The 130,434-nt window shown below is 33.1% G+C and overlaps 1 protein-coding gene across 1 annotated transcript; it reads right to left on the bottom strand.

Moving 5' to 3' along the window:
- Positions 1 to 58,625: 58,625 nt before the first annotated feature.
- Positions 58,626 to 100,643, bottom strand: LOC143062998 (signal transducer and activator of transcription 5B-like). Its single transcript, XM_076234875.1, has 21 exons — positions 100,567 to 100,643; positions 91,628 to 91,760; positions 91,115 to 91,247; positions 90,006 to 90,095; positions 86,128 to 86,220; positions 85,337 to 85,418; positions 84,528 to 84,724; positions 82,514 to 82,668; positions 81,015 to 81,173; positions 79,961 to 80,095; positions 78,695 to 78,821; positions 77,867 to 77,908; positions 73,861 to 73,941; positions 72,902 to 72,994; positions 72,133 to 72,268; positions 68,848 to 68,900; positions 64,026 to 64,120; positions 61,755 to 61,882; positions 60,542 to 60,682; positions 60,265 to 60,325; positions 58,626 to 59,352 (listed from the first exon to the last, which is right to left on the bottom strand). The coding sequence occupies exons 2-21, from the start codon at positions 91,756 to 91,758 to the stop codon at positions 59,235 to 59,237; spliced, it is 2,250 nt and encodes a 749-aa protein (XP_076090990.1). The 5' UTR covers positions 91,759 to 91,760; positions 100,567 to 100,643; the 3' UTR covers positions 58,626 to 59,234.
- Between the last annotated feature and the right edge of the window lie 29,791 nt (positions 100,644 to 130,434).

Raw genomic sequence — 130,434 nt, 5'->3', positions numbered from 1 at the left:
GTTTCAATACCATAATATTCTGAATGTGATCTTATTAGCAAAATATATATTTAAGAAACATATAACTTGGTTTAAGTTATTACAGTCATTTGAGATAAATTATAGCAAACTGTTTAATAAATTGCTTTTATTTACCGTAACGGTTATTTTCTTGGCTGGAAGATTATTTTGTAAAAACGTCCTTATGAATAAAGAAACAAATCTGCGAGAGGGGCAGTCATTTCTAGAAAAAAAAATTATGTGCTTCAAATGTAAAACAAATGTTTTGTCACTACACTAATAAAGCATCTTGATGTTTTCAGGCCACGAGCATCACTGAAGAGACATGTATTGTCGAAATGTGCATCTGGTGCAGAAAAATTGGTACCGTTAATGTTATTATTAGGTCGAATCAAGAGTGCTTTGTTTTGATAAATCGAATGTTTTATTTATTTCTTCCTACTAAATCCAACAAAATATACGAATCGTCGCTGGCTTATCTATTTAATGAAACGAGGTCCTTCTAATTCCTTCATTTAGTTACATATGTATGAATGGGGAATATTAGCGATAGAGTAGAGAAGTCAAATGTTATATGCTTTTGTAAGAGAGAGGAAAAAAGGATTTGGAAGCTGAAGAATGCATCCTCATATGATCCACGCCTCCCAAGAGATGGTAGGTTTTTTCTAACTGCTGAAAACAACAGATTGTACAAACGAATTTCAAAAGGTTATCAATTTAACACTGTAATGCGATGTTTGTGTTTATAAATTAAAATATAACCATTCTAAAATAACAATGGATGTGAATTATGTTTTCTATTTTTTAGTTTGCTTCTGATATAATCAACGTCACAGTGTTTTACCAGGTTTAACCCACCATTTCTTCTTAAAATGTCCTGTACCAAGTCAAGAAAATGCCAATTATTATCTTATAGCTCGTTTCAGTGTGTGTTGCATTGTCGTTTTTGTTCTTTGTTGCACATATAACTTGGTTTAAGTTATTACAGTCATTTGAGATAAATTATAGCAAACTGTTTAATAAATTGCTTTTATTTACCGTAACGGTTATTTTCTTGGCTGGAAGATTATTTTGTAAAAACGTCCTTATGAATAAAGAAACAAATCTGCGAGAGGGGCAGTCATTTCTAGAAAAAAAAATATGTGCTTCAAATGTAAAACAAATGTTTTGTCACTACACTAATAAAGCATCTTGATGTTTTCAGGCCACGAGCATCACTGAAGAGACATGTATTGTCGAAATGTGCATCTGGTGCAGAAAAATTGGTACCGTTAATGTTATTATTAGGTCGAATCAAGAGTGCTTTGTTTTGATAAATCGAATGTTTTATTTATTTCTTCCTACTAAATCCAACAAAATATACGAATCGTCGCTGGCTTATCTATTTAATGAAACGAGGTCCTTCTAATTCCTTCATTTAGTTACATATGTATGAATGGGGAATATTAGCGATAGAGTAGAGAAGTCAAATGTTATATGCTTTTGTAAGAGAGAGGAAAAAAGGATTTGGAAGCTGAAGAATGCATCCTCTTATGATCCACGCCTCCCAAGAGATGGTAGGTTTTTTCTAACTGCTGAAAACAACAGACTGTACAAACGAATTTCAAAAGGTTATCAATTTAACACTGTAATGCGATGTTTGTGTTTATAAATTAAAATATAACCATTCTAAAATAACAATGGATGTGAATTATGTTTTCTATTTTTTAGTTTGCTTGTGATATAATCAACGTCACAGTGTTTTACCAGGTTTAACCCACCATTTCTTCTTAAAATGTCCTGTACCAAGTCAAGAAAATGCCAATTATTATCTTATAGCTCGTTTCAGTGTGTGTTGCATTGTCGTTTTTGTTCTTTGTTGCACTTTAGTGTCTCTGATGTTTCGTTGTTTTTCTTTTATACTTGATGTGTTTACCTCAGGTTTATGTTTGTTACCCGGATTTGTTTTCTCTTAATCGAATTATGACAATCGAACACAGCGGAGTACTACTGTTGCCTTTATTCATCCTTTTGTTTGGATTTCCGTTATGCAAATGAACTCTCGTTTACATAGAATATAAGAAATATATTAAATTGGCTTCCATGCACATTTATTATAGCGATATCGTCTTTGTAAATTATTATTTCAAATTTACTGTTTGGTCTATTTTAAATAATATCCATTTGACGTGGCTCGGTGCTTGTACATCCCGTCATTATGCTATCAATGATACATTTTTGTATCTTGTCTTTCATGTTTGCTAATGTGCTTTCTCTAAATGCCTTTTTGTTTGTCTTTGTTGACATGTTTGCTACTTTATTAGATTATAACACAATGTTGACTGCTGTACCCCTATTTTGGACATTTCCACCAATTACCTTTTTCAGACTGTTTTCAATATAGTGGAATTTTATGCGACTACCATACACGACGTGGGAGGTTTAGCTAGCTATAAAACCAGATTTAATCGACCATTATCTACATAAGAAATGTCCGAACAAGTCACGAATATTGATATTGTTATCAATTCATTTGATGTGTTTGAGCTTTTGAGTTTGCCATTTGATTAGGGACTTTTCGTTTTTTGAATTTTCCTCGGAGTTCAGTATTTTTGTTATTTTACTTTATTGAAAACCATGACAAAATGACATTGTCCATTTCCTATCCTTCTCTAGTCTTACATATGTCTATTAAAAAGTATTTGATTTAAATAATTATAGAATATTTATTTCTTGAATTTTATTATTTGTAAAAGAAACGTGTTTAAACCTTTTACTTTGATTAAAAAGCACGATTAACACAACTGCTTACATGAAATAGAAAAAATATGTCTGCTTATTAAAAGATCTAGTCTGAATTCTGAAAACGATTGCTTTTTAAATTGTGAAGCGGAGTATTTTTGAATTAATGTGTTATTTTTTGAGTCATTAAAAGAGAGACGAAAGATACTAAAGGGACAGTCAAACTCATAAATCGAAAATAAACTGACAACGCCATGGCTAAAAAGGAAAACGACAAACAAACAAACAATAGTACACATCACACAACATAGAAACTAAAGAATAAACAACACGAACCCCATCAAAAACTAGGGGTGATCTCAGGTGCTCCGGAAGGGTAAGCAGATCCTGCTCCACATGTGGCAACCGTCGTGTTGCTTATGTGATAAAAAATCCGGTAATTTGGTAGGTCACATTCATGAAAGGGAAGGGGGTTGTAGCTACAACGTAAGGAACATATCCGATATCATTTGTGAAACGGTTATTCCATAACGGTCAACCAACTCGTGATGGCGTCCGTAAAATTTACGAAGGGATGATTTCAACTTCACCATTTGGAACTCTTGGTTTAATAGCTTCCTTGAGAGCAGCAACCCTCTATCAAGAAAATCATGATAGGGAATGCAAACACGGGAGATATATACCCCGAATGCAGGTGCTGCTGGAATGTTGCCACTTAGAAATGAAAAGTTCACAATTGGAAAGCTGAAATCATCTCTTTTGTCGTAAAGTTTTGTTTTCAACCTACCCTCTTTGTCAATTTCTAGATGCAAGTCAAGATATGAGGCCGACCTAACTGTATCTGTAGCATTCTTTATCTCTAGTTCGATGTGATAGATGCAATCCACATAGTCACCAAATTTTGAATCATTTAGTGAAAGAACATCATCTATATAGCGGAAAGTAGAGTTAAAGGATATCGCTAACTTCTTTCTTCCTAAGAAGTTCCTGCATAAAGTCAGCCTCATAATAATAAAGAAACAAGTCGGCAAGTAGAGGGGCACAATTTGTTCCCATTGGAATGCCGACAGTCTGTTGAAAAACACGTCCTCCGAACGTAACAAATATGTTGTCTATCAAGAAATCAAGCGTCTTGATAATATCAGTTTCAGAGAATTTTTTGTTTGAATCGGAGTGATCCTTTACAAAGTAGGATTTATTCCTCCTTAAGACAAGATACTTGTATCTACGTTGGCCATTCTTTTTAATGAAGCAAAGCAATACCAACTCTTTCAATTTGTCTTTTAGTTTGGAATGTGGAACATTTGTGTAAAGAGTAGAAAAGTCAAATGTTTTAATACTGTTACAAGATGTCTTTGATTGCTTATAAAATAGATGTTAATAATTTAGTAAGAGGTTTCGTTGTTTGGGGCTTTATCTGCGGGGACAACAACATATTTGTCATGAAGGTAGGATAAGTGTTTTGCAACATTTGGGTCTTTAAAGATTGACGTAGCATGGACATTGATAGACCCATTCAGTTTCTTAATTCTGATTTGTATCAACGACCTCACTGCCTTAATCAATTCAGAATAAGTGTCTACGTCTTCCTTCTCGCGCTTAGCCCATTGCCTGGCATAATCCTCAACTGAATCCATCAAAATTTTTAAGTTGTATTTCCAATTGATGGATTTAGGCTCACAATATTTCGGACCTTTCGAAAACACATTCGTAGAGAAGTGTTATTAATAATGTTGAGTTCACCGGTAATAACGTGGCCAGTTGGATTATATGTGAATTGGGAACTAGCACAAGTGCAATCAGGAGGTTTAGACTTGAAGTCGTCAATATCGAGATCCTGCAAAACTTGTTTGTAATTGAATATTTTAGTTGCAATAAGTTTGGTATAGGTATAAGAAATGGTTGGTACAGACTGGTCTTCGAAATAAGGAGGTATTTTCGATTGAACTAATTTATGATGAAGGATATTGCCTAAGTTGACGCCATCGAGACCTTTGTTGGCAAAGGAAAGATTAAGGAAAGATCTTTTCTTTTATTCATCTTTTCCAATGCGGACTGGCTTGAAAAGTCTGTGACTTGCAATATCCGAAATTATAGCTTCAAGTTTGTATTGAATGAGTGTTTGTAACAGTGGATTCCAAACATAAATTGAACACGACGGGTGCCACATGTGGAGCAGGATTTGCTTACCCTTCCGGAGCACCTGAGATCACCCCTAGTTTTTGGTGGGGTTCGTGTTGTTTATTCTTTAGTTTTCTATGTTGTGTCGTGTGTACTATTGTTTTCTGTTTGTCTTTTTCATTTTTAGCCATGGCGTTGTCAGTTTGTTTTAGATTTATGGTATTAACTGTCCCTTTGGTATCTTTCGTCCCTCTTTTGAACAGAGAATGAAGTTTTGAAAGGGGTAATGAATAAAGTTTCGTGCGAATGTGATGAATACCTAACGGCTTTTGTATAAATGGCAGCAAGGCATTAATAGAGACATCATGCAGAGAAGGTGATGTATAATGACGATGACCATGACTGCGTCTACGTCGAGGAGTAGAGTTGAAAATATTCATTACATTCACCGAGTAGATGGACAATTTTATCGATACTGCAGAAAACCTGAAGACTTAGGAAACATGTTTTAATTACAATACTGGTAGATCTGAAATCTGTCTGCATCACCAGCAAATATAGAAATAAGCTGTGACTAATGATCAATAGGACGCTGTCTTTTATCTCTTAAAATTCTTTTTAAAATTCACAAAAAGTTCTATGGTTAATTACGACATCGCTTTAGAAATAAGCGAAGAGATGGATTTATGCTTTTCAAATTAAGTTTATCTACTACATGAACAATTAAAAACATCAATATTAAAATTTAAAGACAATTTCAAAAGAATATATCGTTTAGGGTTCACCAGGAGTTGACAATATGGCCGTGTTAGCACCATACAATTCACTTGCAGTACTGACAAACACACCTGTGTCTGGAAACTTTTTAAAGCATGACATTATCATTGCTTTTTCACATACAAATGAGGTTATGACTGGATACGGGCTGCTCTCACCCTTTCAAAAACCTAACCCTATTGGTTGTCTTCATCTTGCATCATCTTAAAATATATTTCTTAAAATGAATATACCGGTAATATATTGGCATTATTTTTATTTTGGGTAATATTGCTGGATTGGAAAAGTCAAGGTTTCGACCATTTCTTCTATGATCTTTGTTGGTTAATAATCTGATAACCTAGTTATACAGTTACTTCACCTTAAAATTAAATTCAAATATGATTTATAATATATAGTTACACATCAGAAGAAATTTACTCTTGTTCTATATTTGTACATAGTGCCACAGGTTGCGATGATAATAATTGGCGTGTCTGCATCTGTGGCTTCTTTGAGAGCACATGTCTAATGTTAATGGTATCCGTTATTAGCTTAGAAAAGTCCCATTTCTATGTCAAGTCACAGTTATTATATGTGAAGAGAGTGCATAAATATATTGCTGACATATCTCAAGAAATCTTTTTTTTAGGAAGATCAAGCTGACATATTTAAATATTGTTTACATCTTTATATACAGATCATTATAAAATAGATAATGTAAAAAAATAGGAGATAAATAGAAAGAAATATGTGATTATATTTCACGTTTTATAAAGAATTTTCATGAAAGAAAAACACTTTTTTCTTTTGATCGAGGATGGAAAACGCTGGCATGTAATAACAATAAACGTGGAATTTCTTAATTTCTGTCATGAACGTTTATAGTGATGGTACAGAGATACAGGCGATCCACTCTATATTGTAAATGACGTCTACAAAATGCACATAATTGACGAACTATTACGTTTAGCGCTATAAAACCAGGTTCAATCCACCATTTTCTACATTTGAAAATGCCTGTACCAAGTCAGGAATATGACAGTTGTTGTCCATTCGTTTGATGTGCAGCTCCTACTCAGACTTTATAAAAGGTCACCAGTATATTCGAGAGCTTGCAGCTCTTACTCAGACTTTGTAAAATGTCACCAGTATATTCAAGAGCTTGCAGCTCCTACTCAGACTTTGTAAAACGTCACCAGTATATTTAAGAGCTTGCAGCTCTTACTCAGACTTTGAAAAACGTCAGCAGTATATTCAAGAGCTTGCAGCTCCTACTCAGACTTTAATAAACGTCAGCAGTATATTCAAGAGCTTGCAGCTCCTATTCAGACTTTGTACGTCAGCAGTATATTCAAGAGCTTGCAGCTCCTATTCAGACTTTGTACGTCAGCAGTATATTCAAGAGCTTGCAGCTCCTACTCAGACTTTGTAAAACGTCAGCATTATATTCAAGAGCTTGCAGCTCCTACTCAAGACTTCGTAAAACGTCAGCAGTATATTCAAGAGCTTGCAGCTTCTACTCAGACTTTGTTAAACGTCAGCAAGATATTCAAGAGCTTGCAGCTCCTATTCAGACTTTGTTAAACGTCAGCAGTATATTCAAGAGCTTGCAGCTCCTATTCAGACTTTGTACGTCAGCAGTATATTCAAGAGCTTGCAGCTCCTACTCAGACTTTGTACAACGACAACAGTATATTCAAGAACTTGCAGCTCCTACTCAGACTTTGTAAAACGTCAGCATTATATTCAAGAGCTTGCAGCTCCTACTCAAGACTTCGTAAAACGTCAGCAGTATATTCAAGAGCTTGCAGCTTCTACTCAGACTTTGTTAAACGTCAGCAAGATATTCAAGAGCTTGCAGCTCCTATTCAGACTTTGTTAAACGTCAGCAGTATATTCAAGAGCTTGCAGCTCCTATTCAGACTTTGTACGTCAGCAGTATATTCAAGAGCTTGCAGCTCCTACTCAGACTTTGTACAACGACAACAGTATATTCAAGAGCTTGCAGCTCCTACTCAGACTTTGTAAAACGACACCAGTATATTCAAGAGATTGCAGCTCCTAAGAGTCTGTGATATCCATTTGACGTGGCTTGGTACTTATACATCCCGTCAATGTGTTTGTATTATCTTTCAATTTTGCTGATGAGTTTTGTATATGCGACTTTTTGTGTTTCTTTGGACTAAATTAGTTACAAAATTTTGATTTTTAAACCCTGTATGCCAACATTACCATGTGAAATTATAAAATTGTTTTGTCTAAACATTGAACGACAAAATTTCTTCCTAAGTGACGTAACAATTTTCTGAAGTCAGACACGCGAAGCAATGAATGTGTTTTTAATTTGATAGATGTTTGTCTGCTTTTTTTGTAAAATTGTAACACCGTGATGACTGGTGAACCCATATCTTTTGACTATTTTATTTATTATGTCTGTTTTGTTCACGCATCGTTGTAAATATAACGGAATTTGTTGTAATTGTTATGGACTTTCCGAATGGATTTTCCACTGAGTTCAGTATTTTTGTGATTTAACTTTTTTTTGTAAAAGTGAGAGGTTAAGCGCAATAAAACCAGTTTCAATCCATTCTTTTCATTACATTTGAAAATGCATGTACCAAGTCAGGAATGACAGGTGTTGTCCATTCCTTTGATGCGTTTTGTCATTTGACGAAAGACATAACTCTGCCAAGTTTTTCAAATTTTATTTGAAAAATACAGAATAAACAAGATAAGGAGGTATAATTACGATGCACACAGACCACGCTGAACGAGGCAGCCGTTTTGCACGCTGGTGTTATATGTCAGTTTGGTATGTCAAGTCGTTTGGTAAAGTTAACATACTTTTATGAGAGTTATCTCTCCTTAACCAGTCTTTGGTGTATTGATATGCGGATTGCATTCCGTATTTGTATGATATGTTAGTTTATCTTGTTCTCTTGATTTATTGTTACGATACCATGTAGATGTGTTTTTGAAGAATAGAACATTATTAACTTGAACTTTAGTTTAATTACCTATGCCAGAGTAAAGCATAAAATGGTAGAGGAACCCGGATTTAAGTAAGAACATTCATATACAATACTTAAAACAAAACAACATCCATAAACAACACGATCCTGTGAAGTAGTTTGTAAAGGTATAGCCAGCATGTAGACGACCACGCGGTCGAGCACGTGGAAAGCCTTGCCATGTGCTCGATTAAAGAGAATTTGTAAATGACAGGCTGACAAAATTGTTGTATTTATAGAGAGAAATTTCAAGAACATGATCAACGATAAGCTATGAGAATTAATGATGAATCTTTCATGCAGCAAAAAGAAAATTACGTTGGAAACTACACTTAAACCTTTTTTATGTTTAAAGACCCCAGCGTGCCAGGACGCAAGTTTCAACCCAAATATAATGAACTTCAGCTTGTATATATTCGTCCGACTATTTCTCAAAAGAACATAGCGCTGAAATTTACCGTAAATCAGATGATCCTACTACAGACTGATACAGAAGCTATCCCATTGTTAAATAAATCTCAGACTCGACTCGTTCACGAACTCGTAAACGTCCTTTTCGTTTTCAAATCTCAACTTTCGATATAAACTCTTCCGATGAATTTACTACCAAAGCAGACGCCATGTGCAGTTTTTTTTTATCATGAACATTAATAAATTATGTTTTATGGCATTTCAAACCATGTTAATTTTTGACAAGAACTATTTCAAGGACTAAATTCTTTAAAAGAACAATGTGTTTAATTTTAATTTCGTTTAACAGTAATAATATGTGTATAAATTGATAGTGAAATTTTTGTGAGAAAAATAAAAAAAATATTGACAATGTAATCAATGGGTGTCAGTTGATCGGAAAAATCATTTTGTAAATAGATTTGTTGAAGTATTACTCTGTAACAAGAATTTGTTTTATACAAAATATCGAGAGAATATTTTCGTAAATATTGCTATGATAGCAGTTTTAAAAGATTTTTACTTCAAAGTTACTGTTTTTGATTTTTTGTTGAAGTTTTATTCTTAATTGTATATTTTTTAGTTACGGATCAGTTACGATTTGAGAAGAGAAGTTAATTTAATAGAGAAAGTTTTGAATTAAAGTAATTCATTTTATTGAAGAAAAATATATTTTAACGTTTGCTTTCAAATGAATAGTCATTTTTGAAGTTTGATAAATAGAAAATATTGCATTTATGCAATTAAAAGGAAATACTGCGTTTTAAGGAGCATTTATAGTGTTGTCATTTGTGAGGGGGCTGATGGGTTATTTCCGTTCTTCGTGATCGGCGCATTTTCGCTATCGTGATCCGTTTTTCTACAGATTTATTTTTCGTGATTCGTGATGAAACCATTGTTCGTGAATCGTTTTCATTGGAATTTTATGTTCGTTCTTCGTGATTGAGACATATTTTTCGTTCTCGTGATTTTTTTTTCATTACGGAAATAAAGAGTTCCATTGAGTTGTCTTTCTTGGCTTAAAAAGTTGAAGTGGCGCGATAGTTTTAAAAGTGCAATTAGGTCATTTATTAGTGCAAGCCACGGCAATAACATTGTCGAGGTTGTGATATTTTATGTAGATCCAACCTGTTTTGGACAGGAAAATAAATTTATCGGAGGAAAAGAGAGAAAGAGGGTCAGTGTTAAAAAAACGGATGTGAACGTTTTCAGAACTTTTTGTTCAATTTTAAAAGAACAGACCGGACTTGTGGAGGAAGCTCTCCAAAGAGGTTTGGGCAAAGAAGTGGAAGTGAAAATAAGTAGATTGGAGAAGACCAAAGAAGGTGTCAAAACATACGGCATTTCCACGCAGGCGACATGGGAGTTGGAGCTTCCCGAAATAGAAAAAGGGTGTAGTTTACAAGGTATTAAAAATTGTCACTGCTATAATAATGTATGTATTTATTTATAAGGTTGATTCAGCCCTTAGTCCATCCGCCGGCCCCAGTTGATCCGACCCCACTGTTTATCTGACCCTGCCACATCTATGAATATCTATATTAAATATATAAATATATGTTATATGCCACATATATATCCCGGGGGGGGGGGGGGGCGGGCTACTTCCTATAATTTTAGTGGTACGAGTGTGCCGCAAAATGGGGTCCCTTTTTCATGCCCTGCTGGTTAGAACGGGGTCTGTTTTTCATGACCTGCTGGTTAGAAACCAGGTCTGTTTTTTAACATAACAGTCCAGAACAGGTTCACATATTCCTGACACGTATTTTATCTAGTTAGAAAAGGCACAGGAATCTGAAATTTTATCCCCGGACCTTGTGACAAAGCTTCATTTTCTCAGCTTTTCTCCCTCTGTATTGAAATGAAAAACATATTTGTTTGCGATGCCCAAACCGGTTGTGTGAAGGTTATTACAGACATGAAAGGTTCTGTCAGGTTTTTGACACATTTGAAATTGCTGTATCAAGCTTTTGGGGTACATTTCAAACATCAAAATGTCGAAAGGGCTAATCTTGAGGAAGCAAAAGACCTGGTTCGACGGTTATCGGACTATCTCCATGAAACTGTACGAAGCGTTCAAGTTATTCTAGACACAGACAGACAACTTAATGGGCCAGATGGAACCATATCATCGAAAACTTTGAAGTCCGTAGACATGATCCATAGTGAACTGAGTTATTTGCAAAGTCAAATAACGTCAATTAATTCGTCAATTCCCATTAACATGTTGTCTTGTCTCACTGTATGCGTTGAAAACTTACATGTTCTTGGACATTTCAAATGCCAATTACCAACTATGTTAGAACATGCCCGGAACTTAAGCAATACGGTGTATGAGGGAATAAAAAGGAGTGTCCTGTGGGCTGCCTACTACTTTACGCATACCTCCTCTTATTACCCTATTCCTGAAAATGACATGCCATTGTCGTCCCTGAGTGCTATTGAGCACTTGAAACCAAAAGCCCTGCTGTCAAAAGACCAGGAACGAGAAATGCGTGAGTGGGCCCAGGACTTCGGAAAGTGTGTTCGACAAAGATCAGTACGACAGCAAACAACACTGGCACATTACCACTTAATATGTACAAAAATGCAACTTACAGTACCACAAGTGAAAAAATCACATTTCCTTCAATAGCTGAAGAAGGTAACACGGACTATGATCAAGTTTCTGAATATGATTCAGAATCAGATGTGGACTACACTGAAGAAACGGACAATGTTATCGACACCCCAGAATGTCTTAGTTTTCTTCAAGGGACAACCAGCAGGAGTGGGAGAACAATCAGGCTCAGCAGTAAATTTTATTGACAAAATAAATATATATACTTTATAATCTCTTAGTTTAGCCTCAAGATAAAACACAGATGTGGTTCCGTGGTATTTACGCCAGTAAAACATTTCTATGAAATATTATTATTATACAATAAAAGAAGTCAGAATGTGACTGTTTTTAACGATTTAATTTAGAACCTGGGAGAATTCAACATGTAAACAAGTAATGAGCCAGTAATGTATTTGATTGTAGCTTAATTGCACCGAACAACCAGCTTCTGAATCTCTATTATCGAGATTGATTGGTGATACTCTTTTTATATTTTCGTGATCCGTGATCATGGAAATTTATTTCTGTGACTCGTGATTGACAAAAAAATCAACTCGTGAATCGTGATGAGACCCCCCCCCATCAGGCCCCTCATTTGTAATGACGGATTTGGTGAACAATACCAGAAATAACCTATTTTTTATGGTTGTATTTTTTGAGGCAGCGTATATGGCCATTGGGTTGCTTTAATTGTATTTCCATTTAATAAGAGCCAAGGTCTCTGCTGGTGTCATCATTTATTAAAGTTTGCTCTGTATAACCAATTGTATTGTGGAATATGCAGTAGGAAATGATTTTTATTTTGAGTATAGTAAAAGATTTGATATTGATTGAATGAATAATAGCTTGGAAAACATAAATAAGCCATCTTTTTTTTTTTATGAAAATAATTGATTTTTGAACTATTTTAAATGACCAAACGCCTTGACCATTGAAAACAAACGGGGTTTGTTTATTTGTTCGGGGGGATGTTATATGTCAGTTTGGTATGTCAAGTCGTTTGGTAAAGTTAACATACTTTTATGAGAGTTATCTCTCCTTAGGGAGCTACCATTTGATTTTTATGGGGGGCTAGGATGAAAAATTTTGTCCTGTATTTTTTTTTAGTTGTAATCTCTGTCCTGCATTTTTATTTTTCACTCTATTCGGTCCTGCCTTTTTTTTTATTAGTTTATCCTGACTTTTTTACCTAAATTGTCATCCTGCCTTTTTTTTTTGCAAAGTGTTTCATCCTGCCTTTTTTTTTTTACTCAAAACTCCTGTCCTGCCTATTTTTTTCAAATTTCATCCTAGCCCCCCCATAAAAATCAAATGGTAGCTTCCTTAACCAGTCTTTGGTGTATTGATATGCGGATTGCATTCCGTATTTGTATGATATGTTAGTTTTTTTTGTTCTCTTGATTTATTGTTACGATACCATGTAGATGTGTTTTTGAAGAATAGAACATTATTAACTTGAACTTTAGTTTAATTACTTATGCCAGAGTAAAGCATAAAACTGGAACGTGTAGTAAATAAGGCGTACATTTATACCTATCTTTTGCCATTCGAGATAGTTGTTTAGTTTACTATATACAATGTTTAGGGAGCTACCATTTGATTTTTATGGGGGGGCTAGGATGAAAAAATTTGTCCTGCATTTTTTTTAGCTGAAATCTCTGTCCTGCCTTTTTATTTTTCACTCTGTTCGGTCCTGCCTTTTTTTTTTTTTTAGTTTATCCTGACTTTTTTTTACCTAAATTGTCGTCCTGACTTTTTTTTTTTTGCAAGTGTCTCATCCTGCCTTTTTTTTTTACTAAAAACTCCTGTCCTGCCTATTTTTTTCAAATTTCATCCTAGCCCCCCCCCCCATAAAAATCAAATGGTAGCTCCCTTACTGTCAACGACAATTTTTTTTTTGGTTGACGTCATTGTCAAAAAAAAGTAAAATCGCAAAAATACTTAATAACTGAGCGGAAAATCTAACGGAAAGTCCATAATCACATGGAAAAATCATATGACAACACGTTTTATAGCGCTAATCATCCCCCTTTGATGAGTCTTATCAAATTACGTCATATTTACAATGATGCGTGAACTAAACACGCATACTAAATAAAATAGTCAAAATATGGGTACAGCAGTCCTCATCGTGTAAAAATTTTAAAAGGAACAATTTAACAGAATACAAAAACATCTATCTACAAGCACATTCATTGATTCGCGTGTCTGGCGTCAGAAAATTTTATACGTCACATATATTTGTCGTTCAATGTATATACAAACAATTTAAAAATTTGTCATGGGCAATATTGGCATACAGGGTTAAAAACTCCAAAGTATGTAAGAAGTAATTTCAGAAATAGACCGTTATTTAAAATAGTTCATTCCACTACGCGATTGAATAATTTTGACGTTTGTGGTTCAACATATTTTTTAATTCATAAGAGAAACATATCATTATCACATATAATAGAACAATATCATACTGACGGGATCTTTGAAAGTACAGAGTCAAGTAGTAAGAACCAAAAAAACACAAAAAGTCGCATATACAAAACACACCAGCAAAAAGAGAAAGATAATACAAACATTGACGGGATGTTTAAGTACCGAGCCACGTTAAATGGATATCAAATAAAACAATCCAACAGTAAAAGTAATATTAATAATAGAACAAAGACAAATGAAAGAACAATGTAACACGTTGTTAAGATGACAAACAACACCAGTACGCATATTCTATACATCAAGACCTTCATGTATTATTTGTGAAGTTGATACGGAATATTTATCAACAAGGTCTTGATACCTTCCGATGAACTTGTTTTTAGAAAAAGGACGAGACGTTCTTTGACTTATCCCTGGTTCATCAACTTTCAACTCAGACACTGATGACGTTTTACAAAGTCTGAGTAGGAGCTGCAAGCTCTTGAATATCGAATAAGTTGGGAAATATATATCCCATATGCAGGTGAAGTTGGTATATTACTAATAAGGTGGGCGAAATTTATAATATCAAAATTAAAATCGTCTCGTTTGTCATTGATTCTGGTACTGAGATGACTGTGTAAGTCAAATTCGAGATATGTCTAAAAATGAGGCAGAGGAAGCCGTGTCTGTTGTTTCTAATTTCTAGTTCTGGAGGATATATTAATGGAACCCAATCAGAAAAGTTTGAATTGTTTATGGAAAGAACATTATTAATATATCTGAAAGTGAAATTAAATAATCTGGCTTCTTTGATCCTCTTGTTTTTGACAAGTGTCTGCAGGAACTCCGATTCATATGAAAACAAGAAGAGGCGCACAGTTTGTTTCCATAGGAATGCCGACAATTTGTTGGAAAAGTCTTCCTCCAAACTCAACGAATATGTTGTCGATAAGAAACTCCAGCATACTGACCACTGGTTCTTCTGTGTAGCATGTTTGACCTTTTTGTTTGTCACTATTAACGAAGTATGCCTTATGATATCCCAAAGTAATAAATTTATACCGTATGCTACCATTTTTATGTTGAAAGGCATTGTGGATTATTTTTTTTAGGCGATTTTTAAATTTCACATGGGGAATGGTGGTATACAGGGTTCAAAAAATCAAAAGTTTTGATAGAACTAATTTAAAAAAAAGACCGAGATTTAAAATTATCCAGAAGTTCTCTAGAATTTTTAAGAATCCCCGAATGGTTAATACCACTACGCGAGTAAACAGTTTCACAGTATTTCTGAAGACCCTCTTTCACTGCGGACAGAATTGTATTCAATCTAATGGACAATTATTTAGTGGAACATGAAGATGAGCCGGCAATGTACCGTTGTTTGTACGGAATTTTATGAAGCTTTTGTATCCAATACAAACAAGGTAAGTCCTCCGATTTGGTGTTCAATGTATAATTGTTAATTGAAGCCATGAAGGACTAATGATTTGAAATTTACTATTTTGTGTTTCATTGTTACATATGACGCGACTCTGTACTTATCTCGATCGAGTTACTGATACATCCCTTCATTAGGTTACTATTTTGTCGGTGATGTGTGTTGACAGTTTCAGATATAGTAGATTTTTGTACTCTTTTCTTTCGTTTTTACTTATGAACTTTATCTATATGCCTTATTGTGTTTCTTTGTTATAATTTTTTTTTATTTTTAAAGTGAATATATAAGATTATAACATAATGATGACTACCTCTTATTTTGACATTTTACCTATAATGTCTGTTTGTTTTGTTCACACATCTTTGTCAATATAATGGAATTGTATGCGACTGCCATACAAGTAAGAGGTTAAGATGATATCAACACCATGTTTAATCCACCATTTTTACAAAAGAAAATTACTGTACCAAGTGAGGAATATGACGATTGTTATCCGTTTCACTTGATGTGTTTGAGCTTGCCCTTTGAGTAAAAACTTTCAGATATAAATTATCCTCGGGAGTTAGGTATTTTTGTGATTTTACTTATTACTATCTGCATATTTTTGTCTTTGATTATAGATTTATTTGTATGTTTGAAATATTTTGTCAGTTGCTTTGTCGGTGATGTATGTTGACAGTTTCGGGTATTGGATCCCAATTATTGTCACAATAACGTACTGCCGTTGTTCATCTTAACTACATTTTAAAGTGTTCTTTGATTGGGATCTGTAGTGTTATAACTTTTTTAATGTTTAAGTCTTTTTATGGTAATATCTATTTGACGTGGCTTGGTACTTGTACATCATGTCAATTAAGGAATAACAATACTGTAGTTGAGTTGCCAACGTTTATTTGCGGTCGCAAATGCAGTTTTGCTGGCGACGTGTATAATTTGATATTATATGATTATAATAAATATTGTCTTGTCAACATTTTCCAGGAGGAGCCAATCTAGTAACTGAAGTCCTGCTGCTGAAAAAATTATCTGACGGTACATCGGTGGTGGAATGACCGAAAATATCATAATGTTCAATTTACTTAGAATTATCAAATCCACGTTCCCATCGACCAATTTTGAAGATTCTTAAGTTTATAAATTGTGAATATGCATGAAAATATTGTAATTGAAAGTTCGGTAAACAATAATCAAAACTCATTCGATCTGGAGTCAAGTTGTAAAATTCCGATATTACAAAATTTTTAATGTAGAAGAGTCTGATCTGGTAAATTAATGAAGACGAACCCACAAATGTCTATTTTTTACTAATATCGATGTAATGTAAAACGTTAATGTATACAGGTTTTACTTTGTCTTCCTGCACTTGAATTGAAAAAGGCCAATCGACGTAATCGAACTAACTGCAAGCTGTATGTCTAAATCGTTCATGCAGTTAATTATACAACATGGTCTGTTTTTCATACAACTTAATAACGAAGTCGTTTGTTTATACTACAAATAAGAGGATTGCCGTCTTTTATCAGGTCGATTCCAAGTTACTATACCAGTAGCTTTTTCCATAAGCCGTTTGTACTATTTAGATCATTGCCGTTAATGTTTTTTCTTATGTAATTTACAGTTTAAAATTTCTAAAGATATTCCATGAACATGTTGATAGATACGAGAATCTTTTTTTCATTTTCTATTTTCTAGTCAAAACAACTGTACTAAAATTTCAGTTTTATCATATAAAATATTATTATGATCTATTGCGGTTACTGACGTCATCCCTGTTGTTTGAACGTTTACTTGTGCACGGCATATGCTTCATTTTCACGTTTGTTCCAGGTGTAGAAATAAGATACAGATTTTGAAACTGCCTCTATGGAATCTCCCTGCAGTAAGGAACATCAGGTAAACCCAAGAAAAACAATGTACGAGTTTGGTGTTCCGTGTATCATAAATGAAGGGAAACACGACAAGAGAAATATTTCACAACAAAAAACAAATATATAATGGCGCTTAAACCCCTCTGAAATGTAGGTTGAACTTTACCATTAAGAACATTAGGTTTAATCCTCAATGCTACAATTTCATACTTTATGTTGCCTTTTTATATAAAAAAAAATGTATACGAGCGTCACTGACGAGTCTTTTGTAGACGAAACGCACGTCTGACGTATTCACAAAATTGCAATCCTGGTATCTTATCAATTGTTTCTTTTAAAATTGTTACACGATGATAACTGCTGTACTCATATTTTGATTATTTTATTTAGTATGTCTGTTTAGTTCACGCATCATTGTAAATATAACGGAATTTGATGACACTGCCGTACAAAGTGACAGGTTTAGCGCTACAAAACCAGGCTCAATCCACCATTTTCTATATTTGAAAATGCCTTTACCAAGTCAGGAATATGACAGTTATTATCCATTCGTTTTGATGTGTTTTGTCATTCAATTTTGATTTTGCCATGATTAGGGACTTTCCTATTTGATTTTCCTCTGAGTTAAGTATTTTTGTGATTTTACTTTTGATTAGTTTAATTCCATCTATCTAGCAGCATTATATTAAGGAAATTATGAAAATAAATTATGAAAATACTACAAAAAATATATCAAATGTGTGATATATGATCCACAAGCAGCTGCTACAGAAATATTACATAATTCAAAAAGAAAACGTAAAAGACAAATGAAACATATATTTGGTCTGAAGAGAACTGTGTCCCTGCATAAGACAGCTTAAGTAAACCCTTTAAGAATATTGCAAGGTTTCTTTCCAATTCGTACTAGACGTGTCATTTTTTTTTATCTCATCTTGAGGATTGCTCCATGATTTAGGAGCATATGATTTAGTATTTTTCGTATTTGATCTGTCTCTTGTTTTTGTAAATCTCGCGTTATAGGTTAGACACTGAGTTTCGTTCCTGTCAGTTTCAAGTTTTAAATCTCCCCACTTTAGTTGTCCAAGTTCATGTGACCCGCGTAGACCGAAATGTATGGTATTCAGGTACCAAATGGTACTAAGCAAGCGGATCATCTGTACCAAAACCCCCCGATCCTTATAGTTTTCCCTCGTCTTCGGACTCTTAAGCTTCTGCAGCATTTGAATGATACCCGAGGTAGAATTGTTTTAAACGCTTTTTTTGTCTGTTAAGCAATCTTGAGATTGTTTTCAATTGCTCATCTTTCATTATATCCAATGGATATTTATTCATCATTTACTAAAATCAATCAAGATTTTCAGCTAGGTTGAATTCTCTGTCAATATCTGGAATGTCATTTCTGTTTTTTACTTTAATATCTTTCCGTATCCCAACAAAATTTCTTGAAGGTACTGATCCAACTCTTGTGGTTGCATTGAGTGTATTTCCCTGAATTAAATTTTGATATTGATGAAAACTGCATAAAAGATTTTTACTGCCGAGTTCATTTTCCTAATAGTGTTTAAGCTTTCCATTTGTTCTAAAAATAAACTCATCATAGATACCAGGATTAAAACTTTATATTTACGCCGGACGCCCGTTTCGTCTACAAAAGACTCATCAGTGACGCTCGAATAAAAAAATGTTTAAAAAGCCAAATAGAGTACAAAGTTGAAGATAATTGAGGCCCAAAAATTCTAAAGGTTTTGCCAAAAACAGCTAAGGTAATCTATTCCTGAGGTAGAAAATCCTTAGTTTTTATAAAATTCAAAGTTTTGTTAATAGTTAATTTATAATTATGAACATATTAATGATAACTCAAGTCAACACAGAAGAGCTGAAGATTGGGCTAGTGATAGCCTCGGGGAAATGAATCTCCACCAGCAGTGGCATCAAAAGTTGCTGTTTCATTTTCATCATTTTTTAACAAATCTACTGTTAATATAAAAAAGATGTATAAGCTATAAAAGGCCCCGAAATGACAATGGAGAACAATCCAAAAGGGAAAACTAACGGCCTTATCTATGTACAAAAAATGAACGAAAAACAAATATATAACACTTAAACAAACCACAACCACTGAGTTACACGCTCCTGACTTGGTACAGGCACATACATACATAATGTGGCAGGGTTAAATATGTTAGTGGGATCGGGACAGGCACACACATACATAATGGGGCGGGGTTAAATATGTTAGCGGGATCCCAACCCTCCCCAACCAAGGTCATTGGTGTTACAGTACAACATAAGAACGAACTATAAAAATAAGTTGAAAAAGGTTTAATTCATCAAATGGACAAAAATGCAAGTGGACGTGACCGGGTACTTGGACTTCCCAACAACAAAGACAATAGGTACAGATCTGAGAGTACTCGCAGTTGACTGATTACTAGTTCTAAGCCACTATCAACTAATAAAAAAATCATGCATATAAAACTAAATTATCAATCCGGACACATCCAGCATCAAATGGATTAAGTGTAAGGACGTCATAAACAGTCAGATGAAAAACATGACCTTGTGCAATAACAAGATACAGGTGTCGACATATTGTAGATCCATGAATATATATATATACATCTGCTGTAGAGTTGTCACTGACTCAGACATATATACAACTCAGGTGGTCGTGTGGTCTAGCGGGACGGCTGCAGTGCAGGCGATTTGGTGTCACGATATCACAGTAGCATGGGTTCGAATCCCGGCGAGGGAAGAACCAAAAATTTGCGAAAGCAAATTTACAGATCTAACATTGTTGGGTTGAAGTTTAGACGAGTTGTATATATATATAAAGTGCCTAGAAAATCAACCTAACGATGTTAGAGTAGATTTGATTCGTAACTTCCTCCCCGGCGCCGGGGCTGGAACCTGTACTGTTGTATTTATGTATATAACATACTAGTAATTTACTGATAAAAAAATCAATTTATACCAATAAAAACAATATCTAATGATCGTATTACTGTGTTCCATTGGTTACCTTTTAGAATAAGTTTATTTAAAGGAGCGATAGGTTTACCAGGATCATTTCTAAATTTCCGGACACGGTTAACAACATTTCCGTAAAAATTAGTGTGCTATCCCGTTTGAAATAAGTTGTCTACAGGTACAACCAAACTTCAAAACCAAATCTTTATATCTATGGAAAAAGTATTAAGGTTTTAAGTATTTAAGTAATTTATGGTAACGAAATCCCTGGCTTAAGAATACGTTCTTTAAAATTATGCATTTTGTTCAGCCATTAGGTTAAGATTTTCTTCCGAAATGGTGCTCAAAACATTTCGAAATCCCAATTCGGTATTGTTGGATTGTGTCAGTTAAAGCTATCATCGAGGAAATCTATGTCTGGTATTTGTGGTATTTGCTGAGTTTCTTATGTTTGTTGCTGGGTGTAAGTGTCAGCACTATCAACGTGTAGTCATTTTTTGACGGTGGTGCATATTGCACATCAAATTGTGGGACTTCATAGTCAGCTTGCAATTATAATGGGTCTAAATACTCACCAAAGACGTCAGAGTAGGGATCCATGTTTATGAAAGCAGACGAATTGTTTGGAACGTGACTTACAAAACTATTGAGATTTTTTTTCATCTATTATCAGTGTTTTTGTGTTAAGTTTAAATACAACATTTTTATCAATTAAGATTCTTTTTATTTAAATACTTAGAGACTTCGTTTGAAATAACACGTTGTTTCGATTTGTTACATTAGCTACGAGAACGACAAAACCCTACAGTTTCCATCACAGCGGTTAATGATATGTATGACGTAACTCTTTTTCATTGGTTAACAAAACAAAACATATCCTGCCCCACTACTTTAGCGCATGTCGATTACGAACTGACCCAATAGTTTTCATATCAAGGACAGTACACTAAAACTGACATTATTAGCGAGTACACATCAAAGAAAAAATACACAAATTACAGTTAAGATAGTGTCCTGGATAGAATATCATAATAAAAAAATATATAAAATAGTGTCAGCAGACATAAAATTTACTCTACGTTAAATTATGTCCGACGAAGATTTATTTCAAGGGGACAATATTTTATATATTACACAGCCGTTTGCGTTTCATTTGTTTGATTTAAAAAAATATATATGTAGCACCGTTGTTTATAAAATACCCTTCTTTATCTCCGAGCCAAGCCAATTACTCTGCTAAGTATAATGGCATTAATCAATGGGCTGATGATTATGCACCTTTTCTTATTCATGTTCATGAGCACTTAAAAAATAAGCGATTTACCATAACCAGATGGCAAGACAATCATTGCATTACTATGGTATGCAGCTGACACAGATTTAAACTGCAGAGGTTTTAAAAACGAGAACTCTGTCTTTCTTTCTTGTTTTTTGTTTATTGTTGCCAATGCTATTTTCGTCTGTAGCAGGACGTTATTGCTGGCATCGCCATTTTGTCTCACTATAGGATATTCCTTTCTAAATATATAGATTTTATGTCTGGTTCCCTGTATTTTTTATGTCAATTAGGGAAATGTAAAAACTGATGGTTAGTCATTACCTGATCCTTACCGGTATATCTGTCAGAGCCAAACAGATACAAGACAGGGAACCAGTGTAGCGATAGTGTTAATTGATTCCTCCTCCTGGTGAATTGATGTTCACAGAAACTTTAATTTATACTTTCAATTATTTTCCATTCCCCTAAATTGGCCTTGAAGATTGCATTTAGCTGCAATATCTTCCATAATTTTGCCATTCTTGTTCTTCCTAACACATTGTTCAAATACCAAACTTCTGTACTCGAACGTTTTTTTAAGTTCGAATATAAAACCAACCATTCAAAGTCCCATTTGCTTTGTGTATCTTCATCGGGAAAATTATTATCTTCCGTCACTGCGAATGCATTTGGAAGGGCTGGTCTGCAATCACCAGAATATACGTTATTGTTGAAGGCCGTACAGTTGCCTATAATTGGTAACATCCACTTCATTTGCACTGTAAATTTTGTAACTACATTAGTTATCTCCTTTGCATTCATGTAACAAAATATGTTAAGACGGGGTACTAGGAAACGGACTGATGGCGGTGTCGGGAGAACCTCTGTTACTTTTATGAATCTGCATCAGTAAATCAACTCGTAAAAGATGGCAGGACATGTCGTTTGTCATGAGTCTGTACCATTCCATTCCAATAGTCTTCAAGGAGGTTCGAACCATCTATTCCTCAAACTACTAGTCAAGTAGAGTTCAGTCAACCAGAAATGATTATTTACATATTTCTGATTTGTGAAAAAAATAGCTTTGGGTTTGATATATATTCAACCTATTCCGATATTTATGAATCCATGTGTTAGTGAAACAATATGCATCTTATCCATAAATCTTTCAATGAGTAAATATTTCAATTTGATTTGAATAATCATAAAGCAGTGGCAAATACTACAAATCATTTTTTTGTTTCACCAGTCATCTTGAATAGAAGATACAGTCATACACAAATTAATATATTTAAAATAATGATCTTTCTATGATAAGTTATGCTAAGGAGAAGCGAAAATACCTAAAAGGAAATTCAAATTCATAAGTCGAAAATAAACTGTTAACGCAATGGCAAAAATGAAGACAAAGACACATTACAAAAAAAAAAAGCACTCCAACCCAACATGTTACCCGGTAGGGTAAGCAGATTCTGTTTCACACATGATCCCCGTCTTGAGGCTCATGTAAGTACCAATGATAAGTCAATTGGTTAGGTCTCATTTGGAAAAAAGGAGGACGGGATTGCGGTAGCGACGATTAGAGCATATCCGTCGTCATCTGTTAAACACGTATTTCATAACGGTAAACCAATTCGTGATGTTGTCTTTAAATTCAAAAAGGTGTTTCAAAGTCCTGAATTAATTTACTATCTTTCTTGTGAGCAGCAATCCTATATCATGGAAATACAAGTGCTGAAATATAGTATCGACTGGGAGACATATACTTCATTTGCAGATGTTACCTGACTGTTGATATTTTATAGAAATAGAAAGTTCACAATTGCAAAGCTAAAATTATTTCCTTTGTCGTACAGTTTTGATTTTATACTGTCCATGCTAAGCGTACTTGTACGAAGAATCTTGCAGAGCTGCCTACTATCAACATATATATAACTACTGGAGACAAGGTAAGAATACTATAAGAGATATAGTAATTTTGTAGAATATATATGCGACTTGTTTCCAGAATAAAGATTATAGGCTTGTTTGTATGTCAGAAATTGCATTAACTATTATTTATTCCCTTTCTGAACATGCATGAAATATTTGCCGCTGGACGTATACATTATCAACAATCTGTTTTCAGATATGCCTCTGCTTCGTAATCAATCTCTACACGAGGCATATATCAATACAAACATTACAATGTATAAATTCTTATTCAATAACATTTTCTGCATATAGCAGCGTTTAATGAAAGCGGCGTTTGGTATTGATAGATGCTCCGAATATTCTTTTAAATCCCTAGGCCTCATCTGTTTGAATGTAATTTTTGAACACATGATATATCTATGAGAAAAATAACATAGATCTTGTTTTAAACCAGACCAAATGACTTGACGGATGAAATTAACATAAATTTAAAAAGACAAATATTTGAAAGGTTCGGGAAATTTAAGTGACCGCGTTACCAGGTTACGTTGAAGGACTACGTGTTGGCTTGTTTATTCTGTTGTTTTAGGTGGATGATAACACAAACATAAGTATGCTGGATGTTGATTAGTTGAGAGTCAGTCTACATTTTTCTTCCAAGTCTTCATGTTTCACATATTTCACATGTTATATATGCATCATTTGAAAGATCATTTATATCAGACCAAGAGAAACATTCAAACTTTTGACGTCTGTTATACATCTATTATAGCAATGCACAAAGGATTTGTGAAACGTATCTACAATGTACGTTTTGGGTTTGCATAATATATTCATCTGTAAATAATAAGAAGTACAGTTCTATCAGTTGCCAATCAGATTTGCGCCTTAAAAACTGGTTGGTTTATCAGCTTTAAAAGACTGTTTTGTCCATCGGCTTCAAAAAACTGTTTTGTCCATCAGATTCAAAAGACTGCTTTAGTTTGGAACTCTAATTTGTTGTCTCTCAGTCAGTTTATGAATTTTGAACAGCGGTATTCTACTGTTACCTTTATTTGCCCGTCACCTTCAAAAGACTGTTTTGACACTCAGCTAAAAAAAAACGAATTTTAAGACCGCACTCTACGGGAAACGGCACCTGATTCTTTTTACGAACATATATTATATTTATTGTTATACTGATGTAATAGAGTCTCAAAATTTCCTAAGAAAACAAACGCGGAATAATTTGGATTTGGACTAAACCTTACTAATTGTGGGTAATAAACTCATAATAGATACCAGTATTAAATTATTGTACGCAACACAAAGCTCGAATCAAGATAGCTGCCATTGTTCTAATGTAATAATATATCTTGTCAATTTCGTATTCATGCACATAAGTTAATGCGGGTTCTAGCAAACTAAAAATTGGCATGATTTGTTGTAGACGCCATGAAAAAATAATTAAAAAATAAACGATATTAGGTGAAAAAACAACAAAATGTTCCTACAACCGCACTTGAAACATTATGCAAACTCAATGATCTTCCTTGAAACCTGTATTTTGAAATGAACAAATTACTGTCATACACCTTTTGGTTATATATAATACTTGAAACAACACGAAAACAAGAATTATCAACTATACACGAAACAACAGGAAAGAATGGAGAAGATTTATTGTCCAAACGTTAATCTATTTATTTTGTATTTACAAATTGAATGTTCTACGTGACCTATACCTCTATATCACTTCTCATTTCCCTTCGTCCATATTTGTCATAACAGAAAATATTGGATCTCGTAAATGTGCGTGAAACACACAAATGCTACATTGTATATTTTGATGTTTACTGTCGTCAATTTCCTGATGCTCCAATGGACGTCCGGTTGTAGACATCCCCATTTCCATTCTCAATTTTATTTCCGTATGGGTTCTTGTCTGTTGTCTAAAGCGTGTCTGTAAATATCAAGATAACTAAGTTTTATGCCCTTGTCACTGACCATAATGATTGTTCAGAAACCGCATATTTCAACATGTTTATCAATTATTGTTATATTATTGCTCTTTTATATTATTAAAAAGATAAATGTCTCTTGTCTTATCAATTTAAACAGTATCTATAAACACTATCATTTTTCTAAAGAGTATGACATGTTAAAAAAAGAGAGGCAAGATACCACAGAGAAATTCAAACTCATTACCACGGGTTAACAAACAAAAAATACAAACAGACACACATTTAGAACCAAAACACAACATAGAAAACGAAGGGACAAATTTCAACTTCACCACTTAGAACTCTTGGTGCCATAGCTTCCTAGTAAACAGCGGCCCACTATCAGAGAAATCATGAAAGAAAAAATAAGCCTTGAAAAATCGTTTCAGCTGGGGTGTATATACTCTGTATGCAGGCGCTGCTGAAATGTTGCTACATAGGAATTGACAAATTCATAATTAAGAACCTGAAACAATCTCTTGTGTCGTACAGTTCACTTTCAACCGTCATACATGACCCTCATTGTCAATGTCTGGATGTTTTAAGATATAAGGCAGACTTAACTACTATATCTATTGTGATCTTTTTCTCAAGGTGTAATACCACCAAATCATGGTACGTACGTCACATCCGGTTGTATACGAAAATAGGTCGAAAAAAATATTCCCTTGGATATTACCGTTGTAGGTAATGAATGCTTCATTTTAGTGCATTAAACATTTCTGTGTCATAAACATATGTCTTGGGTATTTCAAAGCACCATCATTTTTTTTTTATTTGGGGTTTCTTTAGAATATTTTGTAAACTCATGGTTACATGGTTACTAAATCTTGTACACATGTTAAATAAGGGGATACATTTGATTGTTTAACTTCCAGTGATGGTTATTTTTTGATATGCAATGACATGTTATGTGACATTTTTCTATAGTACTGGACAGGATAAAACTTTACTCATGCCAAGTAATTCTTTATTTGAAACAAAGATAAATTCTGCACATTTTTTTGAAAGGTGCAAATTTAACAAAGACAAATAGGGGAACATCAATGTTGGTATTACACCTCAAGATCGATGGGATTCAAAATAGTCACTAACTTTGATTCATTGTTTATCACATTACTTGATTCAATATTTGTATCATCACCTTCACTTTCTCTGTCTGAATGGTCTTCATGAAATATAGATTTTCCAATGTGATTAGCTACTGTCCTTATTTTGTCTTTATGTAATTTAAACCTTCCAAGCTTATGATGCTTATTATATTTGTTCAAAGCACTAACAATTTATTTCTATTTTTATTTCTTAAAAAGGGTTGCTTCCAGTTGTATTGTTAATAAATTTGTGAATATCATCATTGTTTATGTGTTTCCCTAATATTATCTGAAAAGTAACAATTCAGCCAGTGCTGGAAAATATCTATCTGATGGTTATTTCCCGATAAAGACACAGAAAATCAGATTAATATATATTGTTCGATCTTTTGAAGAATAAAAAAGAAATGATGACTCGCTTTATTGCCAGAATGGCCGTTTGAAGTTTGGAAGACAATCGTTTCATAGTTTTAATAAAGACATTAGTCATAAAATAAACATGTTTATAAATAAGAAGTTAAAAGAAATAAAAACTAAGTTAAAAAAAATAAAGATTAGGGCAAAATATTAACATGGAGAAGCAGACCTGCAGGCAAAGAGCAACTACAATGTAATTGAGAAAAAAAATAATGGTAAGTTGAGGCAAGGGCCAAAAGAAGAAATTAAGCAGGTGCAAAGAACTTCATGAAATGTTTGAAGAGGAGCTATTTTCCGATTATTTTACACCTGCATAAACTCATTTGAAAAAGAGAAACTGCATTGAATTCTTATCATTCTTTATAAAAAAAACTATAGGGGGTAACCAGTAAAATGTTTAATTAAGAGTATTAGTAATCCAAAAGTTCGTTACTTTGTATGTTGTACTGTCGTTTGTCTTTGGTTGCACTGTTGCACTTCAGTGTCATGTTGTTTCATTGATTTCTTTGTAAAGTTGACGTGTTTCCCTCCCTTTTAGTTTGTAACCCGGATTTGTTATCTCTAAATCGATTTATGACTTTAGTACAGCGGTATACTACTGTTGCCCATATTTATCGTCATATTTCCCTGACTTTTTCCTACTTATTATACTTTGGACAACAATGACCCTGTTATCTATTCGTGTTGCTTGAACTTTTATACATTGTAATGTAAATCTCTGAAGGACTATCAACGATATAATCTTTATGTATCTGTCATTATATATTCTAATTGATATTCATGCTTACCTGCAGTAATTGTAAAAAAACAAAGAAATTATACGTGACATATTTACAACATCACAAATGGATGGCATGGGTCTGTCGAAGTCTACATTGATTGTTTAAGAGTACAGTAATATATTTGAGTAAGCAGTTGATTAATGCATGGAAAATTATACATGATCCTGGTTTTATTAGAAAGTATAAACCAGTACCAAATTCTTTTTGATTTCCATATGATGAAGACATCTTTCAATCTGTTTAAGGGCATATCCAACAGTTTCAGGGGAGGTAATAACAAACGTAACCGTCGTCTATTGTTTCCCGTAATTTCACGGTGTTTCAACGACGTCATAGTGGCCGTCTGGAAAGGGCGGTTTCTTGGGCACGGCGGGAGTCGGCAAAAAACTCATACAGAATATTAACAGAACTAGAACTCAAAACTTAATAGTTATCTTTGTCCTTTTGGTCTATTATAAAAGAACTGCAATTATCTTAATCTTTACTAGACCATACTCACTTAAGTTTCCGTTTTATTAAAATTATCTTCAATACAGTAGAAAACAACGACAGCAAATGCGTAATGATTTATTATTGCAGTATAATGCAATGTTTGTGTATAACAAATTTGTATTGTCTTAGTATCAATCCTGTAATTTTGGATTTTAAACCAATAAACATTACTTACTTACTTACTTGAGAAAGATCATGCATCTAGCTTTGCTTTGAAATATAGGGGTTTAGATCTAACAAAAGCTGTTTTACCCCGCCGTACTTATGCGTCTGTCCCAAGTCAGGAGCCTCTGTCCTGTGTTAGTCTTGTATGTATTTTTTTAAATTTTGGTTCATTTATCTGTTTTTGAGTTAAGTGTGACGTCCACTTTCATTGAACTATTACACAATTTCATTTAGGGCGACTGAGGACCATCTACGCGTGCGGGATTTTCTCGCTGCGTTAAAGACCAATTTGGTTGCTTTCGGCTGTACCATCAGCTCTTTGATCGGGTTGTTGTCTCTTTGAAATATTCCCTATTTTGCTAATCTTGTGCATATTTGGTTTTTTTTTCATGTGTAGGTAGATTTTTTAGAAAGTTGTTTTGTTCGGTATAATAAAACATTTAATGAGCAAGTTTGTTGGCCCCGAGACAATTGCCCTAGGCGAAGCCAAATGCAATAGATAGAATCGAAGCGACAAAACACTTGCTTTTACCCTCATAACCAGTCAATAAATGTATACTATTAACTGCAGTTCATTTTTTGAAAGTGAGTCGAAAGAATGATGAAACAAAATCCCTAAGGTTGTAAACAATTAATTTGTAAACATATATAATCATATTGTTACAAAAAACAACACCAAAAAAAACAACTATTTCATTTATCGACCTCGGTGATCTTCATTGATGCCTGCGCCCTGTTGGGGAGATCGAGGCTTAGACATAGCCTTAGTATTTTTCCAACCGACAGTACAGCCCAATGGGTTTGTCCATTTGACTGTTCGGGATGTACAAATACCCAGCCATGTCTAGTCCGAATTGGGACATTAAATGTGATGCCCCAAGCTAAAGGTGCCCTTCTATACTTATAGAACCTTTACAACAACGGTTATGTGTCCTGTTCACTATATAGCTAACCTTTGTATAGTTCCGTATCTCTCTGCATGTTTATTGTTAGTTGTATTTGCGTTCAATGCACTTTTGTATTTTTGAAATTAAATCTATGTTTCGGGTCATTTAGAGGAATCATTTATATATCGTATTGAACCTGGATGCATTTTTGTTTTTACTTACGAATATTGTCACAGACCACTATTATTTACGAATCTTTTTCCGTTTTGTTTCTACCCTCATTTCAAAATATTAATTTGTAATACGCAGCCATGCCTTCAAAATGAGTCCGTAATATACACTAATTGTAGTTTAAAGAATCCTTCAACAAGGATTTTTGTCAAAAGCTTGTATTTCCAATCGCAGTCTTAGGTTAACCTTTATCTATTTTAACGTACGCTGTAGAACTTATGTGTTATATTTTTCTCGTCCTTAATATGCATGACGTAATAGACACGGAATACTATTTTGTCAATAATTTTACCAAAAATACCTGTAAAGCTCCCATAAATTTATGAGTTTGTCTGTCCTTGTATTTTCACCCCTCTTTCCCAAGCCCTTGCAAAGTAACACTTTAGTTTCTCACTTTTAACAGCTGAACCCGCCCCACAGGCTGGCTAGGGTTTCAAAATAAGTTTACTCTTGGTTTTACTTTGGCCTTTAAACCTTAGTCGTGTTGGGAAGTGTATTTGGTTGTGCGGAATTGTTTAAATACGTCCCCACGTATGTTAAGTTTTTATTTTTATTTTTGTTGTTTTAATGCCACTATTAAGCACCGCATTAGGCTGTTTCGAGGCGGCCAGTTTTTATTGGCAGAGGAAGCCGGAGTACATAAGAAACAACATAGAAAACTAATTAAAGACTGAGCAACACGAACAACACCGAAAACTGGGGGTGATCTCAGGTGCGCCGGAAGGATAAGGAGATCTTGCTCCACATGTGGCATCCGTCGTTGAAAATGAAAATGCCCTTTCGACACATGCAATACGACATATTCGACATAAATACTAGATATACAAAGAGGAATAACATTAATTAACAACTAAGCACACAGCTATGGTAAGAACAAGTATTTTCTTGAAAATAAATACGGGAATATTGTAGTGTGAGCAATTTGTGAACACTATAATGAAAGATATCGCCATATCTTGAAATAAATGACCAACAAGAAATTGTACTAAGTTACAAAAAAAAAATGTACAATAGCTCTTTACAAATGGCAAAATAATCTGTAATGGACCTGTTCTAAATATTTCAAGACGATTCTATGGTGAAAAGGTAATATATGTTCGAATGTTGAACTGTGAGTGTAAGTTCTGGGGAGAAATAGTTATCAAAGATAGACATATTCGAATGAGTTATAGTTTAGAACTGTTAAAATATTGTCTATATTTAATAATCTATATATATATATTTGTAGCTATGAGGCCAACTCTCTTGAGCCAACCTTGCTTGATCATTCTACTTTCGGTTTAAAACAGTTTTATTATATAAAAAAAAATGACGGACAAAAATCCTTTTTTTTTTTATTTCTTTCTTATATGATTGTTTATATATAGGATCATTGAATAATGTTTAATTATGTATTGTATGGTCGTATGAATACTTTGTAAAATGCAACTAACAAACGATATAAATATAAGAAATATTTTGCTAATCAAATCCTCTGATTCATTAGCAATTAATAACACAGAGAGGAATCTTACCGTCATTGTTGTAGCGCTAAGGGACATTATTCACAACTTGTAGTGATATAGGATTAAACACATTTTTTCTAGAGGTTATTGATGTGTAAACTGGGGCGGTTAACTCACAAACTTTGGGAGTTAAAGACCCGGTTTACACATCAATAACCTCTAGAAAAAATGTGTTTAATCCTTATAATTCTTCAGCCAAACATGCGCGATTACTAATATTCATTATTACTCTGATGGCTACTATATGTACCATCAGAAGCACAATGGCATGTCGTAACTAAGGAGTACGCCGCCATCTTGACTTTCTAAAAAACTTAAATGTTCGATAAATACAACATAATCTAAAATGAACTAGCACCTACCTCAAAAATTTCATTTTAATTAGATATTATCCGAATTTGACGCGTACAAGTAACGAAATAATTTTCCGTCTGAAAGTTTTCAATTGTATGACGTCGTGTTTGCTTTGACGTAAGTTCGCCAAATCATTCGTGAAATTTCCCGGAATTTTATTTAAATTCTATTTTTATACATTTTCGAAGCTTTAGTGCATTTATATTTTATTTCTTTTTTTTTTGTTATATATGCATTAGAATAGAAACAACTGTTATGCAATTGTTTTATAATCTCAACTCTCTGAAAATCCCAGTATCCCTGCAAGAATGTCTATCGCGCATGAATAGATTACAAAAGTAGTTTCAGAAAGATGGTTTATCGAAGTGTAAACCAAGAGAAAAATTCTACTTGACCAATCCAATTCAAGTATTTATAGATATGCAAATGATATAAGAATTATAATGAAATATTTAAAGTTGAAAAAAAAAAATAAAACAAAATAATAATAATATGATTTTAACTTGCTTTAAGAGATATGTTGTCCTGATTTAATTTAAAAAAGTTATCATGTAACGTAAAGGTAATACTATACCATAGTGGAGCCCAACTTTTAACGATGTATTGTTTGTCATTAAAAATGTTGGAACTAAAAATATGAAATATACCATGTAAAGATTGACATAATATGGTCATACAAAATTTCCTATCACCTAAAATAATATATCCTTTACAAATTTATTTAATATTTGGTATCGTGAAATTTTGAATCAACAAATAAAAAATAAAAAAAATGTATAATGTATCTCCCTCGTGCAAAGCTTTGATTCTGTGTCCTGATTTTGGCTTCACTTTGATATTATTTTTTTGATTAGTTCTTCAACGTTTGAAGACGATTCTGGATTTTTTAAAAATCCGCCCTCGAGTGTCACAATAAATACATTAATTGTCGCAATGCGCATCTGGTGAAGTAACATTGTTTCTCTTTATGTATGATTAACTCTTTTTATCAAGGATTTTTGTCAAATAGTGGTGGTTTGTATATGTTGTGTACAAGTTATCATTTTGTACAAATTATAATTTGTATTTTGACTTTGTACACATTATAATTTGTACAAAACGTGCCTGTACAAATTACAATTTGTACACAATTTGACCAAAATTCACTTATACATGTAACTTGTACAACAGTTTTAAATATGAATTTTTGGTGAAAAATGCATTGATTCACACGATAGAATTGTAATTAACTGACCACACACTAAACCTTATTAACAAAACGCACCGTTTTTACACAACTACTAAAGGCAGATTGATCTTCAAAATATTTGAAAGAAAAAAAGTAAACAAACAGGATTTTTTTTCAAATTTTTAATACATAAACTACTTTTTCTTAAAAAAAATTCATTCAATAGAACTGCTTGATAAGTTCTTATCGTTATTTTGAGGATTTGTTTTTATTCATAAATTTTGCAAAAACGATTATATTTGTTAAATTTGTTTTTTTTTTTGTATTGTGAAAGATCGTGTACAGCATTTTGATGATTGTGAAAAGGATCTCAAAAGATTTGTTGCCACTTATTCGTTATTTAATAAAGTCATTAAACAATCAAATCTTTCTTTAAACAAGTGATAATTTAAATTTGTAATTGGTATATCAAAAGATTGGATTTATATGAATAATTCCGCTTCACTTTTGTTTGTGAAAAGATTGATGGTTCAATGCCGTTGGGTCTGATGTTTTTATAATACTACACCAACTAGTTTTCTTATTAAAAAAAAGTCCGTCTGTCTGTTCTGCATAAGTTTTATGTTGTTTTTAAAGCTTAGATTGTCTCAACTGATTTCTGTTAAGTTTTATGCACAGTCAAAGATATTTATAAAACAAAGATCCTTGTTGAAAAAAAACAGTGATAATAAAACGGCAGAAAAACAACTGACATATTCCTGACTTTAGCATAACCAAATGGGGTGTTAAATCTTGCTTTCTTTCTGTGATATTTATTTGACTAAAAGTCTAATTAAAGAAGTGACAAACACATGTTTATTCACAGCAACAGTTCCTGAGCTTCAACGTTCGCTATGTGAAGCAGTTAAAATGCTTGTAAAACAGGTCGTCATCGATTTGAGAGTCAAAAGATGGTTTGCAATACCTGATTCAATAAATCACCAGATCACCTGCCCTAACTAGTGATAAATAACTAGGATTGAATTGTGTAACCTAGCTGTACTGTGTTACAGGTCATTTAATAGAAATTCAATAATGTGTATCATGCTTTTTGCACCAAAATCCATATGATAAATTATTGTACAAGTTATAAGTGAATTTTTGTCCATTTTTGTGCAAATTGTAATTTGTACAAACACTTTTTGTAAAAATTACAATTTGTACAAAGTCAAAATACAAATTATAATTTGTACAATATTTTTGTAAACATTATGATTTGTACAAAATGATAACTTGTACACAACATATATAACACGTCATTTCTGGGGTTTATATGGAATTCAAATTTTTGATTTATTTTCGATATTTTTGGTTATCAATTTTCGTGGATTGCTGAAAAGTTGCATATTAGTGGATATTTGATTTCGTAATTTTTCTTATCTCTGTATACAAAACCTATTGAAAATATGATATTCGTTGAAAATTTGAATTCGTGGTTGACTTGATCCCAAGAACCCACAAAAAAATTGTTATCCAACGAATAAAAATGAATCCACAGTATTTGTTTATCGTATCGCGCGCGAACTTTACCGTCCAAAAGTACATTAATATTGACGTGTCTCTTTGCGTGTCTGAAGCAAATAAATTGCAAAAGACGTGGATTTTTGAAGTGCTTTCAACTTCGGTCTCCATTCAGACTTATACTTATTTTTGGCGTATGTCGCCGTTTTCTTGTTCTCTGTAGCTGCCGGAGTTTTCAAATATGATCATTTCCAAGTGAAAATTTTCTGTAAGGGACAAATAAATCCCTGCTGAATAAAATCCTGCTTATCTGATGAACCTCCTTTTATATCAGTGTTTTCTCTCTTGAATACAGTGTAATTTGTTATGGATAGCATCTATTATAACATACTTTTTTGGTCCGAATAGTGAAATATGTTTCAACCTTTTTCTTCGTGTGTCTGTCTTATCCTTGTTAGTAATAATGACAATGGTGGCGATTCTGACTTACTCGGAAATTACGAGACTTGCAAGTGACTGGCTGTTTATCTTGCTTGTATATTTATGTAGACAAAAAGCGCGTCTGTCGTATTAAATTATAATCCTGGTACCTTTGATAACTATTACCATACATTTTTATCATATTTTTTTCCATGCTCAGAAGTACATATGACCTAAACAATCTTTAAACTTTATTTTCACACATAGTATCTATGATGATATATAAAAAAAGAAGATGTGGTATGATTGTCAATGAAACAACACTCCACAAGAGACCAAATGACACAGGAATTAACAACGATAGGTCATCGTACGACCTTAAACAAAGCCTATACCGCATAGTCAGCTATATGAGATTTTTGTAGAAACATTGTTTTTTGTTAATGAAATATTAAACTAATCTGAAAATTATTTGTATTACGTCAGCATTTCAGAATTGAAAAACTTGCGGAGGAGTAGCGATTTTTATTCCTGGTGTAACATCAGTGAATACCCTCGACTACTTTTGTCCAGAATAATTCTGACGCTGGTCCATCTTCTGACCATACCATACAATCCGTATTGTTTATTACGTTATAAATTGATTCACTTAAGGATTTGAAGCTTATGTCTTTTATTATAACAGGTATAATAGACAAATCTCCTCTGGAAATCCCAATATGGTTTGCAATATCTAACTGAAACTTACACCACTTGTCCCTTGCAAAATTGTCGGACAGTATAAGAAGAAATGTTCTACTTGCTTCAATCTTTTCTGTTATGTGATCTGAAAATACCGTCCCTGGTTGAAAATCACGATCCCGTATACAAAGCTTGAGATGATGCTGGGTTTCAAGTTTGGGAATCAGGTGCTGTTTCACCCAATTGAGATCTTTATAACTATATGCTACGAAACTATCAAAGACATATCCTTTGTTCGATATTGAGTTATAACCATCTTTTCTCGATTTACACCGGTATAGTTTAAGTTTGATTTGAAATCGAAATATATAGCAAACAAACGATGTGACTAATAATGCAAAGAGAGCCATCAGCGATGGTACAATATATGTAACTAAACACGGAAAAGTCTGCATGGGGTAATATTCCAGTACTTTGGTGTTTGAAATGGAACATTGCCATTCGTTTTTATCTGTGGTTATGTTTTTTGAGGTAGTTGTATCAATCCATTGCCTTAGCCATGAGATTCCACAGGAACAGGAAAACTGGTTTCCCACTAACAAAAGTGTTTTTAAAGATCCTTCCCCGTTATTCCATGATTCGGGAAAAGATGTTTTGTTGATTAAAGAAATACGGTTGCCTCGAAGACTTAACATTTGCAAAGTTTTCATTTCGTTAAAAGGTGCATTTCCTTGCCATGATGATATTCTATTTGAAGCCAAATTAAGTCTCCGTAACATGGGGAAAATATTTTGTTTAAAAGTTGGTAAATATTGAATTTTTGCATTTTTTAGTTTTAGTTCCTTTAACTGTTTCAGTGGTTTAAACATTTTTAACCAGTTGTAATCAGATATCTGAAATGTATTATCAGACAAGTCAAGATATTCCAACTGACTGCAATTCGAAAAAAGTTGTTGAAATCTTTTAATGTAATGGTCATTAAAAGAGAAAGTGCTAGTGACGGAAAAAGTCAGATTTTTCAGGGATTTACTGTTAAATGCTCCAGGTTCTATCCTTCTAAATTGTGATCCAAGTCGACCCAAATTCAGGTTTTCCAAAGACCTAAGCTTTGAAAAGGTGTTTTTGTAAAGTAAACGAAGGGATAACTTCACTAAATGAAGAGTTCTTAAATTGTCTAAACACATCAAAGTAGTACTTAAAGAGTCTATTTTACTATTATCTAAATCAAGGCGCTTTAATTTCGGAAGATAACTCTGGTTTCCATTGCAAAAATTTGGGAAATTCGAAAACCATGTACCCGAGAGTGACAACGTCTCTAAGCTTGATAATCCAGCAAAAGTATAGTTAGAATCAGAAATTCCTGTCCATGACAAGTCTAGCTTACGCAAATGTATCAATTTGCTAAAGATTTCACCATCTAGGGACTTTATGAAATTGTTATTAAGATAAATCTCCGATACATTTGTCGATATAAGCCCGGCAAACATGTTCGAAGGCAGGTTTGTCAATGCCATATGTGTTAAATATAGCCTTTTTATTCTCGAATCAGACAAACTTTTTAAACTCTCAGCAATAACCTCAGGATTTAGTCTATTATTACCGGAAAAATCAAATTCAGCAACTTTACCTAATCCTTTAAATGCATCCTTACTAATGTATTGTATCCTGCATTTTTTCAATTTCAGAATTGAAATGGATGTGTTTTCTACGTTATTAAACGTTTCCCTTGTTACCTTATAAAAAATACCATTTCGTATAGCAAGTTTAGTGATATAGCTTGGAATGAGTGGTATTCTGTTCATCGTTTTATTCCCATCACATAAAAATGACTTATAAGATATTTTGCAGTATGCTGAAATTCTATTTTCATTTACAATTTCGTTTTCGTAAACCGTACGAGTGATAGATATTACCAGATAGAAAACGTAAACGTGAAGTGTCAGAAGGTAATTCATCATTCTGTTTTATAAAAATAGCATAGCACTAACTATCTTCCTTCTTTGATGTGGGATCTTCACCTAAAACGAGATTACTACATTATAGAATATTAGTCAACACGAATGTGTCTTTATCTAAATTAATCACAATTGGTTTCACTTATAGAAGAAATAAGAAGGTTGGGTTGTTAGGTCTGTTTTTATGTCCCACCAACGATAAAAGAGGGGCATTATTTTGTCTGGTCTGTGGGTCTGTTCCTCCGTCCGTTCGTTTGGCCTCCGTCTGTCTCGCTTCAGGTTAAAGTTGTTGGTCAAGGTAGTTTCCATTAAGTTGAAGTCCCCTCAACTTGAAACTTTGTACACAGTCATGTTCCCTATGATGTGATCTTTCTTATTTAAATGCCAAATTAGATTTTTTACCTCAATTTCACGGTCCCCTGAACATAGAAAATGATAGTGCGATTGGGGCAACCGTGTACTATGGACGCATTCTTGTTTCTTAATACATCGAAGTTGTTTCCATTTAAATCGTTTCTCTAGGAAAAATACATTAGAAATGAAGGATACAACAGACCACCGTCTCAAATGCGACATATCGGTACTTGGATCAGCATCTTGCGTGGACAGAAAATGGTGTCGATTCGAACAAGATTTTATTAGCAAAACCCATTGGATATTTAGTTTTTTACTTTGCCTTATAAGAGAAGAAAATGTATTCCATGAAACATAACTTCTACTTTAATATGGATTTTTCTGCTATATAAAACTAATATCGAAAGAAGCTGTATAAAAAAAAGTTACACCTCTCTTCCTGTTGTTCTTGAATTTGTTAGGGAAAAAATTGTACTTCAGTCTCCATGCAAACTACTTTTTAAAAACATTTTAAATTGATTAGTTGCAAATACTTCAACCCGAGAGAGACTTTGACCCATTAGTTTTTGTATTAGTAAGTTGATTAAAAAAGCACTCTAGTCAACTGCTTGTTGAAATCGTAGCTTTATAGAAGTATTCATTCACATGTTATTTTTATGCCCCACCTACGATAGCAAAATTAGAGTTTTTACTCCAATTTCACGGTCCACTGAACATAGAAAATGATAGTGCAAGTGGGGCATCCATGTACTTGGGACAAATTCTTGTTTCAATATGTCACTAAATTTATTTTGTTTAACATATTTTGGAATGAATTTCAACATGGTGACACTATTATTTTAACCACATAAATTCTATTTGGTTTTATTGGTATGTGCTAGCCAAGCATTGATATGTTTTCAGTCTTTTCCGGACATGATAGTGTGATAAAGTCATTTGTACAATAGATTGAAAAATAAATCCTTATATTTGCAATCTTTAATTTTTACCTTACGCAGTTGAATACACATGTATACCATTATTAGCACAATTTCACAAATGAAAGTAACAGAAGACTGTCAATTCACCGAAATTGTTAAGTTTTATGACTGTTACTAGTTAAAAAATATATTATTACCAGACGAGTGTTTCAAATTATCAACTCCAGTTACAATGTAAACGCGGAAGTGATTTTTTTTTAATTAAAAGTATAATATAAAATTCAATGACCCGTAGTTGCATTTAGTTCAAAGAAGGTGCATGCACAGAACAATTCATGGGAAAACGGTAGTGTTAAATTTTCCCAGCATAAGTTGGCCTTTTGTGTACACAAGGCAGGTAAAGGAAGTCAAATTAGGAGCGCTGTGATTGGATGTAAGGGTACAATATATTTTTTTTATTTATCTATGAATAACTGCAGTGTGTGTATTTACAATATAAATTTTGAAACCCATTGAAATATTTTCAAGAGAATTATTCGAAAAGACTTCCAACATTTCATAAATTTAGTGCAAAATGACGGACCGTGGGCATGGATAACATAAACAAGCTCCGTTGGAAGTTGGTCATGATACTATTTTGCTTTAATTTTTAAAACAGAATAATAAAGTACTAACACAACATATAACTGTTTTATCCAGGTTTTTATCTTCAAAAGTGGTAAATTTAGAAAATGTTACTATTGTCGCCTATGGCAGAATAAATAGTACCGTTTTCCCTCATACGAAGTTCTCATTCATAACATTAAGTGTGTAAATGTTTTACCTATTTCAATTTGATTCTTTCATATAATGTTAATACAGGAAATTTTTAAATTTAATTTTTATAACAGTTATTGCAGTAAAAGTAATCACATAAAGGAATATGAAGTTAATTAAAACATAACGGAAAGCGATCGGGGAGTTTCCATATGATAACAATGGGTATTTCGTAAAATAGGTCCTGGTATGATCCATTTTGCCAGCTTGATTCTACTATTACGTTTGCATGAATTAGATATTATATTATTGAAATTGATAAACAGGAAGATTACTGTTGAACAACGTATTATCAAAGTAATTTTCCTATAACAATCACTATTCTATTTTGTAGTTATTTAATACGCAGAAAGCTTCTCAATTCTAGTATTATATGTAGAATGTTGAAATTTTTTGAACTTTCTTTGTCAAGTATAGGGAATAAGAAAAAGTCATCACCAACCGAAATGCATTTTAAGTATTCTATTTTGCCTGAAAGCAAAACTGCTGTTTGCGTACATGAAAGACTTAAAAAAAACACTTTGACGCTGTCAATTTGTTTGTTTTTTACTGAAATACACCAAAGAAACGTTTAAAAAATAAAATTTAATATAAAATTCGCAATTTAAATACAAGTTAGATGCATTTTGAATACAAGATTGACGAATAATATTTTGTCACTCAAAAAAGGAAAGTTATGATTTACAAAAATAAGGAAAGTTGGTGCGAGTGACAACAAGAATGCTTCTCCAATAGGGACCAAATTTCAAAGAAATGAACAACTATAGGTCATCTTAAACCAATTCAACAATTAACAAACAAACCCATGCCACCTAGTAAGTATACAGGACCCTGAAATGACAAATGTGACATGATTCAAACGAGAAATTAACGGCATTGTATAGTAACAAATAGAACATAGAAAAATAGGGGGAGGGTTATATGAATTATCATTGATATGATCATAATTATAAATTAACTGTTTACAAACCTTTTGAATTTTTGAACTACTAAAGCTTTTCTTCCTTATTTACTCCTGGTATCTATGATGAGTTTATTTAGTACTAAAAGTAATTTATGCTATTGCTGATGAAAAGAGCCCCGCGAATGTTTTTTATACACAAATATCAAAATATCTTTAGATTTTGCATACGAAAACTATAGGCATTTATTAGTTATAAGTCAAAGAAGTTGTTAACCATTTGATTACAAAAAAAATGCCCTATCACTGACCCGCGCTATTCATCTTTATTTAAGATGACCTCCAATTAAAAATGTTTTTAACCTATAGTAGGGTGTCCGTTTGGCTAAGCTGGATGTATAGTAGCATGGTGCATCTAGGCCTGTCATAGTGGGGACGTTAAATCCGATTCCTTAAGCTTATAATGAGAGTTTGTCACACACTCTATACATTAAAAACCTATGAAAGAACACTTTGATGTGGTAAATTTTTGTCCTTATCTAAGTCACCCTCACCTTCCAGTGGTAGTCTTAATTTCCCCGAGCCTCATCCCAGATAGCCTCTAATATATAACCTACCTTTAGTATTTATTGTTAATTGCTATAGCAATATATTGTTAAAGTACTTTTTTCAGTAGAAATATGATAGCATGAATATCAGTAAAAAATATAAACCATATTTATAAAAACAAAGATGTGTTTTGATGCCAATGAGACAACTCCCCACAAGAGACCAAAATGACACAGAAATAAACAGATATAGGTCACCGTATGTCCTTCAACAATGAACAAAGTTCATACCGCGTAGTTAGCTATAAGAGGCCCCGAAATGATAATGTAAAACAATTCAAACGAGAAAACTAACGGCCTAATTTATGTACAATAAATAAAAGAAAAACAAATATGTAACACAGAAACAAACAACAACTACTGAATTACAGGCAGGCACATACATAGATAATGTTGCTGTTTGACATTTTAATTCCATTAAATTTGATTAACTTGAAATTGTGGATACTTTTTATGGCAAAGTTAATTGGTTGAGTTAATGTCTTGTACATTGTTTGGATTAGGTGAGTACACAAAACACTTTCAAATAAAACAAACATCTGATGGAAGGTATTTTAAACATCTGAAAAACTACATCAACATGAACAAAAATATCAAAAAACAACTTACGCTATATATTACTGGCCGAATGTAATGGCTGCCTTAGTCAGAGAAAAATTGACAAAACAATCACTCTACTTCCTTGTTATAGTTACAAATGTTTAATTTTATAATATCACTAACAGATTTGATAATACAAACATTTTTATGTGTTTTTATAAAAACAAGTCTTACCTTTCTATAAAAACCTTGTCTGACCTCAGCATCTCAAATATATTTTATGGTAAATGTTTTGAGAACCGCAATGAGGCGTGTAGTGTAATTGCCCCGTAGTTCTAGGGGGTTTCCCCAACCTGTCACACGGGTACTGGTTCATCACCGAGGGATCCGAAGGGATACATGACGTGACGTAACAGTTGGGTACTTCCAGCCTCTTCCTCGAGTACATTCCTCTCTCACCACGGAACGAGCAAGGCAATGCGCCTGATATCTTGGACTAGACGAGGTAAGCTGGGACTGACACCTTGTAGGAAGGCAAGGACACACTAACATTAAGCATAGCTTGTATTAACCCCTCGGGTAACCATAGAGCTAAGCGAGACAGGCCAAATAACACTTTACTGGTAGTTATGGGTGGTTTAAATTTTGGTCCTGCAGGGGATTGGACGCCATTTTGGCATCACTCCAAAATTTTGAGTGCCTAGCTACGGTCAAACCTGAATATTAGTAATTTGTCTAAGGGAGACAAACGAGGTCCGGTAGTTTACTTTCTAAGTGAAAGTGAGTGTAAATACATCGTTTTGTATAGTTTTTGGGGCTGAGAAAAAAACTTTTTGAAAAGTTTGCTTCTGTGAGTGAGGTCACGTGAGCCACGAGAGTTGGACGCCATCTTGGATTCTGTTGACAGATGTTAAAAAACGGATGTAAACAAACACAAGAGCAGTTGCTTTTATAGTGTTCTGTTGTATATTTTATTATTGACTTGAGTTTTTATTGAATAAAGAATTATTGTTGATTAGTGTATATATATTGAGTTGTGTTTTTATTGAATAAAGAATTATTGTTGATTAGTGTATATATATTTAGTTGTGAGTTATATTGAAATAAAGTCAAATAAATTTTTATAACTTTGTAAAGTACAAAGTTACTATGCAGGGGTATATGATCAATATTAACACCTGTCCTAGGGTTATACTTACCTGCATACCTGGCATAGGGGATGCCATAGCAGCAATGATCATGGATATGAGGGAACACGGTATCCATATTGATCAAGATGTTTTGTCCCAAATTCCGTACATGAAAGTAACAGAAGGTACCCTAGGCCTTATTGATTTCTCACCGCGACCTAAGGCAGATGTTAGTGAGTTAAATGGTGGTAGACCAGGATCTGTGAGTATGTCCACTCAAAAGTCTGACCACGTTATTATTGATATGAACCCAGAGGAGTGTCACGGTACAGATTTAAAGGGTACAAATATTTCATGCATCCTACAGGATGAGGCACCACCTTATCGCCCTGTCCCGAGAGATAAACGGACAGAAGATCAGAAACAGATAGCTCATCTGCAAGATTTCAATTCTAACATAAAACAATGGTTAGAAGAATTCGATACTCAAGATGAGGTAGATTCATCTTGCTCAGAGGAAGTAGCCTGCTCCAGTCTTGAATGGGACAAACGTTGCCTAGAACAGCTACAAAGGCGTTCTGAACATTTAACTATGTTAGAGCAGTCACGTGGTGCAGCACCACAAGAGAGTCTCTCTTCAGAGAGTTTGAACTCAGACCTGAGTGTTTGTAACAATGAGTATCGTACTCAACCACCAAGGACCAACATGGCTGTACATTTTCAACCAGAGAGTCAACAGGACGGTAATGTCCCAAAACAACCAAATGACAGAGAGTTCACACCGCTTAGCCAGACCTGGCATACTCCACACCCTTTAGTCGATCAACAGGAGTATTGTAACCGTCAACAAGAGGTGCAACAGAAGTTCGACAAGATATAATAACCCTGATAATGACCAACAACCAAGGTTCTTACATACACCTACACCTGACCATGTTCACTTTTCACCAAGTGTACAACATGAGCACCACTATGTCAACCAATATCAACATGGCTTCAACAGTCTTCACCGACAGGAGGTCAATCAGAGTCAACAACCGACCGTACATAGTCAGATTGATATACATAGTTGTTCAACCAACCAACATCCAGGCTTCAATAAGGTTCAACAAAGAGTGCAAATACAACAGAAAGTACAATGCCTACAACAACGGCTAGACCAGCTTCAACAAGGGGATATTAACTTTGCGCAACCTGTGCAACAACAACATCTAGCTGTAGCGCCGGTTTTTATACCTCAACAGCGGCTACAACAACAGGTTAGTGAAGTTGTTCATCAACAACCAAGTTCTGTAACAAGAATTCAAGAACATAAGATGATTGGTCACCCAACTTCTATGTTTCAACCTCCTAGAGGTGGACCACCGCCACAAGCACCAACAAATGAAACGCCTTACAACCAGCAATACATACCTGGTTTAACGTACCGTAGTATGGGTCAGCCTAACCTTTCAGGCTATCAGCCACAACCATTACACGTGCCTCAGTTACATACACCTGGCACACAGCAGCAACCTCCACCATCAGGCGCACCTAAGCCGCATTACAACCAACCTTCAGTAAGTCAGAAGGAATATAATAATGATTACTATGGGAGACAACGAAGAAGTGATCCTAGACATGAATACTGTATACAGGTGATTCTGACACGTCATATGTTTCAGCATACCGTCAGACCACAACAAAGCGAAGGTCAGAACCTGAGTACAACAGACCTCAAGAGAATCAACAGCGTGATTTCTCACCTTTAAGAAGTGTAAGGAGTTTCCCATTACACCGTAGTCGTTCTAGTCCTAGAAGGTCTAGAGGGTCTAGTGACTCCCAGTCAGAACCTGACACAGATATGCAAAGTTCTACAAGCAGTCAGGAAAGTAGAAAAGAGAAGAAAATAGAGAACAGACAATTTCTGTCCTCTATTAAAAAAACGCTCGGCTGTAGTGGGAAGGGCAACTGGAAAGCCTTTTATACCAAGTTTTCTGGTTATGCTAAAATCGCTGAGTGGACAGATGAACAAAAAAGGAAACAGCTCTGCTGGCGTCTAGATGATGCAGCCAGTGAGTATTACACCTTACTCCTGGAAAACAACAAAACAGCAAGTTTTACTGATATCATATCTAATATGAACAAGAGATTTGGTCATCAAGAACTGCCAGAAACCTCACAGGTTCAGTTCCAGACAAGTGCCCAAGGAGAAAAGGAGACCTTGGAGGAGTGGTCAGAAAGAGTGTTGACTCTCGCTACTAGAGCATAAAGCAGGTACAGTGAACAACTAATGACTGAACAGGCAATCTTGAGGTTTTTTCAGGGTTGCAATGATACAGTTGCTGGAACAGAAGGTTGTATCTCTAAACCAAAGTCCATGGATGCAGCCTTGGATATGATTAGATGGTGTCAGCACACTAGAAAGGCAGTCGGTGCCATTCAGAAAACTAGTAAGAAGGAGGAGGAATCTCTTTCAAAGAAGTCATTTAACTCACCAGTAGTTCTTGGTGTAGGTAGCACCAAGTCCAGTATGGATAATCGTCTCTCTCGCATAGAGTAATATACAGAGAGAATGATGTCCACAGTAACCAGTTTGGTTCAGGAACTATCAGCCAAACAGGGAACCAGTCCAAGTTCTATGTCACCTAACCAAGACAACAGGTATTCTGATTATTCGCCTAAATGTAAAAATGGCAGAAGTCGTGGGCGAGGGAATAATTCAGGTGACAGGAGATATACCAGATGTGGTTACTATAATAATGAATGTTTTAATTGTCACAAGCAAGGTCATTATATCAAAGACTGTCCAGACCTATATGTACAAGATACAGGAAAGCAGTCAATACAGAAAGAGCCAATATCTCAACAAGTATCTGTTGATGAAAATAATAAAGATGATTTTCATGAATCTGAAGGAGTAGCATCAGGAATAAGTACAGTGAGATGACTAGGAGCAGCCAAACTCTTTAGAGTTGAAGTAGATGTTGCAGGAAAGAAAGTACTTGCTCTAGTTGACTCTGGTTCAGATGTAACTATTATAAAGGACAACATTTTTGACACTTTGGAGCCTAAGCCCTTTGTTATCAGGGAGACCACCATGTATGGTGCGGGTACCAACATGACAATGCCATGCAGGCTTACTAGTCCTATATAAATTTCAAGATTGGAGATGTTCAGTTCAATCAACTACTGTATGTAGCTCCAGTTTCATGTGATATGATACTGGGATGTGACTTTATCATTCATAATAGAGTTCTCGTGAATATTAGAGAATTAACTATAACTGTACAGAATAGGAACATGCCACTTATACTAGGAGGTGAAAATATGTCTCATGAACCAAATGTCAACATTGTTCTTAGACCTAACACTTCAGGTTCATCATCTGATGAGAAACCCAGTACAGAAGGGTCGAAACAAAGATTTGATACAGTCGTTCCTCAAGTAGAGTCTAACCTAGGCATGATGGCCTCGACGTCTACCCATGAATCAGAGGAAAGAGGAACACAGGAAGAACCTGATCAATGTACAGACAATAAAGATAAGTGCTGTAATAACAAGGAAGAATCCAAAGGATTTTATACTTGTCCCAAAAGTGGAAAAAAGGAGAGGACATGTGTTCGAAGTCAAACAGACCGTAAATGTCCTGTAAAGAACTGCCCAGTAGTGGTAGATAGAAGAGACGTAAAACAACATTGTTTTGAAGAACATCTTTCTGAAATCTTTCAGACCTATCATTCCAAAAGACTGTTGGCGGACAGAAGATTTCACCAACATAGAGCTTGTGTGGTTATGCTTATAGCAAAATGGTTAACCAGGCAGGAAACAGTGACTGCCAAAGACTTGGTGAATTTCCTCAATGAGAAGTCTTTTGTGCCTCGTTCTACACATGTTACAGGGATACAGATGCAAGTCCATCGTACAGTTTGTAAAGAGATGGGATGGACAGATTATTTCAGGTATAGTTTGAGAGCAGTAAACAGCCCTGCTTGTTTACTCAATTGGAGAGTCCTTACTTCAGTTCTCCACTTTTTAACGCCTGAACAACAAGATATGGTAGCTGAAGGATTTAACTACAATCCAAGAAACCCTCCAGAACCTGAGGAACTTGCTCAGATGAATGGCAATTTCTGGCCAGTGTTTGTAAATAAAACTCAAGTTGAGTCAGCAATCCTTCAAAAAGAAGGGGAGGCTGACAATTTTGTGTCTGAAAAGAAAGAACGCACCATAGTAATGGACGAAAAAGAAGAAATTTACTATGAGAGTGAAAGGTTGAGCGTTAATTATACGGACACATCTAGCAAAAAGAGAAAATTGCAGTCCAGTATAGAGGACAATGACACAGATACACACCATACTCCGGAGAGTGAAAATGCAATTCTTCTGGGACATCAAGTTTCACAACTAGCTGAATCCCAGGTAGAGCCTTCTTCTTCGCAGCTCAAGTCGAGACAGAGCCTTCAAGTTCCTACAACTGTGGTTATACAGTATGGAGGTTTGCAGTGTATGACAAGGGTTAGTTCTATGGCAGAATTGTACAACGTAGTTACAGAAAGTTTCCCTGAAAGTGGGAATGTTTCACTGATCTGTGAAGGAACAGTCTTAGATGATAGTGTATTCGTGTATGTTTTGACCTGTTAGGTCACCGTCCACACATTGAAGTGAGGCGCCTTCAGTTGTAAAATTGTTAGAAAAGAACATTTTTCCCAGTTTGGGATTTAGCGCCTTTGCAATTGTGTTGAGTGTGAACCATTGTTGTATTTTATGTGATTTTTATTAGGTTTTTGCTTCACACTCTCACATGTAAAGTGTACAGATATGTTAAATAGTTTCAAAGGATATTCAAAGTGGTGTCATGACCTTGATATTATGTAAAGTTTGTTGATAATAGCTATTACAGTAGTAAATTAGTTAAATGCATCCTTATATAGAGGCACTATATATAGATGGGATTTTTGACAAGAGTCAAATTATTTATGGTGACCAGGTCATATACACATCCTTCCCAGTTATGGGATTAAAACCCTATAGTATTTAGTCAGTTGTAAATTATGTATAAAGATATACTTGTTAACTTAGTAGTTTCATTTGGAAATTCAGGGCGGTATTAATGAACTTGTCATGTGGACATTTAGATTGTTTTATATTGTCCATTTATATTATGAAGTATGATTATTTGTCAGTTCAGTTTTAAACAGTTGATACATGTACATGCATGTGAACATTACACAGAGTCAGGGATTTTAGACGTGTTGAGCACGCAGTTTATCGTCTTGTAGTGAGACCCGTGTCCAGGACTTTATAAGTTGGAATAGCATATGGCTATGGTCAACGTGGAGTTCGACTGTTATTTGTCCTGAAGAACCTGTTGAGGTTGGTACCCTGTAGCAAGTCTGGTGTGTAAATTGTTGGGAGTTTGGTACTCCATAGCTAGATAGCTGTTTAGAACTGAATAAGTACATGGGTAATTCAATTTTTTTTCCTTGGGGAAATATTCAGTTTTGTCAATTTTCCCTTATCCAGGATTAAGTGGGGTGGATATTTTAGATACCATGTGTCATGGTTTAGTTAGTAAAAGACGCTGCCAGCCTTACCCTTGGGAATTTTAGTAAGGTTATACAGTCGTTTTTGTCGGAACTGTAGTTCCTCCTTTTTAAGATGGAGAGGGGGGGGGGGGGGTAGTGTAATTGCCCCGTAGTTCTAGGGGGTTTCCCCAACCTGTCACACGGGTACTAGTTCATCACCGAGGGATCCGAAGGGATACATGACATGACGTTACAGTTGGGTACTTCCAGCCTCTTCCTCGAGTACAGCCCTCTCTCACCACGGAACGAGCAAGGCAATGCGCCTGATATCTGGGACTAGACGAGGTTAGCTGGGACTGACACCTTGTAGGAAGGTAAGGGCACTCTAATACTAAGCATAGCTTGTATCAACCCCTCGGATAACCATAGAGCTCAGCGAGACAGGCCAACACTTTAGGCGTCTAGTAAAAAAAAAAAATCGAGGATTTTTCGAGCGCACCTATAACTATATATAACTAGTGTAAATTGAGGAAGTTGATACAAAAAACTATACACATGACATAAACATTAATCATTGAAAGGTGGGAAACAAAAAGTTTTTACATACATAATCAAAATGAAGTAAAAATGGGAACTTAAAATGATAAGCAAACTGAATACAAAGACAATGACAAAATGGCGTCCTATGCCGGGGTCGTGAGGACCGAGAGACAAAGTAAAAAAGTTGAAGATCCGGTAGGACTATCATCAAATTTCAAGCACAGAAGCCAGTATGCATTCTAGACGAGTGGTTTGCTGGTAAAAACAGAGAAGAAAATACTGGAATTTTTCCAACACAGAAATGTACTATAACCTGTCTCGAGTAGTTAAAAAACATGCAATATGAGGGCTGCAACGCGTGAAAGGTCTATATCGAATATATTTAGTTAGGGAAAGTGATAGAGAAACACTCATATCCAAAGGCCTTTCTATAAGGGGTCAGAGCATGACAATCTATACCAGAAATCCCCGTATCACAGAGTATGAAAAAGAAGACAGTATTAGAGTCAGGGTTAACAAGAATGTGTCCACAGTACACAAAGGGAACATGTATACTAAGTTTCAAGTTTTTTTTATAATTCTTTATTTGGTATTTCTTCATCTCATACAATATCTATATGAATTTTTTTTTTATAAAGAAGAATACAATACAAGTTTATTCATTTTGACCTGTCAGTGTCAGTGCTTATAAACATCCCCTTCCCTATACCAAATAAACCCCCCAAAAAACCCAAAAAACAAAAAACTAAACTAAAAACAAAACAAAAAGAAAGAACAATACAAAAACAAAAAGTACAAAAAACAAACAAACAAAAAATAAATAAAATAAAATAAATATAAAAAATCATTGACTTATATTCATAAATGATTAAATTGTAATTTGGTATTAAACGATTATAATTATTATTTATGCAATCTAATTATTCTATTCATACATGTACTCATATCATAATATATATAGTGGCATACTCTAACAATATCTGGAAATCACATAACAAAAAACAAAAACCAACCAGTATTTCAACTCCTATTATCATAACATAGTAACACATATTTAATTCTTCCATACATACATATATATAATATCTATTTGATGCACACTAACCACTGTCCAATTGTGATGTGCATCAAGTTGTGTTACACATTTATTTTCAGTTAAGTATGAGTTATCTTTCTTGTATCATAAAATTAGTTGTTGAAATGGTTCCCATTTTTTTTCTATTTTTTCACCTATTGCAGGAGAACTGTAAAAAGTGGAAGATAGTTTTTCAACAATGTAATAATTTTTCAATTTCTTTAGTGCAATCTTAACACAAGGTAACAGTGAGTTCAATCTACAAGAATAAATATAGTACTTCATGAGAACAGTGAAAAAATTTCCTGAGATATCTATCATATCTGATCCCAAGAGAATGTTTTGTTTTGATATCAGAAGCTCATAATTGCAATTTGAATGTAGTGTATCAACTAGTTGAAACCAAAAGTTTTTGACAATGTAACATTCCCAAAAAATATGTTCTATTGTTTCTTTTGTCTCATTGCAAAAACTGCATAGTTGTGTTTCTTTAAGTTTACACTTATATAGCAGATTATTTGTGCTTAAAGTTCTTTGCAGAATTTTGTATTGAAAAATGATCATTTTATTACTCAAAGAACACTTGAAAGGATGCATATAGAAAAGATCCCAGTGAGCTATTTCCATATGCAAAATTTCTTTCCATTTATTTTGTGATTTTGTGGGGTTTTTATGATAAGTAGCCAAAAATAATTTATAAACATATGGGCATGATTTCTGATTTGTTTTCAAAAAGTCTAAATTATCGCAAGTAATGTTGATTTTCTTTTCACAGTTTTTGATCTGGTCCTTCCAACTACTTGGGATCATATGATATATACCATAGAATTGAAGAAAATTTGTATCGATATCATATGTTTCTTTAAATTGATTAAAAGAGAGAAATTCATTGTTCTCATTCAGTAAATCATTGACAAAAAATATTCCTGCCTCACACCATTTTTCATAAAAAATAGTTTTATTATCAATTTTTAAAAGTTTATTAAACCAAATAGGTTGGCCCATTAAATCATTATGGTCATGGGAAGCATTCCTCAGTTTAGCCCAATTTAGAAGGATGTCCTTCCAAAATCTATTAAAATATATTGAAATTTGTTCAATACTATCCTTATTCATCATCCATATTTTATCTGCCCCATAATTTCTATACTTATCATTAAAAAGAATTTTCCAAGGAGAAAGATTGAAAGGGTCTAATAATTTATAGATCCATGTCATTTTTAATGAATAACAGAAGGATTCAATATGAGGCATCTTTAGTCCTCCAGTATCATATGATCCAATTAGTACATTTCTTTTGATTTTATCTGGTTTGCCATTCCATAGAAACTTAAAAAAAATATTTTCAATTTTCTTAAAATTTTCAAAAGAGGGATTTGGCAATATTGTTAATGACTGAATGAGAATTGGCAATGCTAAAGACTTTATGACTGTTATTTTTCCTAGGTATGTAAGATCTTGGTAAATCCAAGTATTTAATAATGAGCTTATCTTTTCAATTTTCTCTTTGAAATTATAGGCAGTCTTGTCGACAGCAAATAGATCATAGTTTATACCTAAGAGTTTAAATTTCCCCGTCTGATTCCAGTTTAATCTTTCTCCTTGGTGAAATATTTCTTTTGAATGCGCTTTTGACCCAATCCAAATGGCTTCAGTTTTTTCTAAGTTTGCTCGTAAACCAGAACACTCCGAGAATTTTTCTAAAATATATAGAGATTGTTCTAACGATTTTTCATCATCATCCAAAGTTAAGGTTGAGTCATCTGCATACTGACTAAGCAAATATTCAGAGTTATCTATCTTAATACCATTAATATCTGGGTTATTTTTCATTGCTGCACTCATAAGTTCCAAAGCCAGTATAAAAAGATAAGGGGATAAAGGATCCCCTTGACGAACCCCTCTTTCTATATTAAAGAAACTAGAGCAATGACCATTATTTATAATACAACTTTCGATATTAAAATATAAAGATTTTACCCAATTACAGAAATCAGGACCAAAACCTAAGAATTCAAGTGCTTTATTTATGAATGACCATTCAAGAGTATCAAATGCTTTTTCAAAGTCTAAAAGAAGTAGAAGTCCAGGTATATTTTCTTCTTCAGTTCTTTCTATTAAGTCAAAAATAAGTCTTGTACATTCCCCGATGTATCTACCTTTAATAAATCCTAACTGTGTTTCACTAATAATATGTTTGAGCAAAGGTTTAATTCTATTTGCGATGGATGCAGAACATATTTTCATATCAACATTTAAAAGGGTGATAGGTCGCCAGTTTTTTAAATAAAACTTAGATTTCCCTTCTTTAGGGATGCATGTAACAATGCCTTGTCTTTGCGAAATTGATAAAGAGCCTTCTTCAAAGCTATAATTAAAGGAATTAAGTAAATATAACTTAAGGTCATTCCAGAAAAAATTATAAAACTCTGCTCTATACCCATCTACCCCTGGTGATTTATTATTTTTCATGTTTTTTAAGGCATTCAGACATTCTTGAGTTGATAATTTTCCCTCAGCTTCTAACATTTGTTCTTCCGATAAACAATTGAGAAAAGAGTTATTTTTATTGAAAAACATATTTTCATGTTCCGTTTTACAAAATGCATTTTTAGATGAGTATAAATTTTGATAAAATTTTCTCTGTTCTTCCAATATTTTGAATTGATCAGAGATTTCCTCTCCATTTTCGTTGATAACTTTAGGAATAATTTTTTCATTATAATGTCTTTTTTCTAAATTGCAAAAGTAGTTTGTACATTTTTCCCCTTCTGCTTCCCATTTTGCTTTTGCTCTTGCAATTATTCCATTTTTTTTTTCTCTTAATGTTTTTAGGCTCTCCTCTATGTTTTGAATTTCAGTTTTTAGTTCCTGATCTGGGTGTAGGGCATATCTATTTTGTGAAATGTTTAATTGTTGTTCAAGTTCAGATTCTTCCCTTTGACTTTTTTTTTTTTAGATATGAAGTATAAGAGATAGTTTTCCCTCTTATTGTACATTTTAATAACTCCCAAAATATATGGGGGTTTACAGATAATTCTGTTTCTTCCCCAGTATTTGTATTTGATAGGTTATATTGATTAACAGTGTCTGATATACACTTTTTAATCTCAGCCACATAATAAGTATCATGTAGTAAGCTATTATTGAATTTCCAAGTACCCCTCCCCCTTTCTTGGTTATAAAATTTTAAACTGAGAGAAACAGGAGAATGGTCAGATCGATAGCTAATATCTATATCAGATTTATTTACTAATGATTCAAAATCAGTGGATATCAAAAAATAGTCTAAACGACTTTGTTTATGTTCTGGGCCTCTCCATGTATATCTTTTCTTGTCTGGGTTATTTGCTCTCCAAACATCTACCAAGTCTAAGGAGTTCTTTATTTCTATCAATTTAGTGTGTGCTTTGACATTATTTTTTGTTTTATAATTAAGTGTATCAATTTCATAATCTTGAACTACATTCCAGTCTCCTGCCATAATTATTGAAGAATTTTGAATATTTGAGATTACCTCCTGTACTTCTGAGAAAAAACTTGGATTATCATTATTTGGGCCATATATACCAGCTAAAGTTATTCGATACTCATGAATGGTCATATCCAAAATTAAATAGTTTCCCTCTTTATGTTTATATTCTTTATGAACAGTAACTTTGAATTTGTTATTTAGAAGAATAGCAACTCCCCTGCTGTGTCCAGTGAACGAGCAAAAATAGGCTTGATATCCCCATTCATTTCTCCATTTATTTTCTCTTTCTTTCGTACCATGTGTATCACATAAAATAGTTATATCATATTTTTTATTACATCTATCAAAAATATCTCTAAGTTTCAAGTTGATTGGACTTCTACTTTATCAAAAACTACCTTGACCAAAAACTTTAACCTGAAATTTGCACTATCATTTTCTATGTTCAGTGAACCGTAAAATTGGGGTCAAAACTCTAATTTAGCATTTAAATTAAAAAGATCATATCATAAGGCACATGTATACTAAGTTTCAAGTTGATTGGACTTCAACTTCATCAAAAACTACCTTGACCAAAAACTTTAACCTGAAGCGGGACAGACGGACGGACGAACGGACGCACAGACCAGAAAACATAATGCCCCTTTACTATCGTAGGTGGGGCATAAAAATATACCATTATCAGCAAATGACGGGGAAATACTCTATGGTTTTGAAAGGTAAAACATTAAAATACTTTCACACTACAGAGAACGGTTAAAGTACAAAGATCTTATTACAAATTGTCAAACAGGAGACCGTATAATTATTTGCTTGAAATTTGAAAATCCTCTTCAAAGATTTCTGAAAAAAGGAAAGTACTCTGCAAATATTATCGTTACAAAGTTGAAGATCATTGAGGACCAAACATTTCAAAAAGTTGTGCCAAATACTGCTAAGGTAGTAATCTACTCCTGGGGTAAGAAAATCCTTAGTTTTTCGAAAAATTCAAAGTTTTGTAAACAGTAAATTTATAAAAATGACCATATAATTGATATTCATGTCAACACCAAAGTGCTGACTACTGGGCTGGTGATACCCTCGGGGACGAAACGTCCACCAGCAGTGGCATCGACCCAGTGGTGTAAATAGTTATCAAAAGTACCAGGATTATAATTTTATACACCAGACGCGCGTTCCGTCTACATAAGACTCATCAGTGACGCTCAGATCAAAATAGTTAAAAAGCCAAACAAATACAAAGTTGAAGAGCATTGAGAACCAAACATTTCAAAAAGTTGTGCCAAATACGCCAGACGCGCGTTTTGTCTACAAAAGCCTAATCAGTGATGCTCGAATCCAAAAAAGTAAAAAAGGCCAAATAAAGTACGAAGTTGAAGAGCATTGAAGACCAAAATTCCTAAAAGTTTGCCAAATTCAGCTAAAGGACACCTACTATATATATGCAAACGTTGTAATCTTTTTCTGTGTACAGTATCGGAAAGGAAGCAAAAACGCCGATTTTATCGAAAAGGAAGCGTATTTTAAAAGCGTATTCGAAATATCAATACATTTTTGCACTTAAACTCGGTTGTAACTTTATTACATTGAAAATTATAAAAAAAAAAAACACAATTTTTTTGTGTACATCCCGTTAGTAATTTCAGAATCATATCTTGTGTATGGAAATTATGTGTGTAGACAGAGGCTGATTAAAAGGGGGTACCTACATTTGTGGTTGCTTCATGTTCATTTTATATGTCTCAATCAAAACTTATCCTAGTTTGATTGACTCGGGTTCCCTTTTTAAAGAACCTCGATACGCATTTAACATACAAATGAAATATATGTCAAGCAATGGGCTATCTAGTCCAGAAGGCGTCACAGATTATTAGCCTTTCAAGACGTCATAATCTTATGGAACAAGGGCTCACAGTTACTACCAATAAATGAACACACTTCGTATTCCATATAAAATGAATTGAAGCTTTATATATTTAGACACGGAAGATGAAGATGACACAAGTGACATGTCCAGGCAACCTGGGACTCGACCAAGATCAGAAATTCCCGGACCATCAAGATCTGGAACCATATAGACCAGGGTCAACAGGAATACCAACAAAGCAGAGGTGAAATATAGCACTATTATTTGAAAGAAAACATATGATCCATCAATCCTTAAGACAAGTAAAAAATATTACACGGTAAATCGCAAAATATAAAAAGAAACAGCGCTCTAATTTTTGTTTCTCGTCTTCCACACTCGGAGCAAAAAACTCTCACTTAACCATAAATATTTAAGACGACTCCTTGCACAGGTCTGAGTAGAATTCTTACCAAATTGGCTACCGTCACTGTATTGTGAACATCACTGCAGCTATGAAGATGTCAATAAATTAAAATAAAGCTTTGACATATTCTGTCATAATAATACCGGAATAGCCCGACAAACATACTTGCATATATCATATTTTGTGTTAATTTCTTTTTAGAAGGTAAAAAATCATTATTAAAATAATGCAATCTAAACTACGTTGCATACTCGCACATTTTATATGATTACACTGTATTGAATTTTCTAGGAACAAAAATGTAAACAACAAAACGAAAAAAAAGAGACTTAGCTGAAAATATGAGGCAATGGAGAAAACATCAGAAACATACAGTTTTGGGAGTTTGAGGAAGCACGTTCAAAACTAGAAACAGCGCAGGAAGAAAACAAGTAGAAAGAAGATCTTTAATGATGGAAAGTTAACTAGTCTTAGATGCATGAAATTTTTTAATAGCTGTTAATTACTTTGGACAAGCAGTAACTGCGAGTATTCTTGTATCTGTTCCTAAGTTTCCATTTTGTTGTTGGGATATACAAGTACCCTTCCACGTCTACTCTGTGTTTTTGTTAGATGCATTCTTATTTGTATCCATCTGATGAGTTTACCCTTTTTCAATTGATTTTAGTCTGTTCTTCTGTTGTACTGTTACACCATTGTCCCAGGTTAGGGGGAGGGTTTGGCACCTAGGCTACTAATATGTTAAAACCCCGTTACATTTTGTATGTGCTTGATTTAAGTCAGGAGCCTGTAATTCTGTGGTTGTCGTTTGTTGATGTGTTAAATATTCGTTTTCCGTTCATTTATTGTAAATTAATTAGGCCGTTAGTTTTCTCGTTTATGTCATTTCGGGGTCTTTTATTGCTGACTATGCGGCATGTACTTCGGTCATTGGTTAAGGCCGTACGGTGACCTGTAGTTCTTAATTTCTTGTTCATTTGGTCTCTTCTGGGGAGTTGTTTCATTTGCAGTTATACTAAATTTTCTTTTTTGATTCTTGGTCGATCATTTACGCAGTTTTTCAACTTACCATTAACGCAGTTTTTCAACTTATGAATTCGACGTTTACTCAGATACTTGAATATTTTGACACATTTGGACAAACTCTGGCGTTATCCTCAATGAACATCTCAAGCTACTGTGCGCTTAGACAAGTTAAAGGCATGTAAATGTGTAGAACGTAAATAAGATTTCACGGTATTTCTTTTGATTCATTTTTGATTGTTAGCTGGTTCACTTGGCAGTTACTTAATTGATATTTTTCTAATTGCTAATATTTTGACCAATTTATGAGTTTTATTACAGAAAAATTGTTCGTCCGATCTAATAAATCGAGGATAATGAATGACGTAAAAACAACAAAACTCAACAGTTACGGATACCCTTTAATAAAAAAATAATACAGTTACGGATATCAGTTTTTACAGTTACCCATATCACCGCGTGTTTTTCCACGACCAAATTTTCCATTTAGCGGTCAAACTAGTAAAAAACCCATAGTATATCAGGTTCAAATTTAGTAAATAAGTTTTAAAAGACACGAAATACCGAAGAATAGAACATACATGTAGTTATAACAAAATCGACAAAAGAAATATTGACCAGAAACATCGTCCGCCATCTTTGGATATACGTTATCGCAGTTACGGAGATCACATTTACACCAGTGATTATGCAAGTTCCTTGACACACTTTTTTGCTCTAAAATGACTGAAAACTTGAAGAACACCAATATCAAAATTTGAACTTGGCAATCAACAGAAACAATAACTTCATCCAAGTTTTGTCAAGTGTGTGTATCAGTGTATTAACACATACATTTTATTAATTATTTCTATTTATACACAATGGTTACAGCTTTACGGGTAATTAGGTCTAATTGATTGCATTTTTTAATTGAATTGTGAACACAGAGGTTTATATATAACCGATAGAGATCGTTAAGAATAAAGAAAATGTGAACGCTAACTGGTTCTAGTTACATCGATTAAAATAAGATCGATAAAAAACAAATGCTAGTGTGAATGGGATCCTAGATCACATTTATGTTAAGAGACCAGCTAAATCTCGCCTCCGGGTGCGGAATTTTTTGCTGTGTGGAAGACCCATTGGTGGCCTTTTGCTGTTTTCTGCTCTTTGGTCGGGATGTTGTCACATTGATACATTCCCCATTTCCATTTGCAATTGTATTACTCGACTAAAAAAAAAGCTATATTTAAAGAAGATGTGATAGAATTGCCAATGAGACAACTTTCTAATAGAGACCATATGACAAGGAAATACCTACAAGTCAATAGCCTAAAACGCTAGGCACAGTGCAGGCGGTGAAGTCACGTTGTCACAGACGCAGGTGTTTGATATCCAGGTGATAAAAGAACAAAAAAAAATGCTAATACAAAGTTGCAGTTTTGACTTTGTTGGGATATTTTTATTACTTACACAGGGTGCTAGTGACCTTATACGATGTATGTGGAGTCAGTAAATTCAATATGGGATGAGAGTGAAGATCAAATCTCCATATGTAATTAACTGACCCCATATATATCGTATTGGGTCACTAGCACACTATGTATCAATTCTTACCGACTATAGTCAAATTTGGTATTTAGACAAGTGACCTATCAAGTTATCTTTTATTTAAAACATATTATTTCTAACCTACTCAAATTTGGTTATTCATTTGAAAAAAGACCAATGCTAACAATAACAACTCGTAAGCAGTACATGTGTTTAATGTATTCCTTTCAATCGTTTATCAATTACTTCGTCTGTTGAAACCTTTCAGATTTTTTCTCAACACCGTGTTGTTCTTAACTAACGCGATTGACTTGAACCAATCATATTCCTAGCAATGTTAAGTAGTTAAGATAAATATGTATGTGTAGTTTCTAGTTTCTGTTTATATATCTATGTCATCATCTTAACTTGTTTATGTGCAGGGAAGAAGCTACACAAGTCAACTAATACCAAAAAGTCAACTGTACAATGTACGCCAATTTGTAAACGGCCATTGTATTAGCCATCCTGTGCTTATCGACGACAGAGAATACCACCATCCTATGACCAATATGAATATGCGTTCAAAGATAGTTATGGTTTGGAAAAATATCTATTGACATCTATTTTAAAGTTCAATACCTTGCCAGTCGCAAAACGAAATATAAAATAACTGGTGACAGGTCATCGCACATAACACAACAGCCTTACTGATTTCTTTAAGTGTATTTCATGATACAATGCCATATAATTGCAATTGGAACCAACAGTGGAGAATGTAAAGCTTTAAATCAGAATTGTATGTTTTAATATAACAATAATATAACAATTAAAATAACAGAGCTGAGTTCGTATGTCCGACGTAATGCACATATTTTATTTATACAAGGGCACTTATTAAAAAATATATAACACTTTTATAAATATCATAGAGAAATGAAGGTTTCAGAGGACATGTATTGCGATTTCTATTATAATGAATATTTCTAAGAATTGTACATATGATAGCACTATTAGTGCATAATGCAATCAATGTTTCCAAGGGAAATAAATATATTTTTTAATTAAATGATCAGCACGGATTTTCGATTGAGGCCGAGACATAAAATGATATAAAATATTCATAATGCGGGATTTCTCGCTACATTGAAGACCTGTTGGTGACCTTCTGCTGTTGTTTTTTCTATAGTCGGGTTGTTGTCTCTTTGGCACATTCCCCATTTCCATTTTCAATTTTATAAAAATCTTACGAGAACTGTACACATGAGAGCGCCAACAATGCAATTTCCAGTTTTATCAATATATCAAAGTGGCATGATCGAACGGACGGACACCCCGATTTGTATTTCCATTGCAACGCTTTGCACGGGAAACAAAAGAGAAAGTTATCGGCTAGTGTATCATCTCATCTCAAAATCTTCTTTCAAAAGTTTATCGAAATCCGTGCCAGCTATGAATTCCATTAAAGCAGCGTCACAATCCTGATCAGTGATATCTTCTTGTTCGTCTTCTGATGAACTACAAAAATTATGGAAAAAGTTCAGAAATATAATATTGTGAAACATGTTTTTTTATTGTCATATTTGGCAGTCGCTATTCCGATGTCATTGTGACAAGTGTTCATGGTAAAACTTTATCAGGTACTCTTCAAGAACGAATTACGCTAAAAGTAATTTATTTTTTCAAAACAACCCAGTAGTAGTAAGATACAAACATGTGTACGTCAAGAGTTTATGAAATGTTCCACATAATACATAATCATAAATGCATAATATACTTAACGTTTGAACTATTAGCTAAATAAATTACTTTCAATGAAAAACAGACCTAAAAATATGGAACAAGAAAGTAAAAGCAAACTAAGTGATTGAAAAACAAGAACTATCTTTAAAAAAAGATATCCGACGTATTTAAATTTGAGTATATGTTTAAAACTATCATTTCGATAACCTTCAGAAGCACAAAGATACCATTTAAATAACGTTTTCTCTGTTTGTGTTCAGTATTCTCGGTCCTCGTATCTTTCTGTTTACATTCACCAAAACCCTGCGGAAATCTCATATGCATAGGTGCGTTCTAAAAGTCATGTACGTTCGTACAACAAAGTTTACATTAAAAAATATATAATTGTCCCGAATAAACAGCTGTCACGGATGCAAAGAGCTATTGGAGAAACAATTATTTTAATAAAAATATAAATCTTTGTAAGATCTAGTTCAAATATTTATAGTTTTTCACTGCTTTCCATCACGATATAATTAACGAGACGTTTTTTTCAAACACAACCAAATCACCCACCATGACAGCATTTTGTCCAATCACAGAAAGGATTTTCGAGCATGCGTATTCTGTTGCCATAGTTAAGCGTCCTTAAGTTCAAAGGGCACAAATCGAAACTATACCGACTACGTCGGAAAAACATCGGATTACCTCATTTTTATTGTCCATATAAATTTCTCATACTCGGACTTTCCGTCTGTCTTCGGAGAATCTGAAAAACAAATGTGATATAATATGGAACATGAAATAAACATTTCTTTTTTTGAAGCCTTTAATTTATAGGCGCAATTTTAATTACTTGGAAAAATTGCATTACTTATCAAATGTACATTATAACGTAATGTATTCAAGCGATGGCACTGCCACTCTGAATAGTTTGGCATAATTCAGAGAATATATATTTCGTTACTATCAGAATTTGTCTTACCATCAGAATTTGTCCCAAAAATGTGTTCCTTTGGTTTATCTGGGTATAAATGTGTCCATTTTGGTGTGTCCATTATGAGAAGTGGCAATGAACGTATCTGTAGATCTTTACATGTAAAAGGAGACGTGTGATGAACACCATCTGTAGTAATAAAAAAAATCATAAATAAAGACTTGCATGTTATGGTAGTGTTTTATGTGAAGTGATTTGTTTTTTATAAGTTAGTGTAATGACATATCATTTAAATTAATATGAACGATTAAAATATATGGACTATTAACCGTATTGAAAATTGGTAATTGAGGTAGTATTGCCTATAATTATAGTTTATCGTTGATCATCTCAACGAGATTGATTTTCTCGCTTGAGCCGGTACGGCAAAAGTGAGAAAAGCAATCGAGTTGAGATGACCAATGATAATCTGTTTATCGTTATTTTACCTATGACAACAGTGTCAATTTCAAGTCAATTTCATTAGCAACGCCACGTGCACCCTTAGTTTCAGCGATAATGTTCATATTACTCGAGTCTTCTGAGATAGGAAATTACCAGTCAGAAAGATGAAAGGAAAATTTCGCAAAATAGGGATAATCTGCTTACTAATTCTTTAATACAAACCGTACACATTTTTGAATGAGAGGTTTTTTTCAGGAAATTTGTTTTGGTTTTTTTTTTTGGAAATAATCGTCAGTTTTCATAAATGGTTCTAATTGTTACTACAAGCATCGCCTGTGTATGGTGTATATCTATCTTAGTTCAAGATTTTCATGATAGAGGGATGCTGCTCAGAAGAAAATAAATAATCAAAGAGTATTATAGGAGGCAGTTGAAATCATTCCTTTGACAATTTAACAGTTAGTTTGACCGTTCTGGAATGTCTGTTTAACAGATGACTACGTAAAAATTCCTAATGTTGTAATCACAGCCCCGTCCTTCTCTTCTCGAATTAATTCAACCCTTTTCACTGGGTTTGTACTTTCATGAACAACATGAAAACTGCTACATGTAGATTAGTACCTACTTACTCTTCCGGGTCACCATTTTTGGTGAGTTTCGTGTTGCTTAGTTTTAAGCTTTTAATGTTGTGTTTTAAATCGTTTTTTGTCTTTTGATCGTTTTCCGTTTTGTTGTTTTTGAAATACTAGTTCGAAGCCCCTTTTGATGTATTTGCCACTCTCTTTTAATTCAAGTATAATTAAGCCAAAGTACTTACTGCCGCGGCTGTAAGAAATTGAAACTCCTCCCAACAGTGAGGCACTGAAACGGCAGATGAAATTTCCCGGAGAAGAATCTTTCAAACACATCTCAGCTTCGGCTTTACTTATAAAACCAGCAATGTTTCTAAAATTAAAAGTAAATACGTGTTTAGGATATCTAATATTTTTCGTCTCTAGTAAACAGTTTGTTATTTATACTGTTAGTGTTTTACACCGCAAAAACGCTATGTGGAGAATAGCAGATATAACGGTCGTCTGTCCGTTTATCCTCCTGTTTGTTCATTTAAGCACCATGAAATGTCCAATGCTTACCATATTTCTTTAAATTTAAATCAAGGGTTTATCACCAATGCCTTTACGATATCAATTTATGCCATTTTGCATTATGTACAGTAAAATCTACATAAAACTACATTGTTAGCCAGGTCACATGTACAGCTTTTGTTCGTCTTCTACAATTACTACATATTAGTTGTCTATGAAGCAGTTATTCCTTATTCAAATAACATCAAAAACACTTTCAAGCCTCAATTTCATAAATGATTTTTTTTTCAAATTTAAGATCTGTTTTCCTAATGTTACTGGCGACTGGCGCTATTCAAAAACTTTGCACACAAGTTATGTCCCATTGAAATCATATGGACATGTTCATTGTTAGTGCCCCAAATATTATTAGAAGTTATCCCAAGCTTTTATTTTTCGCAATATGTATGTCTTAGGCGAGTTCTCAAATCAATCGGTTCGAATTATTTCAAGAGAACTTATGCCACTTGAAATATAATTTATATATTATATCTAAAGACCTGGGGTGGTGTTCTCGAAAGTATCCTAAGATTCGTCGTAATTCATAGATCAGACCGATTTAAGGATGGACTTAGGATCGACTTAGGACACTCTTAAGTTGCGTCTCGAAGCTATCTCAGACGCATCTTATGTTAGGACGTCCTAAACATATCCTATATGCGAAATTCTAAATAGTTAAAGTAATTGTTTGATAAAACATTTATTGGAGACGAAACCAATTAATAAAATTGTTTATCATATACTTAGACTAAATATCATATGATTTTTACTGTATGATAATAGCATTAAATTAACGCAAATTCCATATTTTTCGAATTGGTGCTTAGCGGGCTGATACGAAAGGTTTATCACATGCCTTTACATAACGTTATCGCATGGCATTCCGTTGATACTCGACAAATTCCGGAAAATAAAAATACACCTCAATGCTATGTTTCAGTGAAAAAAATTACAAAGTAGTGTACAAAACAAATTATTTGGATACGGGAAAGTATATTTTGTAAAACAATAAAAAAATAAAAGTTGACTTTTTCAAACAGTGTTCATTATGTATACTGTTGAATTATCTTTTCTGTCGATTCGTCCGTATTAAAATGTTTTTCTTCTCTGTTGAGGCATATATTTTCACTCTTTAAACTTCTATTTGGGAACCACTTAAAAGAATCAATATATGAATCTCTTATTTTTTTCCATTGTTGAAGCATATGATAAAAAGATCATAACATGCCATTTTTCATATCGCATATATTATCAGCCCTCGAGCCATGCAGCTCTTGGGCTGATATTGAACCTACGACTGATAATACATGCAATATGAAAAATGCCATGTAGCAATCTGATATTACAAAATTTGTAATAACATGTGTTTAATTAAATGAATGATTTAAAATGTTATTATAAAATAATATTAAATAGGATTTTGATATAAACTGTAAAACAATTTGTTTTGAAATGAAAATATTGTATTTTTAGTGTCATCGTATCGTAAAACATGAAGTTCAAAGTTTAAAATCGTGCACAATTTCTTTATACGAGTTAATAACCGATGGTGCCTTTCTTTTCACGTTCATCTTCACGTAATACAATGAGAAAAAAGCATGCACAAAGTTAGGATGAAGATATGATGATCTTAAGACACCTAATTAGGTGTCCTAAAGTTATGACTAAAATGTGATATATCCTAAGTTAAGAGAGCTTCGAGAACACGACTTAGGACACGTCCTTATCCTGAGATAGCTTCGAGAACACCACCCCTGCACTTTTTGTCAGAATTTTACTTACTGTATATCAAATGGATATTTCAACAAGGTCTTAAACCAGCACATATAATGTTAGCGATCTGACAATAAAACAACTTTATTTTAACCACTTTAAAAAAAATCAAAAAAGAGCGAACAGAACAAATTGTAATTTAAGACATTTGAGACATTAAATTTGCCTTTAAAGGTTAAAAGAATACTTACCCTTCGTTCCAAGCGACATATAAATAATCCTTTGTAAGACGCATGGTATTATAAAACAGGTCCCAGAAAGTGAAATCATGCTTCCTCAAGTTATCCTGAAAAAGAATAATAAATAAGACGACCTTTATCAATTTTCCGTTAAATACAAATCATTTGAAAATCTTAAAATTATGTGTAAATTATTTAATATTTTACAGGTAATTTTAACAGAAGATACATTGGATTAGTGTTGTCTGTTACGAATCGTCACTTATTCATTGTGACTATTGTTTATATGTTTGGGTTTCACCCTCTCCACTAGCCAATGGTGGAGAGGAGGGAAGTGGATCGTAACCCTTGACTAGCGAAGATGGGGTTTCACACGAAACCTGCAACTGCTCGTTTATATGCAGATATTCATATTGAGATAAAGATATGTAAATTTTACTTATAATTAAGACATGTTTGTAATAGCTACGAAAGAGAGGCTAAATACACAAGAGGGACATTAAAATTCAAAGATCGAAAATAGACTGACAGTGGCATTGTTAAAAAAGGAAACTACAAACAGACAAATAATAGTACATAAGACACCAAAGACTAAGCAACTCGAACGCCATTAAAAACTGGGAGTTCTTGCAGGTGCTCTAGAAGGGTAGGCAGATCCTCCTCTACATATGGAAATACACATTAAAATATGTTATGTTTCGAACATACATGTACATATAAGCAGAATTGTGAAATAATATTTCATTTTTGACAAAATAAGCTTAAAGAACATGTATTATTGGCTTGCAAGTCGAAAATTAGAGTCATTTGAATGTCTATTCATGCAAACTACTTAACCCTGACTACGCTCAGCTTGGATGTCGAATGTTTAAAAAGAAAAAGAATATCATTATGGAAAGTGAGACTAGGCAGCCAACAGAAATGGTTTTTTATTGACGGGTTCTGCCCACAAAAATCATCGATATACCGATACAACGGTAATTAATCGGTTGCTGTAAGGCTTTGCAATGGAATCAATTAAATATGGAGCCTTTATAGGAAGCTGTGACGTGTGAGCCATGGCTACTTGTTAAAGGTCGTACGTTGGCCTATAATTGTTGTTTTACACATTGAAACTTGGATGGTGAGTTGTCTCATGGACACTATCACATCTTATTTCTATTTCATTGCTACCTTAGGTAGCAATACACAGTTAGGAGTTTAGTTTCGCATTTTGGCCCCTGTGGATTTTTAAAATAGGAAAGTTATTGTGTAATAAAATTCATTTTTAGACAGATGAGTGCTAATTTAGCCTTCAAAGGTGGTTTATAAGTTCATCAAGATTATTTTTTACATGTTTTATGGGCTGTTTTCTGTTTGACAATCCGTATTTTCATAGCTAGACCGGCCATCGGTCCAGAAATTAATGTACTGTTTACAAACACTCTTTTTCTACGCGAAGTTTTTGACGCAATTTTACAAAAAAATGAGATGAAAGACATATGATTATCACTGGATTTGCTGAATGATATATGTACACAGTTTCAGAAAAGGTATTACTTCAAGCGATTGAAATTCTACTTTTAGCCAAATTTTGGGGAAATATATGACATCTTTCCCCCCCTTTTTGCAATATTTTATAACAAATAAATGCAGATTGTTGCCATGGATACACCAAAAAGAAATTATATTTTACCATTTTATATACTGGATATAAAATCTATGGAAGATTCTGATTACATACATATGCCCATATATGACACAAACAGTAAGCTTGATATTGCAAGAAAGCAATTAAAAGGGGATGGTAAAATTCATAAGGGCAAATTTTAGTATTTTTTCCTAACTGTTTATTGCTACCTTATGGCATACTTACCAAGCTCAGAATTGTATAATTTAAGACTTTTCATGCCACAAATCTATTGATATTTAGATTCTTAATCAATTTCTGAGTAAATTAAGTATTTAAGAATGACAATATATGTCAATTTTATTGTTTACAGTCCTTAGCAACCAAAATTAGGCATTTTGACACAAGGCTTAAATTTGTACTCTATCTGCTTAACTCTTGCTTCTGATGGATTGGGCTGCATGTAGTAGCCTAAGTATTGAACGCGTTGGTTTTTTTCTTGCGAATATATCAAATTATTGTTTTTATCAAGATTTCATGTTACATTTTGGCATATATTAAATGTATAGTTAAATCAGATGTAAGAAATTGATTCCCTATCACCAAGTTTTTTAATCAAGTCTTTGGTATGCAATAAGCATAAAGATTAACATTTTTATGCTTGAAATTGCTAAATTTTATACAATGTTGCATCATCAGAGATCTTATTAAGATATTCAACATTAAAAAACTGACAAAAGAGGTACAGTTTTTAAGATTTGGCAAAAAATTGAGGTAGAGACAAGATTTACACTCTGACTTGGCACCTTTCTTTAAAATCAGTTTTTGTCGCGTTTCAATGTCAACTGCTAACCTTCATAAAATATTCATTACTCAACCAATTTTCAAAAATAAAAGGCCATTTTACTCGTATTAGCTAGCAGAACTCAGAAAACAAGTTAAAAGGGAGAATTTGAAAAAAATATTTACTATTAAGGTAGCAATACACAGTTAGGAGTTTAGTTTCGCATTTTGGCCCCTGTGGATTTTTAAAATAGGAAAGTTATTGTGTAATAAAATTCATTTTTAGACAGATGAGTGCTAATTTAGCCTTTAAGTTCAAAGGTGGTTTATAAGTTCATCAAGATTATTTTTTACATGTTTTATGGGCTGTTTTCTGTTTGACAATCCGTATTTTCATAGCTAGACCGGCCATCGGTCCAGAAATTAATGTACTGTTTACAAACACTCTTTTTCTACGCGAAGTTTTTGACGCAATTTTACAAAAAAATGAGATGAAAGACATATGATTATCATTGGATTTGCTGAATGATATATGTACACAGTTTCAGAAAAGGTATTACTTCAAGCGATTGAAATTCTACTTTTAGCCAAATTTTGGGGAAATATATGACATCTTTCCTCCCCTTTTTGCAATATTTTATAACAAATAAATGCAGATTGTTGCCATGGATACACCAAAAAGAAATTATATTTTACCATTTTATATACTGGATATAAAATCTATGGAAGATTCTGATTACATACATATGCCCATATATGACACAAACAGTAAGCTTGATATTGCAAGAAAGCAATTAAAAGGGGATGGTAAAATTCATAAGGGCAAATTTTAGTATTTTTTCCTAACTGTTTATTGCTACCTTAGTGCCTGCATTTCTTTTGCCTAGGATTTAGTATTCTTATCATTTTGGTGCTATTTCCGTTATTTTGAATAGATCTTTAGAACGCTTTGAAGTTATTTGTTGTATTGTGTAGCGTCTACTGGCAATTTAGTGCAATTAGGATTGATTCATTATAATGTGCGACAAATAATGAATTAGAAATATATAAAAACAAGAATGTGTCCAAAGTACACGGATGCCCCACTCGCACTATCCTTTTCCATGTTCCATGGACCTTGAAATTGGGTAATAATCTAATTTGGTATTAAAATTAGAAAGATTATACTATAGGGAACATATGTACTAAGTTTCAAGTTGATTGGACTTCAATTTTATCAAAAACTACCTTGACCAAAAACTTTAACCTGAAACTCCCTCTTTCATTTTCTATGTTTAGTGGACCGTGAAATTGGGGTAAAAAGTCTAATTTGGCTTCACAATTAAAAAGATTATATCATAAGCAACAAGTTAATTAAGTTTCAAGTTGATTGGACTTCAGCTTCACCAAAAACTACCTTGACTCAAGTTGACCAAAAACTTTAACCTGAAACTCCCACTTTCATTTTCTATGTTCAGTGGACCGTGAAATTGGGGTAAAAAGTCTAATTTGGCTTCAAAATTAAAAAGATTATATCATAAGCAACAAGTTAACTAAGTTTCAAGTTGATTGGACTTCAGCTTCACCAAAAACTACCTTGACTCAAGTTGACCAAAAACTTTAACCTGAAACTCCCACTTTCATTTTCTATGTTCAGTGGACCGTGAAATTGGGGTCAAAAGTCTAATTTGGCTTTAAAATTAGAAAGATCATATCATAAGCAACAAGTCTACTAAGTTTCAAGTTGATTGGACTTCAGCTTCATCAAAAACTACCTTGACCAAAAACTTTAACCTGAACGGACGCACAGACGAACGAACAGACGAACGGAACCACAGACCAGAAAACATAATGCCCCTCTACTATCGTAGGTGGGGCATAACAAGCTTAAACAAAACAAGCATAGATACAATTAAGAGTCTGTCGTCGTTAGTTCGATTGCATGTAATGTTTCCATAATGGTACAATGTACTCTAGAAAAAGGCGGCATTACATTAAGAGGGTTATAATTGATAAACATGATGATCCTTTATAAACAAAACACTGTGGTTCATTAAACCTACGCTCGGATTTTAACTGCGATGAGTGTACACTTTTTGCATGTTAGTATTAAAAGTTAATCGGATCAGCCAGATATCCTTAAACCCTTCCTGCAATTAATGTATTATGAGCATCCAAATCATGTTTCTAAAGAATACATTACAGACATGTAGTATCATCAATATAAACAGGTGCTAACATCAAGAAGTTAGCTCTGAAATAGCACGAGAAACGACTGTTCGTTTGATAAACAAATATTGCTTTACGAAATGAACCATATCGAGATACAGAACAGGAGTATATCATTGAAAGGAACCTTTTCATATGTTGATAAAGGAAATTGTGAAACATTCACTGCAATTAATGTTATTGATACTCGGATATTGTGAAGAATAAGTCTGAACATATTCTAGGAATACTAACCTTACAGAACATATCAAAGGTCACGTGGCAACTTGCATAATTACTTGATTCTCCTGTAATATTTCATAAATATCTATAATACTAAAATGCCGAGGTCCAAATTTTCAGCCGTCATGGGGTAAAAACGACAAATCAAAGAATTCAACTTTATATATAGCTAATATAAGATAATGGTGTAGATTAAGAATTACACCACTCCAGACCCTTTTGTTTTCCACATAATTAATATTGCTTATAATTAACAAGTTCCGGGTCGAATCCGATACCGATAGTATATTCACCTGTTACCTGTTATATATGGAGAAGACGAAACAAAGTTGAAAAACTTGTGTTTAATCTATTTGTTTTGAACAATAAAATATGTGGTAACTGAACCTGTTACCTATTATCTTATCTGTACGTTCCGCATCTGACAGGCGCACCACCAAACGGTGTGTTTAGGATTTTGTTATATACACGGGTCATAATCACAGGGTTGACATCACTTAATTCAATGAATGTCAAATTGTTCCCTATATTATTTTAATCAGTAAGACTTTCTAAGATAGCAATACGAATACTAAGTCGTATAGGTACAGTTTTGAATTTGTTTTCAACTAATATAGGACAATGCTGTTGATTAAAAAATACTCCATTCCAGGACCTTTTGTTTTCTAAATAATTAATATTACCAATAATTGATAAGTTCCAGGTCGACGGGTTCACACAGAAAGAGTTTGAAAGCAGAGAAAACTTTGTATCTTATAATCGGCATGACTTTATCAGATGACAATACCAATACTAAAACAAGGCTTACGCATAGTTATATACTTCAATTCAGTCACGGGTGTGTTCTAGTAAAGATTAAAGTTACCTCGACAAACATTGCATATGAACGTCATAATCTTACATCAAGTCACGAAAGGTATCCCTTTCACGATCAAACACGTCTAAACGGTCATTTTGATCCTCAGATGATTTGAAAAGTCTGAACCAAGGAGTATGAAAGTCATGTTCAGTCCATTTTTCAGATTTATAAACTACGGTAAATTCAGTTCTGTTAAATAAAATGTTTGCAGTCAATTCAGTACTGTTCAGTAACTTTTCAAAGTGGTATGTTGTCAATTCATACAGGTAAATTGGTATGTTATTAACTTATACAGGTAAATAACAAGTACTGAACAGTATGAATAGATTTAAAGTGAGTTGTCTGAATTGTACTGGATTAACTGCAGTAGATAAGTCTGAAAATTGACTACAAAACCCATAAAATGTTACCCAAGGCATGACTTTAAAGGACCGCAGAAGTCGAACGTTGATCAGGTGGTGCAAATATGAACAGTACATTCAAGTTAGGTACAGCACTTAATTTGGATTGTGATCAATTATTAGACACAGCATAGGTTTTTGACACGTATGAATGTCTTCGAACTTGAAAAAAAAATTATTTACCTATTATGATCCAAAATCCAAAATTTATATACGCTGTTGGATTCGGCATACCAAAGAACGTCAAGAATTCGAAAGAAGGCTAACATTTGGACATCACTTTTGATCAATTTGATAATAGGTCCCAAAACAAATTTAGTCTTGAAAATAACTTTTAACTTCATTGGGAAATCTTTCAGGCAGATATCCAGTACAGCCATTGGAGCACAAGTTGTCCCAACTTATACCAGTTAAGGAATGGCGTATTTGGAATCTCAAAAGAACGAACGATCTAAATAACAGTTCGATTTCAAATTCTAAACATACATTTTAGATAATTGTAAACGTTAATTAGATGGCTTTTTTCATATTGTGGACATCCAGTTTAGAGAAATGAAATAAATTTAAAAACTAAATCAATGATATCAACAAAAGTTTCCAGTTCACTATGGAATTGAGTGCTATACAATTACCGTTTCTACATATTTTAATAATAGAAAAAAATACTGAAATGGAAACCGATATTTACTTTAAACCGACAGATTCCAAGCAATACTTACTTTTCAATTATTGTCATCCAAAACACACAAGAACAAACATACCGTTCAGTTTGGGGAGAAGAATTTGTACTATTGTCTCTAATATTGAAATGAGAAATAAAAGACTTCAAGAATTAAACGAAATACTATGTATTGAAATGAGAAATAAAAGACTTCAAGAATTAAACGAAATACTATGAGAAAGACAGTATCCAAAATCGTTAATCAATAGTAGAATTGAACGTGCAAAATCTATAGATATCCAAGAACTAAGAAGACCGAAAAACATTTTGACCCAGGAAGGAATTTTTGATATTTGAAAAAAAGGAATAAAAAAAATCATTGTCGAGCCGCGGACGAGATGCCCGTAAAAACACGGTAATTAATACGAAACAAGTATTACCATACGTCTCATCATACAACCCGACAAATATAGAAGTGTTAGCACATATAAAATAATTTATCTAAATGTACCAACACTGATGAAAGATCAAAGAATTAAAAGAGCCCTTGCCACACAGAAAATTATAAAAAGGAACAGACAATCAAAATCTTTAAAGAAGTTACTCACCAATGCAAAATTAAATAAAGATGATATATCTCCTTCTGTCAAATAATGCGGTTTTTCATATTGTGGGATATTCAATTAGTTACCAAAGGTACCAGTATTTTAATTTAATACGCCAGACGCGCGTTTCGTCTACAAAAGACTCATTAGTGACGCTCAGATCAATATAGTTATAAAACCAAACAAGTACAAAGTTGAAGAGCATTGAGATTAGTATCATTAACGTTAGTGAACACCTGGATTTATGCGCTACCAATAAATTATCAAAATACTATATTTTCACATTCTACCAGTTTTGACGACCTGAAGAAATGAGAATAAATAAGAAAATATGTCCAGTCTAAAGTAAAAAGCAAGCATAAACAGATAAGACGCTACTTGTGTAATGGTTAAGTCCCTTTTATATATTGTTACGGACTAATAATCGTGACGTTAAATTATCATTAGCCACATTCATAATCATCAATGATTATCACAAAGATGTAAAACCGGTTGGAGAAAAATGAAGAAAACTAGAGTACATAAAGAGCATTTTGAAAATACTTTTTTTATACTTCTACTAGTGTGGACGCAGAATTCAATTTTAAGTAATAAATATATTATTTGTCTAAATATCAGCCCAACAATGTTAGATCTTTAAATTTGAGGAAGCAGAACTCGTGCTACTGAGATATCGTGGCACCAAATCGCCTTGCACTATGCCCAATGTGCTAAACCACTGGACCACGTAGGCTCTATTTGATATATACTCATAAACATTCAGATTCTTACCAAAGAGTTTGGAAGCAAGATAATTAAGATGATCTTCAGTTAGTCCTCGTCCTGTTTCATGTTTAAATTTTGTATTCAAGAGGTTCGCTAATTCATGCCATGGCACTGATGACGGCACTTCAAATAAAGTCCTGGGCTGCAAAAAAAAAAATTGAACGTACTACTTTTAAGTGAATGGAAAAATAAAATTACTATTACAAAATCTTAAATCAAATACCTTTTCCGATTGAAATACTTCATCACTAAAATTAATAGTGAAAAGATCAATGTGTATGCTAGCCTCGATGCTAGCTCAAGCTTTCCTTAGCAAAATAAACCTAGATTCGTTTAGTTTCCGATGATTGTATTTTGGTTTTGCCATTAGGATTTATTTGTTGTGCTACATGTTCCTGTGTGTCATTTAATACAGTATGTCGTATTCTCTCAGTGTTTCAATTAGACCAAACACTCTCCTTCATACAATTTAAAGGTTTAGCATGCTACAAGACCAGGTTCAATCCACCATTTTCTACATAAGAAAAATGCCTGTACCAGTCAGGAATATGACAGTTGTTATCCATTCGTTTGATGTGTTTGAGCTTTTGATCCATTTGATTTGGAACTATCCTTTTCGAATTTTCCTCGGAGTTCTGTATTTTGGTGATTTCATTTTTTACAAGCACCTAATTCATTTGTTTTTACCGGAAAGTTATAAATTTCTAAATGTGTTGTTTTTATTGACTTATTAGACTTGATTTTTACGCCGTACAATCGTGCAGATCACACTTACCAGAGTAGAGAATTGATGATCCCATGAAATTGTTGCAAGAGCCTGACACTCCTGATTAACATGACTAGTAATTATTACAGGAACTGACAATGCCTTAAAAGTAAGATGAAATATTTCAATGACCCCATTCCACATAAAACACAAAATATATCAAACTAAAATGAGCAGTTTCACAATGTCGTCTTTATAAAACGGCATTCACATGACATTCTTCAGTTTAAAAACAAAAAATGTGCCGCCGGGTGCCACATGTGGAGCAGGATCTGTTCACCCTTCCTGAGCACCTGAGATCACCCCTAGTTTTTGGTGGGGTTCGTGTTGCTTATCCTTTAGTGTTCTATTGTCTGATTGTCTACTTTCATTTTTAGCCAGGCGTTTTTTTTTTCTTCGATTTATGAGTTTGACTGTCCCTCTGGTATCTTTCGTCCCTCTTTTATGCCCAACAACTATTTTTTTTACTTAAGAATAATCATAAGGAATAAGAAGTGAAATCGTCTTGAAAAATTGGCACACTAGGAGCAGGACCTGTTTACATCCTTAGCACCTGAGCACACCCCAAGTTTTGTTGAGAATTGGTTTGTCTTGCCGATGCTTAGGTTACAGTGTTCTTTTTTTTTGTAGCTGTGTAATGTTAACCGATTATTGTGTCGTCTTTACTTTGACAAGTGGATATTGCTTCAACTGAGAAAACTTACAAAATAATGTTCGAAAAATAAAATGACAGACATGCATGAACCAACGACCAGTATACTCTTTTTGGTCATGTAGCACTTTACCTATTCGAGTATCTATATTATTAGTCTGTCAAAATGGTTGGTTTGTTTGTTTGTAGTAAAATCAAATTGAGAGCAGAGCTTCGGATCGAAGCATCATATTTTGAATGTGCTACTTTCAAATTAAACGGATGTTAACTAGGTATTGTTTCACTATGCTAAAATCGTATACTGATATGTACTTACCAGTAGAGGTGTCTGTAAATCAAATTCTCCTATTTTTATTTTTGTTTCGAAGAGTATGCAATATTTTTCCTCAGCTATTCTCTAAAAAAAGATAATTGATAAAGAGAGTTACTTGTTTTAAAGAAAAAAAGGTAAATTAAAGTTGTCTGATTTACTTTTCCTTAATTGTTTGGTAAATTTTGATTACAGCTTTTGACGTATATTGCATAATGTGCAGCAACATATTGGTTTACTATATGCATTTTTAAAGTGAATACATGATTTTCTACCTTTCAGTCATTTAATGAACAAAACTGATTTAGAAGGAAACGAGATGTGTCAAAACGACACGAATTGCCCTTCTCAACAAATTAAAACAACACATGTGGACACAAACATGATGGTCGTCTCACTTATCAATTACAAACGCGTTTTGCAGAATCTCGATATTGACGACTTCAAGTCTAAACCTCCTGATTGCACTTGTGCTAGTTCCCAATTCATATATAATTCTGCTGGCCACGTAATTACCGGTGACCTTAACATTGTTAATAACACTTCTCAACGAAATGTGGTATCGAAAGGTCCGAAATATCGTGAGCCTAAATCCATCAATTGGAAATACAATTTAAAATTTTGATGAACTCAGTCGAGGATTATGCCAGGCAATGGGCTAAACGTGAAAAGGAAGACGTAGACACTCTATCTGAATGGATTAAGGCAGTGAGGTCGTTAATACAAATCAGAATCAAGAAACTGAATGGGTCTATCAATGCCCATGCTACGTCAAACGTTTACGTTTAAAGACCCAAATGTTGCTAAACACTTATCCGACCTCCATGATAAATATGTTGTTGTCCCCGCAAACAAAGCCCCAAATAACATCGTTTTGTCTGTAAAAGTCACTACATTAATTGCTTGATAAACGAATTAGGTATAGACAATTCACTTGGAAACTCAACATATACCCTCACGACAATTACCAAAGAGGAAATCCTGGATAATCATAGGTCTGTTCTTTGTTCCTTTGGTATTTCAACCAAAGATGAAGAACTGGATCTTCCATCACTGTATTGGATACCTAAACTACATAAGTGTCCTTACAAACAACGGTATATTGCTGGGTCTTCCAAGTGCTCCACGAAACCTCTTTCTAAATTATTAACATCTGTTTTATCAGCAATCAAAGACGGGCTTCAAAGTTATTGTGAAACTGCCTATTCTAGAGGTGGCGTGAATCAGATGTGAATACTTAAAAATTCCAAAGATCTTTTAGAGTACATACAATCTAACTCTCTTTCATCTTGTAACAGTATTAAAACATTTGACTTTTCTACTCTTTACACAAGTATTCCACATTCAAAACTAAAAGACAAATTGAAAGAGTTGATATTACTTTGCTTCATAAAAAAGAATGGCCAACGTAGATACAAGTATCTTGTCTTAGGGAGGGACAAATCATACTTTGTAAAGAATCACTCTGATTCAAACAAAAAATTCTCTGAAACCGATATTATCAAGATGCTTGATTTCTTGATTGACAACATATTTGTAACGTTCGGAGGACGTGTTTTTCAACAGACTGTCGGCATCCCAATGGGAACAAAGTGTGCCCCTCTACTTGCCGACTTGTTTCTTTATTATTATGAGGCTGACTTCATGCAGTAACTTCTTAGGAAGAAAGATAAGAAGTTGGCAATATCCTTTAACTCTATTTTCCGCTGTATAGATGACGTTCTTTCACTAAACAATTCAAAATTTGGTGACTATGTGGAACGCATCTATCCCATCGAATTGGAGAAAAAGGATACTACAGATACAGTTAAGTCGGCTTCATATCTTTACTTACATTTAAAAATTGACAATGGGGGTCGGTTGAAAACAAAACTTTACGACAAAAGAGATGATTTCAGCTTTCCATTTCTAAGTAGCAACATTTCAGCAGCACCTGCATACGGGGTATATATCTCCCAATTGATACGATATTCCCGTGCTTGCATTTCCTATCATGATTTTCTTGATAGAGGGTTACTGCTCACAAGGAAGCTATTAAACCAAGAGTTCCAAATGGTGAAGTTGAAATCATCCCTTCGTAAATTTTATGGACGCCATCACGAGTTGGTTGACCGTTATGGAATAACCGTTTCACAAATGATATCGGATATGTTCCTTACGTCGTAAATACAATCCCCTTCCCTTTCATGAATGTGACCTACCGAATTAGACTATTTACCGGATTTGTAATCGCAACACGACGGGTGCCACATGTGGAGCAGGATCTGCTTACCCTTCCGGAGCACCTGCGATCACCTCTCAGTTTTTGGTGGGGTTCGTGTTGTTTATTCTTTAGTTTTCTATGTTGTGTCATGTGTACTATTGTTTTTCTGTTTGTCTTTTTCATTTTTAGCCATGGCGTTGTCAGTTTGTTTTAGATTTATGAGTTTGACTGTTACTTTGGTATCTTTCGTCCCTCTTTTATCAAAAATCAACTCAAAATTTGAAGGCCGATAGAAAAAAAGTCTGTATAATTGTGATTTTTAACTATTATTAAAGTCGTAAACCCTTAATTTTGACAAAAATCAGGGGAACTTAAACTTGATCTCTAACTCATCAGGGTTAATCACATACCAAAAATCAGCCCAATATCTGAAGGCGTTAAGAAAAAAGTGTGTATAACTGTGATTTTTAACAATTTATCAAAGTCCAACGCAGTAATTTCGGCAAAAATTAGCGGAGCGGAACCTAACTTTAACTTGATCTGTAACTCATCATCTTTAATTCGCATACGAAATATCAGCCCAATATCTGCAGGCGTTTTGAATAAAAACGCCGTATAACTGTGATTTTCAACAATTTATCAAAGTCCAAAGCCAGTAATTTCGGCAAAAATTAGCAGAGCGGAACGAAACTTAAACTTGATCTGTAACTCATCAAGGTAAATATCATCCTTATATCTGAAGGCGTTTAGTACAAAACTCCGTATCATGGTTTCTTGCGGAATGACTGAATTACGGACAAGGGTAAAAGTATATTACACCGACAACGTCGTTGCGGGGCCATAAACTAAACAGACACAAAATGTCAGATAACGTAATTAGATACTAGTTTCATGGTATTTATCTGATATATAAAGTCAGTTAATCAATACAATATCGTATATTGGATACATGTATATTCATAAGAATCCGTAATTTTGATGAGCTGACAATAATCTGGTGCATTCCAAAGATTTTGATTCCCAATACAATTCATGACATCACATGTATTCCGTGACAACGTCAAGACAATTTATAAGAAAACAAACAAAAAATATTGAAGAGTTCGTAATTTCATTGTTATAGCATTTAACATGTATAATTTAACTATTTGAATTAAATGTTTCTTTTGTTTTTTCACAGGTTTGTTATTATATAGCTATCAACGGTACCAGGCTTATAATTTAATACGCCAGACGCGCGTTGCGTCTACATAAGACTCATCAGTGACGCCCAGATCAAAATAGTTATAAAGCCAAACAAGTACAAAGTTGAAGAGCGTTAAGGAACCAAATTTTTTAAAAGTTGTGCCAAATATGTCTAGTGTAATCTATGCCTGTGATACAAAAAAATTTAAGGTTTTCGAAAAATTTATACTTTTGTAAGCAGGAATTAAAAAAAAATTACCATATAATTGATATTCATGTCAACACCGAACTGCTGACTACTGACTGAATCGTTAACCCAAGTGCATCTTGTTTAAAAAGCAGGATTTAAACCTACATAAAATTCTAAAAAGGAGCATTCATTTATAAATCACATTTGTCAGAGACTAAGATCTTGTTTATTCAAAGTATTCTTAAAGATACAACAAAGACAGGGATGACCAACACGCAGGATAAGTTCTAAGCAATAAAACTGTTACTTAATATATTTAGATAAGATTTCAGTTATTGTTAAATTGTTTTCGATACATAATGTTTGTATTGTTTTTTGAACGTATTGATTTGAAGGTTGAGTTTTAAACGATGATATTAAGAAAAGAAAAATACCTGACCACCCTTTCTTGATTCTCGTTTGAAGTCCTTTAAAACCTGCAATATAAAGAAATATATGTATTTAAAATCTGAAGATAACACTTCCCTTAGATATGAAAATAGAAACCATTAACACCAAACCGGATAAGTCTCTTTTGAACTGGTTGACATTTCCCCCTGTAGCTGATTATACGGTATGGGTTTTGCTCATCATCGTAGAGAGGGTTAACACTACGTACAATTTCTTGCATCTCAGTCACTTTGTCCATTCGTTTTTGATGTGTTTTGTTATTTGATTTTGCCATGTGATTATGGACTTTCCCAATTGATCTTCCTCTAAGTTCAGTATTTTTGTGATTTTACTTTTTGTCATCGGTGTGCTTCCCTTTTTGGCAATCCTAATGCAGTCTCATTATTGCACAGATCTGATGTCTACGCTATGCGAACAAGGGGATCTGACAACACGTTGTTTCACTTTAATGGTAATTAGTATATTTAAGGTGTTAATCATGACGACAAAGTTAGAAAAGCACAGGTCACAATGGTCTTTAGAACAGAACGTTGAACGACGGAGCGTTTTCAAATTCGTTTGAAACTGGATCTGTATTTCACACTGATAATGATTGATCATACCACATCTTATTTTTATGAGAACAATAAATTATTTATACGTCACGCGTAACACAAATTTTCTGCAACTGTCACAACGTTACCTTTATTACCTAATTTACAGTTCGTTTTCTAGCAAATAGTTTGTACAAATTTATCATTTAAAACGTAATTTAAACTACGAAATCAAGATTTCAATTCGAAATTATAATTATAGAAATATGGCCAACATACCAGGTTTTTAAACTTAGCGTGAACTTTTCCAGATGGAAGAATCTCAACTGTTGATTCATTGTTCAAAAGGTCTCTAACTGTTGACTTATCAAACTGATTTGTTTGAACAGTTCTGGATTGTGCTTCACTAAAACAAAGAAATAAAATGTGCTCTAACAATGATTACTATCTAAAAAAAATCAAATGTGCTTTACTAAAACAAATAAATGAAATATAATCTTTATCAGGTTCTTTCTATTCCAGAATTTAGAATCCTTAAGATTAAGCGATTAAGATATACACCTATATTTTCATTCACGCCACATGGCGACATAAGCCATCTTTGCTATGGATAACCAAATCAGTTAAACATGTGTAAATCAGCTGTCGGGTACAAATGTAAAAAAGGAAGACAAAAAACAACGCATGAAATATAAAATGTTCGGTAGTCATTGTATGGTCTATAAATTAACTCATCATAAATAAGTGTAAATACGCCAGAAGCGCGTTTCGTCTACAAAAGACACATCAGTGACGCTGGAATCCAAAACAGTTAAAAAGGCCAAATAAAGTACGAGGTTGGAGAGCATTGAGGACCCGTTTTGCATGTTTCATCATCAGCGGCGAAACGCACTGTTTTCTTTGTAATTAGACAATGATGGTTTAAAGTGTTTTCGTCAACGCTGTTACCGTTTCTACGTATTTATACATCGCTGGCTCACAAATCTTTCGGTTTTGAGAGTTCCTGATTAAAGGAAATTCAAAAATGTGCATTAAATCCACGAAATGTATCGTAATTTCCATATGCATTCATAACTCGTCTAAACATCAACCCAACAATGTTAGATCTGTAAATTTGCTTTCGCAAATGTTTGGTTCTTCCCTCGCCAGGATTCGAACCCATGCTACTGTGATATCGTGACACCAAATCGCCTGCACTGCAGCCGTCCCGCTAGACCACACGACCACCTGGGCTCTTAAAAATAGAGCTTTCGCTGGCAGTGTGTTACCTTTCCACGCCAGTTTTAATCTAGCGGCGTACTGCAGTACATGATATATAAGGCATGAAGATGTTATTGTTACAGATCAGCTAAATTATCTATAGTAAAGGATCCTACAAATTAATGTAAGATACAGTCACAGAAAATAATTATATTTATAAGTACGTCTGAGTCAGTGATATATATATATCTAGGTACATGTACATGATATACATCGTATTATATTTTACTTGACGTATCAATTCTAGTTATAATATATCTAATGCTTTAATGTAATCTTACTTACGTCAATATGTAGGCGTGTACTTTTGGCAACCGAGACTGCACATTTAGAGTCTTACCAGCTAGGAAGGAAACACTTGCCTCAAATTTATTATCTTTTCTCAAAACCTGTGGTGGCTGTTGCTCAACGATAAATGTTCTACATTGGAAGCAAATAAAATATATGATATCAAACGAAAAACAAAATTAACGAATTGCAAGAGGCGCTTTAACAAATAAATGAAAATACATCATCAATGGTTACAGTAATAAAACATCATGGCTTAAAAGAGGGACGAAAGATACCAAAGGGACAGTCAAACTCATAAATCTTAAACAAACTGACAACGCCATGGCTAAAAATGAAAAGGACAAACAGACAAACAACATTACACAATAGTTCACATGACACAACATAGAAAACTAAAGAATAAACAACACGAACCCTAAAAGTACTGGTTGGTATTGTAGTTATAGTTTTATGGTGAGATTGTTCAGACACAGTATGATGGCGGATTTTCGTTAGAAATTCTGCAGCTATGTTTTAACTGCATGGATGAAGCGTATACGTAATGTATCAATGCAATCCTCTAAAAATGGTGTTTTTTTATCGATCGTACCTTGTAGGATCTTCGTTTGTCCTAGTTCGAAGATGCAAAATAAGCACTGCTCATTTTGTTTGGGTTTAGATGTGGTATGTGTGGGTTTTTTTTTAAATATTTTACAAAGCGCTACATCTTTGCTTTTCCATTTATCAGTGCAATCACTATTTTAGTTCAGTATTTTTGTAATTATTTATACTTTTTACCAAACGTTTCAGATTAACTTTGCAAAATATATTCTACCAAACATTCAACACTGCCTTTTTAAATACCATGAAAAATGCAAGTCAATGGTTTCTTGTTAAGAAATCATATAAAAACTAACTAATACAAATGTTAAAAGTGAAAATAATAATAATGATATGGAATTCAACTGGTTGACCTTTCTCAAACGTCTGTACTTCTGTCCCATTTTAAAAAGGTTATTAATCTCTGTCTTTTAAAACACAGTAGAATTAATCGAAACGAAATCCTTACCCGCAAACTAATTCGACTAATAACTGAGCTAGTTGTGGCTTAAAAGGGGTTGAACTAGGTAAATTTTCAGGTTTTTCCAGTGGTAGGAGCTGTAATATTTCTTCTAACTTTTGAATGTCTTGAAGATTTTTTACTATTAAAGTCTGTAACTTCTCACATCTGTCGATATAAAAGCAGATTAATTGGTATTACTCAGAATTTGAACATGTTAAATATCTGTACTCCAAAATCTAAAGACCGTTTTTGTTCACCTAGCTTATAAACGTATAACCGTCGAAAGCTACAAGTCAAACTTGTATAAGGGTATATATACTTGATAGGTTATACTGAAATTTTACCCTTTTACATCGATTACTGTTTCAAACAATAAGCAATTAGACAAATTAATAAGTTCCAGAACTATCTGATGTGATTTCCTTTCAGTCATGTCATTATATGTTACATATTACCTATTACCTTATCTGTACGTTCTGTATCTGTCAGGCGCACCACCAAACGGTGTATTTGGGATTTGCTATATATACGGGTCATAATCACAGTGTTGACACTATTAATTTCATCATTGTCACATTGTTTCATATAGTAGTATGTTACTCAGCATGACTTCATAAAATGACAATACGAATATTAATACTCTAGACTTAAAATAAGGCGTAGGTACAGTTTCCAATTGTTAGCCGACATGACGTACAAACGGCAAATAAAAAAAATCAACTTTATTTATAACTTATATAGGACAAATTGAATGCTGTTGATTTACAACATACTCCATTCTAGGCCCTTTTGTTTTCCAAATAATTAATATTACCAGTAATTGATGAGTTCCAGGTCGACCGGTTCAAACAGAAAGATTTTGAAAGCAGATAAAACTGCATCTTATAATCAGCATGACAATACCAATACTAACAAGAATGTGTCCATAGTACACGGATGCCCCACTCGCACTATCATGTTCTATGTTTAGTGGACCGTAAAATTGGGGTAAAACTCTAATTTGACAATTCAATCAAGAAAGATCATATCATAGGGAACATGTATACTAAGTTTCAAGTTGATTGGACTTCGACTTCATCACAAACTACCTTAACCAAAAACGTTAACCTAAAATTTGCACTATCATTTTCCATGTTCAGTGAACCGTGAAATTCGGGTCAAAACTCTAATTTGGCATTCAGATTAGAAATATCATATCATAGGGCACATGTGTACTCAGGGTCAAGTTGATTTGACTTCAACCTCATCAAAAACTACCTTGACCAAAAACTTTAGCCTGAAGCGGGACAGACGGACGGACGAACAAACCAACTAAAACAAGGCTAAAACATAATTAGATATTTTGATTCAGTCATGGAACCGCGATATCGCGGGTGTGTTCTTTTTGAAAACAAAACTTGTACATATTGTTACAGATAGCTAAAATCCTATCATTACTTTGACACTGGTTTTACAAAGGCTTTAACTCTAACATTTATCATTTGCATTTTAAGTAAAATAATTACTTTTTCTGGAGGGACTGTAAGATGGATGTATCTACTGGAATTCCATTACATGCAATCTGTTGTCTGCGTTTCCATTTAGGTAGATCCATCCCAAGAAAGGTTTGTTGAATCTGAATTATTTCTTCGACAGAGAGTTGTAGTGTCTGAACAATGCTCTTAAAGAAAAAAAAGATATACAGTGACATATTTACTTTTTTCAGGAATAGTTTTAATAGATAATGGTAAAGGGACACTAGCTACGAGATATATAAAAGAATAATTATGATTTTGTTTGTTCAACCATTAATGAAAGTAAAATAGTGAAATAATAATTCGCTTTTAGCAGCCAGTATAGTTAATTTTTGTCAAATAAAGGTAAGAAACATTGAAGATGAATTATTCACTTGCAAGTGAATAATTCGACCTCATTGAATCTGTTTTCATGTGAACTGCAATTTAACCCCTTACCTATAGATGATAACGCATGCAGTGTGCAAATTCTGTTATTTAAAGGAAAATAATGTCAACATTGAAAGTGAAACCACGGTAAATCATTTGGTGGACTGATTCGAACAAGAAAAACCATTCTTATACAGTTAAAAACGATGATTAACATAAAATTTTAATCTATGATATGAAATACGTGTTCGCTTTGTATTCATATTCATATTAATGTTTATACCATCCGAGGTATTTGGAGGTCAACTCGATAGTAAATGAGAAAGCATCACGACAAAAATACACAAGAAACGAAGCTACATATGATCGAGACCATTCTCTATAAATTGTTTATTTTATACTTTTTTATAATTTGTTTTACATGGTTATAAATCAAATATGAGAAATTAAGTCAAATTGGTGAACATGAATTTGACAGCTACTGTCCCTTTAACCTATCATATATTATATCAAAGCTATCATTTGTTTAAACAACACTGTACTGATCATCAGAGAAATCGAAAGCTATTCTGTATAAAGAAAATCATGTACAATTAAAAACCAATTCTTCAGAAAACAATTGAAGGTCTTTCCACCTCGATAATAAGAATGAAATTTAAAAAACGATGTTAGAAAATGTAATGTGGTAAATCAAACTGATATAAAAAAAATAAGATTAATAGGTTTATGCAGAAGACTTTAATTATTTAATAATGAACCAGAAAGAATTTTTAGTTAAGGTCAAAATCTAGAACGTCCAATTAACCTTTGACCTTGACCTCAATTTTGAGGTCAAGGTCAGTGATCTCAAATCAAAAGATCCCAGGTCAATCACTTGTATGGTTGTGGAGAAATACTGATTTCAAATACATAAGGAGAGAAAGCTTCTATGAAGGTTAACCAAAACTCTTCGTCTTTAATAGGTTGAAGTTGCGCCTTATTGTAAACAGTTATTTGGCAAACACATCATTTCATTTACTGAAACAGTTTCTTTTGAATAAGGATAACAAGCAAAATTCAAAATCTATAACATGACCTTGACCTTCGACCTTGATCTCAATTTCAAGGTCATAGGTCAGTGAACTCAAATCAAAAGACTCCAGGTCAATCACTTGTATGGTTGTGGAGAAATACTGATTTCAAATACAAAAGGGGAGAAAACTCCTATAAGGGTTAACCAAAACTCTTCGACTTAAATAGGTTGAAGTTTCGCCTTTTTGTAAACAGTTATTTGGCAAACACATCATATCATTTACTGCCACAGTTTCTATGGAATAACGATAACAAGCAAAATTCAAAAGAACTTTAATTAAAATTTCAGTTATGAGGAGTTTTTATTTAATGCTTCATGAATGTCAAGATAAATAATTAGTGTAATAAAGATCAATGATTTGGTTGCTAAATTCATTTATGAAAATCGCTATATGCACTTGAAAAATATCAAAATCAAGGGAACAGCGATTTTCTTGCTGTGTATGATTTATGGATCACAATTAGGCCTAAACATCTAGCAAACACCCTTATGTCACTGCACGCTCAAGTTTAAGAAAGATTTTCGGCCAGATGTCTTTGACGATCTTAGCAGTATAATGCTTACATTAACAATATCCCAGATATGTTGTATGGATATTTTCAAGTGTTGTACTATGAATTCTTTTCGAGATCTAGTTTTTTCACCCTCCTGATGCAGTTGAGATATCGCGATCATGTCATCCTGATTTAGAACATCTGGTTTGAGATTTTCCACTTCAGCAACTCTTTCCTTTATGTCTTGTTCAGCTTTTTTAAAATGCGCTGATAAATATATTTAATTCATTTACAATACATACTACTATGATAAGAACAGAAATAATTCGCACAGTGTAGTAATGTCAATATAAAAAAGAAGATGTGGTATGATTACCAATGATACAACTGTCCAAAAGAGACCAAAATGACACAGACACTAACAACTATAGGTCACCGTACGGCCTTTAACAATGAACAAAGGTAATACCGCATAGTCCGCTATAAAAGGTCCCGATATGACAATGTAAAACAATTCAAACGAGAAAACTAACGGCCTTATTTATATAAAAGAATGAATGTTCATATTCTATTTATGATAAGATATTTTAAAAGATTTTACTATGTAAATACTAGACTGTATACAGCATGTCTTTTACATCTTGAAAAGAATAAATCTAACAAAATATTATCACAGGAGTATGTAAGTGTTGGTGTTTTGTCGTTACTTATTCGCTTTGTGTTTTATCAAATGGATAATTTTGTATTGGTTGTAAATAAACTCATCCTTGATATCATTTTTTTTAAATTTACTATCCGTTAAAATTAAGTTTTGCTTAAAAAGAAAATGAATAAGAATTGACTGGAAAAATCTTTAATATTTGTAATATTATAATATACCAGTAACTATTGGTAGTTCTCTCCATAGTATCACAAATTCTTCTTGTTTCTTTTTGCATTCTTTGAGACCACCATTAATTGCCTGTAAGATATATTTGTATATTCTTACTTTAAATAAATATCTACTTCTAAACAAATATATAATAAGCTTTAAGGCTTTCCGAACTACACACATGAGTCTATTGCTCCTTCCGAAGCGATTGTATGTTTATATTCCTAAAGCAAACCCTAACCCTGTGAAAAACATAAAAATTATTTCTTAGTAACAATAGGATTTACATCATAGTATGTGTAGAAAATGCAAAAATAAAATCTCTATGTTTAAAACTGAATAACTTTCTATTATTAACTTTCTATTATTTTTCTAAACAATATCAACATTTAAAACCAAGAAGTAATCAAAGACTCAAAAAAACAAAGGACATTTACATCAACAGTAATAAATAATAATTAAAAACCAACATGAACTCCATGTTATTAAAACTAATCTTAATATTTCATAGGAATAAAAGGAAACGGGAACGACCTTTTAAAATCATTTTGGTTGACGAAAGGAGGTCGAGTATTTTAGGAAAGTATATCACGGACTGGTAAGAAATATGTTGATTATACATGATTAAAATAAATATTCTGCCCAACAGGACGCAGGAAATAATTGTGTACTAAATCAGGAATAAACTTTCGGAAATAATTTACACGACCTAACAACTCATGTGGAAACGAATATTGTGTCTGCAACTAAGCACTCCTCCACCGGAATATTAAACTGACATACCCAAATATGGACTTACCGCATCATAATAATTTAAGTTACGGAACTCCTCAGACATTTGTAGAATGTTCCCTTCAGTGCATTCGTCATGGCTTTGTGTTGTTGTTTTATTCTACAACAATGAAACGAAAAGATCTTAAATTTTTATGTCATATCAAAAAGGTTAGGAATATTTCTATTGAAATCAATAGTAGAATATTATCATTATGCGTCAAATTGCTAACTCTTCACCCACATTGACTTAGCTGGATAAAATTTATCACTACTTAAAAAGATTTGAATTATCTAATAAATAAAAGAAGAATACCATCAAATAAAGAGGGACTAAAGATACCAGAGGGACAGTCAAACTCATAAATCAAAATAAACTAAAAAGGAAAAAGACAAACAGACAAACAATAGTACATATGACACCACATCGAAAACTGACGAATAAGCAACACGAACCCCACTAAAAATTAGGGGTGATCTCAGGTGGTCCGGAAAGGTAAGCGGATCCTGCTCCACATGCGGCACCCGTCGTGTTGCTCATGTTATAACAAATCCGGTAAATAGTCTAATTCGGGAGGTCACATTCATGAAAGGGAAGGGGATTGTAGTTACGACGTAAGAATATCCGATATCATTTGTGAAATGGTTATTCCATAACGGTCAACCAACTTGTGATGGCGTCCGTAGAGTTCCCTAACAATTTATCATTTAACACTAACCGATACCATTTGCTTTCATGTTGTTCCAGATTTTTGCGAACGTTTGAGCATCTTATTAGTTCACAATTATGCCCATTGTTATGTTCTAGATAAATTGCAAGATGTTAATCTGTGGTGAAATGTTAATTTGATGAACTAAGCATGATCACTAGGATTATCATAAAATTGGAAATGGGGAATGTGTCATTGTTTTGAATCTGGATGCTTATCAGCTTTACTTTTACATCCACATACTATTTGGGTAAAACGACAATTGAATGCATCGTAAAACCATAATATTTGAATGTTATAAACCTTGGTCACGTAACACTTGTTCAATGAACATTTATTGTATATGTCTATACCGGGTAGGTTTGAGATACAGAACAAAGGTAACAAACAAACCGGCTCGTAATAACCGTATAGTTTTTCGGCACAAGTAGTCAGGTCAAATCTGAGGACCTTGACCTAACTCACAGTGCATAATACTTTACGGCTAGTTGTTAACACTGTTTTTGTCGAACAAAAAGTGTACATTGTGTGTGACTTTTTTTTTAATAAGAATCTTTTTATTTGCATACGTTTTTGTACCACCATGTATAGAGATATTCAATCTTTAATACATTTGATGTTTTGTATAACACATACTCATCTTAAGTATAACAGCTATGTGCATATAAAATAATTCCTTATTCCTTTTCTATCATAATAGTCTAATAGTTTAGAAATATGTTAATGTCCTCTTCCGTAGTCACTTTATATTTTAAAAACAAAAACAAAAAAAACCCAAAGAAGAGGAAGGGGTCGTATAGTTTTTGCACCTCACCTTTACAGGTGTGTAATGCAGTTATGGTCCCCTTTCCCGGTTCCTACGATCATGTGTTGATATATTTATATAACCCTTCACACCACGAAAAAGATCAAAATCATACGTAAAAACAAAGAAATCCAAATAAAGAAATATAATACTTAACCTCCTCCATCCTCCGTTTTAACAAAACAGAGGAAATCCCCACCCCATTTTTCTAAAATAAACCAATCAACAAACAAACAACAAAAATACTGAAAAAGAAAATGAATGACAAATATATGAATAACTGATTTAAGACATTATCAATTCAACGACGTACCCAATATATAAATTTAACATGTATAAATATTATCAAACTCAATAAAATGGAAAACAAATATAGAAATATAGAAAAAGGTATTTCTCTATTATTATGGGAATAACACTCATTACCGTGATAAGATAGTCAGACAGACCCAAGTATTGATCACATGACTCAATATTTTCTTCATTTACCATACCTATATATCCAAAAATGGTTTGATGTTTATTATTAATGTTGAAACTGATTTTGTGCTTTCACAATTCGACTTGCACAATTTCCTTGTATGTAAAGAGAATATGGGGGCATTCTCTCGAATACATGTATTTCGATTTAGATGATTTGAAATATTTCAGCTTAAGGTTTATGTACCCTTTTGTAGCAATTTTTGTACGAACTTTTCAAACTTCAATTGTATCAAAACTACAGATATTATGAATAATAGAGATAGGCCATTTTGTACATATTCCAAGGGGAAACTTGATGCAAAGCATTAATTTTTACTGTTCCATTGCATTTAATAGAAAAAGAGGACTTTGTGGCAAATAAATCAAGATTTTTATAGAAAATCCTCAGCCTTTATCCTTGTACTCTCATATTTGGCAATTTGATGACTGATAGATATAGGATTATTGCATGCAGTGCTAGCATTGATTTCCTTAAAACAAGTTTATAAATGTAGTTATTGGTTAAGACAAGTATAAATATGGCCAAAATCAAGTACACCTTTTAGGGTGCGCTCGACTTTAGTGACTTAGCACGAGGTGTTTTGGAATTTACAGGTTACTTAGAACTTTTTGTAAAAAATAAACACTAGCACATCATAGAAAATCAAGTGAGTAATTTATGTTTCAAATATTATAACAAAAATCTCTGTATTAAAGGCTGTGGATTTTCTATAAAAATCTTGATTTATTTGCCACAAAGTCCTCTTTTTCTATCAAATGCAATGAAACAGTAAAACATAATGCTTTGCATCAAGTTTCCCCTTGGAACATGTACTAAATGGCCTATCTCTATTATTTATTATATCTTTAGTTTTGATACAATTGAGGTTTGAAAAATTCGTACAAAAATGGCTACAGAAGGGTATATAAACCTTAACTGTTAAAGAACCCCGTGAGATTTGTACATTGAAAAAAATATGATAGCATATACTCTTGCTTCGTAGACATTAGTTTTGATTTCAGCATTTTGGGACATGATAGTTGGCTTCTTATAATTATAATTTTTACAAACACTTTTCATATAAATTATATTTATTAAAACAAGTAAAATGGTTACAGAGTGCCCTAAAGTGTTTATTAACTGACTAACCGCACGGGTGACTTTTCATGAAAAGTGTTCATGTAACAACTTCAAAAAGTGTCCGATACATCCGTTATTGTACAGTTTTTCTTTTGCTCTTTGTTTACTAAGATTTTGCCCCAAACTGATAAGCAAGATGGTTTTTTTTGTGTTTATTATTTAATGACAAATGTTCATTTTTAATTAAGAATTGAATTACTTTACAGTTTATTCTTGAAGATCCATTATATTTTATTCAAATTTTTACATGGTATAAGTTAATAATTAAAAAAAAATATTTCTATATCATTATTCAATATTCGTTTTTTTTTGGTACTATCATTGAGAAAATATAAGGAAAAGTTTACAGCTATCATATTCCAATTTTTAATGTGTGTTAAACAACTGTCAATCATGTTGGCAGTTTTGCTAGCTATAAAACCTTGCTTAACTCGCAATATTTTTTTCTTTCGGAAAATACAGCTGGTACCACGTCGGAAATATAGCATGTGTTGTTTTCTTTCTTACTTGTTCCGATGAATGATAGCGTTTGTTTTTATGTACATCCTCTTTAGGAATCTACCTTGGAGTTTCCTATACTTTTTTATATTAGTATCACCAAAATCAATTTCTGTTTCGTAGATTTTATTAAGTTAAGTAATTTTTCAATTCAATGAGATTGAAACAATAATGTGTAATAGAAACGTTTGATAGTCTTTTTTTTTGGTTGACATCTTCTCCGCTTAAGTCCCAGAATCGGCAGTATGAAAAAATGAAAACGCACTCTGGTACATCTAAATACAACTTACACTTTGAGATGCTGCCAGCAACTGTTCTTCATACTTAAGACATATCTTCATATCCCTTACAAAATTGAGCGGTTCATTGATATACTTATTCTGAAAGTATTTTAAATGTGTATATCAGATAATTGAACCTGATCATGAACACAACTTATTGTATTGCTCTTAAAACTATGATGTTATATATAGATATAAATAATGCAAAAACAATAGCCGGCATCTACCAAGGTGACATTTAAATCTTACAAAAGAAAAGACGACGAAAACACAAACAAGTTCACAAAAAGAATACAAAGTCTGAGAACGACGTACTCTCGATTCAATATTATGTTTAAGGTGGTACCTAACACTACAGGGAGATAACTCTGTAAAGTCGGCTAATCGTTTTGATTACGTTGTGTTGTAAAAGGAATATTAAGCTTCTCAATGATCAAAATTGATTTTTGCCAAACTGCTATATAACCAGTGTAATTTTTCTGACAAAACAGTTGGTTCAAATATTTTGGAATTTTTATATTTTTGTTTTAGGGTCAAAGTAAATAGAGCCAAATTAATTTTATTGAAAGTGTTGGGTACCACCTTAAGCAAAGTTAATATACTGATTCACAAGTGGCACCAGTCATGATGTTCGTGTCAGGATTATCACTTATAAAGTTCATATAATGTGAACATGCAAGGGCGTAACATGTCAGGTATTATTCTCCAATTATTTGTGATTTAAATCTTTTTTCCTCACTCTTTCTACATATAACCATTACAATATATTGTTTAGGGGTATATTTAAACAACGATGTCAATCAGAGCTGGATTTATCGAACTCAAAGAAACAATATTTACAATCACTACTCATTTGTAACTACTACATGTAATGTACTTACCAGTAAGTAATTTGAAAAAAGAAATAAAACTTAAACCCCTTTGTCACTAGCTTTCATTCAAAAGCACCAAACATAAGTATGTATGTATTTCCCGTATGCGGTTTTGGCAAAAAAGGAAAGTTTCAAATACAAATTTTTCTTAATAATTTTTAAACGATAAGTGATTTTTTCCCCTAATTTTCGTGTATATATTTGTGTGTGCATATCTTACTGTACAGAATTATTTGAATGTGTTACCTCTATAGTAATCAGGCATTCTTTGAATTCAGGAATCACTTTTGCTTTATTTTGAATAAGTTGAAGCAGACCTTGCATCAGAGGTAAGGCATAATTATTCCTGTGACTGTCATCGTTTTCGTCAATTTGGTTCCTATGTGTTTATGATAGAACCGAATCAAATGGTCAACAACATAAAAACAATACTTAAAATTATTAAAACTATGATAAATTTGATCGTGTGGATCTCATTTAACATTAAACGTCATCTCTAAATTAATTATTGTTCTTTTTCTTATACTTTGGACAATATTAACAATTGTATTTGCTTTCCAATTAATTAATCAATATTTGTAAAAAGTAAAAAAAATGGTATGATTTCTTATAAACCTATTTTACATAAAGACCAAAAAAAAAAAATATTTCAAGTTACAGGACGGTGTTAATAAAGGTAAAAATAAATTACAACATGAATGAATATGTGCGCTTTTATAGCTAACTATGCAGTATGGATCGTATGCAACACAAACTTACCAAGGTTGTTCGTCTATCCATACAGAAAAACAATCTCTGATTTGTATTGGGAAAATTTCAGCATACGTAGAACTCAATTTTGACAGGAATTCCACAGGCATCTCTTGAACTTGAGTCCATTGCTGTGACATTACTTTAAATGAAAAATAAATACAATACAATTTGATGCCACTCAACTTCTATGTGTTATTACAGTTAGGTTCTAAGATGATTTTAATGATTTTGTCTAAACTATTAAAACATTGTAAATTGCACGACCCGCAGACAGATATTCTAATCTACAAACAGCAAAAACTTTTTTTTACCTTGTTGAAATGTGAAGCAATTTAATATTTATGCTTCTAAGTTATCAAATATATTTGATTAAATTCTTAAAACTTTGCAAATAGCAAGAGCCGCACACAAATAAACAAATATGAAATCTGTACAATCTTCTACAAGCAAATTCGGAATATGATAAAATATAAATTTGGCATTTATACTACAAAAAAAATATCATGCTAAGTGATTAAATTTTCTGCGAGTTACAATATTATATCTGTTAGTTTACCTTTCCAGTAAGTAAACAAAAGAAAACATTACATTTATTGAAATAAGACATGTTGACTACATTTAGTTATTTAGAGGTTATACATAAATGTTAAAAATGATAAAAAGATAGAAATGGCAATATAAAACCAGAGGCCCTGAAGGTATAAAACCACTAATTCAGGGCCGGTCTGAAAGAACATACAAGAAAGTAGTACATATTTTAAACAAAATAGTTCCTACGCATAGATGTATCTTTGTCAATAGCTGGTATATTTGGGTATTTTTGGAATCAAATGAAAGCTTGGGGACTAGGGATCACTTCCGGGAACCAGTACGCTCTGACTAATATGCAATATATAAGGTATATTGAATTTTTTCAGCACAAGTTAGGATAAGATACAGTTTTGACAGGAAATAATAGCCATTTTATTTGTAACCATCAATGCTTCAAATTGAAGAATTTAACATAGAAAGCAATGCGGCTATGCATTAGTGGTTTTATACATGAAGAGCCTGTGTAGATCACCTGTATTAACTGATGGTTTGGATATCCTGTAATGTTTCAATCATATTTAATAGTATTTGATATAAGATTTTATAATGATATCTAGAATAATAACAAAAAAAACCTGCACAATTTTCGTTGAATCACTAACTCAAGGGCAGCAATCCATCAACGGGTTTATCGAATTCGTCTGAAAATTTCAGGGCAGATAAATCTGAATCTGATAAACATTTTTGTTTCCTGTCAGATTTTTGCTAAATGATCAAAAACTGCAATTCATCCCCATAGTTCTATTTTTAACCATGTCGGCCATGATGGTTGGAAGACGGGGTCATCGGACACATTATTACAACTAGATACTCTAGTGATAATTGTGGCACATTTTGGTTAAATTTGGGCCATTAGTTTCAGAGAAGAAGGTTTTTTTGTAAAAGTTAACAGACGACAACGCCGTCAAGTGATGAGAAAAGCTCACTTGACCTGGGATAAAAATGTATACTACAAAAAAAAATGCTGAATGAATGTACAGTTTCTTAAGATTTCGTCGACTTTTTTATGTCTTATAAACCTCAGGATCCAATCAGTAACCTTTTTCCTGGTCTATGAATTATATACAAGTAAATCCGAATTTTATGCATGGGGTATTTCTTCAAAAGTTTCCTTGCTACTTTTTACTTTGATAGGTTCATGCCTTATATATCATGTACTGTAGTACGCCGCTAGATTAAAACTGACGAGGAAAGGTAACACACGGCCAGCGAAAGCTCTTTTTTTGAGAGCCCAGGTGGTCGTGTGGTCTAGCGGGACGGCTGCAGAGCAGGCGATTTGGTGTCACGATATCACAGTAGCATGGGTTCGAATCCCAGCGAGGGAAGAACCAAAAAATATATATATATATAATTCGTCTAAACATCAACCCAACAATGTTAGATCTGTAAATTCGCTTTCGCAAATTTTTGGTTCTTCCCTCGCCGGGATTCGAACCCATGCTACTGTGATATCGTGACACCAAATCGCCTGCACTGCAGCCGTCCCGCTAGACCACACGACCACCTGGGCTCTCAAAAAAAGAGCTTTCGGTGGGCATGTGTTACCTTTCCACGTCAGTTTTAATCTAGCGGCGTACTACAGTACATGATATATAAGGCATGAAGATGTAATTGTTACAGATCAGCTAAATTATCTATAGTAAAGGATCCTACAAATTAATGTAAGATACAGTCACAGAAAATAATTATATTCATAAGTACGTCTGAGTCAGTGACAACCCTACAACAGATGTATCCATCGGATCGCCACCAATGATGGTGATACATGGCTGTGTACATAATGTATATACAATTCGTCTAAACATCAACCCAACAATGTTAGATCTGTAAATTTGCTTTCGCAAATTTTTGGTTCTTCCCTCGCCGGGATTCGAACCCATGCTACTGTGATATCGTGACACCAAATCGCCTGCACTGCAGCCGTCCCGCTAGACCACACGACCACCTGGGCTCTCAAAAAAAGAGCTTTCGGTGGGCATGTGTTACCTTTCCACGTCAGTTTTAATCTAGCGGCGTACTACAGTACATGATATATAAGGCATGAAGATGTAATTGTTACAGATCAGCTAAATTATCTATAGTAAAGGATCCTACAAATTAATGTAAGATACAGTCACAGAAAATAATTATATTCATAAGTACGTCTGAGTCAGTGACAACCCTACAACAGATGTATCCATCGGATCGCCACCAATGATGGTGATACATGGCTGTGTACATAAGTATATACAATTCGTCTAAACATCAACCCAACAATGTTAGATCTGTAAATTTGCTTTCGCAAATTTTTGGTTCTTCCCTCGCCGGGATTCGAACCCATGCTACTGTGATATCGTGACACCAAATCGCCTGCACTGCAGCCGTCCCGCTAGACCACACGACCACCTGGGCTCTCAAAAAAAGAGCTTTCGGTGGGCATGTGTTACCTTTCCACGTCAGTTTTAATCTAGCGGCGTACTACAGTACATGATATATAAGGCATGAAGATGTAATTGTTACAGATCAGCTAAATTATCTATAGTAAAGGATCCTACAAATTAATGTAAGATACAGTCACAGAAAATAATTATATTCATAAGTACGTCTGAGTCAGTGACAACCCTACAACAGATGTATCCATCGGATCGCCACCAATGATGGTGATACATGGCTGTGTACATAATGTATATACAATTCGTCTAAACATCAACCCAACAATGTTAGATCTGTAAATTTGCTTTCGCAAATTTTTGGTTCTTCCCTCGCCGGGATTCGAACCCATGCTACTGTGATATCGTGACACCAAATCGCCTGCACTGCAGCCGTCCCGCTAGACCACACGACCACCTGGGCTCTCAAAAAAAGAGCTTTCGGTGGGCATGTGTTACCTTTCCACGTCAGTTTTAATCTAGCGGCGTACTACAGTACATGATATATAAGGCATGAAGATGTAATTGTTACAGATCAGCTAAATTATCTATAGTAAAGGATCCTACAAATTAATGTAAGATACAGTCACAGAAAATAATTATATTCATAAGTACGTCTGAGTCAGTGACAACCCTACAACAGATGTATCCATCGGATCGCCACCAATGATGGTGATACATGGCTGTGTACATAATGTATATACAATTCGTCTAAACATCAACCCAACAATGTTAGATCTGTAAATTTGCTTTCGCAAATTTTTGGTTCTTCCCTCGCCGGGATTCGAACCCATGCTACTGTGATATCGTGACACCAAATCGCCTGCACTGCAGCCGTCCCGCTAGACCACACGACCACCTGGGCTCTCAAAAAAAGAGCTTTCGGTGGGCATGTGTTACCTTTCCACGTCAGTTTTAATCTAGCGGCGTACTACAGTACATGATATATAAGGCATGAAGATGTAATTGTTACAGATCAGCTAAATTATCTATAGTAAAGGATCCTACAAATTAATGTAAGATACAGTCACAGAAAATAATTATATTCATAAGTACGTCTGAGTCAGTGACAACCCTACAACAGATGTATCCATCGGATCGCCACCAATGATGGTGATACATGGCTGTGTACATAATGTATATACAATTCGTCTAAACATCAACCCAACAATGTTAGATCTGTAAATTTGCTTTCGCAAATTTTTGGTTCTTCCCTCGCCGGGATTCGAACCCATGCTACTGTGATATCGTGACACCAAATCGCCTGCACTGCAGCCGTCCCGCTAGACCACACGACCACCTGGGCTCTCAAAAAAAGAGCTTTCGGTGGGCATGTGTTACCTTTCCACGTCAGTTTTAATCTAGCGGCGTACTACAGTACATGATATATAAGGCATGAAGATGTAATTGTTACAGATCAGCTAAATTATCTATAGTAAAGGATCCTACAAATTAATGTAAGATACAGTCACAGAAAATAATTATATTCATAAGTACGTCTGAGTCAGTGACAACCCTACAACAGATGTATCCATCGGATCGCCACCAATGATGGTGATACATGGCTGTGTACATAATGTATATACAATTCGTCTAAACATCAACCCAACAATGTTAGATCTGTAAATTTGCTTTCGCAAATTTTTGGTTCTTCCCTCGCCGGGATTCGAACCCATGCTACTGTGATATCGTGACACCAAATCGCCTGCACTGCAGCCGTCCCGCTAGACCACACGACCACCTGGGCTCTCAAAAAAAGAGCTTTCGGTGGGCATGTGTTACCTTTCCACGTCAGTTTTAATCTAGCGGCGTACTACAGTACATGATATATAAGGCATGAAGATGTAATTGTTACAGATCAGCTAAATTATCTATAGTAAAGGATCCTACAAATTAATGTAAGATACAGTCACAGAAAATAATTATATTCATAAGTACGTCTGAGTCAGTGACAACCCTACAACAGATGTATCCATCGGATCGCCACCAATGATGGTGATACATGGCTGTGTACATAATGTATATACAATTCGTCTAAACATCAACCCAACAATGTTAGATCTGTAAATTTGCTTTCGCAAATTTTTGGTTCTTCCCTCGCCGGGATTCGAACCCATGCTACTGTGATATCGTGACACCAAATCGCCTGCACTGCAGCCGTCCCGCTAGACCACACGACCACCTGGGCTCTCAAAAAAAGAGCTTTCGGTGGGCATGTGTTACCTTTCCACGTCAGTTTTAATCTAGCGGCGTACTACAGTACATGATATATAAGGCATGAAGATGTAATTGTTACAGATCAGCTAAATTATCTATAGTAAAGGATCCTACAAATTAATGTAAGATACAGTCACAGAAAATAATTATATTCATAAGTACGTCTGAGTCAGTGACAACCCTACAACAGATGTATCCATCGGATCGCCACCAATGATGGTGATACATGGCTGTGTACATAATGTATATACAATTCGTCTAAACATCAACCCAACAATGTTAGATCTGTAAATTTGCTTTCGCAAATTTTTGGTTCCTCCCTCGCCGGGATTCGAACCCATGCTACTGTGATATCGTGACACCAAATCGCCTGCACTGCAGCCGTCCCGCTAGACCACACGACCACCTGGGCTCTCAAAAAAAGAGCTTTCGGTGGGCATGTGTTACCTTTCCACGTCAGTTTTAATCTAGCGGCGTACTACAGTACATGATATATAAGGCATGAAGATGTAATTGTTACAGATCAGCTAAATTATCTATAGTAAAGGATCCTACAAATTAATGTAAGATACAGTCACAGAAAATAATTATATTCATAAGTACGTCTGAGTCAGTGACAACCCTACAACAGATGTATCCATCGGATCGCCACCAATGATGGTGATACATGGCTGTGTACATAATGTATATACAATTCGTCTAAACATCAACCCAACAATGTTAGATCTGTAAATTTGCTTTCGCAAATTTTTGGTTCTTCCCTCGCCGGGATTCGAACCCATGCTACTGTGATATCGTGACACCAAATCGCCTGCACTGCAGCCGTCCCGCTAGACCACACGACCACCTGGGCTCTCAAAAAAAGAGCTTTCGGTGGGCATGTGTTACCTTTCCACGTCAGTTTTAATCTAGCGGCGTACTACAGTACATGATATATAAGGCATGAAGATGTAATTGTTACAGATCAGCTAAATTATCTATAGTAAAGGATCCTACAAATTAATGTAAGATACAGTCACAGAAAATAATTATATTCATAAGTACGTCTGAGTCAGTGACAACCCTACAACAGATGTATCCATCGGATCGCCACCAATGATGGTGATACATGGCTGTGTACATAATGTATATACAATTCGTCTAAACATCAACCCAACAATGTTAGATCTGTAAATTTGCTAAATTTTTGGTTCTTCCCTCGCCGGGATTCGAACCCATGCTACTGTGATATCGTGACACCAAATCTCCTGCACTGCAGCCGTCCCGCTAGACCACACGACCACCTGGGCTCTCAAAAAAAGAGCTTTCGGTGGGCATGTGTTACCTTTCCACGTCAGTTTTAATCTAGCGGCGTACTACAGTACATGATATATAAGCATGAATATATCAAAATAAGTAGTTAACACTTTGTTTTTAGTAAGGTCCTATAATTTAAATATTATTTGATCAAAGAAAAAAACATATTTACTGTTGAAAGTGATTTCTGCAATTCAAAGAAGGGACTCTAATTTCCTTTATTTGACCTTTTAATATTTCGTTTTTATTCGAGCATTACTATTGAGTCTTTTGTTGACGTATGCACGTCTGGCACAAATACAAAATGTCAATCCCGGTATCTGTGATTGAGTTTATTTACAACCACTTGGTCGATGCCACTGTTTGTGGAGTTTGTATTCCCCGCGGGTATGACCAATCAAGAAGTCAGCACTTCTGTGTAGACATAACTTATCATTGATTTGTCATAATTATCAATTCGCTGTTTACAAAACTTTTGATTTTTGAAACACTTAGTCTTATCGACCTCAGAAATACAAAATTCCAACCCATGTTTCCACGACAAGTTTATTTATATATGGACAAGTTTATTTTTAGATATAGCAGTAGAATTGTTTTCTTTTTGCATGTTTAAACCGATGTGAATATTAAATAACTAGAGGCTCTAAAGAGCATGTGTCGCTCACCTTGGTCTATGTGCATATTAAACAAAGGACACAGTTAGATTCTTGACAAAATTGTGTTTTGGTGATGGTGATGTGTTTGTAGGTCTTACTGTACTGAAATTCTTGCTGCTTTCAATTATCTTTATCTATAATAAACTTGACCAAGAAATTACAGTGAAAACTATTTTGTAAAAATTTACAAAATTAGTGAAAATAGTAAAAATTGACTATAAAGGGCAACTCCTTAAGGGGTCAATTGACCATTTTGGTCATGATGACTTACTCTTAGGTCTTAAATAAACTCATCATAGATACCAGAAATAAATTTTGTATATACGCCAGACGCGCGTTTCGTCTTCAAAAGACTCATCAGTGACGCTCGAATCCAAAAAATTTAAAAAAAGAAAAGCCTAATAAAGAACAAAGTTGAAGAGCATTGAGATCGAAAATTAATATGCTGTACATTATTGCTGTTTACAGTTTATCTCTATCTATGATATTATTGAAGAAAATAACTAAACACGGGAAAATTTTCCTAAAATTACCAGTTCAGTGGTAGCAACCCAACAACGAGTTGCCTGATTGGTCTAAGATTTCAGGGCAGATAGCTATAGATTTTGACCTGATGAACAATTTAATCCTTGTCAGATATGCTCTAAATACTTTTGTTTCAGTGATATGAGCCAAAAACTGCATTTTACTCTATGTACTCTTGTTAACCATGTCGGTTGGTTATCTTCGTTCGCGGCAGGGTCATCGGACACAATGTTAAAACTAAATACCCTAATGATGATTGTGTACAAGTTTGTTTAAATATGTCTCAGTAGTTTCAGAGGAGAAAATGTTTGTAAAAGACTACAAAAATTACGAAAAATTGCTTAAAACTAACTATAACGGGCAATAACTCCTGAAGGGATAAACTGCCATTTTGGTCATGTTAACTTATATGTAGATCTGACTTTGCTAAACAGTATTGCTGGTTACAGATTATCTATGATTATATTCAAGATAATAACCCAAAACGGCAAAATGTCCTTAAATTTAACAATTCAGGGGCAGCAACCTAACAACAGGTTGTCCTATTCATCTGAAAATTTCAGGGCAGATAGATCTTGACTTGATAAACAATTTTACCATTTGCTCTTAATGCTTTGGTTTCAGAGATATAAGCCAAAATCTACATTTTACCCCTATGTACTATTTTTAGCCATGGCGGCCATGTTGGTTGGTTGGCCAGGTCAACGGACTCAATATTAAAACTAGATACTCCAATGATGATTGTTGCCAGGTTTGGTTAAATTTGACCCAGTAGTTTTAGAGAAGAAGGTTTTTGTAAAAGTTAACGACGACGGACGCCAAGTGATGAGAAAAGCTCACTTGGTCCTTCGGACCAGTAGAGCTAAAAAGTTGGTAAGAAGTTTAAATTAATTCATGCATCACACAAACGTGCCAAGCCTCAAATCTGATTACATCTTTATCCGAGCACTTAATACATTCGGAAATTAAATTATGATTTCCCCCCTAATAAGCTCTTCTTAATGATCACGGATTGTCTGTTCTGAATATCTATAAGATTATTAAATTAAACTTCGTAGTATAAATATACAGTATTTGACTTTTGATGAAAATATAAACCGCACAGAAGACAGATTGTACTAATTTATCATTGTTTAAATTTAAACCCTCGCAAATTATGTCTGAACAAGATTACCATGTTAAAAGATGACTATTTTATATTGATTTTATACCTTTGAAACAACCTAAATATTCAATAGTGCGTAGTACTTACCGAGAATGGCCTCCTGCTTCAGTTCTATGAATCTATCCCTATAAGACTTTTGTTATTGTAAATTGAAAGTACCAAATATATATGGTTTTTTTATAACAGAAGGTTTGATTGGTCTCTCCGAAAAATATATCCAATCACAATGGATGTTGTAAACAACTATTATTAGCAATTTAAACTCCATTTCATATAAATGAATACACATTTCGGCGAAACGGCTTAAAATAGAAATCTTTATTTAGAACTAGAAATTTTAGTTCTATTTTTAAATAACATTTAATATTATATACCGAAAGAAATACTACGAAATTTTAACTCTAGATTTGATGTATGATTATTTTTTTGGAATACCAAGATATACCTTTGCTAACATATGCTTATTGTTTATCTCAAACTTCAGATTGATTTCATGCATGAGTATAATCAATGAATAAAAACACATTTCAAATAATCAATACAGTAAAGATTACGCCTTTAGTCATTAATGATCCAATTCAATAGTCTATTTGAAATATTCAAAGTTATATCTGTTTTAAATTCTAATTCATCAATCTGCTGCCCTTATTCTCGAGTTCTGCGTTTAACTCATTTAGAAACCAATATTATACTTCATTCAGTATAAATAATGTCAATAATATTTGTTACGATTTCAATACAGGGTGTAATAAACGCAATGTATTTGATTGATGATAAACACAACAGGTAACTGGTTTATATTAACATTATCAAAATTATTTGTGACTTCATTTTAATTTGTTTTGATTATAACATGTATAATTCGAACATACTTTCTCCTATTTGTTAGGTTTTTGTTTTAATTTGTAAACCTTTGTAACAAAGCAAAAAAAGAACAATGAGATAACTACCGAACCGAAACTTCATATTTGCATATTAAATTTAAGCAATTGAATTGAAATATTCGGCATACAGATTTGAGTTTTCCTCGATTTCTGTATTTTCTTTTAAAATGACATGAACATGCTGAATGATGAAATATGTTTCTAAACTGTTAAAAAATGTACAACAGTATTTTATCATTTAGGTCAGTTTTGTTCATAACTGACTTAACAAAATCAAAAACTAATTTTAGGCTGAAAAATTTACTAATATCCGGCGAAAACAAATAAAAAAATAATCTTATAAAATGGAAACACCCATCTAAAAATAGATATAAATGTACGTCATTTCATATAAAAACAATATATTCACATGTTCATGGTCTCATTATTAATACATTTCAATCTGAAATGCCCATTTTGATCTTAACATTATCTGAAAAAAATCTGAACCTCGGAATCCATTCATTTAGAAATTCTTCTGATGTTTTTGGTCTTTTTGTTCTGTAGCTCTTATACTTGTGACAAAAGTACGAGGTTAAGGCTGCTATCAAACCACTTAAAGCAACCAAAAATCAACCGATTGTTACAAAACTGACCATTTTATCGAGGAGTTAGTTGTAAAAAGTAAGATACATTACAGATATTGTCCATTTAATTGTTCCATTGGTTCATATAGTCAAGCATTTAGCTTTGTCAGGTTCTATTGAATCCACCTTGGATTTTATTTTATCTTTTATTAACTTACATTCAGTAACTTCACGTCGCTTTTCGAAGGCTAATTGTTGTTTTTGGTTTAAATGAATGAATTAGTGAAAAATTTGAAAGTAGACCTAGTTAATTTTAATAACTGAAATCAAGTGCCTAAACAGTACTGAATTTACATAGTGTATCACTTGAATGTATACTAACAGACTGATCGTAACTTTGATAATTAATTGACCATTTTTTTTTTAAATCGGTTTATCGCAAAAAGCTGTGTCACTGGTTTATTTAACTATCTTTATAATTAATTAGTTAATCATATATAATGTCATATAAGTTATATATTACAAATAATTATACATTCATCTATCAATTTTTACCTTTATACCTGAGAGGTTAGTTAAAGAGAGAGACGATAGAAGTAAAAAACCAAAATAAAACTACGCATAGTTTAACCTTTCTAAACGAGATGCAATATTAGTTACAGAGAGAGACTAGAAAATCGGAACTGACATATTAACTTGAATTATTACAAGATCAGCCTTAAGTCGATACACTTACACAAATGTAGTTTAACCTTTCCAAATGAGGTGCGATGTTTTAAGAGAGAAAGACTATAAAAGTAGAAAACCGACATATGTAAATTTATTACAATCATGATTAAATGAGGCATTGAGTGCTTCACAGTTTCATTTTTTTTTGCGTCAGCTTTTATCATTTTGTTTTTGTAATATTAATAGAAAATAGTTTTACTTTATTTATTATTATTAATTAAATGAAACAGATTTTAACCTAACCTAACATAGAATAAGCTCAGTTCTAGATAATGGTCATGCTTAAGGTACTGTAAAAGAAAATTTAAAATTGTAAAACTAAACACTTATTCATTAAACCAATATTTCATATTGGGATCTTCCTGATCTTCCGATACCATTAGTTCTGACTGAATGTGTGTACTCCTTCTAATAATTTAAACTATTTCGGACAGATAGAGGACAATTGATACTCTTGACTTCATTGTAACCTAACGATCACAGCGAGAGTAACGAATAATATCAGGCTTTTAATTTACATAGGTCCGAGGATTACATCTATATTACTAAAGTTCAACACCTGTGTATAATTTCTTTTGTGTTGTTCCTTGATGCGTTATTGAAGACCCATTCAAAAACTTAAAACTGATTAATGTGATCATATAAGAAATTACCTTCAGCAAGCTACATATTGGTCAGTGTTCAGAGCTATATCATATGTTATATCTCATTTCTAATAGCATGTAATCACTGATGATATGATATTAATATCACTAAACCATCGTTACTGCACAGTGTAACTTATTTTGAATCAAATAAACATGATAAAGTGAAGATCATATAACTATCGCTACAATATTGTTAAATGTATACTACAAAAATATTAATTACTGTTTTACACCACTAGGTCGATGCCACTGCTGACGGACGTTTCGTCCCCGAGGGTAACACTAGCCCAGTAGTAAGCACTTCGGTGTTGACATAAATATCAATTATATGGTCATTTTTATAAATGTCCTGTTTACAAAACTTTAAATTTTCGAAAAACCAAGGGTTTTCTTAGCCCAGGAATAGATTATCTCAGCCGTATTTGGCACAACTTTTTTTTGAGTTTTGGGTCCTCAATGCTCTTTAACTATGTACTTGTTTGGCTTTATAACTATTTTGATCCGATCGTAACTGATGAGTCTTATGTAGACTAAAACGCGCGTCTGGCATATTAAATTATAATCCTGGTACCTTCGATAACTATTCAATCATTTCAATTTTTATCACATTCATATCTTTAACATATTTTAATTACAAACTATTCTCAATTTCTATAAAGAAAGAGCCACGTAATTAGATGACAAATATTGTATCCTCGAACCCAAATATTAGATTGCAGACAATAGAGAGAAAAAACAATTGATCTGAATTACTGCATTTACAATTGTTGGATAAATACTATGCCATACATTTAATTAACCGGGAAAATACCATTAATCCAGAGAGAAAACCTCAGCATCCCCCTTCCTGTGAAGGTATCATAACATAAATAACTTAATCAAAATTGTATTGTTCCTGATGTTTTTATCTATTTAAAAAAGAATAACAGGTTCAATATATTTGCTTAAACGAACACCTATCCAGTCAGGATTCTACTTCGACAAAGTAGGGATGACGCGCTGTCAATATTGCTCTTGGAAACCGATAAATTTATCCACATTGCACCATTACGAGCCGTATATGTCAGTTGTATTTTAAAAGACAAATGTATCAACTACCTAATAAGCATCAGTTGATGATCTTGCCTGCATTGATTCAACATAAAATTATTGTATTATCGTTTGTCAGGTGGAATTTTCAAAAATTCATAAATATTTAAAAAAAATTCTAATTAAATATTTCGTTAAAGGGCAGACTAGATTTTTTTAGTGGTTAAAGACTATAAACCCTAGTTATCACACACAAAAAATTATAATTTTTCAAAGATATGCATTTTCGTCATCCAACTTGAAAGACTGTCGTCAAGTATTTTAAGTAAAACAATAGCTATACGAACACACCTTCTCTGTTTTTGTGATTCATTAGATAGGTAAATATATTTCACTTGACCCATATATTTCATCTTTTAGTACTGTGATTTTTTTATGTTATAAAGTCAACTTGTAGCTTTGATATATAAAAACGATAGAATCTGAAGCGAGACGATGTATGACATATTCCTGCTTTGTGCGTTATCAAGACAAAATAGTCAACTCAAACACGCCCTAACATAAAAAAGTGCACTCGATTTTCTCTTTTGATACAATTGTTACCCATTTTTTGGAATTCTTTCTTGAGTAACATAATGGAAGGGCAGACACGAACATTACTGAACTAATAGATTGATATGTTTTCTGTCCATGGTAAAAAAATAAAAAAAAATCGGAGGTTATGCATTTCTACATCCAACTTGAAAGATACCCATGTCGTAGACTTAATATCTAATTGTTCTGCTTAACTATGTATTAGATAAATTGAAAACTTATGCAAATGGTGTTTTTAAAATAAAACACTTCATAATTGAGAAGAAAGTTGTCATTTTATTTGATTCTATTAACTTTTAAAATGTTTGTCACTATAGTAAACATTACAGTAAGCATTTATCGCCTTCTCTAACAAAGAGCTTCGATTCTTTTGTTTTCTTTCAACCGGGTTTCCACCTGTATCTATTTGTTCGTATTATTGCATTTATAGAATTGAACTTGTTTTCATAAAGTGTAAACTATAAAAATCTACTTATATATTAATATTCATTAACAAATATATTAAAGAAATAGCATATTGGATAGTTTTACAAACCACCCAGCATAACTTTAATAACACTATTGAATGCAACTGTTTTTTTAAATAAATAATTGGATATTTACTATAAACGTGTTTTTGTTATGGTTACCTTTTACGTATTAAAAGTTTTATTGTAATACTATTACAACGCATTTATCAAATAGTTGTTATCAAATACTTTGTTTTTATGTTTAGGGTAAAATAACAAAAATATCGAAATCAGATGAAAATTCAAAACTTAAAGTCAGTAAGCAAATGACAAAACCAAAAGCTCAAACACGTCAAACAACAGATAACAACTGTTATATTCCTGACTTGGTACAGGCATTTTGGTATGTAGAAAATGTTGGATTAAACCTGAATATATAACTACCTAAACCTTTTGTATGACAGTTGCATAGTTTTCCATTTTATTGACAATGGGTGAACGAACAAAACGGCCATTATATTAGGTAATAATGTCAAAAGTAAGATCACAGCAGTCAACATTGGGTTATAATCTTAATAATAACAAAAAAAGAGACAAATTTTTCATTAAAGACAAGCAAAAAGCTATAAAGAAAAAGAATATATATATATATATGTTGGCGTCTATTTTTGTTGCACTTCAGTGTTCGCGTTGTTCCATTTGGATTTTCTCTTACAGTTTATGTATTTCCTTCGGTTTTGGTTTGGAATCCGGATTTGTTCTCTCTAAATCTATTAATGATGGTTGAACAGCGATATACTTCTGTTGTCTTTATTAGTCTTTAAGATATACCTCAAACTTGACTATATAGTATATTGTATTACAATTGTATATCACCCTGATAAAGCCTTTGCATGGTAAATTAGTTTTTTAAAAGCTAACAACGAGCCTGCGTTGTGGCCGATTGGCTGATGTGGGTTTTTTTTTAAATAATTCTTTTTTCACCCTATTTTCTCCTCCGCACTTCAACTTACACTGTAAAAAAAATGATTTTGAACAAAAAAATCAGTTCGAATGCCATGTTTAGTCTTTCAGTCAATTCTCACACAGGTTGACTTGCTGTAAAATATAGTATTTTTTGAATGATTAACATACAGTCATTTTAAATCTCTTCATTAGTTGTTAATTATCTATACAAAACTACATAATACTGAATTTTCTGAAATGCTACAAAACTCAACTGGGTTTATGTTAAGAAAAGACTAATACTATCTTGAGACAAAACTACGTAATTGAAACAATAAACAAGATATATTAGTCTTATGTCACTCTTGACGATTTTTATATACCAAAGTCAAATTGCATAACTCGTCCGGAACATGCATGAAATATTTGCCACTAGACGTTTAGCAACAAACAATCAAAGAATCAAATTTCATGGACAATTTTTAATCAAGAATATACCTGCGCCCAGTTGTTGCTTGTAGGCCAAGACCTGTTTAACATAGTAGTCTTAGGATAAGGACGTGTCCTAATGAAATAAAGGACACATTATTGTCATAAGTGGGTTGATCAAACATATTGCAACTAAGGATATTCCTAGGAATTGTGTCTTAAAATGGTCATTGGATGGCCCTGACTTAAGAAAATATTAAGTATGGTATATTAAAAAAACAAACATGGCTGCCGAATATATAAGTTTACAAATACGAGCAAATAATAATCCTAGACTATCGTATTCCTCTGGACTATCTGGATGACATTGACATTATACGCATGAATATATTATCACGTTCATTGATTCTAGACCTTTGTAGACTGTTTGAAAATGACTTGCAACAACCCACAATGAGATCACGAGAATTCCTAGTATCATTGGAGATAATGGTGGCGTTTCGATTCTAAGTTTTTGGTTCGTGAATGCAAATGTTCACATCATCTCAGAGCAAAGTCTCGAAAACCCGGGATGTAACCGAATGTTTAAGGGGGAGTTTGTCAATCGTATGTCATAATGCCTACAAAACCAGTAGAGTTCCAAAGTGTTATTAAGAATTCTAGATCTATAAAGTAGCTAAGGTTCCAAATGTTGTGGATGCAATAAACGGCACACATATTATAATTTGATCCCCGCATGTAGATAAATATATGTATATATGTGAACAGCAAGAAGTATATCTCCGTTAATGTTCAAGATGTATGTGACTCTGATATGAATATATTTACCAAGTGCAAAGACATTTCTGTATATCATAAGATTTGACAGTACTAATTTATAAAGATTTCCCGCCAAAATGGTCTCCCTTCAATTAAACTTCTTTCTGTTGACAATATGGCTCCATAAATAATTAAATTTTATTTCAAATCCAAGCCATCCTCTAATAAGTGTTGATCAAAAATATTATTTAATTACTTTTCATCGAAGATTGGTTACCATACGAGATATTATGATATTTATTGATGAAAATTTGCCTTTCGTTTGTTTTGTTTTTTTTTCATGGAAGAACAAGTTGTGTTTGCAAGTTTTTCTCAAAAACGAACTTGTAACAACTCCCTAAACAACTGGGATTTATTTTTGAAGCTATTCAGATTCCAAAGCGTAACGAAAACTCTTAATAATAATGAATTAATCGTAGAGGCTTTCAAAAAGAGTGTTTAGAGAAGGTGATTACATGTGTTAAATCGTGACTTTGCATCAAAAATCAGTTGTCCGACTGGATTTTAGTTATTAGAATGACATAACTGGTAACCGGAATTCCGCTATTCTATTTTCCCTCTTTAATAACATTTGATCATTTAGCATTAAATGAATTTAATAAATTGAGATTATCGTCTGCTAAACTAGAGTTATCTTTTCTTTAATTTTGAAGGGCTTGAGCGTCCTTCATTTACCTACATACTTTCATAAGAGAGTTTCCCGCTTTTATTTGGTATAAAATTGCATGCATTTCATGATTTGTTCTTTGCGTGATTTGAACTGAAAGAACACAAAACCCACCCTATCCCACCCTTGAGAATATTTTCTGCTCTTTGTTGTATATTTTCAGATATTGTTAAAAGAAGCGTCATGAATTGGACAGAATTTGAACTGTATATATTGCTTTACTGAATGGCTGAATTTATTACAGTTTGCGTCATATAGCCCAGTTGCCATTTGGAGATTACATTTGATGGTTGCCCTACAGTGTTTTTATCTTGGACATTAATGAAACATTGTCGATGAATGCAAATTCATAGGCTGGTTGATATATAGTTGAACTGTCTTAATAAATCCATGACAAAAAATTGACAAAATTGACACTTTTTTTTGTTGTTTTATTATGATTATTAATTAGTTTGTCTTACAATTTAGCTACATTTGTGTAAGGAAGGTAATCTGGAGTCATTGGAAATATTAAAAGTGATTTCAATTAATTTGGGTTATCTTTTATCTGGTATATCGAATTCCTAAATTTACACATGTAGGTGCTTTCGAATATTTAATAATTAGGCAATCGAGTTTTCATTTTGGTACAGTTTTTACATTTACACGCCCGTTTTTTTGGTTTATTATATCACGGGTTAAGGATAGGAATAAGATTCAATGCAAAATATTATTTGTCGCCAGCTGGACGTTCAGGATGATAAATATATTCGCCCAGCCGAAAATTGGTTCGCATTGGACGAATATAAGTATAGTCCCTGACGCGGCCATGTTGAACCCATGAAGCATTTATCTGGGCCAATTCTAACATAAGCGAAATGATTGAAAATCGAACAATAGGACACGAGTGGCTATTAGGTGATAGTCGGTATCCATTGAGGCATTTACTGCTCAACCCTGTTTTTTATCCCGTGACTAGAAAACAATAAGGCTAAAACCAAGCGCACATGAAGACAGGAAGCAATATGTCGAGTAGCTTTAGTTTACTGAAATCTCGATCCCGATGCATTGACATAAGGGGTGGCAAACTATTGTATACCCCTAAGAGATTTTGTGACATTGTCACCGCAGAATGGGTCGTTAACACAGCAAAATATTACCACAAACGAAAGCGGACCTCAGTTGGTACCTTCACAAAAATATGAACTATTTCAGTGAAAATGGACGTCATACTTAACTCCAAAACATATAAATAACTAAGAATTAAAAATCATAAAGGCTTATAAAGGCCAGAGGCTCTTGTTTTTGAACAGAATGAAAAATGCGGTGGGGTTGAACTTATTCAGCGATATCTAAACCCTCCCCCTTAAACTCTTGCCAATGTAGAAAAAAAAAAGCAATACGCACAGAAAAACTCAGTTTGAGAGTAGTCCAAGTCCGATGTTAGAATAAGTAACAAAAGAAACTAAGCAAAATGACAATGATCAATAAATTACCTAAAAACTACTAGAAGTTACTGACATGCCAGCTCGAGACCGTAATTAAACTGATTGAAAAATTATGGTTTCATCAAATGAAAAGCAAGCAAAATTCCTCCCGTTAGGGGTTAAGTATACCATCATTTGATAAATTAGAAGAAAATATCCCGTATCATGCCAACAACTGGTTTTAGAATAAATGTGTTTATTTCCGATGCAAATACCCTATGAGTAAATCATTATTATTACCAAGTAAAATTGAGAATGGAAATGGGGAATGTGCCAAAGAGACAACAACCCGACCATAGAACAAAACAACAGCAGAAGGTCACCAACAGGTCTTCAATGTAGCGAGAAATTCCTGCACCCGGAGGCGTCCTTCAACTGGCCCCTAAACAAATATATACTAGTTCAGTGATAATGAACGCCATACTAATTTCCAAATTATACACAAGAAACTAAAATTAAAATAATACAAGACCAACAAAGGCCAGAGGCTCCTGACTTGGGACAAGCGCAAAAATGCGGCGGGGTTAAACATGTTTGTGAGATCTTAACCCTCCCTTTATACCTCTAGCCAATGTAGAAAATTAACGCATAACAATACGCACATTAAAATTCAGTTCAAGAGAAGTCCGAGTCTGATGTCAGAAGATGTAACCAAAGAAAATAAACAAAATGACAATAATATATAAATAACAACAGACTACTAGCAGTTAACTGACATGCCAGCTCCAGACTTCAATTAAACTGACTGAAAGATTATGATTTCATCATATGAACATCAAGCACAATCCTTCCCATTAGGGGTTTAGTATCATACCATCATAACATATATGAGAAGAATATAACCCGTGTCATGCCAACAACTGGTTTTTGAATAAAGGTGTTTAGTTCCGATGCAAAGACCCTATAAGTGAATCAATATTAACGCCAAAATATGCAATCTTTAATGACCTGACAACAGTATCGTAACTATATCCCTTCTTAATAAGTCTATTCAAAGGTTTTGTTAGTTTTTGAGGTTTTTGATGTGCATTATAAAGAATATTTCCATAAAAAATTGGATGTGAAATACCTGAACGTATAAGAAGTCTGCACGTTGAGCTATATTTACGAATGATGTCCTTATACCGATGATAAAATTTAGTAAATGTTTTGACTAGTTTGTGATATCGAACAAATAATGGTGTAATAATTTTTCAGTAATACATAAATTTCTCTCGTTAAAATCTAAAACATTGTTACATACACGAGCGAATCGTACAAGTTGAGATATATAAACACCGTAAGATGGTGACAAGGGAACGTCACCATCTAAAAATGGATAATTAACGATAGGAAATGAAAAATCATCTCTTTTATCATAAATTTTAGTATTCAGCTTTCCGTTAGTGATAAAGATATCAAGATCGAGGAAAGGGCAGTGGTCATTGTTAGTATTAGCTTTATTTAAAGTAAGTTCAACAGGATAAATTTCTTTAATATACATACTGAAGTCGTCATTATTGAGAGCCAAAATATCATCCAAATATCTAAAAGTATTATTAATTTTTTTTATCAGATGTTGTTTCGATGGGTCTTTGCTTATTTTTGTCATAAATTGTAACTCATAGCAATACAAAAACAGGTCCGCAATAAGTGGTGCACAGTTAGTCCCCATTGGAATTCCGATAATCTGACGATATACGGAATCCCCAAAGCGAACAAAAATGTTATCTAGTAAAAATTCAAGGGCATATATAGTATCAAAGCATGTCCAATTGACATAAAAAATTACCTAAAAGAGGTATGCCATCTTTATGACCTGACAACAGTTTCGTAAATATATCCCTTCTTAATAAGCCTCTTTAAGGTTTGGTTAGCTTTTGAGTTGAATGCCAACATGGGTGTGCTTTGTAAAGAATGTAACCATAACAGGTTGTGTTTGAAATACCTGAACGTATAAGATGCCCACATGTTTATTTATTTTTTACGAATAATGTCCTTGTACCGATGATAAAATTTAGTAAATGATCGACTCGTTTGTGATATTGAAAACCCTCGTGTAATAATATTTCAGAAGTACACAGATTTCTTTGGTTAAAATCAAATACATTGTTATATACACGAGCGAGTCGAACAAGTTTAGATAACTAAATACATAGACTTCTATTACCTGTTTCAAGACTACATTCGTCTGTGCAGACAACATCATAACTGTAATTTAAACGATAGAGCTGCTGTACGTCAGAGACTGATTAATGGCAGATTTTGTTGCAAAATCAAAAATTTCCAAAAACTAGTTTCCATTGCTCATTGTAAAAAGAGGGAGAGTGTTAGCATTCCCATATCAATGTACATTCACATTATCTCTTTTTTGTATTTTCAATTAAGTATTTTGTAGACTGAGATATGTTTTACAAACTTATTTTATATAAGTAACACGTGGGTAAACAGAACATGAATATGACATGTATTCATATATCTGTATTTTTGTTTTTTTGTTAATAAAATACATGTGTAAAATCATAACTTTTGGTTTACAATATCGTTTACTAGAGCCTAAACGGAAATAATTAACAAAATACTTATACCAATATGTGACATTATCGCGTTGTATTTGTATGTTAAATATTTCTAACATACAGACGAACAGAGTTTTAGCTTGATGAATTGTCTTTCTTTGCACTGGTTGATGGTGGATCTGCTACATGTGACCCATTTGTGTCATGCTTATGTTGAGGTTTGCCATATATATAATTAATGCTTTTGCTGTTCGATTTTAAATAGGGAGATATTCCTTTTCAACTTCTAACCTCTCACATTCTATTGTTATCAATTAACAATTCTCTAAAGATGGGTCACTATATATCCCCCTTCGAAGACTTTAAACATAAAGTACCAGAAGAATACAAAGTGCCACAAATTTTTCTAGAGAATCTCTTGTATGGATAGGCTCTTCAACGAGGACTTAATCCTGCATGGGAGTCAACTATTTATGATGCGGTCCACCGCCAGTTTTCCTGAATTCACTTCATTTCTTTCTAATTTTATCTACGATTATGTTGTTGTTTTTGTTGTTTGCCTTAACATAACTACACGTTGAATCCAAAGCATTTTACTTTAAGTTTTACTCTTTTCCATTTCGTCCAGTGAAGTCTGAAGATCTTCATCTGTAAAACTCGATTTCGTCTCATGCTCATATCTACACGATTTGTATTTAGCCATAATAAAATAGTTGAAGTACTCTGTATTTTTGTTTTGACACAATTAGATTAGGGACTTTTCTTTTTGAATTTTCCTCGGAGTTAGGAATTTTGTGATTAAACTTTTCATATGAAACACGCATGCTATTTGCCCTTGATCTTTTTAAAGTATGAACTAGTGACACTTCGAATTAAACTCACTCAAAATATATAATGATTAATACCGATTATTTACCTAGTTTTAATTTTAGTTTTCTAAAATTTTATATTTATTGTAGTTTTAATTTTTGTAATCTTATGGTTTTTACTAAAGTTTGAATGTACAATTACTGTATAAAAAATGTTTATTATCTTTAAAAATAATAATTACTTTTATTGTATAGCAATATAACTTTTCCCACAGAAAGTAACCAAACGTTAGCGTGCAATAAATTCCAATATTGCACTAGTGCAATACATCTTCAAAATTCATGCCGTCATCAACGTCAAAATCTTAGTGTAAACCATTTTTTACTTTCAAGTATTATATTGCTATACAATAAAAGTTATTGCATGAAAATTGGGGAATATTGTCCCTCGTAAGGTATGTATTTCACTCGCAAGCTCTTGCAATATAAAATTCTACTCGGACAATATTCCCCAGTATTCATGCAATAACCCTATATTATCAATAATCTTGCAACAATTTATAATAATTATTATTCGCCTAATTTGATATATGTTTATTTGTTTATATATTTATTTTGTTTATTTTTAATTTGCGTTGAGATAAGTCGGTCCTTACTTAATCTTAATTTCTGCCGTAGGAAATTGTTAGGACCAACCTTCAACTGATCTTAAGAACACTTTTGATAAACAGGCACCACAGTCCTAATTATATATGATAAAAATGTATATGCATTTGCAGCTTACTGGTTTTATATTGAATGGTAACACCACTTCATAATGTTTGCAAATAAACGCATCATAGATTTTAAACAAAAGGAATACATATTGGTAGTTTTTATTAATATCGACAAACAGAACATTCAATATAAACGAAATGCAAAGACTGATTATAACAAAAAGAGGATTGATAAAGGTTGAATAAAATAAAATGCTCGTTACTTACCTTAATGATAAAGAAGCCATTTTGAAAAAAGTTAACAAAAAAGGATACGGATAGAAAACAACATAAGTGATTTTGTTTTACCACTTCCGAAATAAGATCGTTATTAAATTTATTCAAAAAGTCATAAAAGAGTGTGATAAAATTAAAGCGAAAGATGATAATTGGCCTTAAAAATAAAACATTGTCATATACTAAATTTACAAAAAAAAACTTGAACAAAATAACAATAACTTCCAGAAATTAAAATCTAACAAAAACACCTTATTAGAATTAAACTACGCACCCGTCTTATTAATCATGGTTAGTATAAATCCGGTACCGTGTCTCATTCGGTGATGTCAATTTCGAGGAAAATAAGTCACAATAGTTGGTGCTAATGTTGACTATGTATCAGATTTGATTATATTGCAACATATATTACAATATCGTCTATATATTTGTATAGGATAAAACACATTTTTGTCTTGAGGTTATTGACTTAGGTAATTGACAATAGTGTACCCAATATAACATTAAGATACACCGGTTTTTTTCACAAAGGTGAATTACACAGTGTACAGTTACCAGTAGTTAAATATTCGTCAACATAATTCAGAGTGACATTTGTTTCTTATTTTAATAGACTATTGTTACCTCTGTACTAGAAATACGTTTTGATCGTACCGCAGGATTGATTGTTTTTCAAAAAATGTCAGCAATGTATTGACACAAATTACGAGGTTGATTTTTTTGTCAGTTTGAATTGTGCTTTTTTAAATGCCAGTATTTTGTTTATATTGAATAGCAATTTTTGTTTGTCGACATTTATTAAACTACTAATATGGATTCCTTTTGTTAAAAATGTATAACTGTTTTTAAATTAGGGCTGTTGGTACTTCAGAACTTGTTAATATGTGTAATATTAGAGCAATGCATGTATAAATGTTCAAAATTTTATAATACCAAATTAACACGTGTTTATCAGTATTCTCCATATTTAAAGCATTCATTTCATACCAAATTACAATAATTGTTTTTTCTTCCTTTTTTTAATCGAGCGTCACTCATGAGTCTTTTGTAGACGAAACATGCGTTTGGCGCAAATACTAAATTTCAATCCTGGTATATATGATGAGTTGATGTAGATAGTCATGGTGGTATAATAACCTAACCAATGAGACGTTATATGACCACAATATATTGCCTACAGCAATAAGAGGGAGTTTTATTCAGTTTATCTACTTCTTCGTCAATTTTTTTTTTCTGCACCCAATGGATCAAAAAATTAATCGACGTGTGGTTCGTTTAATCTCAGTTCTTAGATGGTTAAAATTCGATTATGACGTCGAATTTTCTTGCTTTCTATTGGATTTTGTATTGTGATGGCATGACAAAAAGCGACCATGCCTGTTGACATCACACAGAAAGAACACATCTTTTTGTAGATCATTAGAAAAGAAGCATTAATTCTTAAAAAGCATGAGAGAAACAGATTTCACCACCAAATCTCGTGTAATACAATTTGTATCCACTCTCGACAGTTACAGTTTAAACTGTCTCGATGGAGAAATATCGCATCACAGTCGAGGCAGTGATGGAATCTATATGCATCTACCTAGGACATTAGAACATAGATATGATTATGTTTGTATAAAAGACATTGTTGATAATAATTAAAAAAAAAGGGACACAGCTGATTTTAGAGTAATGAAGTAACTAGTTATCAAAGGCTTTTAATTTAATAGGCCATACGCGCGTTTCGCCTACACAAAACTCACCAGTCACGCTCAAATCAAAAAAGTTAAAAAGCCAAATAAGTATAAAGTTGAAGAGCATTGAAACCCAAAATTCCAAACAGGTGTGTCAGACTATCATGCTACAGAAGTCCTGAAAAAGTATCACTAGATAATTCTGTGTCTTTGAAAAAAAGGTGTAGTCGACCGAAGAGATCTTTGAAATGTTTGATCCCATCAGTATACAATGCCATTTTTACATCAATTTATCTATGATGAGTTTATTGAAACAATGTCTTTGGTAAGTTGCAGTATAAATATCTCTGGGCCTAATCATTTTCGTGGATTTCGTAGGCACAGGTGAACTACGAAATTAAATGTTCAACGAATGGCATATTTTCTATAGAACAGTACGCAGAGTGTTACAACACCACGAAATTAAATATACACGGATAAGCAAGTTTTCCTTCATCCAAGAAAATTGGTACTCACCACAAATTGAATGAATCCACAGTATGCAGCATTTTTGATAACAGGATTGCAATCCTTGACGTGCTGAACATATTCCAAAGCTTTTTATTTGAAAACAGGTAGTAAATGTATGATTTTTCCGAAAAGTGTTTACCCGTAAATAAATGATAAATCATTGTTAGGCAGATGGCTAGATATGAGGAAATTCTAGGAAGTGTTACTCATGAGAAAACTATAAGGAACATAGTTTTTTGGACAAACGAATGGACGGACGGCCTGAAAAGGCGAATGTTGTAATGCCCCCAATCCTAGAGTTGGAGTATAATTGATAACAATTGTATATACTACATATTCAATAACCATGTATGTTAATTTACGTTTTTTGATTGAGCTAAGCCTTCCAATTGATATTTATCGTGTGTTTTTCTATGTTGTGATGTTATACTGTTTTCTCAGTAAATTGGAGAAGGTTTGGTAGCATTAAAACCTTTAATCCCGCTGCAAATGTTTGCACCTGTCCTTAGTCAGGAAATTGATGTACAGTAGTTGTCGTTTGTTAATGTAGTTTATACATGTTTCTCGTTTTTTTTTATATAGATTAGACCGTTGGTTTTCCCGTTTGAATGGTTTTACACTTGTAATTTTGGGACCCTTTATAGCTTGCTGTCCGGTGTGAACATAGACTCCTATAGTGGTTTACTTTTATAAATTGTTATTTGGATGGAGAGTTGTCTCATTGGCACTTATACCAAATCTACCTATACCTATGTATTATCTACTTATTTTTGTAGATCTACAAATGCCCCTAGAATAGTAGGCTATGTATCTAGACTGGAGATAAAGACAACTCACCCACGGGAAACTTACAGGAAGACGTTTCCCATAACGTTGAGGCATTCCTGTCAGAAAAAACACAAAAAATGAAAGAGCAGAAAGAAAGGAGACTACAAGATAATATTTCATTTTCTAGTATAGACATCTACACGACCAATGTAATATACTTTGGCGTAAAGTTTGGAGTATATGTAGGCTCTTTTGTGTCACAACTACCATGTGACAAAAGCGATAATAAAGACGCGGTAAGATGTTCATTGTAAATGGGAAATGGAGACTTTGAAATTGTCAAGCAGGCGAATACCCAGTTAATATTAAACATTAGAGCAATTGAGCTCTTTGTTTTAGCAGGTAAAAACTCCATATTGGTATCTTGAAATTGTTTACATCTAATAAAAGTTTGGTAAATGAGCATGAACTTTGGATTTCTGAATCATTTATACGTCTTTTAACTTGAATTTTAGTATGGATCTTTGATATATTGACAACTTTTGAATTAAAGACAAAGTTTACATAAACAGTCAATTATAGTAGGTGCAAATACAAGTCGAACTGTTTTGTGCCTAAACATAAATTCCGTCAAACAAAAATAACATAGCAAGATAATAGAATGATCGTTTTAAAGCAAAAATGTTATTCTGCCCCTGACGATAGTGTGTTTTTTTTAATGCTAAAAAAAGGCAATTATGGCATTAAAAAAAGAACTTCGACTGCGTACGGGCGTGTTTGAGTGGACTTTTCTGTCTTGAAAACGTATAAAGAAAACATTAATACATCATCTCCCTTCAGATTCTTTTATTTGTATAAATTACGCTACAGGTTGATTTAAAACGTGTATAGGTAATGTAAAATACCTGTCTGACGAATCATTACAACACAATACGAAATACTAATATTTACATAAAAAAAAATTGATAGCAGACTTAACAAAATAACAAAAATAGCGAAAGCCGGGAAAAATCATAACGGAAAGTCCCTAATCAAATGGCTAATTCAAAAACTCAAACTAGTGGATAACCAATGTTATATTCCTGACTTAGTACAGACATTTTCTGATGTAGAAAATTGTTGATTTAACCAGGTTTTGAATTGTGTGAACAAAACAATCAATTGTAAAAGGAAAAAATGTCACAAATAGGGGTACATAGTTATCAAAAGTACCAGGATTATAATTTTATACGCCAGACGCGCGTTTCGTCTACATAAGACTCATCAGTGACGCTCAGATCAAAATAGTTAAAAAGCCAAACAAATACAAAGTTGAAGAGCATTGAGGACCCAAAATTCCAAAAAGTTGTGCCAAATACGGCTAAGGTAATCTACTCCTGGGGTAAGAAAATCCTTAGTTTTTCGAAAAAATCAAAGTTTTGTAAACAGAAAATTTATAAAAATGACCATATAATTGATATTCATGTCAACACCGAAGTGCTGACTACTGGGCTGGTGATACCCTCGGGGACGAAACGTCCACCAGCAGTGGCATCGACCCAGTGGTGTAAATAGTTATCAAAAGTACCAGGATTATAATTTTATACGCCAGACGCGCGTTTCGTCTACATAAGACAGCAGTTTTGTTATAATTAACAAGTTGGCCTTAAAATGTCAATAGGTCTTTGGTTGACTAAAGGCGCTTCTGGTGCAAATTTAAAATTCTCGTATCGATGATTAGTTGATTTACAAACACTGGGTCGATAACACTGATGTTGGAGTTTTATTCCCCGAGGATATCACCAGCCTAAAGATAAAATAACAAAAATACTGAACTCCTAGGAAAATTCAAAAAGAAAATCCCTCATCAAATGGCAAAATCAAACGATAAAACGCATCAAACGAATGAACTCTGTTGACAAGAATTATCATTGATAAGGTCGTAATTGTAAATTAAATGTTAATAAAACTTTGAGCTTTAATGCTACTTGTATTCAACCCCAGCAATAGATTACCTTAGCTATTTTTGGCGAAACTTTTATGAAGGTTTGGTCCTCAGTAGTCTATTTCTACTTTTGTATTATTCAAGCGTCACGGATACGACTTTTGTAGACGAACGCGCATCTGGCGCAAATTTAAAAGTTCACTCATGGTATCTCTGCTGAGTTTATTTACCTTAAAAGAAAATAAAAATAATCTACAGAGGCTGTTGGTCTTAAATACAATGCACATGCTTTGTAGTTACCAGAACCTTTTTTTTGTAATAAGCGGAAAGGAGTAGGTCCTGTAAAACCCCTTTTTGACCCTTAAATATAGCAGTTTTACAAAATTGTTAAAATGAATACTTTTAATTATTTATTGGAAAGTAGAATACTACTGCTACATAAATGTGGGCGGTTTTTGACAATACAATGCCCACATATCGGGTACTAGCATCATTAAGTCATGCTAAATTACTTAAATCTTCACAATTTCAGTATTTTAGTTAAATTTTAGACCGTTTTCGTCTTAAATAAAGTGGCTATTTGTGTTCATTCTTAATATTGATATGTAAGTTGTATTTGATGATAATACATAACATATATAAAGGTATAGGATGAACACGGAGGCGGCCACTTTCATTTTTGACGAACACCATCTGAAAAGTGACATCATATTTAAGCTTGAAGTAGAGCGTTTTGAATGACTAAATCAGTTTAAATCTTTCACATAAATTAATTGAATCTACTTCTTTCTCAATTTAGTTTTTAATAAGTAAGCATCAATAATTTTATACATAAGGTCTTCTTTTCTATACCAAAATGTTTGAATACACTTCTTTATACATATCTAGTAACTATTAATACAGCTTATTATAATAAAGAAATCATAACAACTGGCATTTTGATACTGTTTTGTTTTACTTAAATTGAAACAAATACCAACATTTTATTGTGATATTCTGAATTTGTACTTACGACGGATACAACTTATGAAGAAAGATGTTCGTACTTTTTCTGAGCACCTGAGATAACCAAAGTTGTACTTGGGAGTTTTTGTTGCTCAGTCGTTAGCTTGTTTTGCTTGTTGTGTTTTATAAAAAGTGGTATGGGTTTGTTTTTGTTTCTTCTTTTTGCCGTTGTATCGTATGTTTTTCATCGATTATTGAGATTGGAAATCCCTCTGGTATCTGCCGCCTCTCTCTTATCAAAATACATTTTTTTTGCAAAAACAACGGTTATTAAATTAATAGCTGTGGGTTCTATAACAATACCTATATTTTGTAGACCGAAATCCGTCAACCTACTGAATTAATTATATTTATAGGTACTTCCTGAAAAATGTGATATTATTTGAATATTCCTTCAGTTCTAATCCGGCCATTACTCATAATATTTGATCTACTACTTGTCATAATTTAATCAAGAAAAAATTAAATGTGGATGTAGAAAATCCGTCAAAAATGTGTTACTTTATTGACTGGCGATATATATATATCCGGTCAATATATATATATGTATCGGAAGATCAATAACATCTCAAACAATACACGGGTATCTTCTTAGGACAAAAGTCAGGATATATTTGATATTCACACGCAACTAAAAGGTCAGTGATATGATGTTAATGAATGAGGAAAGATTGTATCTTTAATTGTATTGTTAAACGTTTTATATAGATCTATCAATCAAGTCACAGTTTTAATGATTGAACTGGCTTTTTCTATTTGATTAATATGTATTAAAATGTTACATTTTAATCCGGTATATAATTTTTTGCAAATTAATACAGAAAATATATGTTGGTTTTTTTGTTTAGATTATAAAAGTTCCATTGCAGCCCCGCAAGTTGAGGTTGTAAATCCTGATATAATTTGATATAAAGGTAATTAATAAGCAATAAAAACATAATTTACAAATTAGTATCATCTATCAAGACTCTTTTAGCTTACCAATACTTGAAAATGTCGGCGCAAGGTAAGTTTGAATTGCAAACAGTGATGGATAGTTAGATCAAAGTCAAATTGCAAGTTTTATATACATATTCAATAATAGAGCAGTTTTACTTAAATAGTACAAACAAGAACCAATAGATAAAGAACGTGCAATTTAAAACTACCATGAATCAAGGAGGTCTGGCGATATGCGTTGCAACTACTTATAAAGCTCTTAGAACAATAAAATCAACAGTTCTTTAATGTTCAAATAATGACAGTACCCGTTATTGACAGTTAAAATAAAATACGGTAAGACCCAATCATTTCTTCAGTGCATATATAATATGATATATAGATATAGGAAGATGTGGTATGAGACAGCTATCCATCTAAGTCACAATTTATAAAAGTAAACCATTATAGGTCAAGGTACGGTCTTCAACACGGAGTCTAGGCTCACACCGAACAATAGCAAGATATAAAGGGCCCAAAAAATAACTATTGTAAAATTCAAACGGGAAATCCAACAGTCTAATCTATATAAAAAACGAGAAATACTTATAAACCACATAAACAAACGACAACATGTTTGTATTTGTGTTTGTCGTACCTATATGGGTGTATTTTGCAAGTAAACTTGTTATAATAAATTGTATGTCTATACCTAGACAGACTATTTGGACCGCGTTTTTTACTTTGCTAATTTTCTTTTTTGTGACTTTCTTTTTTTATACATAAACTGTGGATTTATAATTATTCGTTAGATTCCAATATTCGTAGTTTTCGTGGGTACAGGTAGACCACGAATTGAAATGTTTAACGAATGACACATTTGATATCAGGTTGTATGCAGACATTAGCAAAACCACACAATCAAATATCCACAGTATCTGGGGTTTTTTCTCTATCGAAAAAAATCGTGATGTTGTTGGTCAATTGATTCCTGTTTTGTATGCATTAATGAAAAATTTATATTTTTTCAGGCTTTGTTTCTTTATTTGTTAGATTCATCTTATTACATACTACCATATATGTCGCGGAAGGTCGTGTCATTGAACAATATAAATTTACTGTTAATGAGTATTGTAAACAATGCACACCAGGAAGACATATACCATACGGCGAAATGCTGATGTATCTTACAGAGTTATCAGCAATAAACACAGCAGAAATATGCAGATTTTACAATGTAAGTGCATGTACTTGTCTTTCTATAGTACCACATATGGTACCATTTTTCTTTTGTGATTACAAACCGGCAGAAAAGAAGGAAATATAATCTTTAATCCAACGGTATGAAACAAAATTTTGCAATTGAGTTTTGTGTAAACATTATATCAGATGACATGAATTTGTTGTACACTTATTCCTTTTTTTCCTTTGTTTCTTAACATCAAGCCCTCCACATTTTTATTATTATGTTTACATTTTCAGACAGTTGGGAAAAAAAAGGATTTAATTTTATTGCAGTGATTTAACTTGTGTATTTTAAGTAAATCAACTGATTGAATTCAATTTCGTAATTTTTTTTCTTCTTCTAATATCAAGTGCGCTATGGCGACATCAGTATGGTCTCTCACTGTTCGAAAAACTAGAATAACAAATATACTGAACTTCAAGGAAAAGTATACAAGGGAAGTCCTTAATCAAATGACAAAATCAAAAGTCCAAACACATCAAACAAATTGATAACAATTGTCATATTCCTGAATTGTTACAGGCATTTTGAGTGTGAATATTACTATATTCTTTGTCGAGACATGGATTTAGAGCCAATTTGAAGATACAAGACATTACAAACAGCCATTAGTCACATCTCCGAAATCTGAATAGATGTAGGGTCGCAGAACCTGTCTATATTTGCCGATTGTACTCGATTGCAATTTCCTGAAAATAATGAATATTGTTCCCAGTAATGAACTTGTTTTTTTAATTTATAGGAAATTTTTGGAAAAGATGTCGAATCCTTTAATCACACTGACATACCTGTCGTCTTTCATATACATCACAATTTAAATCATCAAGTAAGTATACAAATTAAAATTAGGTTGAGAGAGAACTGAGAAATAAAAAGGATCATAAGGGAATAGTGTATAACCAATTATATGGAGTTTTAGTTTGTTGTTTTTTCTCATAATTTTATAGTTTTTAAACGGAAGAGACCGAATCTATATATGGCTTTATAGTAAAAAACAAACTATGATCAAATTATATAAACATCACAAATGTATTTTGCAATCAAGGCACTAACATCTGTTGTCAATACCATAACAATTTTATAATACTTTAAATGTCTCTAAGGCCTTTTTTTTATTCAAGTTACACTGATGAGTTCTTTATAAATAAAACGCACACCTGTTGTACAAAATAGTTTAGTCTAGTATCTTTGATGAGTTTATTTATAAGCAATGTAACGTGACATTATTTTTTCAGGCATCAGACATTACCAAGACGTACGAAAAGCTCATTGACATTGCTCTTTATTATCAACTTGGTAGATTAGAAAATTTTAAAGGTGTAGAAATTGTTGAAGGTGTATCACTACCAGATATTTCTGCAAGTATTGTACCAGTTTTGTGTGGATTACGAAGAGCAACACACGATACACAGAAATCACAATTAAAAAAGGTTTGCAAAAAATCTATCACGCTTCCAATTGACTCTAAACCCGCGAATAGTGCAATATTTGCTAAGTGGTTGTTTTCTATATTGCAGTTCAGTAGAACTGAATACTGTCATGTTTTTAACGAGATATCTGAGGTACAACTTTCATGCAACAATCTGCCAAATGTTGCAGATCTATGTTAAAGTGTTTTTCTCTGTGTGAATACAAAAATAAAATGTACAAAAATTCGAAATCTGAAATGCACAATAGTGTTCGAAGGACTGTTCAAAACGTCTTCTTTTTCTTGGATGAATTATTCAACATTTGATGTTCAGTGATATTAACATAACGTGATGCCTGAGATGCTGTGTAAAGGCTGAAATCATCCAAAAATGAATATTCCCTTTATTAGATTGGAATTATCTGTAGAATTCATTTTCATATAACCTAATGGTGCTTAATACTCATCCTTAAATAGTAGTGAGATAAAGAGAAATCATTGGTTTTGTCTTCCAAAATCACTGTCATGTATTATATTGGACATCGAGATTTTCAATGTCCAACAATGTTATCACGTACCTAAACCTTTTTTGAGGGCCATTACTATTTACTTGCAAAATGTTCACATAGTTATAAACTACTTCATTGTTTTAATTGCTAATGTCATTTTCTCACCTTTAAACAGTTAAACAGGAAATTAAATTTAAAAAATGTAATAAAAAATTCTTTGTGAACACATGCATTTCAACACCACCGTTTTCGAAACTACACCAAGCATCTATCGATTAAAAAGAATAAATACATATTACATTTTTGTAATTGAAATTAAACCGAGTTTAAGTATACTCAAGATAATATTCATATGAGTAATATTGTTATGAATTATTCATATAATGTCATATTGTTCAATGTAATGGTGAGCTTAGAGTATGCTGTGTAAACTAGCATCCCAATTTAAGACTGCATACTGTGGATTCACTGTTTTCGTAAGATACCATTTTTTTGTGGATTATTAAAGGTAAACCACGAAATCAAATATTCAACGAGTAAGAAATTTTCTATAGAATTGTATGCAGACTTTGCCATAACCATTAAATTAAATATCCACGAACATGCAAGTTTTCCGTTATCCACGAAAACTGATACCAACGAAAATAAATGAATCCACATAACTTAAATATTAATCAGAGTTCGAACCGGATAGTCAAAATTTTTATTTTAAATGACTTCATCAATATAACATTGTTTTGTAGCAAAATGTATTGTGACACATTTAGTTGTTGTTTTATTTTCTAGTGTGTTTATTTATCACAAATGTCTAAGTCATATTTTAATACCTTATCAATTTTTGTATGTCTTTTTATAATTGTTTTTATTGTTATTTTACATGTATATGCATTTGAAGTCATTTTACACGTGTCATTTAATAAAAATGTTGATAACCATTATACTGATGTCATCTTTTAAACATTCATCACGTTACATATGAACTTAATTGTTTTTAATTTTTAAACGATTGCAAATATTTCTGTTTACGTTGACTTTATAAGAATCTTGCTGTTATATTCAGGTTATTAAACATTAGCGTATTATAATTCTTTGTCGCGATTCATATGTGTTTGTCTCTCTTATTGCAGTTGGTGCTGAATCTGATGAAGGATTTTTCAGAGATCCTATTGTTTTCTCGGAAATTGTTTCATTTGGTCATATAGTTAAGTTAAGATCATTTATTTACAATACTAGTATTTCACTTGGTTAATAGACAGTGGTGGGAACGGTAATTCTCGGCAACAGACTGAAGCAAAACACACAAAATCTGGAAAACTGAAGTCTAAAACAGTAAAAAGGTGCCCATATAATATGTCACTCGTTCTGAATCTACATCATCAATGCTCCTTGTCCCAAAACTAAAATTGTCCCGTGCTGAATATAGTCCCTAATGACGAGTTCCTATATTAAAGACTACAGAAACAGATAATGTAAAACGAATTTAAAATGATAGCCATCTTAACAAATAGTGATTGGTTAAGTGTTGATAAATCTTAACGTCCATTTACAATTATTGCATGCATATTCATGACGAGAACCATATTTATGCATGCACCATTGATACGTTCTGGATTACGAGTGTGTTGGATATTGGCCAAACAATTGCCTTGAGAAAATCCATTTGTTTTAGTAGAGAATCTTCACCGTCCATGTCTTACAGTACTGCAGATAAGTGCTGATAATTATAGATGATAAAATAATGTTAAAAGTGTTTTAATTTGATGCGACTGTTATACAAGTGAGAGGTTGAGCTTGCTATAAAACTAGGTTCAATCCACCATTTTCTATATAAGAAAATATCTGTACCAAGTCATGGATTATGACAGCTGTTATCCATTCGTTTGATCTGTTTGAGATTTGATATTTGATTAGGGACTTTCCATTATGAATTTTCCTCGGAGTTTTGTATTTTTGGAATTTTACTTTTAAATACATACTTTTAAAATTTAAAGAAATGAGCCTTGTTCACACAACAATGTTTTAATCATATAATAGATAGACCGTTAAATAAGACAACCCCTTTAAATATGTGTTATAACTCATTCAAGTACTTTATGCCATTTAAACCCTTTTTATGTATTGTACCAGCACACTTTAGATGCCGGATAATGTCGTATGCTTACAAAACTTATGAGTGTGTTGAAAGATCACACAAAGGATTGTGAATAAACAATAACAGAGGTATTCGTTAAATAGGTATCGTGATACATGATCAGTTGTCCATTCAATGTACCGTTTAAAGTCTATCGATGCTTCTACGTAGGTTATTTAAAATATATCATTGCAAGAAAACGATATAGTGCATCAACTCATAACACAACATAAATAAATGCACATTAAGAAAATAACAGTGCTTTTATTGTTGGTCTTTGATACAAATTAGCAGCAAAGCTGTCAACATGCTACAAACATTTTTAAACACTGTTGTTTTCATGCATAAAATCAATTTTAGAAAAACCAAATAACACTAACAGCTTAGGGGAAAAAATTATACCACAATTTGTTTTTGTTTTAGTTGCCTGTATAGGGCCCACTATCAGTCTTTAAGGTACACTCGATATTATGTTCTTTTTATCTATATAATCCCACTATTCAAAAATTTAGAGTATGGGCTAAACAATATAATATCCGTATCCGTCTTAACCTTAATATTATTTTCCATAACTTGTAAACATCGACTTTATAATTTTTATCTTATTGCGGTTGCATGGTTTGGAACAGGTATTTGTTGGAATTCCATATCCGCTTTTCCCCACATTAACATACTAGTAACGTGACAGAAGAATTATGTTTAATTCATGTAAATGTGAAACTGAAAGGAATAATAATAAAAAGAAAATCACAGTCCTGTTAAAAACAAACTTTCAATAATACCTCAACCCTACTGTCTTTATTCGTTTTTGCTTTGATAGATTACTATATACAAGTATAGATTTGAATTATATGCACATAAAGCTACATGACCTTTTAAAGTGGATTCTGTTTTCGGATAAATCTCTCTCACACTTCCAGACACAAGATCTGGTTCAGGACTTGAGACCTGCTACACATTCATCATGTTCATGTAGGTTGTTTAAGATTTTGTCTTCTTTTTTTCTCTTTTTTCTTTTTTTTTTATATCATTATTGTTTTTTAACCAAATATGGCTACGAGGTTTCTGTCCTTCTTTAATAATCAATTCAGCGGAAGAAAAGTTGTTTATAATGTCCGTTATCTCGAGTCCTCAGCATCTCAATTTGACGTAATAAAATGCAATACAGGCCACAAGTAATTTTAAATTATGCATATTAGATTGGGAATCGATAAGGAACCAGCTTTTGACTTTTGAGAGAGGGAGAAAACAGTTTGATAAATATCATAATGGAACTGTATCATATACGTCGAGCTGAAGGTTCAAAACATAAGAAAAAAATGTAAACACTTTACCAATAAAAAAATAAGTATAAAACAAAATGAAATGTTAAATACTTCCATACAGAAATATTGCATGTCAAGGTGTCGTTATTGTTATTGTGTCTCGTGATTATACATCGTATATTTCTCTTACTATTTCCACGTCTTTTGTTTTATAAACGGAAGAGATCAACTATCGTGTCTTGCTCTATATACTTTAGAAATACTATAATCCACAGGTACAAAATATGATTTGGAAATTTAAAAACAATATCCGATTATTTTGATATTGTTTTTAATAGATATTTTTTTTTTTTAAGAAAATTGGGATTTCACACTTTAACAATGTTTGAGTTGATTTGCTGAAACAAAAGATTGGTTTACAAGGAGCATATCCTGTGAGTGTGGATTTTTTAGTCTTATGTTGTAGACCTGCACAGGAACTGATCATACATGTAGAAATATGATTTAAATTTCGAATGCCATACACGCGTTTCGACTACAAAACACTTATAAGTGACGCTCAAACAAAAACTGTTTAGATTACCAAATGTTTACGAAGTTGATGAGCATTGAGGTCCTTAATTCCGACAGGTTTTTCCAAATATAGCTAAGGTACTATTCGTGGTTGGAAAATCCATGGTATTTTGTCAAATTCAAAGTTTTATAACTAGTTAATTTATAGCAAATATTGTACCAAAAAGTATATGTTCAGATATTCATGTTACTTTCTTAATCTTTGGACTTGCTAATTTAATTTTGAAGAAGGGAACGTAAATGATTAGGATAGTGTGAAAAAGACTCATAGTTTTCTCTTTTGAATTTTTTTGTTTGATTGTGTTCCACCGATGCATCTTGTTGCTAACTATGCGATATGAGTTTTGCCTAATGTTGAAACCATAAAGTTCCCTATAGTTGTTTTTAGCCTTTGATCGCTGGTTGATAGTTGTATAATGACCGATCTCACAACGTCTTCTTATTCACCATAAAATTAATATTAACTACAAGTGGATACATGTAGTTGCCTTATGGGGGAACGTGTAGATACATATACTGCGCATAAACCTCCAAACCCTACAATCACACTTTTCTGCAGTTACAATATAATTTTTGGCATACCTCAAACTTTCATATAATGTTTTCAATTTAACATATTTATAAAAATGAAGGTTTCAGTAAAACGACAATAATGAGATATATTTAAATTCATTTTATTATTTCAACAAATCGATAAATATGAATAAACATTGACAAAATTGAAAAATAAATATATATAAATTATGAATATGTATAAATATGTTAAAGCAAAAGGATAAATATTCGAGGTAGATGGTCATTATTTATCACGTAATTCAAAATCTGCATCTGGCTTCAAAAGTCTGAGTTTTTGGACATCGAATTCTTCTGAAGGACGAGTCTGATATAGATGACAAAGCGTTTTGAACATGACAAAATTGTTTCGTGTTCTGCTTCAGGATGGAGTACATCCATGTGTCAAAGGTTGCACTGTTATGTGGTTCACCGAGAAAAACTAGTTGTTTACGACAAACATTTTCTGGTATTTTCGTTCCATATTGGTATTCCGCTACTACTTTTAAGCTACAGAATAGTGAATTTAATTTCTCCTCGGATATTAAAACATTGTAGCCTTGAGGATGTTGCATTCCAAGCTTACGGTACAAATTAATCCTTGTAAGAATGTCAAAAGCCTTCACAATGTTCGATCCCTGCAAGATTAAATGAAAAGAATTCCATAAGGTGTTTGCTTTGTGATGTGTGTGTACATAAGAGTGTTTTATATAGTATTGCTATTGTTATAACCTTATAGTTATTGCATGAATTTTTTTAAACAGAAATACCGTCTTTAAAATTTATGAAACATGTTCCACTGAACGTTAAGCAACAGTAGAATCAGTATCTAAACAAACTTTACTGGTAATGATATATTTCGTTGAAATATAAACATAGACATAAGATTCGGTATAAGTGACAATGAGACAACTCGCCATCCAAGTCCCAATGTGCAAATAATAAACAATTATAGGTTAAAGAACAGCCTGCAACACGTAGCTTTGGCTCAAACAGTACAGCAAGCTATTAAGGGACTCCAAAATGACTAGCGTAAAACAATTCAAACAGGAAAGCAATTTATATAGAACTAGAAAAACTTATGAACCACATCAACAAACGACAACCGCTGAACAACAGGTTCCGGACTCAGGACAGGTGCAACCACATGCTGCGGGTTTAAACGTTTTAACAGTTGCCGACATTCACCCTTACCTTTAGTAGTAGACTAACATTTTAACATAGAAAGATACATTATAAAATATCAATTGAAATATCTTAACTCAATCAAATAAACATATTGACAAAAATACATACACTGTACGAATACATTTGATCTTTGACGCAATATAAAATCGATATTAAAAAAGGAGGTAGATGGAAAACAATATTAGAAAAACAACAATAACAGTGATCAAAATGGCGTCAAATAAAATAACGTTCACAGATCAAAGTAACGATGTTGTTGTAAGTAGTACTTGGAGAACGAAACTATGTTGTACATGTACAGTGTATGTATAAAATCAGATAACAATATGTTATTTTGATGATCTGTATTAATGTTTTATTAATATGTTGACAAAGTAACAATAACATTACACATTGATACTTACAGAGTATAATGAGCTGGACTCATGATTGGCAGGAATATCTTGGTAAATGTTGAAGTTTACAGTTGGTGAACTGTCGTTGCTTAACCGCTCCTACATAAATAAATGTTGCAAAGAAGTCTAAAGGAAATTTTATGCAAACAAAAAGTAAACCATACCTCAATTATTGACTTTACTCATGGATAAATGATGTATATGGTAGATTGTTACATTGTCTTATAACTTGCCTAAACATATGCTTACCATTATTAAGTTTTGTTTGTTTGGTGCTTGTTGACGTATATGTATATATCTTGTCTTTCATAATATATACTGTTCTTGAACTTTTGATGGGATTTTTATAAATTGTTGTAAC

This window comes from Mytilus galloprovincialis, chromosome 2, assembly GCF_965363235.1.
Source record: "Mytilus galloprovincialis chromosome 2, xbMytGall1.hap1.1, whole genome shotgun sequence".
Classification (NCBI taxonomy): Eukaryota; Metazoa; Mollusca; class Bivalvia; order Mytilida; family Mytilidae; genus Mytilus; species Mytilus galloprovincialis.
This window is presented reverse-complemented; position numbering and strand designations above follow the sequence as displayed.

Bases quoted from the DNA above. Each gene is read 5' to 3' on its own strand.
- LOC143062998 (XM_076234875.1), bottom strand. From the start codon at position 91,758: ATGTCACAGCAATGGACTCAAGTTCAAGAGATGCCTGTGGAATTCCTG. The intron at 82,669-84,527 runs GTAAGCATTATA...TTTTTCTTTAAG, and splicing joins ATATCTGGGATATTGTTAAT to AGCATTGTTCAGACACTACA. The intron at 77,909-78,694 runs GTATGTTGGCCA...TTTATATTGCAG, and splicing joins ACGCTAAGTTTAAAAACCTG to GTTTTAAAGGACTTCAAACG.